The 144,179-nt window shown below is 43.4% G+C and overlaps 6 protein-coding genes across 11 annotated transcripts; 2 read left to right on the top strand and 4 right to left on the bottom strand.

Moving 5' to 3' along the window:
- Positions 1-70,101: 70,101 nt before the first annotated feature.
- LOC311307623 (protein sel-1 homolog 3) lies at positions 70,102-75,903 on the bottom strand (the record flags this gene model as incomplete). The annotated part of the gene is made up of 21 exons (XM_084436454.1): positions 70,102-70,194; positions 70,282-70,384; positions 70,489-70,616; positions 70,755-70,864; positions 70,971-71,058; positions 71,180-71,270; positions 71,369-71,452; positions 71,537-71,664; positions 71,779-71,952; positions 72,057-72,119; positions 72,202-72,342; positions 72,492-72,611; positions 72,720-72,899; positions 72,981-73,186; positions 73,504-73,672; positions 73,772-73,930; positions 74,130-74,275; positions 74,340-74,461; positions 74,567-74,693; positions 74,935-75,388; positions 75,850-75,903. 21 exons carry the CDS (start codon positions 75,901-75,903, stop codon positions 70,102-70,104), a joined length of 2,940 nt encoding a protein of 979 aa, XP_084292580.1.
- Positions 75,904-80,279: 4,376 nt separating this feature from the next.
- On the bottom strand, positions 80,280-112,030 carry stim1a (stromal interaction molecule 1a). 6 transcript variants are annotated; one of them, XM_084441121.1, is made up of 13 exons: positions 111,913-112,030; positions 110,963-111,095; positions 106,026-106,156; positions 103,033-103,147; positions 101,810-101,921; positions 101,558-101,673; positions 94,898-95,075; positions 88,221-88,398; positions 86,176-86,343; positions 85,974-86,074; positions 85,614-85,846; positions 83,827-83,890; positions 80,280-82,568 (listed from the first exon to the last, which is right to left on the bottom strand). In XM_084441121.1, exons 2-13 carry the CDS (start codon positions 111,081-111,083, stop codon positions 82,037-82,039), a joined length of 2,049 nt encoding a protein of 682 aa, XP_084297247.1. In that variant the 5' UTR covers positions 111,084-111,095; positions 111,913-112,030; the 3' UTR covers positions 80,280-82,036. The 6 variants fall into 6 exon arrangements, with proteins under 6 accessions (XP_084297247.1, XP_084297248.1, XP_084297245.1 ...); XM_084441122.1 differs by having other exon boundaries at positions 110,963-111,020; positions 111,913-112,016; XM_084441119.1 differs by lacking the exon at positions 111,913-112,030 and adding an exon at positions 111,753-111,899.
- A 545-nt stretch (positions 112,031-112,575) lies between these two features.
- Positions 112,576-113,509, top strand: LOC311312232 (rho-related GTP-binding protein RhoG-like; the record flags this gene model as incomplete). The annotated part of the gene is made up of 2 exons (XM_084442112.1): positions 112,576-112,620; positions 112,908-113,509. Exon 2 carries the CDS (start codon positions 112,934-112,936, stop codon positions 113,507-113,509), a length of 576 nt encoding a protein of 191 aa, XP_084298238.1. The 5' UTR covers positions 112,576-112,620; positions 112,908-112,933.
- A 3,159-nt stretch (positions 113,510-116,668) lies between these two features.
- Positions 116,669-118,575, bottom strand: LOC311330110 (post-GPI attachment to proteins factor 2-like; the record flags this gene model as incomplete). The annotated part of the gene is made up of 5 exons (XM_084462088.1): positions 116,669-116,799; positions 116,920-117,028; positions 117,832-117,938; positions 118,073-118,322; positions 118,411-118,575. The coding sequence occupies 5 exons, from the start codon at positions 118,573-118,575 to the stop codon at positions 116,669-116,671; spliced, it is 762 nt and encodes a 253-aa protein (XP_084318214.1).
- A 13,460-nt stretch (positions 118,576-132,035) lies between these two features.
- Positions 132,036-133,404, top strand: LOC311307613 (neuronal acetylcholine receptor subunit alpha-9-like; the record flags this gene model as incomplete). Its single annotated transcript, XM_084436443.1, has 2 exons — positions 132,036-132,543; positions 132,713-133,404. The coding sequence occupies 2 exons, from the start codon at positions 132,036-132,038 to the stop codon at positions 133,402-133,404; spliced, it is 1,200 nt and encodes a 399-aa protein (XP_084292569.1).
- Positions 133,405-137,270: 3,866 nt separating this feature from the next.
- LOC311307603 (olfactory receptor 52N5-like) lies at positions 137,271-138,206 on the bottom strand (the record flags this gene model as incomplete). The annotated part of the gene is made up of 1 exon (XM_084436432.1): positions 137,271-138,206. One exon carries the CDS (start codon positions 138,204-138,206, stop codon positions 137,271-137,273), a length of 936 nt encoding a protein of 311 aa, XP_084292558.1.
- Between the last annotated feature and the right edge of the window lie 5,973 nt (positions 138,207-144,179).

Here is a 144,179-nt window from a genome sequence, read left to right as displayed (position 1 = left end):
AATATGTAACTCCGAACAATGCAAACTAACTCACTCAAAATGGTACGGTCAATTCTGTCTTTCCAAACTATTGGAAGGTCATCTAAATTATCTAATATAACTACACTCCAAAGATAATGCGAACAAGGTTGCTTAAAAGTTGGTAGGGACAATTTGGGACTCCCAAAATGTTGGTAGGGACATGTCCCGACCGTCCATACGCAAACCTACGCCCTTGCCTGATTCTATCTTACCTGTCCTGCTTGTGCCTGTTACAAAAGACAAAGCTGGTAAACGGTTCAGAGAACAACAGGCCAATAGTCTTAATCAGTATAATATCCACAGTATTGGAGATAATTCTGCTGATTCGGCTGGAGAAGTACATTGTCACCTCGGACAGTCAATTTGGTTTTAAACATAAACATGGCACTGATATGTGTACTTTTGTGTTGAAGGAGATTTTAGAGAATTACAACAGGATAAATTCTACAATGTCTATGTGCTTTATTGATGCCGCAAAGGCATTTGACCGTATGAATCATGAGAAAGTGTTTATGAAATTGTGTATAGAGGGTTCCTAGATTTCTAGTCAGAATCCCGCTGTACTGGTATGCTAATAAGACCATGAGAGTTAAATGGGGGAGGTCAACATCTGACCCATTCCATGTAAATAATGGTGTCCATTCACCACGGCAGAATTCTTTCCCCGTCCATGTTTAATATCTATATGGATGATATCTCTGTGAAGCTCAATGCATGTCGTACTGGGTGATTCCTCAAGCGACTTAACAATCACCTTATGTATGCAGATGATTTGTCATATATGTCATATGCAGATATAGACAGAGGGTGCGTTAAGTAACTGAGCGCTCACGCTTAGAATGCTCACTGTGAGCGCTGAGCACATTTTAAAAACACTTAACGTTCTGCTCATTCTGAGCGCTGTTCAACCGTCATATGTCAAAAACATTCACTGAAAATGGCTATGCAAAAAGCAGTAGTAGGCATAGTAGGTGCGTTATTCAATGTTTTGGTGGAGGAGGCAGTGACATCCCTTCATCTATGTGACTCATTTCCTCTTCGGTCACTAAAATGGATGCCTTTAGTGTGCCATTAGCACTGGAGAGGTGTACGAGCATCCTTTTGGGATCCATCTTCTTCTTCTTCTCGTGTTTGCTCAGACTGATCGTAGTTTAGAAGTGCTCACTTGCGCTCTGAGCAGATCAGTCTGAGCGTAACTGAGCAACCCGTTAAGTGCGTTCTACGCTCTGAGCGAAGCTGAGCCGCTCAGTTACTTAACGCACCCAGAGTAGCCTAAGACGGCTCACAGTGGCCTGAGGCTGCTGCTTAAAGTCCCTAGAAGCTCCAGCGCTAGTCATATGTTTGTGAGTGTTGATGTACCCACCTGCCCTGCTGTTTTACTTAACCTGAGGTACAAATTTATATGCAGAGTCTGAATCAGAAAATTATCTCAGCAATAACAAACCCTAAACGCAGCTGTGTCAGGTGTGCATCTAGAATTTGGAGCCATTGGCACTCATGTTTATACTGACATACAAATTGTCAGCTTTGTTTCCTTTTTTTTGTAGCCTAGGTTTTTATATTGTATTTTATTATATTGTTTGTGCTATGGACCTACCTGTAGTTGAGTCTGAAATAAAGTTTGATTGATTGATTGATTGATTGATTGATTGATTGATTGATTGATTGATTGATTGATTGATTGATTGATTGATTGATTGATTGATTGATTGATATACCTACATACACCTTATACATACATATAACATACTGTAGAGACAAATAGCCTATCCGACCTGAACAGTTTACCTAGACATGACAGTAAAAAATGTGATTGGCCTAACAGAAACAGCAAGTTTAAGATATGATTAATTCATTCATTCAACCAACAACCAGACTTAAGTATAAGCTAACCACCCATATAATTTAAATTTAAACATACATAGATAACCTTTACACCTTGCCTCACCACCCCTCTGATTCAATAAACTTCTCCCATCTTTCAAGGTACCCTTGATTGTCCATGTTGTATCTTTCCAGTTTAGATTGATGTTTAATAATACCTTTAAAATCAGTAGATGCTTTTCTGTGACATCCCTCAACATTACAGAGAACATATCCAGCTCAAGGTGTAGAAACATATCACCACACATTTCTTGAACCTCAAAGGCATTACCAAACTGCAAACACTGCAGTACCAAAAAATGTGGAGAGTTGATTCGGGTTCCATTTTACAAAACTGGCATACATCAGATTCATTAATACCCCAGATCTTTTGCATTTTTCTCATAGCTAGAAAATTAATTATTAATGATTTTGTTTTTTTTGTTTTTTACTTGTGAATGGATCCACAGTTGTTTTATATATCAAACCAAACACTTGTTTCCATGGTATAGGACAGTCAAAGGTATCCTCACATGTTTTATATGGAATGTTTCCCTTGGAGCAATGTATCAAATAGAAGGTGTACATGTTTTGTTGATCTTATTGTTTTGTATCCATCTATAGTTCTTTATTGCATTCTTTATATACCATATAAATTGATGTAGCATCTCCTCCCTGCCTTCTGGAGGGTGAAACTGAAAACTGCCAACTCTGGATTGCCTCCCTTAAAACCTAAACCCATGTGACATGGTTGAATTTGTAAAAAAGGGTAACACCTTCTTTGGAGCAGTGAATGAGAATTTTCCAGTAGCCTGGATGATATTTTGTTCAAAACACTTAAAAAAAAAGACAGTGATGGAGTAGGAAGCGACATAAAAAGATAAGTGAATTGTGATGTTACCAGGGAATTTACCAGTGATATCTTTCCAAAGAGTGTTAGTGTTTTCCCTCTCCATGGTTATAGAATTGTGTCCACCTTATTCATTTTATTATCATAATTGATTGTACTTAGGTCCTTCAAATCATCTTGGATCACTATTCCTAATACATTGACCAGCCCATCAGTCCACGTAATCGGAAATTTACATGGTAACATAAAATGTGTACCCTTTAACTCACCTATTCTAAGAATCACACATTTTCCAAAGTTTGGGTTTAAACTAGAGTCAGAGATGACTTGAAAAACCTTCTATATCTTCAAGGAGGGCTTCCAAACATGAATGTTTTGGGCTTAGCAGAAAGCTTGCATCATCCGCATACATTTACAGCTGCCCCCTATTTCAAGCCCCTTCACATCCACATTGGATCTTACTTTAATAGTTAGCCATTTCATTGTAATAATAAATAAATAATTACATTAATAAATGAATACATTAATAAATAAATACATAAATACAAAAATAAATACATAAATACATTCTTGTTTAACACCTCTGACTGACCCAGAGATATATCCATTATTAATAATTGTGCTGCTGGTGCCATTATATAAAGCTCTAACCCATTTAATCAGTGATTCCCTAAATTGAAAAAAATTGAAACTCTTAAAAATAAAATCCAAATGAACATAATCAAAAGCCTTTTCTAAATCGGCAATGAATATCAAACCAGCTTTTTTGAATGACTTATTATTTTCCATGACCTCTAATAATTTTCTTAAATTATTACCAATAAAGGCAGCGACCCTGCATAAATCCTGATTGGTCTTGATGTATAATATGTGGTAACACTTTCTTCTGTTTGCAGACTGCCTGCATGACTCTGCCACCTCTGCAGCGCCCTTGGGACATTGCTGTTTTGCATGCGGATAGAATATGCTGGTGGCTAATATTGGCGGTGTTTAACAGAGAGCAGGTCTTCAGCCCTGGGCTGAGTTTCCCAGAGGCATCGTAGCGCTACGTTCATCGTAGCGCTACTATGAACGCCGTAGCTTACGATGAACGTAGCGCTACAATGCCTCTGGGAAACTCATCCCTGAACCATTGGTGGAGGTTTTGGGGATAAGGCAGGGTGACATATGTTGCTCTGATCATGAAGCTGAGCCTGGCCTGAGGGATCGTCCATAGATCAGACCATGATAGTGGCCTGTCGGTGAGTCCTTCCCATGACGTCCAACCTCCTTGCTGGACCTGGGACACCGCTTTGATCTTATAGCGTTCCTGCTCAGCCCTTGTCACTTCAGCCACCACCATGGCTGTCCTCTCTTGTCTGGAGGCCAGAAAAGGTGGGCTTCTCCCCTCCCAAGGCTTGCTTGACCCTCCTGGACTCTGCCGACTACATCACAGTGTTGCAGCCTGCTGATTGCCAAGTCAACCTCCTCCTGTGCCTTCCACTTCCTGCCAGTTCATACATGGGTGCATGCTGCTCTCAACAGTGGGTCAGTGGATTCCCTCAGTTCCAGGACCAGTCTTGCTTTCTCCTCTGCTTATATCCCAGCCTGATGGATTGCAGAGGTAAGTGTAGCTTGTTCCTCCCTAACAGGCCTAAATCAGAAAGACACTTTGGCAGCCCCAGCCACTTCCTGATGTAGGAGTTTGCCAGCCAATTCATCTTGCTTAATGCAGAGGGAACTTCACTCAGCTTCAGAGGCCACATCATCCTTTGGTACAGAGTGTGTTGGTAACATCATACTTTGTATTTGCCAGGGAGCTGGCTCTGATTGATTCTGGCCAGGCTGTGTGCTAGCTGCTTCTTGACTGTATTCCCCATCTGCTTGTCAGAGAGCTCTGCTGTGTATGTTCGTCCAAGGCTGCGAATGGGTTGTCTCGACAGCAACGGGATCTCCTCACCGCCTGCAACGAAGATGGTGTGTTCACTTCTGATTCCGTTATGGAGTGACAGGCTTTGTGACTTGGAGGGCTTGAACCTCATCCTTGCCTACTCCACAAGCTCATCCAGCCTCTTCAGCAGTCTTGCTGTACATGCTGCTGTCTGGAGTATGGTGGTGATGTCATCCATATAACTTCTGAGCAGTGGTAGCCTTTGGCCTGATGGCAACATCACTCCTCCAACCATCTGTCTTGCCACTATGAGGATTATCTTCAATACTGCAGTGAACAAGATTGGGGAGATAAAGCATCCCATGGCAATGCCCACTTCTATCTGTTGCCAATCTGTGGTTAAGTCCTGGTGGAGATATTCAAAGTATCTGGTTACCAGGTCGTTGATGCAATCAGGGATGTAGAAGAAATCCAGGGCAAACCTGATGAGTTGGTGGGGGACAGACCCGTATGCATTTGCAAGGTCCAGCCATACGATGTGCACCGGGCCGGACTGGGTGAATTTTTCAGGCCGGGAGATGTAGCCACATCCAGGCCACGAACTGAGCTGGGGGGGGGGGGGGGGGGTTTGCAGGCCGTTCACCGCAGGCCAGGCCAGTTGGTGCGCCAGGCCACCAGGAAAGCTCCCGGTGCTCCCGATTGCCAGTCCGCCCCTGGACGTGCAGGTCCCTTCTCTCTCTTTTTGCCCTCTGGATCTGTTCTCATATTACAGCGAAGTGTTCCACACTCCCTGGGAAGTCTGGTGCACCTGCCTTTTGGTAGTACCTGTTACTTGTCAGGTAGCTGGACATCCTCGTGGCCATGATGGAGAAAAAAATCTTCTACTCTACATTCAGGAGAGTGATATTCCTGAACTGGCTGATGTTGCTGGAGTCTTGTTCTTTCAGGATGAAAACAGCGACAGCTCTTTGCCACTCTGAAGGGATTACTTTGTTCTTCCATGCCAATCTCAGGATGTTCCACAGGATTTTCAGGACACCAGGGCAGTTCTTATAAAGCCTGTATGGTATGCCGTTGGGGCCTGGTGCTGAGGCTGTTCTTGCCTTCCGGACGTCCTCTAGTAGTTCTCTGAGTTTGGAGGGAGCAATGTTAAACAGGGAGACTGGAGGTTCTGTCAAGGGATGAAGGCTGGGGATCCTACGGGAGTGGAGTTTGCTGGATCACAATACTGCTCTCTGATGTGATGCTCCAGATCTGGCTTTGTAATGAACAGTTTCCCACTCCTTTTGTCTTCCAGCAGCTGTCTTGCGTGCTTAAAGGGATTCTTGAAGTAGATGCTCCTTTCTCTTTCCTTCCACCGTATACGCTTGCGGATGCGCTCTGCCCTCCGCGGTCTAGCAAGGTTTTTCTTCACCTCCTCCCACAGCAGCTGCATTCGAAGCTGCTGTCGCCTCTTCACCAGCGGCTCGAGTTCCCTCTCCCTCCTTCCTTTCGCAGAGACAAAATCCCACACAGAAATTCTAAATTCACCCACAAGCTTAATGATATGCCATTATAACCTGCATAATGTTTGTGAATAGTTATCAGCGACTGTGCCATAATTGAATCACATTGATATGAAACTCTAGTGAGGAGAGTAAATTGATTACCACTCTGGTCTCCATTAGGGGATGCAGTGTTTGGTGGCAAATAACACCCCCATTTGTAATCCCTCACTCGTTTGACAAGAAAGCCTACAGGATGCTCAGACAAAGAAACATGCGCATTTAATTTAATCAATTGATGCACATTTGACAGTTCATTAAAACAATGCGAAATATTGTTGAACAGTCACCTTTGTAAAATCTTAAACTACTGAAAGAGTCCCAAAGTTGTATTGGAAGGTTTTTTCTGCACACTAAACCATCATAACTTGTAATAAGCATTAATACAGCATGACACATGAATTTAGTTTTGTGAGCGTATGGGCGAGGTGAGGAATGATGATCCTGGAGGTCTGCCTATCTGAAGTCGATGTTCCACCAGACATATACTGTATATCATTACTTGGCTTTAGGCTGTCATTCCCTCTCATTCATTTGAATGGCTGACTACTGGACTGCAGACCGATTGATCAATACCTTAACATTCCTGGGGCTTGTTGACTCTGAGAATATACAGTACAACTATAGGGCCGTTGTTTGTTATACAGCACCCTCACATTACTCTGACATCTGGAAAGAAACGTCATTACCTTAGCAGAATATGCCAGAAAAGAGCAACCCTTACGAAATGTGATGCAAAGCCCTTTCCTGCTGTTGTGAAGTCAGTCTGTCAGACAGTGAAATTCAGGTCTAAAGTTTCCTCTCCTGCAGACTTGTTAACCATATGAACCTGCTGGAGAGGCTGGCAGTAGATTCACAGCTCCATAACCATTAGCTATATCATCTCCTACAATTACATATCTCTAGACAGACACTTTCTCCCAGGTGGAGAAGAGCTCCACAGGCCTCAGTGCTGCTGCCTGCCTGTCTGGCTGCCTAGCATCCACACAGCCTCCATCGCCCAGAGCCCTTCAATAGCACTTTTGATCACTGTAAATTGAATGAGCATAATAAGCCAGTCAATACTATAATTTGCGGTCCTATATCCAGTTCTGCATATGGCGGCCCTGGACTGCATGAAGGAATCGCTCCCAGACTGAAGTCAGCCGCTTCCGTAATGATTTTTTACCCCCCACTCTCTTTCACACTCTTCCAGAAAATAGGATCACTTTTCATGTTGTGAGTGAATGCACTTGAAAATGCCCCTCTGACTCGATAAGTCAGAAAGAGGATGTGTGCAGTGTTTGTTGTCTTCCACCTGCTCCATCAAACAGAAGGGAGCATGCTGCTAGAGAGACGATCTAGCTGCACTTTGCACTTTGCACATGGAGAGAATCTAAAATTGAAAGTCACAATGATAAAAACCAATGAGCAAAACAAGAGGTATGTGAGATGAGCACATTAAATATAAGTGTGGCCTTAAGACTATGGTGGAGGGGTGAAAAGTATAGATGTAAGATGTAATGTTACAATCAGTTCAATTCCTTAATTCATCAATCATAAACAGAGAACAGAGAAAAATAGTTGGGGTTCTTAATCCATCAAGAGGCATGATGATGTTGGGATCAGACCACTCTGGAACATCTGGGCAATTATTATCTAAAGTCCCGACCTTACAGTATCTATGCACCTCTATGAGCCGCAGTACTGCAAGTACCCCTACACAATAAGATTTAAAGTTTCGCTCTGCAACAGTAGCACTTCTGCCCCATTTCTTCATGGCACACAGTAAACCCTCACACACAAGTACACACACACACAAGTACACACACACACACACACACACACACACACACACACACACAGAAAATACATCCCTTGATATAGTGTGATGGCCCTTTTGCTCTGGGGAGCGGTGTTGGGCATTAAATCTGCCTGCAGATGAGAAAGAGTGGCAGCCTCTCAGCTAGGGGGCCGCAAAACAGAGAAAAATTCTGCCGGATGACATGTCTCCTCCACCTCTCAGCCTGCGCTGACAGGACTGACAGTTAGCCAGCTTTTACGAGTCCAACTTGAAGGTTGCTGAAAGTCGGGACAAACTCTGGAGCTCAGTGCCTGGCGGGAGCCAGAGGCTTGATTTAGGACTGTTTTCCTTGTCCTCTTTCAATAAACTGTTCAGCCCCCCAGAAATAGATGGTTTAGGCAAAAAAAATAGATACTCTATATCAGGAGGTTAAATAAATTAATCTGGAGGAGAACATATATTATCCAGATACAGTAGTAAAAATCACCAAGGGAGGAGATTTTGTTTGAAGAGGGGAGACATAAAAAGTGATGTTTAAGGGGAGAAAACATAAGTCACAGTAAAGCTGACCACAGAGAGTATTTATCACTGGGATAACGGTGATGGTGCAGGGCTGAAAATTAATCTGCTGGAGATACAGTAACAAACGGCTTGTCATCATCCAGTCCCTGCAGGTGAACAGGCTGGGAGGGAGATTGCTCGGAGGTGGGCCTGAATGTCCATCCCTGGGTGAATCACACAGTAGTGTATCCAACCACATAACGGTTAACATGTCACCAGTCAATAACCGCCTGCAGTCGGCCTAGCTCTCATGGCACATTATCAATGCATTAACTTTCCATGGTATGATGACTGCGGAAGGAGAGGAAAGTTCACGTCTTTGATAAAATACACATCGAAACCATACGACCAGTGCACTGTATCGATTGACTGATTGACTCCGCCGGGGGAATTTGGCGTGGATCAATTTTGTATTAAAAATGTATGTTCTTGTAGGATATGGAGCACCGGGGATACAGCAATCCATTTATTAACTGTGATAACTGAAGTATAACATTAAATAAGCGGGAAGTGTATTCTCTCAGCTGACAGCTAAGCATGGATTGGGGAGGAGTCTTTGAACTGTAAGAGCTAGCTGGCTGTGGAAGGCTGATGAAAGAAGTGTTGTTGAAGACATCAGCCATGTCTTGGGTGGAGAGATCAGAGCAGGATGAAATGAGTTGGAATGTATGCTACTGTATAGAACTACTCTCAGTTACAGCGTAAAAACCATCAAATGGCAGTCCTACCCTGTGTGGCCAAGTGGAGGCAGACCACACTGTTGTTTTGGATGTTTTGGAAATGTCAGAAGATGGAGGAATATTGGGAGGGAGTGTGGAGGGTACTGAGGGAGATACTGGGATATGGTATACCCAAGTCCTGTCTGGTATTATACTTAGGAAACATAACACTGGATGATATACAAGTAGGGGACACCTAGTGAAAGCACTATTGGTTGTTAGTAAAAAGTCAATAACGAGTGCTTGGTATAAGGCAGACCCCCCCAACCAAGGAGCAGTGGCTGGGTGTTGTGGAGGAGATTTATGTTATGGAGAAGTTCACACACGCATTGAGGACGCAGGAAGGAAAGTTTGAAGGGAAATGGGAGAAATGGATGGATTATAGAAGGAAGTGTGATGATACCACTAATATTGAAATTTGAGTAAGACAAAAGAGCTGCATTGTGACTTGATAGATGAACCCATAAGCTGTTAGTGTTAGTATTGTTGTTTTTTGTTTTATTGTATTTTCGTTGTATGGTTGAAAAATGCAAATAAAGATTAAAGTAAAAAAATAAATAAAGAATAATAAAAAAAAAGGCAGTCCTACCACACCCAGTGACAAATCAGACTTAGATGATCTTATCTGTAACCGGCTTATATTCTTTACACTATACTGTACAGTAACTGGACATACTGTTGCATATAAGTGTAATATTTTCTGAGAGCGTCGACAGTAGCTAAAATATTAGCGGTCACTCTCTACTATGGCGTCCTTGCAATGATATGTTATCACAGACATCAAGGTGAGCTCTGACATCAGTATGCAGACTACTGTCGCTACACTTCTGAACCCCCAGCCTGTCTCCCTGCTACAGTGCATTCACCTGAGCCCTCTGCTGTGTACTCCTGCCCCTCTCCTCTCCTCGGCCTCCAGTCCACCTTCAGCCCTGTCCCGTCTCTCTCTGCCATCTGTGTACTAAATGAGAGCTGCCTAACTGTGGACGGGCCAAACGTTGTCCAGACCAGAGGGGGCTATGGTCCCACAGAAGGGCCTCATCTCCTCCAGGAGCTGGTCTGATTTACTGGAGGCTGGGGGGTGGGGGTGGGGGGGTCGTTAGGATGAGTAATCGCTGGAGATGGACATGCACATCTCCACGGCCGCCCATTTGGACCGGGATGGTTGAGGGGTGAGTAGCAAGGTCCTGTCCATTTGGAAGACTGACAACGCAATCAGGGACGTGTTAATCACGTCAGCTTGTCTCATTAATCAAAGGAAGCACCCTGGCTAACTGGAATCCCACCTTCCAACAACGTGCAAATGCATTTCCATTTACAATTTGGATATGCTCCAGTGAGGGGAATAACAGTTGGATCCTCAAGCGGCGTCACCAAAGTCGGTCCAGTCTTGGACCAATCTCAGAAGAGTCTTTCAGTTCATCTGGCTGGTTTGTGGAAGTTATTGAGGGAGACTGATGCATCTTCATTTCCAAGGTGTGCTGAGAGGGGAAGGTTATTTGTCCTGTGAATGATTCATAAAAAGTGTGAGTTGCCTTGCTTACGATTCCATGAAAATGGTATATTCCATAACCATAAATCAGCATTCATACAGTAGGCTACCTGTGTAACTGTGTACCTACCGGTGTAGACACCGTTTGAACCAATTAAGCCAATGATATGCGTGTTTAACGAACAACTTGCTACCTACTTGGTACTCACACTTGATGTATTCCTGGATCAACAACAAAGCCAAACAAGCGAGGTGGAGATTGGAAAATGAGACTTTTAGTCCAAACCAAAAGGGAGCACACAGGGCCGCCGCTAGGGGGTGGCGAAAGGGGCGGTCGCACTGGGCCTCGCGCTTTAGAAGGCCTCGCGTCAGACGGGGTGGCTCGTATATCTCCCAGACGTTAATGTTGTGCGACTGATTAATTATGTTGCGTTGGCATCATTAATAATTCCAGTGCTGTTATTTGAACTTCTCTGCCCACTAGGGTTGCAAATTTCAAGGAATTTCATTAATCGATAACTGTTAACCTTAACAAACGATAGTCTATTAATTGATAAGAACGTCCCACGCCGGACTGCGCTTTGCTCGCTTAATTTTGTTGTCTTCTTCCGCTGTGTCATTGAAATTAGCCTTCACTACATGGCGGGGCGCCCTTATGTGCAGTCAGATCATTATCTTAAATCATGATTAGATTTCATGCAACACCTGTTGATAACTTTATTCCCCACAAAAACGTTCTGTTCCACAAGCAATTAATCAAGTAACCAAATCTTACGAGTAAATTCTTACCAACAATTAATCGATCGTCGATTAACTATTAACATCCCTACTGCCCACAGTGAATGTTGTTGATTGGGGAGGGGGGGGGGCTCGCATATCTCCCAGACGGTCCTGGGAGCACAATACCACACAGTGTAAAGCTAGTCATTGGTATGCTCCTCAGAGAGCTAGGTGAGAGGAGAGCTCAGGGCTGTGACAGAGGGTGGTAGTCCACTGTGGAGCGCTCTATTTCTGCCCAATGGGGCCACAGGCTCGGCAGCCCTGGATCCCACAAAAATGACAAATCATGGTACTGTAGCATGTTGACATATAGGGCCTATCTGCCACTATTTCAAACCATTTTTGTTTGGCTGGGTTGGAGTATTCATTGAAAAGTCAAGCTTTGAATGTGTCCGTCACATGATTTGTATGTGTTGCTCATTGATAAACCTGTCTACCACCACCTATTCCCTGGTGTAATGTGCTGTTTATTTCCAAATGACTTCCAGTCCAATCACCAATGGTAGCAGTCTCCATTGCTGCCTAATCCCTGCCAAACAGCTGCTCCAGAAAGATAAATGCACAACAACAGAAAAAACAACAACACACACAGTAAGTAAATAAATAAATATAGGTTTGATCATCAACAACAAAACCATCTTCCATGGATAAAACATTTAAATCTGTTTGTTTTGCGGACATGACGAGGGATTGCTTTTTGCCTCATTTTAAGATATATTTACAGTGTTTGGGCCGTGGAAGGACACACAGAATATGAAATTCTATTGGTCCTGAAAGGGCATGCTTCATTTTCCGCAGGGAAAAATGATTCCTCTTCCACATCACAGAATGAATCTGTGATGACAGGTTAGTCACGTGCCCTGCTGGTATGTGGTTACAGCAAACACTGGCTAATCAATTCCACCTCATGCCCCATAGATCACTGTCCTGCAGCAGAGACGCAGACGTGGCCTGACTCTCTATGGAGGCTGAGGTGTCATCCCATTATAGGACTTGTTGGATGAAGCTTTATTTAAAGCTGCAATACTGTAAACTCAATTAGACCCAGAGGAAATGGATTACAGCAATGGGCATGCCATCCGACCAAAAAGCCATAATGCCCCACATAACACAGAAAACAAAAGGTCAAAGTGAGATCCAGAAGCTGTCCCTGTGTCCTTTCGAATATCACATTTGATACTGGCTTGATCTAATCAGCAGAAGCCTTTTCCTCTAGGCTAGAGTGATCCAATTCATTAATGGCCAGTGGGTATGCAGTATAGGCATTAGTAAAACCACAGTAATTCAAGAACTTGCCTGCATCCATTCCACTTATATACTACACACTGTACTCCTGTACTGTAGTAGTGCACTTAATTCAAGTCCATATAAGTATACGCTGCCTATCTGCTCTCATCAGCTCATCTGTGCCAATGAACATAACACCACCCACTTCATTAATTAGATACTCTTCAGATGGAGTACTGTAAATAGACTCACTGCTAGCACAATCTACACTTGGAAATCTTGTGTCCCAAGAGCTTCACTTGATAATTGCCAAATCTAATTAATAGATATTCTGTCAGTTTTGGTTCACAGTTGTGCACTTTAAATCCGCAAAAATTCCTGTGTAGGAAAACTACAAGAGAATTAGTTAATCCCCTTGAATGTTATGGTGCAAGATCCGATGTTGTGTTTGCAGTTAGTCAGGTCTTTTTTAGCATATTACCATGCTTTTCACAACCTGCTCCTCAAAATACCCAGGATTAACATGTTCAGTGCGTGCGTGCGTGTGTACAGTATGTGTGTGCTTATTGCATGCCCGTATGGTGAGAAAAAAAGGGTGTGGGAGAGGGAGAGCCATAATAGTAGCTATTACTTGGTTTCTGTTGATGTTGTGCGACTGATTAATTATGTTGCGTTGGCATCATTAATAATTCCAGTGCTGTTATTTGAACTTCTCTGCCCACAGTGAATGTTGTTGATAAATGACAGGAGCGTATGTTGTTTGTTCACATACCACCTCTGTACCACAGTAATTAATCAAAGTGGGCTATAAAAGGCAATGCTGACAAATTATCATGACATAGGGTTCAGGTAAGAGAATAAAATGAACTGGCATACTGGAGACATTATGTTTGAGCGGAAATCAAATTGGATTTTTTGGAGAATAAAAAAAACAAACACAAAATCAACAATTTTGGAGAAAAATAAATGATGGTCCTGCTTATAAATGGAATGGCAAACATGTTATGTACCATCCATAATTTGAACGTAATGTTAAATGGACAAAGCGCAGTGGATACAAAATATTTCTAAATCCTAGATGCGCTATCAATGTGATATTGCTACAAAAAGACTATGTTAACCATTGTGTGATGATTGATAATTCATCAGGACACATAAATTAGAGTGAGGATGTGGGTTGAAATGGGAGAGTGGTTTCAGGTCCGATCGGACGGGGAGTTGAAAATCCTGTGAAATGTGACGGCTTCCATCCAGTTGGAGTGGAGCTTCCTGGAGAAGGAGAGAGGAGAGAGAGGAGAAAGGGGAGAAAGGGTTGAGAGGAGCTAGGGATGAGGAAGGCTGAGGGAACAGAGGACGGGGAAATCAAGAAGGGGCGGATACGGTTGATCTCAGAGCTGACAGCGGCGTTAACCCTTTCCTGGAGAGGAAAGAGAGAAGCAAGGGAGAGAAAGAGAGATAGAGAAAGAAAAAAGGGAGACAGAGAGAGAGTAGCAGGGAAGAGAGACAGTGAGGAGGAAGAGTGACAGCAGGAGAGGGATAGAGGAGCTGCCAACAGTGCTTTAGACGGCATAGGGAAACGCAGGCTGACAGGTGAGCCCGGGAGGATTGAGCGGCCTCCATCCAGCTGTCAGCGAGAGCTCATCTGGCGCCCAGTGCCAGTACAGCCCACACGTCAAGCAGAGCAGGTCAGGAGGAGCCCAGTAGGAGCCCTGCATATGGCCCTGCTTGTACAGCTGCGGCCTGGCCCAGACACAGCCCAGCCCGACCCCACAGGCTGCTACAATGAACAGGGTGTAATTATACCACAGAATGCAAGAACGTACAAAGTGATTAACACTAGAAGCGCCAAGCATTTGAAACTTACCAGCATCACCGTGGAGTGGGTCCAATGCCCCCACAGTCTTTAGAATGGGAGGCTGTTACTGACACATAATGACCGCTAGATGGCGTTTGTGTGTGTGTGACACCAAATGCGGCTGTATAGCCTATCGGTATTATCAAATAGAAAGCATATCACTGATAACACTTGAAAAATAAGAACACATTGATGTAGGCCTATTCACCTATTGAGCAATTTATGGATGGATTTATGGATGAATTCTATGTTTACTCAGGCCCGGTCGGATTTCTGGTGTAGGCTTGTGTTGCAGTTTTACCACATTAGTTATTATTTTCGGTATTTGAGCTGAAAGGCATTTTCTTAACATGTATTATGATATATATTATACTAAATAAATATATAATATTTGGGTGGGTTTTTATCGCATTGGGGGGATTTGGAGCACTCACTGGGGCTGGAGAACCAATCTGGCAACCATGCTTGTTTACATCCGTTTACAATTATGTAGCAACATTCTGTGGAGGGCAGTAATATGCCTAGTTGCATCGACACTTCTGGAAAGCCATAAGAAGAAGTGATTGAATACATTTTCTGCATGTTTGTTGTATTCTATTTGACATGTTCCTTTGCCTCATTTAGCACCATCTGCAACAATCTCCTCCAAATCCGTTCTCTCTGTTAGCAGGGCTAACGTTGCACTCAGTAGCTGGTGCTTATTAGCTAGGTTTTTAGAAAGCTTGTGCAGTGGGGGGTTCTTTTGGAGGAATTAATGTATTATGCCAGCTAACGTTAGTTCCCAAGCTTGTTTGATAACTATTCGATGCAGTCTGCCAGGCAGGTGCCTGTCGCTGTCATGAATGAGACGGCAAATAAATAAAGTTGATATCTAAGATGATATCTAAAGCTGACTTGATTCCTCATTGTAACAAAGAGGCAACGTTCTCAAAAGAAAAATCAACATCTTCCTCGCGGCTCGGACCCGCGATAAAAATTAATAGGACAAACGCCTTAGCCGCTCAGCTACCAGGCAATGCGTAAGCCTATCAAAAGATGTAAAGACTAGAAAGCTTTCTCAGAGCACAGGTTTCCACGCATGAATGTGTAAATTGATAAAGATGAATAGATAAGAAGGCAGCACAGTTTCACTGTGCCTGTCTTTTTTCATATGATATCAGAGTGCATTTAGTAGAAAATAGTTTGTGGGATGTTCTAACCCCTTTGGTAGTTTCTGTATAATCCTGCTACAGAATGTGACGGATAATATTGTTTTTTTTAGTTTGCTTCAACACACAAGAACACATAGTTAGTGAAACCTGACACTCAAGGGGCAAAACCTCAGCCCAGATGTGCAGGTAGTTTATGATTTATATGTAGGCTAATACCACAGGATTCAGGCTAAGAAAATGTAACTTTTCCTACTACAGTGTTTATCTGATTTTCGTGAGTCAGATATGATTTTGTTTTACAAGCATAGAAATATAACACGATATTGGGCGTAAACAGCAAAAAGGTTGATATCTGTGAAAGGTATTTTTGATTAAGTGCTATTATAGTTGTTTAATACAAGGCCTGTCTATTTAGGCCTAGTTATGCTTTAATACTGCTGTACACTTTGTACTTTTCCAGAACACATAGTTATTATCTGTGTTCCAGTAGCAGATAAGTTGACTGCCAAGGACACACATCCTCACAATGAAAAGCCTGTTAAAGTTGTAGCTAACAGGGAACACCCTAATCACATCTGCTGAATGGAAAACTAAACTAGTGAGCTCATAGGACTAGCATTAGATAAAAGTTTCAACCAATCAGGTACTAACACATGTGGTCACGCGCCAATGTATTGTGTGGAATAGTATATACAGAACGTCCCGACATTCGGTCGGCGCGCTTGCCCAGATACCCCTTGTGTCTCTGTGTAACCGTCCCTTTGCTGCAATTGTAAGGTAATAAAGTATGTTTCGTTTGCTCTACTCTGTTATATTTCGTGTCCTCATTTGACAAGGTTGTGTGATTGTGTTGGTCCTTGGGAGGAGAACCCTGTGGTAGGCTACTGGTGAATTCAATCTGAAGTGTTATAATAGTATTTTGTGAGTGTCCAAATGTCATAGGTCAACCGAGTCCAGCCACCACATATCAAAAGCCGAATCCGGGAATCGAACCGGGCTGACAGGTACATTACTGCTTGGCCACCGGCGGTATAGGAAATCTGGCAGGAGATGTAAATATAAAGGAAAGGAAGCCGGTCCAAGTATGGCAAATGCTTTCTTTTAATTTGTGTATCCACCCAGTGATTCTGATCCGCACCAAAATGTAATGTGTTCTAACTTGGCCCATGCTACACCCCTCCACCGAGTTTCATGAAAATCGCTTAGGTAGTTTTTGTATAATCCTATGTGACCGAACGAACTAAACACTCACGACTGAAAATATACCCTCCACCAGCGGTCACTGGGCGGAGCCAAAAAGAAAAGAGCAATGCAAAACCAATCCAACGTCTTTAGGCCGGCCCTTCCTAATGGGGCTATTAACATCATTTCTGAGGGAACGTCACATTTTTTTCCCTAAAAACGTAAATGTAATAAACCCAGACCTTTGATGATAACAATGTAGCTTTCTTTGTAGCTCAAAATCTCCCCTAAACAATTCCGGTTTTCAAATCTAACGGCGGTTATGTCAGTTTTAAACTGAGTTGCCAATTTTGAAGATAGCGCTGCAGTTTGGAATCCTCTGAGAGGGGATCTATTAATGGCCCTGAATGTACAGTAACGGTTACAGTCATAGACATTAATGAATGGAATGCTCACACAATGACGCAGCATCGCCAAACAACATTTTCAGGGTGGCACTTAAGATAATTCATAGTGATGATTTGAGGTTGTTTTTATATGGCTAAATATGCACATAAAAAGCTGAAAATATGAATGTAGACTATAATATGTCATTGTAGGACAGACAGTTACTTTTCCGTTGCAGTTTAAAATGACACTAGTAAAAGGCAGAAATCCGTCTTGTCGCTGCGTAGTTTGCCATTAATAGCCTACATCCCCTCTCAAGGGATGGCGTTAATAGATAAACCTACGATAACGTTAACACAAAGCTGTCATCGGATGATCTGCAAAGCAGTTTGCATGGCTACTAGCACTAATCAAGAGGGATCAAATTGAAAAATTCTAACAGGCTTGGATATTTGTAGCAAGGGATTACCTATTCTAGTGCTAGCCAGCTGAGCTAGTTAATATTAGCTACTCTCAGTTCTTTTAAATCACCTTTCTTTTTGTTTCTGCTTTTTATTAAATCAAATAATTATTCCTTCATACACTGCACTGTAACTTTTATTCTTGTGTATTTTATTTGTCCTGCATTTTGTTTTAAATGTCCTTTTATAATATGTTTCTTGCGCTTTGTCTTGATGCTTTTAATGTCTCATGTAAAGCACTTTGAATTGCTGCTGAAATGTGCTATACAAATAAACTTGCGCTAAACTAGGCTATGCCAAAAGATAGCTACGCTAGGCAGCACCAGCACTAGGCTGCTTTACAGACAATGTTAGCTGGTTAGTTATGCCGGTGTTTCCTGTGGTAAATAGTTGTAAAATCAAAACAAGTGAAGATGACCGTCCACCTGAAACTTGGTCATCGGATCTTGGGCTAATACCCAACACAAGGAATCTGTTAGGCTACATAAGCAAGCCAATAGCTTACATCTTTCTTGTCCTGGGTTAAAAGTTGTAAAAGTCGCAGTGAATCCTTAATTGCACCAATCTTGTGGATTGAGCACAGAATCAAATCTAACGTTGCTTGCTGGGACATCAATTTCCAATGTTTTGTTCCACTTCAGGTCGTTTCACTATGGGCAAATATAGGGGAAGCCATAATTTCCGGTAAGGCAGGCCTTTTACCCTATTGGAGAATAGGGAGTGATTTTGATTGGTAGCGGGCGTTCATTCTAGCCCAGATTATCCATAGAGATGTCTCCTGAATTTTGATGGCGGAGATCTCGAAAGTCTGGCATTGCGAGACAAGAGGAGGTTCTAGTCTGTGATTTTCACCTTGGAGAATAGGATATACTGTAGCAGGCAGTGACCATTCGACCAGGGAGGTCATTGGTGTTACTAGCAATATAATTAAGCGGTAATAAAAACAGAAAGGAGAAAATTGTTTTCTTTTTGTACCCCAAGAACAAGTTTACAGGCAAAAAAAAAGCTGTTTGCTTATCTCTCCATTGATTGCAGCTTGTATTGATTTTGTTGCTAAGCCTTGTAAGTTTGCTCAAGATGGATCCATGGAGCCGAGGCAGGACTATCCTGCTGTGTAAAGCAAACACTGATGATGATGGGAGGTCATGCCGCTCCCAAATAAGAGGAGAATAGGTTCGCTTTCAGATCCTGCTCACAACTATGAGCATGAGAAGAATCCGGCCGGTCGATAAACGGAAAAAGAATAAAGGAGGACCTGCCACCGAGAGAGCGGATAGTTCCTGTAATAACATGGCAACAGAGAACAGCTTGATGTGTCTCAACACACAGAACAGCAAAGAGACCATTGATGGAAAGTACTAGATTGGGCTATTTTATTAGGATGTTCCTCAGAGGATTTGTGCTCCTGATATAGACATGTAATGAAACAATTATCCTTTGTCGGCCCAGTATGTACCTCTACAGTACCTACCTGGGATCACCTGAACCAAGACGCTGCCTGGGAGGAGAAACTGATTTAAAAAGATGGCCACACCAAGAGCCGGGGGTCTTTGGTCTGCCTCCCAGGCAGTTCTATGGGGACTGGTCCTGAGGCTGCTCATGTCAACATATGGGGACCAGCAGGTGACTAGCAGCAGGTTCACCCACAGCCTGTGTGTGTGTGTGTGTGTGTGTGTGTGTGTGTGTGTGTGTGTGTGTGTGTGTGTGTGTGTGTGTGTGTGTGTGTGTGTGTGTGTGTGTGTGTGTGTGTGTGTGTGTGTGTGCGTACGTGCATGTCTGTGCATGTGGATGTGTGTCATTATCACACTGGCACAGGCCATCAAAACCACCAACTCAACCTCAAACACCAAAGTGAAGGCTGGTCTTTCATTTATTGTTATTTTTAGAAAGCAATAAACAGCATAATTTACTGATAACACAAAGCTCTTCTTCCTGTCAAGTGCAAAGAAACTGCAGACAAGAATAGGTATGTTTAATTATCTACTGTACGACGAGGGTGGATTTAGGATTGGAGAGACTTTAATTATGAGTACAATGTCAAGTATGCCCTCTCTTAATTGAGAGGACGAGTTCATGAAAAGAGGTTTACCACCCTCCCCCTGACAAATGAACTCTCAGCCTCATTCCCCAAATCTTGGTTTGCGAACTCCGCCTAAACTGGCAGGATTAGTTCTAAAGTGTTGCAGTGTCAATTTCCTCTTTCTGCTTCTCCATGGGTGTAGCCAATGTGTCTGCAGATGGTCAGAGGCAAAGCATGGGGTTCTGGGGGGTAGATCCTCAGTGGCTGACTTTCATTAATGTGCTAATGAACGCCTGCTAATTCCATCAGCTAATGTACTGCGACACAGGTCACAGATCTGGGCTCCCCTGGCTCCGCCCATCTGCGGTCTCCCCCAAAGAGGCGCTCCAAAAGAAGCAGTAGAAGAGATGCTACTGTAGCTCTCTACTCTCTCTCTCTCTCTCTACTCTTTCTCTCCCTCTCTCTACTCTCTCTCTCTCTCCCTCTCTCTCTCCAAAATGTAATGTGTAGCGTAGCCTTCTCTTTCTTGCTCTCCGAGATGCGTGTCTGCACTCTGAGCCAGTCTGCAACTGACATCAAATAATGTGAATGAGAAAAATGCAGTATGACTTTGAAGTTATATAAAGAGAGAATGCTGGAATGACTATATTTAGCAGAGGCATCATGCCTATAGAACTTGAGGGGGCCCCCTCAGAGCTTTTTTTTATTTATTATTATTATTTTTTTACATTTCTGATATTGTTTGTTTACCATTACATTTTACAATGCGGAGCTATGATTATTTTCTCTACTGAGCTGAATGTATTATTTTAATTATGTCATAGACCACCTCGAAAAGCCACCATAACCACTTTCAAAAAGCCAAACACCCTCTTTCCCAGTGGATTTGGTTTCTTCCAAATTAACACTGGACCTGGAAGCCCCCCCCCTCGCCTCATCTCAGATAAACACGTTTTCATGGTCTGCTAAGGTTGTCCTTAACTGATGAACAGGTCCTCCAAATATTAGGCTATTCAGTATCAGATTCAATATACTTCATACTTCAGTATACAGTATATCATTCGGACCAGTGCCAAGTGAGTAAAAAAAAGTAGAGGTTTTCCCTGACTTTTATTTTCAAAGTCCTTGAAAGAATGCTACCGGTAAGTTTAATTTCACACCGCTTGAGTGGCAACTGGTAGTGTGCCGTGTCCTGATTTTAAACTGCAAAAATGCACACAAAAAACACTAATGTTTCGCTATCTCGTGCCCCCTCGTTTTTTTGGTTGCATGAAGCCCCTGATATTTAGCCATATTCATCACACTTGCTGAGATGAAGGATTGATCGTTTGTTATCAAACGCCAGCTGGGAGACTTGGCCTCTTGGTCAGCAGACCATCCGCTCAAGGGGGGACAGTTGGAAAAGTAATTAGCTAATTAATGAGCAATGAAAACGGATGCTTTCCTAAGCAGTTATATACACATTTAGGCAGCATGTCCCTACAGAATATTACAGTATGTGTCAAGAGAGAAACTATTTAGAAAATGTATCAATAGTTAACTTTTTGTCTAAGTATTATGATTCAGCGGGACTAGAGACGGCACTAGTGTGTGTGTTTGTGTGTGTGTGCGTGTGTGTGTGTGTGCTTGCCTGCATCCATGTAGCTAATTGACTTTTATTATTATATAAATATATCAACAACAGAGGAGTTCATTTCATAACCTCCCCATGGGCCTGCTGCTGTTGGGCTGTCTGTCTGGCTGTCAGATCCAAGGCTAGGCGTCGGATATCACACAGTGACAGGAGGATACGAACATGCTCGCCCCGTGCCCTCGACACCGACTGGCTGCAGTACAAGACAGGCTGCACTCAGCAGATATTGCCACATGTCATCTAGGGCGTCCACTCTTGGCGCTGAGGCCTGGCTACCTAGAGGCCCCTGCCACACGCAGGCGGCCAACGGAGCATCAAACAGACAAATTGAAAACTCCCAGAACATAACAGAGGAAGGAGTGCAGTAGACAGTCACTCTGATGAAGACAACACAACTGCAGAGAACCAGGCATTTCACACTGTTTCCACCTAGCTGACACATTCATTTTTGAAGTTCAAAACACACGCCCCCCCCCCCACACACACACACACACACACGCACTACCATAATTTGTACACTCAAGATATCACCCACACATTAGTCAAAGTGATCAAAATATTGACTGTATCAAAGTAACAGTTGGGTGTATAGGTGTTAAAAGATTATGATTATGACATAATCCCATCCACCTCTGTGTACCGCCCGCGCGGATCAAACGCACCACTTTGTTTCCTGCCAGCTGAGTCTCAGGGGGGCTTCACCCCCAGCTAACACAATCAGACTCAGCAAATCTGTTTACCCAGGTGCAACCGCCGCCTCCGCCATCTGGCGAGGAGGCGTGTGCCAGCAGGTAGCCAGTGCTAACTTATTAACTTCTGATGTGCTCCACATTTAACCACTCAGCACATGGGGGGAGGGTAAGGCTATACCCAATGGCTCCACATACAAAATTAGCCTTTGTTCTTTTATATTCACGCAGTGTAAATAACAGTGTAGAGGATCCATTTTTAGAATATCAGAGTCTTAGATACAGTATTTGTCTGTTGAGTAGGTCAACATGAGAACAAAGAATAACTAGAAATGGTGCTCAGAGAGCACAGACCTCCGCCCCTAAATGAATTTTGTCGCTCTGTGCATGCCAAAATTAAATGGGTTCTAAATTGGCCCATGCTACACCCCTCCACTGACTTTCATGAAAAGCAGTCGTTAGTCAGTAGTTTTTGCGTACAGTAATCCTAGTCCAAAAAATGAATGGAGGTGAATGGACGTCCGTGTTACGGCGGCACCACCGCGCGCATTCCCCTCCGCTCCTCCGAGCTTGCCGGTGGCCCGACGCAACGTGCGTCGGTCCGGCTCTACCCCGCGGCGTTCGGGGTCTCCCGAATTCCCGCCTCCTGAGAGTATTCCTGAGACGCCCAGCACCTCAGCACGCGCACAGCGCGCGCTCCAACGCCACAGGTGAAGGCAATCGTGGTGATTAGTGAACGCGCTTACGGCTGAGTGCTGCGCACCGGGTCCCAATCATCATCATCGCCTGCCTACAAGAACCCTGGTTTTCTCCATGCTCATCGCCAGAACTTCCCATAGAATTCCTGTGGCAAGTACCCTAGCCAGCGTAGCCTACCTTGTTGATTGCTGTCCGTATCTCTGTTTTTGCTTATCCATTTTTTCTCGTTCCGTTTTACTTTCCCTCCAGACCCAGTGTGCAGTGCTCGGCTTGCCTGCTATCACCACCCCTGGACTGAAACACGGATTCCCTGACCCCCCTTCTGGATATGGACTTTGACTACGGATTACGGATATTGGACATTGTTTGCTGATCGCCTGACCCCTGCCTGTTTATCGTTTTTGACCTTGCCTGCTGGACTTATTAATTTATTATTAAACCGCCCTTTGGGCTTTGCATTTTTCTCTGCCTCCGGTGTCGTGCGTTTGGGTCCAAATCCAACCCAGTCATAACAGTCCGGGCCATGTTTAGGAATCTCATGGACCCACCCCGTGATTCGCTGGGGCGGAGGTAAAAATGACTGGAGGTGAATGGGTGACTCTATTTGGCCAGCTCTGTGGCAGCGCCTCGGGTCACAGCCAGTAAGGGGCAGTGTGGTGCACTCCGGGCTCTCCCCCTGCACAACCCAGTCCAAACCCGTTGTCTTTAGCGACCCCACACAGGGAGCTGGCTTCGTTCTAGGTTTTGTTTTCATTCGTGGATCCGGCCCGTGACTCGGATCTGCTCCAAAATGTTATGGGTTCTAAGGTGGCCCGTGATACACGCCTACACCGAGTTTCATGAACATTGGTTTGGTAGTTTTTGCATAATCATAGTCCAAAAAATGAATGGAGGTGAATAGCCAGTCCTGCTGTGTATGGACAGCCCGTGGACCCAACCCATGATTGGAACCTTGGATCCGCTCCAAAATTTAAGAGGTTGTAAGTTGGCCCATCGGTCCAGTAGTTTTTGCATAATAGCAGCAAACATGCACACACGCCACCGAAAACATAACCTCTCGCCCTGCGCTGTCACTGGGGGGAAGGTAATGAACAACAAGGTGCAGTACTCTCATCTTGAAATCGTAATAAAGGGGGGACGTGTTGGAACAGCATGTATAACCTCTCCACAGGCGTGGGAGGGAGGAAATGGCAAAAGAAACCATTATACTTTATTATCATAGACATGAAATGTTAGGATGCCTAATAGGGTCATTTGTCTATTTACGCCCCCATAAATGACTTTGTACAGCCAATTTACATCAATAACTAAACCGCGGCTAGGTTCTCTGTGTAACCACACTCCAGTATACAATATGTATAAAACTGGCTCCGGTGGCAAGCTTTAATTAGGGTTCCATACCTCCCCCTGCCTGTCGTTGATGGGGCAGGACGTGGGCTGTGCTACGCCAACCTGCATGTCTGCTGCCTCCCAGTAATGACCTGCCGGGCAGGTCTGCGTTGGGTTGGCGCGGAAAGACAACTCTGCAGATGTGCAGTCAATTAGGGCGGTCTTACCTCCTCCTCTTTCATAGCCCCATTCCTCCCTTCCAGCCTCTCGAATGGAATCTTTTGTCTAACCTGCCGACCTGGAAATGCTACTGCACACAGAAACAATAACTAAAACAACTACTGGAGACCCCCAGCTCATGTCTCCACAATGTCATCATCCAACATTCTCCGGCAGTGTTTTTGTCTGAAGTTACCTGAGAAGGAGACGGACTTCCAAGGAAGCAATGTGTAACGACGTCATGATGTCATGTGTTGGTCATCACTAAAATATAATTCTGTAAAAAGTGTTTCCTGTGTAACAGAACTATCAGTTGTCAACTGGTTGTTATGCTAACCAGCTAATGTGTTCCCAAATAAATGTTTTTTGACTACCTGTAGCAATTCATCCAGTCACGAATGGTCCTAGCTTCAGATGAAGGAACAAGTAAATTTTTTGTATCCTGTTCTTTTAACAACTGCTAAGACAACAATAAGGTTGTTACTTTAGCTACGTAGCTAGCCTTAGATATTGGTCCCCAAATCATTTTACAACTTGTTTAGCTATTTGTTCCGACATTTCTGTCAAACCCCACAGGTATCAAGCTATGTACAGTAACTAATGTAGCCTAGCTAACGTTAGCCTACAGAAGAGGGGAAAAAAACATCAGATCAGATATAGAAATGGGTTATTTTGATAAACTGGACACATTTTGGGAATCTACATGGTTACTTTCTCGCCTGAAAACATTCAAACTTCTAAAGTGACATATTAACAGTCAAGGAGACAAAATTGCTCTCCAAAATTGTTATTTTGATAAGAGCAGTCGAGCGGGCGAACAAAGGATACATCTGTGCTGCCTTCAAAATCTGCCCTGTCGGAGGCACCTCAGCAGGCAGCAGATTTGTAAATATTCGATTGGGACATGACTTGATGCCTCCCTGCCTCCGAATGCTGCCTAAATAGGCAGCATTTTAGCCGTTTGAGACACAGCCATTGTGTTGTTTCTCCTTGCCTCAAACAATTAGCAGAGACTGTCAGTGATGAAAGTTTTGTTTCATCTATGTACAGCTAAAGGTTGATGTGCGGTCATAGGAGTTAATTCAGCTTGGCAACCCTGGTTGGCTGGCAGAGGAGAGTCATCTTGGGAAGGGAGAAGAGCCTGATAAATTCCTGCCATGTTCAAACAGCAGTGCCAGGCTCTATGTCAGCTGTGTAAAGAGCAGCCCTGGTGCAGGAACTTTCTCAGATTTATGAGCAGAGCAGCCCTGGCAAGCAGCTCCTCTGACCCCCTCAAGGTTCCCACAGCAGCACACCGAAAATTGAAATCTCTCCTGCAACAGCGGTTTTCGGCTGGAACTCATGGCAGTGACTGTGGCTGCCGCAATGAACGAGGAAACAGTTTGACAGAGCAAAGGAAACCCTCCAAGTGCTGTGCTAGTGTAATACATCCAGCCATGTCGAATGATTGTGGGAGATCTAGTAACAATTAGCTTATCTCACATCCAGGACAGAAAACAAGTGACACGTGTCACAAGCACAAATCCTCACACAAGACATGCTCAATACAAGTATGGTACAAGCTGAGGGGAGAAAGCTGATTATCCTGGCACTTAAAATGAAAAAAGCCTCTCCTTATGTAATTTAAACATGAAACATAGCTTGTGTCCATGCTGCCCAAGATGTATTTCTATTTGGCCAGAAATTGTTTTTTTCATTGAGCCCTAACACCCCGGACGTAATTACCCTGAGGGTGAATTACACCGATGTGCCTCATTTATTTCTTCCAAGATTCTTTTATCAACAAATCGTATTCCATACACAGTAGCAGATCATTTTCTATGCTATGCCACTCCAATCAAATACAGCAAAAACACAAAGCGAAGAGGAACAAAGCATGGTTCTCTTCTCTGGCCTGCTGTCCCTTGTCATAGAGGACTGACATTCCTCCGCCTGTACATGCACATATAAACACATACCCTCACATTTCTTCACACAGGAGAAAATATAGGAGAATCACTCTCCCTACAGTATATCAGTAGGCAAACTGTCACTTCAGAGTGGCAGTTATTTGCAAAGGACACAGGCTTCCACATAACCTACACCCTCATGTGTTTTAACCTCTTGGCCCCAAAGTGACATGCGGAGGGGAGTGAGACTGTTGGTGCGTGATGCATGGGCTGTTGCATGTCATTCTTTACACCGCTGGGACAGATACATGCACGTGTTGGTTGAATTTCCCATCCCGCAGGCTGTGGAAGTATGTGACAATATTGACACCCGGCCCGCAGACACAGACTTGCTTTAATGGGATGGAAACAATCCCACTCACACCAGAAACACAATGTACTGTAGCTACCATAATATGGTAAGAATACATTATATGCAGATATGTTTGCTTGTAGCAGGCTGGCTGGGGGAGGTATGGAACCCTAATTAAAGCTTAAATCCCAGAATCTTCAGACCTTTATGTTACCTTACAAAATATTCAGTTGAAAATATCCTATAGTTCTCACGGTTTGGACACAATGGAAGATCATATGCAAACATTGTCAGATTTTTGATGTGCCCATATTGAAGTCAGGACACAAAGCTGGGACCGCACTAAAGGTAAAACACACCCTCCATTTCTGATCTTGGTGGAAATGTTGTCTGAGCCAAGCTGTCTTTTCTAAGAAAGACCAGGGCTAGAAAGGATCACTGGCTGGGTGAAAAAGCCCTCTACAAACTGTCACGTCTCCACCAACAGAGATGTTGAGAAAGCCAGAGGTGAGTGTGCCTGTCCCATAAAACTGGAGAGGGCTGACGGGGAATCAAAAACACAACACAGCCAGCATGACGACACACATGACCATCTGTGAAAGTGGCATTTACATCTCCGTCATGCTTCAGGGAAGTGATGACAGCCCTGTCCACGTCCAAGCCTTCTCCCTCTGCGGACCGCCAGGCGAGCAGTGCTGGAGAGACTCTCTGACCTTACAAACTGCAGCCGCACAAATGGCACTGTAATCAATAGCTTCCCGGGCCACTTGTTAAAAATGCTATTTCCAGCTCCAAGTCGCTGAGAGGGCTCCTTCACAGGAGAGAGCCACATATCATTCTTTCCACACGACCGGCAGGATGAAAAATTGCAGCCCACTGTCACAGAGCGATATTGATTATGAGTGAAAATGTGATCATTTAGTATTAACTTGGCCCTCAGAGCCCTGGTCTGTCAGGTCCGCTGGTGTTAATTAATGCTTTCATATCATGCTTAAGAAAAATATGGGCTGTTGCTCATTTTGTCCCCCAGACAAAGAGGTATCTGCCAATCAGGTAGAGGTAATGGCTTTCAGAAGAGAATATGATCCTGGGAATTAGATTAAAGTCATTATTTAACACAGTTTTCTCGCTCTCCTTATAGGATATTTATTATTGCCTCTGACACCACTGTAATGAGCCCTGGACTTGGCATTTAAAATATCAATTTCTGGCAATTAGAGTTGTCATTATTAAAGAAAGAGAGAGCATGGCAGATATGGAGGGGTTTACTGTCCTATTGAGATTTCTTGTTCACATAAAATGTCTGGATCATTGTAATGGTGTCCATGTAGAGTGGTGTGTTCCTTCACACCATCAACAGAACAGGCGTTACTTTGCACACACTTTGGAAGCATATTGTAAACGCTCACGCGCCCACATACGCGCACACAAACTTACACACACTCTAAGTAAACAATTCTGACTTAATTTCTTTCAGCATTATAAACAAACAGCATGAATCCCAAACAGATGAAAAGGGAGTTTGAATAGCTGTGTCAGTATGACAGGAAAATGAAAGGACCTGTGGAGTCATTTTGGATGCAGGGTGGAACCTGCTCCTCACTTAGTGTGCCATGGGTTCATAATTATAGGCTACAGACAGATGCACAGACCTGGAACACTCAGCGCTTGCCGGGGCTCCTTTCCACAAAACGCAAAAATAATACTGTCTTATATGAAAATAACCTGTTTTATATTACTGTATGAAGCAGGACTGGTCTTCTCCTATTGCAGATTCAATAAAATCGGCAGCAATCCCGCAGTCCTTTCACACTCCAGATTGCCTAACCCAGGCTCCCCTCTGAGACTTTAGTGGCGCTCTCAGACTGTGCCCAGACTGGTGATGGCAATAGCAATGGTATTATACTTTCTCACACACCACAGGCCTTATCTGGCCCATATAAACACTCGCATTCAACTACAATAAATAATACATGGACAGAGAAATACAATATCCTCTGTTTCCAAATATGATCCATTTTATGAGACAAGTAATATATTCCCTGAATACTGTATGTTGTTTATGGTAGCATGTAAGGCTGACATATATAGTGTGCTGTGCTGCTCAATTACTTTTGTCATTAGCTGGCTACTATCTACAGTAAAATCCACTACTATCTACAAGAAAAGAGCACCAGAAACATCCACTGGATGTAGTTCTTGGAATGGCTCTGTGGAAACAGCATGACACACCAAAGAGCCACTAAATAGATTGTAGATGATGAAATTTCGAAGGAGCCAGAGAGGGAGAGAGTTTTTTTTTTAGAATTCAATTATTTTTCTCCTTCCACCTGTGAAGGCTTGGTGAAATTGTGTTGGAGTGTGTGGGTGGAGGTGCCAGCTTTGACAATAGTCAGGTATATCAACTGCAAAGCCATAATCCCTCTCCTACTGTTGCGGAGCTCTTGGAGCCGTCAAGTTGCTGCTCCGTACAAATGGACTGGATTACCCAGAGTTCCGGGCGACAACAAACAGATGTCACAGAACACCTACACTGTCAATTCCCACAGACAGGTGGGAATTGCTCTCCAATCTGCAGTAAATCAGCTGTTGAGAGTGAACTACATCGAGACAAGCATGCAGGGGAAAAAACACAACTGCTTTCTGTATTGTCAAGCTCATTGGAGGGAAAAGTCATCTTATCATTAAATACCCCCGGACCCACTGCGATGGTGATTTCACTCTTCATAATTGATTCAATCCATCAATTTCAACTGCAGGAATCATGTATCTGATGTGGTCTCTATCGGCCTGTGAGGGTTCCAGAATAGCAGAAGGGGTCTCCAGCTGAGCCATGCTCCAAGCCTGCAGGTTGAGTGTGACTCACAGAGACTCTGTTGGTCACAGCGGATTGGTCAGGGGGATGATACTATCACACACTCACCAACTGTTGTGACATACACAATAGCTGCAGCATCTCTGTGGAGAGGAAGCCTGCTCTGGGTGTCCATGGGTGTCTCCTTCACTTACAATTAGTACTTCAGTACACATTGTTACCATTCGATATTTTCTAATTGCAAGTGAAGAAGACAGAGTGCCAGAGTTCTTTAGTTGGTCCATGATCTTCTCTGACGTACCTGTCGCTCTACAGGTGTGAAAACATTCTGCTCCTTGAGACTGTCGGTCTCTACAGTATCGATGTGGCACCATTTGGGGTACTGAGATCTACTGTTAAGAGGCCTCTGGGTCTGTTCTCTAATATGACCTGGGGTGGCTGCAGTTGTGGCAACAGATGTGGCATGGCAAGCATTGGTAAATGAAAATGTATACCTCCACACTGCCCAGTGCCGCCAAACAAACCAACAACATGAATAATATTCCTCGCTTACAGACTCTTGGCCTCCAGCAGAGGAGACATCTCCACAATGATAATAACACTTTCCAGAACTAATCAACCAGCAAGATTTCTCACGAGCCATCACAATCTGTGATGGCGAGCTCTGGCCAAGAATGTGAAGAGTATTTTCTCTCTTCATTTTGTTTACCTTTTGGCTTGGTGTTTCACGGAGGAAAGGCTAATTAAACAATCATTGTAGAGCAGGCCTGTAGAATAGCGGTTGCCCTGTCCTGTTGACTTTGTCACAGCACTCATCATCTCAGTACAAAGCCCGTTGCTGATGCCAGGCTTGGAAGAGTGCCTTTGTCACACACTGTTTGTCCTCCTCTCTCTCTCTCCCTCTCCCTCTCTCCCTCTCTCTCTCTCTCTCTCTCCGTCAACACCAAAGCAGCAGGCACACAGAGAGCTCTGAGAGACTGGAGCCCCACTCCATTTGCCATTTAGACTGACTTCAGTCACACGCTGAGCATAAGTACGCATGATTGTGAACAGCACTGCCAAAATCAGAAGTCGTCATTTAGAATTGTGGCTTGCAGATAAGGATGCTAAATCTCATTGTGAAGTTTTAGTGCAAAGGGGAGAGGCAATAAGCAGATAACCAGACAAACAGCTGCAAAAAAAAATTATCGATACAGTACATACAGTAAATAAATAAATAAAAAGCTAAATTGAAGTGTATATCTGAGCAAAACACCAATGCAAACATAAATATCTGATCATAAGAGAGACAGCTTAAAAAAAAAAAGCCAAAGGAGTACATTTGAAGATGTTACTAACACTGTTAATCATACTAATGGCGCCTCCATTTTTCAGTTCATCCTTAGGTCTGTTCGGAAACTAAGGTCATTGATGGAACAGTGACCACACTGTTGGTCTGCTGCAGCGGTCACTCCACCTGCTAGCACTACTTCTGTTCCGACCACACCCTGTCCCTCGGCAGTGGTGGGGAGCACGCACACGTGCCAACGCTGAGGAGGGGGAGGTGCTGCACTCAGTCCTTCCTCTCAGGATGGATGTTTCCCATCATGCGGCTCAATCAGCCACCCAATGATTCATTTCACAGACACTTGGGTAATTATAGGAGTCTGCTCTTCTCACCTCTGGGAGGAAACTGCCTGTGAGCGAAGGAGGAGGGAGGAGAGGAAGGATGGAACGGCCAAATGGTGCAGAAGGAGAGGAGTGACTGAGTGAGTGATTGGGTGAGGGAATGAGTGACTGACTGAAGGAAAGAGTGGTTTAGGGGCAGCAGAGATAGAGGAGTCGGCCATGTTGGGAAATCCATTCAATCGGTGACAGACTGGTTAGGGGAAAACCTGTTCCATCAAGATGCTGCAATTCGGCAAATCAATTATTTGTGTAATGTGGTTGAAACAAAACAAAACCAAAAAACATAAGTAAATCCACAGGTAAATCTACTGTAATGAAGAGAGATTATTGTAAGATACAGGACATGGAATGGAGGAGAGGTGTAGAGGAGAAAGAGTTACATGAGGAGAGAGACAGTGGAGGAGAGGGGGAAGGGGGGTGAAGCACAGAGAGAGATCTATGAGGAGACTGCAGGAGACTGGTGGCATGGCAAGTGTACAAGCTCCCCCTGTCGGTAAAGCCAAGTACAGACAACAAAGCTCAATGGGAAATGTTCCTTTCTCATTCCTCCACTGTTGGCAGTCTTCACAGAACTAGATCAGGTCCAGCCTGGCTTATGGGCTGATGCCGGTTTGTTTCTCTTCAGGACTGGTTAGTAGGGGTGGGAATCACAGGGTAAATCCCAAAACGAAAGATATTTTACCCCTGGTACAGTGAGGGAAATAATTATTTGATCCCCTGCTGATTTTGTACGTTTGCCCACTGAAAAAGAAATGATCAGTCTATAATTTTAATGATAGGTTTATTTCAAATCCAGAAAAACACATTTAAAAAAAGTTATACATTGATTTGCATTTGAACAAGTGAAAGTATTTGATTCCCTATCAACCAGCAAGATTTCTGGCTCCCACAGACTGGTTATGTCTATGAGGCACACAAATTAGTCCTCTCCCTTTAAGAGAGTGCTCCTAATCTCAGCTCGTTACCTGAATAAAAGACAACTGTCCACATAAGCAATCAATCAATCAGATTACAAACTCTCCACCATGGCCGAGACCAAAGAGCTGTCCAATTACTTTTTTTGTAGACCTGCACAAGGTCTGGGATGGTCGTACCAGGCTAGCTGAAGCTTCGAGTTGCCAAATGTCAGCCTCGAAACCTTGACTTGGAGAGGATCTGCAAAGAGGAGTGGGACAAAATCCCTCCTGAGATGTGTGCAAACCTGGTGGCCAACTACAAGAAATGTCTGACCTTTGTGATTGGCAACAAGGGTTTTGCAATCAAGTACTAACTCATGTTTTTGCAAAGGGGTCTAATACTTATTTCACTCATTAAAAAGCAAATCAATGTATAACTTTTTGGTGATGCGTTTTTCTGGACTTTTTTTTGTTATTCTGTCTCTCACTGTTAAAATAGACCTAACATTAAAAGTATAGACTGATCATTTCTTTGTCAGTGGGCAAACTTACAAAATCAGCAGGGGATCAAAAAATGAATTCCCTCACTGTATGTAAAAACAGTGATTCTGTATACATTACAATACATTACGATATCAGTGTGTTAACTGAAGAAAAAATACCACTAAAGCCAGAAAGCAGAAACTGTTTTTTATTCATTCACTGCAACATTATTGTCACTGATAATAAATGCCCAAAACAATAAAAGTAGTAGTGCATGTGTAATCAGACAATTCATGGTGTTTGATGCAAGCACACTTGAATGGACAGGGTGGCAGACCCTGCCAGTGAACTCAGAAAAAGTCAACAGCTGTTATTTTGAAACTGACCACATATTGGGAATCTACATGGTTACTTTGTCACTTGAAAAAATATAACAACACCACCAATTACTAGACGGCTTGCTTGTGCTTTCTCTAACAATATTCGTTCAATCGAGGAGAGTGATAACGTCATAACGTTAGATTTGGGTGGAGGGACTACTGCCCACTTGTGCTGCCCTCTTGTGGAGTTAAGAGCCAACAACAAACAATGACCAGCGCTACCGACCAGTGACAATGAGGCAATCCCTAGTATTGTGGCTGCTGCACTTCGGCATCAGCCCAAAAATACAAACATGTCAAAATCATCATCATCATTAGGTCGTCCTCAGATGAGCTTGACAGCGAAGTCTCCAATCATCTTGGTTGTCCATACATCCAGCCAGTTCAGCAGAACTCTCCACTCCTGCATCCCTCCTCAGTACATCCACGTATGTTGGTGTTGGACGTCCTCTTAATCGGTGCCCGTGTGTTGGCTCCCAGAGCCACTTTCTCACATGTCAAAAATATATATAAAAAATAAAAAAACACAAAACAGAATTCAAAATAATGGAAACAGACATTACTACATTTTTCTCAAAATTAAGAAGATGTTAGTTTCCAGTGAGTTCAATGAATATGTGCAAGTGAACCCAATATTGATTAGGATGACAAACATAATTGGATGGTTTTTCTTCTGGGTGACTGGGAGAATTAATCTGGTTTCTGGAGCTGTTTTACACTCTGAGCAGTGCATTGATTTTGTTTTGTTTGTTGCCATGCAGATTAAAAAGTCATAGTCAGGGCCTGTTAAAGTATAATATGATATTCCAAGGCTACAGTAAGCAGGTGCGGTGCCGTCGCGACAACGCAATTTATCGGCTGCTCCCAAGCAGGAAACGCATTCAATAATGTGCCGGAAAGATTCATCTGTCCCCCGTGTGGCCAGGCTGGGTGCAGGAACAGATGTGATTTACACATGCAGGTAGCCACACTCAGCAGTTAAAACCTTCAGGACTGTACAACTATCGTGTATTAGCAGTTCCAAATCCATTTAATTGCAATTCAAATCAGACACTGTCATCATTTAACAGTGATGTGGGGAGTCATACTGAAGACCATGCATGATGAGTAATGTTCATTGGCTGGCTTGTTGTTTGCCCTAGAAGGCACTATCCACTGAATGGGACTTTCCACAGATGTCATCACAGAGCGAGATGGTTGGGGTGGAACAGACACGCTAGTATCTATCTCTCTATCTCCCTTTCTCTCTCTCTCTATTTGTGCACTCTCTCTCTCTCTCTCTCTCTCTCTATTTGTGCTCTCTCTCTCTCTCTCTCCCTCCCTCTCTCTCTCTCTCTATTTGTGTTATGGTCTGGTGGTGGAGAAACGATAGAGGATAGTTTTGTGATTTATCGCGTGTGATCAGTGACACAGCAGAGGTGTTGTCCCCGTCTGCACACCTGAGTTCCTTCATGTGACACTTTTATACATTGATAGGACACACGCACGGTTCAGTTATCATTAATTAACAAATGACAGGCAGTTGCTTAACTATTGTGTATGGCTGCCTATTTCATCTCCTATAGGCATGCTGGGTTAGAGAAGGCTGTGAGAGTTCTGTGGAGCTGTGGTAGGGGAGGGTATTGACAGGCAGAGCAGCGTGCAGCTGCTGGATGGATGATCAGCTCCAAGACTCATTCATCTATGGTCACTGCAACACTTGATGCGATGCTGATATATGTATTTGTAGGAAAAGTTACTCTGCTCAAATATCACCTCGAAGAGCACCGTCTCCGCAATGGCAGGGGACCGGACCAGACACCCCCACACAGACTAGAGCCATCTACCCACACAGACTAGAGCCATCTACCCACACAGATTAGACCCATCTACCCACACAGACTAGACCCATCTACCCACACAGACTAGACCCATCTACCCACACAGAATAGACCCATCTACCCACACAGACTAAACCCATCTAGCCACACAGACTAGACCCATCTAGCCACACAGACTAAACCCATCTAGCCACACTGACTAAACCCATCCCATTCAGAGAACAGACATTATAGTAGGGAGTAAAGCACCCTGACTCAGCTTGGTCATCACGGTGATCATGAGAGGTAGAGAGGTAGGGAGCCAAGAGGACTCATGTCTATTCACATACATCTCCCTAACGCTGGTCTCCAAGGGGAGGCAGAGGGGGGAGGGTGGTCCCTTCATTGACCATTGCGAGGCTTGGGAGGAGAGGCCTCTCTCAGGGGAGCCGGGGCAGGGGGGGCGGGGGTCACCAGGACACACAATTCAAGGATCAGAGGGCAGCCCGAAGCTTTTCTTCCGTATTTGTAGCATTTCCCTGAGGGCAGGTCACATCACAGCAACATGTTCCATCATACTGTGGCACTGACCGTGTGTTTGTTCTAGAGGGGAGAAACGTGACCTCCAATTGCAGCCACAGCATAAGATCAACCAGGCTTCAGGGGTGAAATCTTCTGGGAAAAAAACTACATTTTGGAATAACTGAGGTGGGTTTAACAGATTCATCAACCACAGCTGAAACATGACAATATGTCCTACATGCTTCCCTTCTGCCATTACAACAATCTGCTATTTCTACAATGTACAGATGTCATTTGCTTCTGTCTATAGGTATGTTATTATGGCTGTTCACTTATTTGTCTGTTCTCTCCTGTTCATCAGTAAAAACACATTGCAAAGGACACAACCTCATAATATATTCACTCATGAGGAGCTGTTCAGCATCTCAGCCAGTTTCCTAATTTAAATGGAAATAAAGACCATTATCGTTTCTATTTGCCATTAAAAAGAGGTAAGAAGTGGGAGTGTGTAGCTGGGGTTGGAGTTAATGGGCCCTGCAGTGTGTAGGGAGTGGCACTGGGGCTGCTGGGACTGCTGTGGCTGTGTTGTGGTCCAGTGGGGCGCCTGTGCAGGGCCATGTAAGAGCCATGCTCTTTATGGCCCTCCATAATGTTTCATGAGCCTCGCTATGGGCAGCCATCAGGGACAGGCTGGGGCAGAAAGATAGACAGACAGCAGAACAGCCAAAGCCCTTCACTGAGCACCGCCACAAAAGAAAATCTTAGCACACAGGATTGCACGCCGTCTTTTGGCTCAATGACAAGGTCATCTAAGTGATCAAGTGCACCCAAGCATCTTAAATGAACTGTTTAAACAGTGGTTCTCATAAAATTCCTCTATGAAGTTGTTTGTGGCTCAGCAGAGCTGCACCCTGCTGTGTGCTGGGCTTATTTGAGTTGGACTAGAACAGCAACGCTAGCCATGATAATGCTTGATGACTCTTCTGCACTGGAATAAGGACAAGGACTGGAGTCACACAAACAGGAGGACACAGATTCAGATTTGTCACATGTAAATGTACAGTGTACAATGTACAGTGAAATGTTGCTGCCTGCTCCGTAATGTGCTCTAAAGATTACAAATAGTTACAAATCACACAATTTACAAATTCTCAACGGAGGCAACACGTCGGCTGTGGAGATGGTCCGCGCCATCTTGAAAAGACGCAGTAAACAACCAGGCCTTCTCTACTTCATATACAGTACATGTTTATTTCCCTTCTTGTTGTCTCACATACAAATAGCAATTGCTCGCTACACACAAACCAAATCCAGTCTCACATACGAGCAGCCTGATAATAACGATAGCCGATGCAAATGCACAGCAAGGTATTCAAAAGCAATGTATTGTGACAGGTAGTCATGACCTTATTACAGTACATTTGATTAAAACAGTCATTCTGGGCTAATAAAGGGCTAATTAAACTGAAGCTCACGAGGCTTTAGAGCAGACCTGTGTTCCACCACTAGCCAAAGTGAGAGCATGATGAGGTCCTACAGAAAGCAATAGTGCCATCTAGTGCAATGCTGGAATAACGGCGCTATCATTCATATACTGCACAACAGACCACACCTTTTCCCTTCACACAAAAGAGGGATCAATGCATAGAGCAATGTGTGAGAGAAAGAGAGAGACAGAGAGAGAGTAATAATATACAGTGTAAAATACTGAAACACTTCTGTTTGTGAACATTAGGACCTCCTAGGAAAACAGGATGTAGAGCTTCACCCTGTCAAAGATGGCTGGTTAGAAAGAGAGTGCAGTACTGTGGAGTACAGGACAGGTAGAGACCTAAAGGTGGCCAACGAGTGAAGCTACGCACTCCCAACGGCTGTGATTCATTTTCTGATTTGCAGGCCTCCGTTTCCGTTCCAGGTAAAACAAATGTTGTTTCATACATACACGCATACAGTATAACCTGTTCATAAAGGTGTTTACAGTATGGATGTCTTATCTCTGCCATCACCACTCTCCATTGTATAGCCTTAATGCTGAGAATCTCCACAGGTTTATCAAAGTCTGTAAGCTATGAAGGCTCCGGTGCCCAGAAAACTGAAATAAAAGTGACCTATATTCCATGTTCTGTATAGAAGGCGGTTGCCGGCAACATTTGAGAGGTGGAATGAATGCACCTGAGACAGTCTCAAGTTGGACGAAAGTAATGTTCTAGTTTCACATGTGACAAATATGAAGAATCTCATTAGAAAAAAAAAGCACAGCCAGCCTTGTGTGCAAAATGTGTGCAGCTTGGCACATTTGGCGAAGAGCAACCGCAAAACACGAGGGAACAAATTAAGCCACATCATGTAGTTTGGTGATAAGCCAAATTTGCACTCAAAAAGTTCCAACAGTTGTATCTAAAATGATTGATAGGAGAATTGAAAAGGATTTACGAGGTACATTATTATGTGATAAAATAAAATAACTGAAATAGCCAGACAAATTAGTCAGACTTTGGAATACCTTAGGCTAAGAGTTAGGAGCACAGAGCATGTGGAAGTGAGGAATGGGGAGATGTAGGAAAAGGTATAACTGTTCATTGCCAGTATAATGACTCTCTCCATGTCAAATCTAGTGGTTTTTGACACCATCCATTGAGTAAATATAAAACACTACACCTAATAGAATCAGCTTGGCCGTCAAACTGCACTCTCCAACACTGGGCCTAAAGACATTAGTGTCTTCATAGCCAGGCTGCTCCGTTACTCACAGATCCAATATCCATTTATTCTTGGTAATAAAAAAAATCAATCTGCATGGTAGCTGGCAGACGTCCAGGGATGCTGATAAGGGTGAGTTGTCTCCTGGTATTTCTGCAGGGCTGGACCCCCACCGCTGCCCCTAGGGGTGTATAAAGGAACTGCATGTAACTTGAACGTCCTCATTCGTATTTAGATCAGCCGATCTGGCTAACAATTACTACACAGGCTGATAGGCCTAGCCTTGGTTATATAGTGTTGTGTTTGCCCTTTTGGAATACTTTATCACACACGATCCCTATGATCTGATTGTGCAGTATGATATCCCGCAAGCGGCTCTGAGCTGAACTGTTCTTGAACAATAACCCAGAGATACCAGGCTTTTGTCTAACCTAAGATATGTGGGGACCATTGATAGAGTGATGCTCCCTACTATGGGAGCTCTACTGACCCAGCAGCAAACTGGGAAAGAGTTCCATCACCCCAATGGGTCCAGCTGCCAAAAGCACATTACTGTCTGAATGTCTCCAGAGAATTCATCATTCGCCATACAGTTAATATGATACATGGCTCAGAAAGAGGTCTGCGAATGGGGGACAAATAATTGTGCCATTTTTCATGATAAATAGGCCAGACCCCCTATCCTTTCAAAACAGAAAAATACAATGTAAGGTACATGGAGTCTATGAAGCCATCTGTAGAAAGAAATCCTGAAATGTGTCTCTCTCTGGCATTAATAACGCAAAAAGCACTACTTATAAAAATTGAGCCATGTTGTCTATGGGATGTTGCTCCTGCGTTTTCACTCATGTCTGTTTTGAAATGCCATTGCTCAGCAATTCCTTTCTCTCTTATATCAATCAACCTTCCATTTCTTTCAGGGAGCGGGAGTAAAAAACACATTGTGGCCGATACTGAAACATTTTCATGATGAATTCTCAAAATCATCTGGAGATGAGTTACAGCAGGGACAGACTGAGGTTCCACCAACCAACACATACAATCTCAGACCATTGGTTCAATGGCCAGCAGAGCCTTTTTCAGAGAAACTCAGTATCAGCGCTTTACAGGTTTTGAAATGACCATGTAGACATCTAATCATTCTGAATGTAACAAAAGAAAAACAGGAAACCATGAAACTCAGCAACAACGATCATGTCAGTGCTTCAGTGATACAATGCAAGTCCTTAGATACCTTTCAACTTCTCACATCCACACAATGACTGCTTATCTGGTTCCATGGAGGCCGAAACTCCAGAGCCGTTTTCTATCTCCTCTGGTTTGGAATACTGCTAACATCCTGCCGCGTCTATCTTTTCTGATTGTGTCTCTGTTTCTGTCTCTGGAGATGCTGCAGTAGCTCATCGTGACAGTATCACCGCCTGTCTCTGTTCTGACTGTCTCTGTTTCTGTCTCTGGAGATGCTAGCTAAACTTGGCAATGTGTCACATCCTAGGTGGAAGGCACAGAGGCTAGGCCCAGGAGCTAATAACCAGATGGCTGCCAGGAGAGTACCAGACAGGAGATGCAGATGTCATGGTGTGTGTGTGTGTGTGTGTGTGTGTGTGTGTGTGTGTGTGTGTGTGTGTGTGTGTGTGTGTGTGTGTGTGTGTGTGTGTGTGCATGCGTGTGTACCCAAGGGTCTAGGATAGAGAGGGAGAGCACATCTGTCCGTATTAAAGTGAGAGTTTTGCAGCGAGATAAATCACAGCCTGGCATACCCATACCAAATCCAAATAAAACTTCATTTTTGCACCTTCTTTCAGTGAAAAAAAACGATTTTCAGACTGTTTTTGACTTGAAAATAATGTTCAGACTTTTTTTGACTAGCCATATCCCTTCATTCTCATCTGTGTTTACTGCTTTGGTAGTGCTCCGTCACCCCCTACAGGCCTCAAGAAAATAAACAGTCCACATTATGGTCCGTTGACTGCGGTCTAACTAGCTCGTCGTTCACTGTAGGCCGGGGCTGCGTTCCAAATTGCATACTTCTACTTTTTACTACCAGTACGAACTACAGCTGCCCCTAGAAAGTGCGTACTTTGCATGCTGTATGCATCCAATTGGGACATACTAGCTTGTCATAATATGATATTCTCTCAGGCCACCTTGAAATTTGACCACATCCGTCACTGTCGGTGGCTGTGTCTCAAACAGCTAAAATGCTGCCTATTTAGGCCGCATTCGGAGGCAGGGAGGCATCAAGTCATGTCCCAATCGAATATTTACAAATATGCTGCCTCCTGAGGTGCCTCTGACTGGGCAGTTCTAGGGCTAGCTCCTATTGGCTAGTGAAACCTAGCTAGCTACAATTGACTGAAGAAAAAAAAACATGCACGCAAGTGTGTCCAACCAGGGCCGGTTCACCACTGTATAAATGAACTTCGCCCGCACAACTGCTCCTTAGAAATTTTCAGTTCACGAAGACGACTGGAAAAGAGAAGACCCTAAGGTGACTTCTCAGCAACTCTCTGAGAAGCTGGCGGCGTCCCCCGGGGACCCCCGGCTGGCGCTGATTAGTCCTCCAGATTCTGGATTCTGGTTGCAGCGCTCATTACAGCGACGTGGGACATCCCCTCTGTTTCCGCTGTATGGAGACGCAGCACGCCAAGGCAGGCCTGGTTCCGTCTCCCGACTGGCAGGTCTGCGCTCTCCTCGATCCTCTGGAGAGGATCCTCCAAGCACACTTCTTCGAGACTCCACCGCCGCCACTGCAGGAGACCAAAGACCTCACAGAGGACAGCTCGGACGTTGTTCAGGAGGTTGCATCATGCGAGCGAGGAAGAGGCTCGCATACATTTATTGTGTCCTGTGCATATAACCATTCAGCGCACGGCTGCAGTCCATACTACCCCCCAGCTGTTGGTTTGCCACAGCCCAGGGAAGGTGGGTTCGATGCTGTCTAAACAGCGTCACTCCCAGTGGATTTGTGAGGGTATATCCAAGTCTTATGGAGTCACCCTCTGACTAGGGCTGTTCGGGCACACTCTACGAGGGGTGTGGCCACATCGGTTGCCCTGTTCAATGGTGTGTCTGTGGAGGACATTTGTGTAGCGGCGACTTGGTCATCTCCGTCTCCTTTTGTCCGTTATTGTACTTTTATCCATGTCCTCTGTCTCTGTGTCGTCGTCTGTGCTGGGCACAGCCACCAGCGTGAGTCAGCATTAGACATGATGTACTAGGGCGGGACCGTCTTATGAGTGACGGTCCGCTATTGCCTATGTAACGATGTAACCGCTTCCAGTCTGGCTCTCCCATCACGTACCTCAGATAGCATCAGCACAGATGTATCCTTCGTTGGTCAAGATATCCCACAAGCCCATGCGCCCGCCCCACTGCTCCGACCGAATTTTGGAGAGCAATTTTGTGTCCATGACTGTTAATATGTCACTTTATGAAGTTTTAATATGTTTCAGGCGAGAAAGTAACCATAAAGATTCCCAAAATGTGGCCATTTTATCAAAATAACCCATTTATATATCTGATCTGACGTTTGTTTTCCTCTTCTGAAGGCTAATATTAGCTAGTCTACGTTAGTTAACTAGGCTACGTTAGTTACATAGATACCTGTGGGGGGGACATTCGATTGTCCACAACAGGAGTGAAGGAACCTTGAAATTATTTCGAAGAAATGTATGATATTTGTTTTAGAAGAGTTATAATGGTTGAAACATGAGTTTGAAGGGTTATTTTTTGGGGGGTTTCCTCTAAATTGACCAAGAGGTTTTTTACCCCTTTTCACAACTTCGACTGTTTTACACTGGTAACCATGTCATCTTTTTACCTTGTTTCTGTCAAACTTTAAATCAAGGATTTTTTGGTGAATGGTTGTCCCCTTTTAGAATAGTAATCATGTCATCTTTTTACCTTGTTTCCTGTCAAATTTCTGAACCAAGGAGTTTTGGTGCATGATTTGCACGTGGAAAGAAAATAATCTAATTTTTGTTAAATGTTTCATAATAAAATTCTCAGGCCTTTTTACTCTGCTCCACCTAGTGGAGAGATTACGTCCTTTCCACATGTATAGCATAGAGTTTGAGTTTTACACTTTGTTTGGAATTGATCTATATTTCTATGTGCCTGGTTAGGCACAAACAGGGGAATTGTCATAGAAATTGTAGTTTCACCACCTCACCACCTCCGTCAACCTTTCACATAGCTGTGCTAATCTAATTTATGACAGGATGACCTCCAGGAGGTCAACACACCTAGACGTTGTCTGCTCCAGAATAACCATCCTTTGTCCCATTGTCCCTGCAAGAATTACCGCCTTTTCTCATGTCACATGTCTGTATTCTCGACCACTGTTGATGATGCCTGCCATTTAATATGACGTGCACAATGGGTTAGCCAATCACATCCCTGGAAGCATCATACCTGTGTATTGCTTGAATATAAGGCCGCGCAAGACCAGACTGCGGGACTTCTGCTGGATACCACTCACGTGCGTTTCCTCTGAAGAATATCAATTATTTTCTCTCTTTAGAGAAGAGTACAACTATTGCTTACAATGTTTTATTGTTGTTTTGTAATATTTTATCATGAATATGATAAATAAATGCTGTGTGTAGTTAAATAAAGTGTTATTCAGTTTTTCATATGCTAAAATTGACTGTATATCCACATTTTAAAGGTGATATTTCAAATAATAACTGACTAAGGGAAAGTGCCCCCCGGCGGCCATGGGCGGTTCACCTCTCTCCCACCAGGACAATCAGTGCTCTGTACATTTTATGGGTTATACATTGTATTGTCTTCTTTTTCATTGCCCGGATACAGTGGAAGAGTGTCAGAAAGTACTATAGCAGATAGATTACAGGCTCAGTGGAACTTCCCAAACTGCCTAGGTGCTTTGGGTGGGAATTACATCAACATTTGTCCCCCGCCAGGAACTAGGTCAACATTCTACAGTGACAAGCATACATTTTCATAGTCCTCATGGCACTGGTCGACAGCAGTTACAGGTTCCTGTATCTAGACGTTGGTTGCAAACATCTACAAACAAATACATCTATGAGCATTCCTGGCCAGGCAAGATCCACAAACCCTTTACAGTGCATTGCAAAAAGTCAAAGTGGTGTCTATGTTCAATAAGACACTGGGAGAAATGTGATGAGATGTAGTGGGTGAGAAACTAGCTGTTTTAGTGCAAGTGTTTATCTATTTCCCTGGGAAGTGCAGAGCTTTTATCACTGATGAAATAAATGTATGTTTGAGGGGAATTTAATCCCTAAAAGCCTTGGATTATACGAAATTGTGCAGGCTTTGAGGGAGGATATTCATTTTCACAATGGATGCTGCCCACAGGAAGGTGGGATACTGTATGTTCAGGAAGGTGGGATATGTCCAGCAGGGCTGTACTGTAATCATGACACAGGTCTAAGGGGTGAAAACCCCTTGACCTTTACCATACCATAGAGGGAGCTCTAAGATAAAGCAGAGCTTCTAGAAGTCCAGCAGCTGCCCAGCCACTGCAGATGGTGGGATCCATTCAATGTTCTCATAGGCTATAGGAGCCTCCCTTATTCATAATGGCATGGATCCCAACCTACACCATACTGTGTCATCATATGACACACCACATTTGCCTGACAATCTCATTGAATCCTGTCATATTGTGTGATGCAATTGCTTAAAGGAGAATTCAAGTCTGTAACCTCGTTTCCATCAAAAAGTGATTTGAATCTTTGGGAAATGTGCATTATAAGAAATGTTTCCATGTGTTTCCATGTGTTTCCATTAAATGTTTGGAGCGTGAAAACTACACTACGAACTTGCGCGAGTTGCAAGATTACCTGACCGCAGAACCGGAAACAAAACAAGTCTGCTGTTGCCGGCATCAAAACAACGAAAGCAGCGCACGTGTGTCGTGACTAGCCAGATGTAAACATTTTGCTTTCCTACCCAGAGAAGATGATTCCTGAGACTTGGTGATTGCAGAAGGATGACTTGTGTAACTGATCTGAATTAAATGATATCTATAGAGAATACAATGTTTTATGTTGTGTATTTGTGTTGTATTGAAATGCCTGACATACTGTTTTGTGATTGTGAAAACAAATGTTGAATATACATTGCTCGCGATAAAGAACATCTTTACATCTTCACAGTCACGTGTGTGCAAGTGCGTTACAGTACGTCAGACTTAATTCGAATAAAACTGTTTCCATCCCCCGCTTTGCGAATCAACACTTTTTTGAATAAGCCAACACCCGGCCATAGTGAGCGTATTTTTGTTTGTGCGAATCAGGGGATTTTAATTCGAATTTTACCATTTCCATCATCATTTTCGGATGCGATACTTCTAGATGCGCATCTAAACAGGCTGATGGAAACACTCCTTGTGATTCTGAAGCCTCTAAACACATAATAGGCCTATGTGTCTTGTTTACAATGAACTTAAACTAAACCTGAAAATGTTATTATTTTTAGTAAGTTCAATAAACTGAATGTGGTGGTTACAGATGCGGTTGAAAGACTCAAATTAACGAGCATCTTAATCTGGCAGAACAACAGCGGTAGCCATCATTATCTCTCAAGCGAACATTTGTCACTCAGAACATTTGTCAGACCCTGTATCTAGATATATTACAATTGAAGAAAAACACTGACAATGCCAAAATACTGTGCAATTTGTGGAATCAAGGATTAACCTGCACCGACGGGAGTGAGTTTCCATCGGTTGCCGGCAGTGTTCGAATTGCTGGGGGGGATGGGGGGGATTTCCCCCCTCTGGTTTGATTATCCCCTCCTCTGATTCTCTCATTCATTTCATTTTTATCGCCGGTAGGGATATGTTTTTATCCCTGCTTCTGGTCAGACTGAATATAGCTACAATTCCTGTGCCAGAAAATAGATGGGGCAATTTAGAAAAACTACACTAGCTATTTCAAAAATATGATTTACAACAGCTAGTTCTAACCACGCGTTTGATTGTCATGGCAACTGTCAACCAAGCGCCTACTCTAACTAGTGTAGCCCTAAAAATCGAGTAGCTTACTCTCCGAGTCTCCTGGGGCGTTGAAGGGAATTATACAGGGCTACAAATGGTTAGGGTTAAACACCCAGTTCTTTATTAATGGATACGGCAGATACGGCAGTCCTACAACATAGCCAAAACGCTCAGACCTGAGAACACGTTCTTCTCCACCGCCTAACAGGTGTGTACCCCCAATTCAAGTCCCCCGGGGGCTCTCTACTGTAGGAACTAACATATCCCGAAGGGGAATAAGTGTGGATGTAACTCTATCCAAAATAATAAAATACAAACTCACAAAATAATGAAAATACAAATGTAGTAAATAATCAATGATAGACAACACTACCAAATAATGAAATACAATAATTATCCAGGGTTACAGTCTTCCCCGGCTACAAAAAGAAACGTCCTCGTTTTCAGGAACCATTAGTTCTAGAGAGTTGTACTCAAAGTCACAGAGAAAATAAATAAATACACAAGACTGAAACAAGGTAATGATCCAGGTAGTGCAGTACGCAGGAAACAAACATATAACATAACTCTAATTGACCACAAACACCATCACCTCCTAAACCCCATAAACATGAGCAAAACTGAATAAAGAAAACAACCATCATGAAAATACTGAAAAAGCATGTATGGGAAAAACAACCCGTAATGTGGAGGACATATGAACAGTCCATACAGTTATCACCCATTAAGTAACAAAATCCCTGAACCTGGAGGGTGTCCTCACCACACGACCACCCCGGGTAGCTCTAGGCAGCACAGGGGCAGGTGGGGGCACCTCGGCACAATCAGAAAATCCCGGGGACAGAGAGGGGTAAGGACCGGGATTAGAGACAGGCTCCGGCAAAGGCTGAGGTTGGGCAGCTAGGTGTGGATGTGCAATCCCGTGGGCAGGAGTAGGCTGTCTCCCAGTCCTGGTAGGCACGTAAGGGGGGGTTGGAGGGCAACAGGGCAAAGCTCCTGATAATGCAGTGAAGGGAAGTAAGCTAGGGGCTTCAGCGCTATTACGATCAACCTGCGCCAGTGACTGGGGAGAGTCGGCAGGTAAGTCAGATAGTGAGCCTTTGTACGTCTTCAGGCGATTGTGGTGAACAACCCACTTTCGTGACTGAGCCCTGCTTGGGTCTGTGATCTCATACGTCACACCTGGACTATCGTCCTTGTCCATCCTCCTCAGAATCTTAAACGGTCCTTTCCATCTGGGGGCAAGCTTATTCTGTCTTTGAGCTGGATCATCCAGGAGCACTAGATCACCTTCCTTGTGTGGATGAAACACCATCTTTTTGTCATACTGGTGCTTCTGGTACAGTTTAGATGCAGTGGACTGTGCAGCAGCTTCCTTGAAAGCATGAGACAGACGCGTGCTCAGGTCACTGGCATAAGCTGCCGGCGTGCCTGGTGTAGAGCATGTTATAGCAGGACCACAGTTCAGGAGGATGTCTACTGGTAAGTTGGGCTCTCTCCCATGAGCCAGGAAGAAGGGCGAGAACCCGGTACTGGAGTGGATACTGGAGTTGTAGGCTAGTTCCACTTGAGGCAGGTATTTGTCCCATTCACCACCACTCTGATACATGTACTTCGCAAGTTGGTCCTTCAAGGTTCTGTTCAGTCTTTCGACCATGCCATCCGATTGTGCGTGATACGGCGAGGTGCGCGTCTTTTCGATGCCAAGTAAGGTGCACAGCTGTTTGATCAAGTCAGACTCAAACTGTCTACCCTGGTCAGTATGGATGGATTCAGGAATGCCGTGTTGCCGGATGTAATCTTCAAAGATGCGCTGTGCGACCGTGGTGGCTCGCTGATCAGGTAGAGGGTAGAGATTGACGAAGCGGGTGAAATAGTCCACGACCACTAAAACATACCTATTCCCTTGTGAGGTAACAGGTAACTCTGTAATGTCGGCAGCAATCTTCTGGAATGGTCTGACTGAGTGAATGGACTGCAATGGAGCTCGTTCCTGAGGATTCGGAGAACTGCGTGATTGACATGGTAAGCACTCTGCACAGAATTTGTGAATGTCACGGGACATGAAAGGCCAATAACAGATTTGCCTAGCTCTAAGCAAAGTGCGCTCTGCACCTAAATGGCCACTAAACTGTTCTCCATGCAGACTCTTCAAAGCTGTGGGAATGAGAGCGTCAGGCAGGACTACTTGGTAAGTATGTGCGGAGTCAGCCGACTGTTTAACTCTACGACACAATATACCATTCACAATGGACAACTTAGGGAAATCATGCCAGAGTTTCTTTAAAGTGGCAGGAGACCGTTTGAGTTTTCCAAGAGGAGGCCTGTTGCCTTCCTCTTTCCATAACCTGACTGTACCCAGACAGAAATCAGCCTGTTGTTGGGCCTCAAGTTCCACTAGATTAATGGACAATGTGGGGCTGGTATCTGGGACTGAGGTGCTCTCAATGCCTTGCCTTTGAACAGGAGGGGGCGCTGTTGCTGGCGGCTCTGAACTGGCCCTGACACACTGCACTGCTTCCATGCGTTGCTCAGGAGAGCTGGGTCGTCTAGACATGGAATCTGCATTATCATGTCGCTTGCCCTCCCGGTGAACGATCATGAAGTCAAAGACATCCAGTTCGAGTATCCAGCGTGTTCTTCTACCGGTTGGATCATTGTCAACAGAGGCCTTCTTCAGACTCAGCAGAGGCTTATGGTCAGTGATGATGCTGAATGAGGTTCCACTCAGAAAATGTTTGAAATGTCGCACTGACCATACCACAGCCCACAACTCACGGCCGTAGGTGGACCATTTTCTCTCTGAGGGGGTGAGAGTGTGACTGGCGTATGCTATGACACGTTCCTTCTTGTCGTGAATCTGGGAAAGCACTGAGCCGATGCAATCTTGTGAGGCATCTGTGTATAACAGGAACGGCTGCGTGAAAACCGGATGAGCCACGATAGGAGGATTGGTGAGGGCGTGCTTCAGTGACTGGAAAGCATCCTCGCATTCCATGGACCATTTGAAAACTGCACCTTTGTGTGTGAGAGCATGGAGGGGAGAGGCAAGAGCAGAGAAGTTCCTAATGAACCTCCTATAGTAGGAGCACAGACCCACAAAGGCTCTCACTTCAGTGGTAGTCCTGGGAACTGGCCAGTTCCGGACCTTGTCCAGATTCTTCAGGTCGGGCTGAAGACCTTGGCGAGATATCACATGACCTAGGAAAAACACCTGGCTGTGAGCGATGTGACATTTACTAGGTTTAAGCTTAAGACCCGCAGAACGGAAACGGCTGAAAACTTCCTCAAGGCTCTTGACATGTTCAGTGAAAGTCCGGCTAAACACTAGCACATCATCGAGGTAGATCAGACACTCTTTCCAATGGAGACCACGGAGCACCAACTCCATAAGCCGCTGGAAAGTAGGTGGGGCGTTTGTCAAACCCATCGGCATCACAGTGAACTGGTATAAGGCACTACCGGTACTGAATGCGGTTTTCTCCCTGTCCTGTGGATCAAGCTCAACCTGCCAATATCCACATGATAAATCCATTGTACTGAACCAACATGCACCCGACAAGCTATCCAATGCCTCTGCTGGGCGTGGCAAGGGGTATGAATCCTTGACAGTGACTGCATTCAGTTTCCTAAAGTCCACGCAAAATCTGTAACTGTTGTCTTTCTTTTTAACTAAAACGACAGGGGATGACCATGGGCTACAACTTTCTTCAATGAGGTCTTGAGAAAGGAGCTGTTCAACTTGCCTGTCTAGTTCAGCTCGCATGCGGGGCGATGTTCGGTAAGCACGTTGTTTGATAGGCTGAGCATCTTCTGTACGAATGCTATGCTTGACTACATCAGTATGGCCATAATCCTGGTCATGGGCACTGAACACATCAGAATACTGGCAAATCAGAGTTTCTAACTGTTGTCGTTGTTCACTGTCCAGTGCTGACAGATTTAAATCCACCTTAGGTAGTGACTGAGGCTCCCTCTGTGTCTGCACTTGAGCTACTGTAGGCTCCACCATAGAGAACTCCTCACCTTTCTGACTGACTAACGAATGAACCTCTCCAAGCCTAGTGTGACATGGCACATGACAATCAGCATTTGTGGGATTCATGACACGAATATAAACTAGACCTTTCTTTACAGGGGTCACTGTGCGTGCTACAAGAAGACCGGGCACAGTTTGGGTTTCAGGCTCTAGGAGACCAGTATAGTTGCATGTGAGCTCTGGCTCACCCACAGGGGACTGAACTTTGGCCACAATGTTCATCAGTGACATGGCAGGGACATGAATGGGTGCTAATGTCACAGCGCTACATTTCAGTGGGGCAGTGTGCTGTAAACATAACAGGGGGACAGTCCAGTTCCAAAGTTTCAGATGCTTCTCTCTTAGGTCGATTACAGCATGATGTTTGTTGAGAAAATCCCAACCTAGGATAAATGACTGAGTAGCATTCCTAACTACATGGACATCATGGCTAAAGACTTCCTCCCCAAGTCTAATGGTAATGGTAAGCATACCAAGAGTGTCAAGATATTCACCAGTGACTGACTTTGCTAGGAGGTAAGACTTTTGAATGGGCTTGTTCATGAGGGAAGGGATTGACATTCTTAATGTTTCACTTATCAATGAAATTCCTGAGCCGGTGTCTAGGAAAGCTTGGACTGCAGTATTCTCAATGACAGCAAATACATAGGATACAGGAGTGTCAGTAGTTACTAGTTCAGTATGTCGTTTGGGCCTGTTCTCAGAAGCAGCAGACACTTGGCCCTCAGTACCTGCTACCAGTCGTTTCCCTCCTCATCGTGGAAGCTGACGTGATGAGGCGGCCACTCTCGTGAAGAACCAGGGCTGTGTGATCTGCTGGATGCAGGCATGCTGGTGTGACGGGGCGCCTCTCGATGATCTGGATGACGGTAGGAAGGGCTGTCATAGCGTCGGTGGTCCGGACTCTGGCGACGGTAGTGATCCCGGTGGGTGGGGGAGTAGTACCCCTCCGGTCGACGAGGAGATGATGACGGTGACGGTGAGTAGTGCCGTCCACGGTAGTCAGGTGAGTGATTGCGGCCGGAGGACACAGCATGAGACGAGGAGCGATACTGGTGAGACCTGGGAGTGTGTGCACGCCTCTCTGGAGATGAATGTGGAGAGGGGCCACGCATGTCTCTACCACGCTGCGATCTGGACCAATCAGGTGAGGAATGTCTCTGTCTGGGGAAATCATCTTGATGACCACTTGAAGCAGGATCACGCTGTCCCTTCAACTGACTCACTTCCAGTCTGAGAGTTTTAACATCAGATGTCAGCTGTTTGACGGCAGACATGAGTTCAGACGACTTATCTGAGTTGGAAAAAGTCTGTGTGGACACCATCGCTGAGAGCTGGCCACCTTGGGACGAGGTAGCAGACGTGCCCGGCATAGGTGTCATGTGGCTCGCATGATATGGAGGGCCAATCCTGAGAGCTTCTTGCGCACGTTCACATTGACATGCAATGACCAGGGCTTCTTCTAGGCTTGTGGCCCCATGCTCATGGCACTTTGACTGGAGAACTGGGTCAAGACCGGCTATGAAGCGTCTGAACCTTTCCATGGCTATGGCTGGCTCACCATAATCTGGAAATGCCTCCAGAACAAGTCTCGAGACCTCAGCCGCATACACTTCCAAAGGCTCTTTAGGCATCCGCTGTCTAGCATTGACAAAAGTCTGGAAGTGTAGCAAAAATTCCTTCCTTCCAAAAACGTCATTCAGTTTGGCGACACAGTCCTTATAATTCTTCTGCGTAGCAGGCGCTAAAGACAGCCAGTATGCAAGTGCGTCTCCACTTAGCCTAGTCGGAAGAATGGTGGCTAGATCATGTTTCTTTGCGTCAGTGCAAGCATTCACTGCGAGTTCTAACCTGGCTCTCCATAGAGAAAAACTCTCTTTATCTTTGCCGTCTCCGTGAAAGCATGGAGGGAGTTCAATTCGGTAGTGAATCACTCTTGTAGATGAAGTCACGTTGTCTTGACGTTGCACTGCAGCGTCTTCCTCTGATCCGTCCTCGTCCGACATGTTTTCAGCTTCGCACTTTGATATATGCCTGCTAGCTTGGCTATCGTCCAACTATAAAGAAGCAACTGGTACTAGAATGTCCTTTCCCTCTACAGAATTGATCAATTCCAGGGGTATTTGCCAAGTCCACTCACCACTTAGCTTCTCGGCGAATTGAAAAATAAGCCATCATAATCCACTGCCTCGGCTAGAAACTCCGAAAAGAACTTTCAGCGGGAAGGGAAAAAAAGAAAAACCGCTGTCACCAGTCTGTAGCCCTAAAAATCGAGTAGCTTACTCTCCGAGTCTCCTGGGGCGTTGAAGGGAATTATACAGGGCTACAAATGGTTAGGGTTAAACACCCAGTTCTTTATTAATGGATACGGCAGATACGGCAGTCCTACAACATAGCCAAAACGCTCAGACCTGAGAACACGTTCTTCTCCACCGCCTAACAGGTGTGTACCCCCAATTCAAGTCCCCCGGGGGCTCTCTACTGTAGGAACTAACATATCCCGAAGGGGAATAAGTGTGGATGTAACTCTATCCAAAATAATAAAATACAAACTCACAAAATAATGAAAATACAAATGTAGTAAATAATCAATGATAGACAACACTACCAAATAATGAAATACAATAATTATCCAGGGTTACACTAGCAAGAATTAGCAATGAAACGGGGTCAACAAAGCATTTCGTCACATGTTGCCGAGAGGATTTTGGAGGCTGCCCAAAACGCCAGAGGTCCATCACCAAAGCAGATTCTGCTAGTGCTAAACATCGTTAAGTGACAGGATGAATATTTTATTATAATACAATTGTTGTGGGTGATAAGTGGCCAATCGTCAGCATGTATTGCTTTTGTTTTGCTATTCTCATCCTCGATATTAGGCGAAAGCCAAGTCAGCACAGCACACCAATTTAGCCTCTTTTTCACAAGACCAATAACAATTTATATTTTATCTTGTGTTCCAGATTTTCTTTTCAGCCTTGCGGCCTGGCCTACCGGTGAAAGTGCGCGTGATTGTGGACCGAGATGGATCCATGCTGAATGTTAGCCTACAGATTTGTCGGGATAGATGGCTCGTGTTCAAATTTGCTTTCAAGGCACAGGCCTACTGTAACAGTGATTTGATGTAGCCTATAATGCACATAGTGCCTACTGTCCCCACCTCTGGGTTTTTTACAAATCGCACCCTGGTTGCCGGAACACACCAGAAAGTCCAAAGAACTCAGGTAAATGAAACATCAGTGCGTCGGTTATCATCTCTTGTGTGTGTGCGATCGCATATTTTCCGCTTTGTTGAACTAACTTTATAGAGTAGGCTAGAGGGTTAGCAGGGTGGAATTCTCCTTTAATGTACGTTTTTTTTAAATGTCAATATCCTGCCGAGGGGATACAGATGGAGCTGGCTAATACTGGCACACTTACAATAATGTTCATCAATGCGCACTGTCCCAGTAAAACTAAATTTAAGTATAGTATACATGACATCCACAAGGTCAATAAGAGAGTTTGTCTCAGAATAGCATGCATTACAGAAGTCCTTTGGCATTCTGTGTTTTTTCCCACCTCTGGCTATCAAACATCAAACCTTCTTCAATACAATTTACTGCCCTTGTAAAGGACAGACTTGAGAGATGCCTCACTAAGAGTTTATGGTCTTGTCTCTGTTGCCTCTACTCAAGCCTTCTCAGAAATTAGTCTTTGCCTTTTGCAGAGCCAAAATAAAAAAGTAATCACCTCTCTGTAGAAGTTTTGCATTTGAAGGTTAAGTCTATTTTTGGATCCTCATCCCATACTACAGTAGTACCTGGGATGAGATATGCTATAGTAAATATGTGTAATAATTTATAGATCTACAAGGTGAAATGTCAATTTATCAATGTAAACCGGCTCCGCAAATCAGGAACACCTAAAATAACTGAAACAGCTTAATTTACAGAAGATCCCATTCATCACTAGTACTATCACTTCGATATGTTTTAGGTTAGAGAAAGTCCACAGATTTGTGTCTCTAAGCCTCTGCCCACTTTGCATAGTCTTGTCCTTGCCTGTCCTCCCTACTGGTATATTTTAGGCTGGCATGTGCCACAGTTGAGTTCCATTAATCACAGCTCTTTGTATGAGGGCTGAATGCTAAAATCTACACTCTACTTCTTCACATTAACCTTGTAGCTGTTTCAATTCCATCTCTACCCCCACTCCCCTAAAACTTGGCAATTATTGGAGTTGTGTGTGTGTGTGTGTGTGTAAGTAAGTAAGTAAGTAAGTTTTATTTATATAGCGCTTTTCACAGCACGAATGCACAAAGCGCTTTACAATACAAATAACACATTAAAAGGAAGAAAGAGCGACATACAAAATGCAATACATACAAAATACAAGGCAATTACGACATACAAAATACATTACAAGGAAGTTACAAAATACAGTGTGTGTGTGTGTGTGTGTATGTGTGTGTGTGCATTTGTGTTTGTTTTGAGCCCTCGTCACCAGTTAGTGTCACAGTTCCCGCCATGCTATAAATATGATTGACCACAGGGAGAAGTGGGAGCCAATGGAGGGCCCTGACAGCAGAGGGCACAGTGGCCTTGTCTCCCAAGGAGATGCAGATTAAACCCAAACCAGTGACCAGCCCACATGGCGTGTAGGTAGGAGTATACCCAATTATTGTATGCTAAATCTTTATATTGCCCGTGGAGGGGGTCTGTGTGATTAATGAAAATCAGGACTGAAAGGCACAATTGAATTCCCAAGATGAGATAAGATCTGCATGGGAGAGCAAGACCACTGAACTGAGCATTGTAGGCCCCTGGTAATGTACACACACAGCTCCATGGGAAAAAGGGAAAAACCAACAGCCAAATAAAGACCACCTGTCTTACCTTGACCCTGGGCATCCAGAGTCTGCCCAAAGAGGAGCAGGAGGAGCTGCAGGATGGGAAGAGGCACGCCCACTGAAGGAGCTCTACGTCCCACAATACCCTGCATGACGGCAATAGTACTGTAGCATTGGATGCTGTGGAGGGAAAAGGACAAAGAGCTCTTGTCTGCTAATACTGGCAAATTACTAAGACAGTCCATCATGAGAAAAGATACAGTATCTAGCCAGGCCTGTTTTAATTCACTGAGTGTAGCCGAACTTAGCCATTGGCCCGAAAGAACCAATCATTAAACATAAAGCTTTTATGAACCAACAATTCATCAAATAACGATACATTTGTAACATTCTGGGAAGGGGGGGAGGGGGGATTTATGGTGTAACCATTACACTTAATTAAGTGTCATTTCTTGTATGATGATAGCGAATAAAATATCCGACCCAATAAGAGAGATGAACAAGAACAAACGTTTGGCAGACTTTGCTGCTCAGAGTTATTACTGAGTAGGAAAGATAAGAGTCAGATGATGAATCAGGTCTAACTCATTAGCAGATGAACTTGTTACTTTTCCCAAGGATGTTGGTAACACCAACCAGGTCAGTCTCCAGTCCTCAGTTAAAGTAGTAGTAAAGGGAAAATACATGTTTAGCCCTGTTTTAAGGTTACCTATGATCATATACAATGGTTCAGATCAAAACGTTGAACGTCGTCCGCCAGACGATAGCGATGGTTTCGGGTTGTCCATCTGTACGGCCGTCCGTCCGATGTTTGTTAATGCAATATCTCGGGAACGCATTGACGGAATTTCTTCCCCTTTGGTACAAATGTTCACTGGCACTCAAGGATGAACTGCTTAGATCGTGGGAGTCAAAGTTCAAGGTCACTGTGACCTCACAAAATGTGTTTTTGGCCTGATGAACATAATATCTCAAAGGCTTAACAGAATTTGTTCATATTTGGGTAAAATGTCCAGTTGGACTCAAGGATTAACTGATTACATTGTGGGGGTCAAAGGTCAAGGGTCACTGACCTCACTTAAGGTGTTTTTGGCCTGCTGAACACGATATCTCAAGAACGGCTTGACAGAATTTGTACATATTTGGCCAAATGTCCAGTTGGACTTAATTAGATTAATTGGATTCGATTTTGGTATTCAAATGTCAAAGGTCAAGGTCACCATGACATCACAAAAGGCACTTTTGAACGCTAACGCTAGCTAGTTAACGCTAATCCGAATGATAATGCTAATGCTAGCTAGCTAATGCGAATTCTAACACTAATACTAGCTTTAGCTAGCATTAGCGTTAGCGGTAGCTAACTAGCAATAGCGTTAGGTTAGGTTAGCAGTTAGTCAGGGTTAGGGTTAGTTAGGTTAACTGCAACTGGCATTGTTGGGCGGAGGCATTTAACCGCTAAGCGTTTTTTCTAGTTATGGATGAGATGTTTGTGCACTGACCATGATTTGACTCACACCCTTATAGACATACAGTGGTACTGAAATGTTACATGAGGTAAATCTAAACCAATGGACAGTCAATCTTCTCATCTAGGTCTATGAAACTCTATGAGAAACAAGATGCATTACCAAAGTCAAGAGAGCTTTGTCCAGTCAGGCCAATAACCAAACCATGCCACATGGCATACTTCACTAAGTGCCATCACTCAACCTGACATTTTACAACAAGCTCCCAAAGGATGGAGAAAAATCATTTAGCCTACACTTAAATCATTTATTACAGCATTTTTTTTCCCATCTCGACACCCCAGAGAGAAAGTAATACGTCTGGAGGTAAAATGATTTGCATACAGCACACACCTCAACAAACTATTCTATCCCAAGGACAGGAACTAGAGAGTGCATGAACCATGGCTACTCATACAATTCAACTGAAATCTACATTAATGTCTTCATATGTTTTACTCCATTGTATTTTGCTTAGTTGAATAGTAATACGTGTGATAAGTTCGTCCTACTGTGATAAATAGGTTAACTATCATAGACCACTTCAATATCTGGTACTATTGCCACATCTAATTTCTGATTCGGTTTTGACTCCATATCATCTAGTTCTCCAACATGTCAATAAAGCAACCTCACTTTATTCAACAACAATCTACAGGCCAATAGAAATGTCCTGTAATTAAATCATGAATGTAAAGTCATGTTTAACTCAGCGAGGAGAGTGGTGGTCAGTGGTTCTGGGTTGGAATGGGGCCAGGAGAGGGGAAACAGATTAGATGGAAAAGTGAGCAACTCTAGCCAGGTGGCTCCATTACTCAGTGTTAGTTTTGAGCCTGCCTGTCTCCTGCAACTTCAATGTAATAACACTAACACTGCTGTCCTAAATGTGAACCCGAGGGAACTATCCAAGGTCCTGAATCCCCAGCTAAAATGGGAGGTTCCTACTGAGGCTGTGGGCTACAGTAGATGTGCTCATGCTGTCGGACGTGCTGTCAAAATGTAATTATACAGGAGTCCTCCTGAGCCACAAAGGCAAAAGCGCAGTGCATAGTGCTGTCAATCTATGCAAACAATTGACAAGCTGTCTCACTCATTTACTGTTGCCTCAGTAGTGGCGCAGTGTTCTATGCTGCATTTATAATACATTTGTTTCTTCTGGATGTGATAATCATGACTAATAATGAAACTCCTGTTATGAGATATATGGCAGATAAAGGAGAATGGTACCTTGCATTACATTTTAGTTCTCATCTCTAACCGAATAATCACTGCTGAACTGAAAAGGTTTTTTTGTCCTCCAATGTTGCCCACATTTACAGTCATGTACACCTGCCCATTGATATCCAGCCCCCTACAGTAGTAAAGTCATGAGGACGCTCTCTACAGACAAGTTAATACACCGTCTCCCATCCAAACATGCACATGGACACACGCAAAGATAAATTAATTACCTGTATCTGTGGGCTGTGTTGCACCACAGTTCTGTCTCAGTGTTGTATATCCACAAGTCAGGAGATTCCAGTTCTGTCTGACTGAGTCTGGAGTCTCTTCTGTCTGTGTGCAGCCTCTGTTGCTGCACACACACAACTGGCAAAGCACTCTCCCCACTCACTACACAAGTACAGCCCTTCTGCAAGGGACAGAAGAGAGGGGGAGAGAGAGATTGCTTTAATAATGCATATTGTCATAGGAGGGTTGCATTCCTGGTAATCCAATACAAGTAGAGTAAAAGCCTCTGTCATCTCACCAGACTTAATTAAACTGATTTGATTCCATACTCCCTCCCTGCAACTGCTCGGTCTCCTCGTCATTAATTTATTCACAATGGGCTCCCCTGCTTCTGATCACCATTGAAGTTAATGGAAGCTTAAAGGAGTAGTAAAGGGAAAATGCATGTTTAGCCCTGTTTTAAGGTTACTTATGATCATATACAATGGTTCAGATCAAAACATTGACAAAACTAGCACTTTTGAGAAAGTCTGAAAATTGCTCTACCACCGTTTTGGTCATACAATGGATGTGGGTGGGCACCGTGAAAAATCATTCAATAAAAAATGTTAAACTCGCAATTTCAAAAACAAGAAACTCACCGAGGTGTTAGTTGGCGTTCTGACATATAATTCGCCATAAAGTAAGATTGTAGTTCATCTGGAAAGGCTTTTTAAAATATTTAGCATAGAACTATTTAGTCGCAGCACTATACATGTGTAAACTTCCGCAAACTAGGTAGCGACATGGCAACATAAACAATAAAAATAGCTACCGTAAGTAGTTCCACTTCCTGAATCCCCTCTGCGGATTGATCTACACATCTACAACGGTCGCTTCAATACAAGTCAATGGATTTCATAAAATGATCAATAAAACCCTACAGGATTCATACTTTGCGGCGAATTTGATGTCAGAACACCAACGGACACCAATTACCCCCTCGGTGAGCTTCTTGTCTTTGAAATCGATTTTAACATGTTTTTGAAAGATTTTTCAAGGTGCCCACCCACATCCATTGTATGACAAAAACGGTGGTAGAGCAATTATCAGACTTTCTCAAAAGTGCTAGTTTTGTCAACGTTTTGATCTGAACCATTGTATATGATCATAAGTAACCTTAAAACAGGGCTAAACATGCATTTCCCCTTTACTACTCCCTCAAAAGAGACATGTTACAACCCCTCAAGACTTGTACTACAGAGTGGCAGGCTCATCATCTCCTGCCATTAACCTTGATTAGGCTACTCTTGCAGCCCAGATAGTAAGCAGATCTTGGCCAGAACTGAGCCATAAATTCTGCATCTGGTCCAGATTGGCTTGTAATGAAACAATTGTGTTATTTATGACTCATTTACTTTCAGTCAATCAGAATGGCTGCTCTACAGCTGAAAGGGGTATAAAATAGGAACAAGTTTGAGGCTGATGGAAGTCAGTATAGTCAAAATGAATTAGACAGATTTGTGTTTCTAGAGGAGCCACTCATACAGTATGTGGCTAACTCAAACCTTACTTAACATTTTACTGAAAACCAACGTCCACCATCCGTTCGGTTCGAGCGCGCAGTCACCTTGAGTCACAAATCAGCGCAAGGGACCACTGTGAGGCAAGATTAGCGTTCTTTCAAAATAAAGGTCCTGTGAACAATTGGTCATTTCTCTGCGTTACGCCCATGCATGTATTAAGGTTACGCCCCGTCTGTTTCAATGATGTCAAAGATGAAACAAAAAGACCTGCTGTCAGTGTGGGTAGCCAAGGGTCAGCCCTCTCCTGCCAAAAGGATGGCCAGAGACTGAGGCAGCAACTGAGAGGAGTGAGGAGGCAGCCAAACCAAGATGCTTCAAGAGGGAGCCTCCTACCTCTGCCATCAAAGCATCAGCATCAGCAACGCACAACTACAACAAGGAGCACCGTATGTAAGATGTTGCTTGTTGTAGTTGATGTGCTATGTATTTTTTTTGTAAATGTTTGTTTCAGAGAACTCAACTACTGTATAGGCACCACTAAAATCGGCACCAAAGTGCAGGCCCTCAAGTCTAATCAATATTACAAAGCATTGTGTCCCAGCTAATGGCGCGTTCCAGGCAACCCGTAACTCGTGTTTTCCGACCTTCTACATGTGAAAATGCAATGGAATGGCAGTCAAACCCATAACTTCCCACCCGTAAACTCGTACAAGATCGATGTACTAAAAATGTAATAAAATGTAATGTACGATTTCTTAGCATAGCGAAATGAGGCATACAATGTTTAGCTTGCCAGCTCTGACAATGTGCCAAATCTCAAGCTTTTACCATATCGGCTTGTTTACATTTATCCAGAATGCCACGCATTCAGACAGTTTGCCTGGAACGCTATGAAGTCCCAAGTCGTGACTTGAAGTCGTAACTTACGGGCTCAAAATCCTATCTGGAACGCGGCATAAGCTAGGTATTTTTTCATAAATATTTTTTTCTGTTAACTTTGTTGTTGATGCTTGTTCTTGATTCATGGTACTTTGTGACATACATTTAAATTTAAGTGTGTATGTAATATACAGTACAATCTGATCAGGATCTTAAGGATGAAGCCCACCAATCCTAATAGTCTAATACAAATCTACTTTGATAACTTTATTTGAAGTCCTGTACAGTATGCTTTATAATTCAGATGTGTAATTAGCCATTTATTGCAGTATGTCAGTTATTAGGCTTATAGTAGTTGTGGAAATGACAATGACAATAAAGAATCTAACTAACTAACTAACTAACTAGTATGTTTGAAAATGTGCTGAAGGTGAGCTGAGCCTGGGTGGAGCTGAGGGATCTCATCTGTGAAAAGTAGTATCCGAACTCAAATCCTCCACATGCCTGCTGGATCCCATCCCCACCGATTTTTTCAAAACTATTTTTGACTCTGTATCCTATGACATTTTAGCCATTGTTAATAACTCCCTATTTACAGGTGTCTTCCCACCAATACTTAAAACTGCTTTGGTGAGACCCATGCTGAAGAAAAACAACTTACACACTTCAGTTCTTAGCAATTTTAGACCAATCTCCAACCTTCGCTTTTTGAGTAAAATTCTGGAAAAGATTGTTCAATCAATCGATCAATCAAAGCTTTATTTGTATAGCGCATTTCATACCCAGAGGCAACCCAATGCGCTTTACAGAGAACAAGGGAGGTGGGCAGACGTCCCACCCCTACATATTCCAGAGGGAAGCAAAAAAACAGTATCACCCGGGGGCCAGATAAGTGAGCTGTAAAAAATTCTTCCCTGACCCCTCTCAACAAGGCGATCGAGCAAGCTCCTGGCGTATGTTTGTCTACCGGCTAAGAACATTTATAAAGCAATTAATAACATTAAATTACATTTTCAGAGTAAGAGAGGCTAATAACATCATAGGAGAGACATGGAAAACACTGGTGTATGTCTGTGTGTGCGTGAATGTGCCTGGGCCCAGATAGAGGCAGGTGTCAGGGGTAGGGTCGGGGTAGGAAAAGGATATGGACCTGGGTTAGGGTGAGGGGAAGGGGATCTGAGCCCAGGACTGGTGTATGTCTGTGTGTGTGTGGGTGTGCCTGGGTCCAGGAAGAGGCAGGGGTCAGGGGTAGGGTGGGGGTAGGAAAAGGATACGGACCCGGGTTAGGGTGAGGGGAAGATTAATGATTTCCTAGCTACAAGTTGTACCCTTGACCTTTTCCAGTCCGGCTTTCGTGCCCATCATAGCACAGAGATGGCATTAGTCAAAGTTGTAAATGACCTCAGAATTAATGCTGACTCCAAAGAGCTCTCTGTTCTCGTCCTCCTGGGCCTGAGTGCAGCCTTTGATACTATAGATCATGCAATCCTCATCAAAAGACTGGAGAAGTGGGTTGGCCTCTCCGGTCCAGTCCTTAATTGGCTTAGGACCTATCTAACCGGTCGTGACTTCGTTGCCCTCCGTGAACATAGCTCAGGAAAGATCCCTATGACCTGTGGGGTGCCCCAAGGATAGATCCTAGGACCTCTACTCTTCAGCCTGTACATGCTGCCCCTTGGCAGTGTCATCAGGAGGCACATTAGCTACCATAGCTACGCAGATGATACCCAATTCTATATTTCTGTAACACCCAGTAACTACAGCTTGGTTGACTGCCTTGTCTAGTGTATTACGGATATAAATGTATGGAAGTCACATAATTTCCTCCAACTAAACCAGGACAAAACAGAAGTACTGATCATTGGAGAAAAAGCTGAAAGAGAGAAACTATCTGCACACTTAAAAACTCTGGAAATTGACACCAAATGCCAGGCTAAAAACCTAGGTGTCATACTTGACTCAGATCTTAATTTCGAAAACCACATCAAGAATATTACAAAGACATCTTTTTACCAACTAAGGAACATTGCCAAGGTGCAACCCTTTCTCTCTCAGGCTGACCGAAAGATTAATGCATGCTTTCATCACAAGCAGGCTGGACTACTGCAACGCTCTACTATCAGGCCTACCAAAGAAAGCAATCTCTAAGCCAGTGGTTCTCAAACTTTTTCTGTCCAAGGCACACCAAAGGGCAAGCCAAAATCTCAAGGCACACCTATGTTCATATCCATGCAAAATAGCCCCTATAACACATGCTATTACTCTTATGACTCACTGTTTTTATTTAATGCCTACTTGCTAATGCCAAACAATACAAACATAATTAACAAAATAATTGAAGAATGAATGTAAAGCTTTATAGATTTAAATCAAAGCAGTAATACACCCATTAAACCAGAGGTCACAACATTAAAGTGAGGTCATGGAACTTAAGAGGAAGAGACAGAAGTGTGTGTGTGTGTGTGTGTGTGTGTGTGTGTGTGTGTGTGTGTGTGTGTGTGTGTGTGTGTGAGCGAGAGAGAAGGAGAGGGAGAGGAGGGGTAGATCTGGCCTGAGACAGCAGTAGGCTTATCCCTGGTGTACAGTAATCACTCTTTACAGAGAGAAGGCCTGAGAATGAAAACTAATTTATATATTTTATAACAGGAACTACTAAACACAATTCAACTGAGTATGCATTCAGTTAAAAAAACTAAAAACTTTAGTCTAAAATTGTGTGGTGAGTGTGCAGGTGAGGCAAGCAGGATGAACTGGAATGGGATCCTGGAAGCACAGTACAAAAGCACAGAAAAAAGACTATTAATCTTTTAGAAAGTTTCAGAAATATAATATCTTATTATCTATTCATCATTTATATGTATATACAACTTGATGATTATTTAATTATGAATGAATAGTTATTGAAATGAGGCTAACAGATCCTTATTATAATGTGTTACCAAATTGTAGGCCTAATTAGCCTATAAAGTGTTAAAGAAATTATAAATGTAATTTAAAATTTAATCAGTTACCTTTACTATTATCAATAGGTTTTGCCTACTTACAAGCTAGTGAGACATGTGCCTGTCACTGGCCGCAGATTTTCTAAATCGTTGGTGGTACTGAAGAGAGGGCCACTTGCAAGTCCTGTTCAACAGAGAGGCGCGACCTGCTCTTGTTCTTCATATACACCAGAGTAGAGAATGCCAGCTCACACAGGTAGGTAGTGGGGAACTGAAGAAGTTGCTCAATAGCGTGGCTGGAGATGGTCGAGTACTCTGATGCAGAAGCCAACCAAAACGGATCCAGAGGGGGCTCACTCAATTTCAGTTTCAGTGTGCGGCCCATACGGAGCACTGCGCATTCCTCTCTCTCTCTCAAAGTGAGATTTTCTGCTGATGCTTCCTGGTTGAATGGGTCTTGAATCCAGTCATAGTCCTCGATGTCCACACGTGGGAAGTAGCGCCCAAACCTCTCTTACTGTCTTAAGGTGCGCGGCAAATACAGCGCGCTCTCTGTCTGCCTGGGGAGCAGCTGATGTCAGTGGGAACATTTCGAATTCGATTATGAACTATTCCAGCCAATCCGGATTGAATATTTACCCAGGCCATGAACTAATAATAAAATAACCATTCTAATAATTATTTATTTATTATTATTATTATTTTACATAAATTGTCACAAAATTGCACGGCACACCCGGACTTGCCTCACGGCACACCAGTGTGCCACGGCACACCGTTTGAGAACCACTGCTCTAAACTACAAATGATACAGAATGCTGCAGCATGAGTCCTCACTTAGACTAGACGAAGGGCACACATCACACCAGCCTTAAAATCACTACACTGGTTACCTGTCAACTCTAGAATAGACTTTAAAATACTATTACTAGTCTATAAATCTTTCCACAGTCACTCACCAGAATACATTTCAGACATGCTTGTTAGGTACATGCCCAACAGACCACTCAGATCCTCAGGTACTGAACTTTTAACAGTTCCAAAAGCCAGGACCAAGAAACACGGAGAGGCAGCTTTTAGTTTCTATGCCCCCAACCTCTGGAACACCCTACTGGAGTGCCTAAGAAGGGCCGAAACAACGGAGGTCTTCAAGCGAGATCTCAAGACGTACCTTTTCGACCTAGCCTACAATCACTAGCCAGGACCTTGAGACACAGAAAGGCAGCCTCAAACCTACTTGTGAATCCTCTGTATACATTGGTGTTTATCCTGCTATGCACTGTATGTATATCAAGTAGTGTACATAAGCTGGTTACCCTGAAACAGGCTTGTTCTGTTCTGACAGCTGTGTTGCTTTAATGGCTCAGTGTGCTACTAACCGTTTTCTGCCTCCTCTAGTGCCTCTCTCTCTCCCTCCTACCTTCTAACCAGGTCCAGTGGATGCCCCACTGTCACCAGCAGACCTCCCGGAGTCCGATAGATACCCCTGTGTCTGCTGTGGATGTCGTAGCATTTAGTTAACACACACACACGTACACACAGACATACACCAGCCCACTTCCGGCTTTAGGCCTGGGCCATAGCAAACACACACCAGTATTTGCCATGTCTCTCCTATGATGCTTTTTTAGCCTCTCTTACTCTGAAATGTAATTTAATGTAATGTATTGGTTTATAAATGTTCTTAGCCGGTAGACAAACATACTCCTGGAGCTTGCCTTGTCGAGAGGGGTCAGGGAAGAATTTTTACAGCTCACTTATCTGGCCCCCAGGTGATTACTGTTTTTTTGCTTCCCTCTGGAATATGTAGAGGTGGGTCGTATGCCCACCTCCCTTGTTCTCTGTAAAGCGCATTGTGTTGCCTCTGGGTATGAAATGCGCTATACAAATAAAGCTTTGATTGATTAATCTGTCCATGGTGCTGGAGGTGAGCTCGGGGGGTGGGGGGTTGTGGGCATGGGGGTGCTTGTGACAAAGTGAAAAAATATCACCCCAAACTTGTGGTCAAACTTGGCAGCTCTGCCTATACTGTAGGCCGAGCCTAGTTTCTTTGAATTCAGGTTGTTGGCTTCGAGTGTGTTATTGCCTTTATCGTCGCTAGTCTGACTCAACAGATGTAGGTTTTGGGAACAGGCTAAGCCGTGTCATTTGTTTCATTACAAACTAGAAAAACTGCGTTCCGGCTAAATGCCTCCGCCCAACAATGCCAGCTGCAGTTAACCTAACTAACCATAACCCTGACTAACTGCTAACCTAACCTAACCCTACCGCTAATGCTAGTTAGCTACCGCTAATGCTAATTATAATGTTAACGCTAATGCTAATGCTAGCTAGCTAAAGCTAGCATTAGTGTTAGAATTAGCGTTAGCTAGCTAGCATTATCATTGGGATTAGTGTTAGCTAGCTAGCGTTAGCTTTCAAAAGTGCTTTTTGTGATGTCACGGTGACCTTGACCTTTGACATTTGAATACCAAAATCGAATCCAATTAATCTAATTAAGTCCAACTGGACATTTGGCCAACTATGTACAAATTATGTCAAGCCGTTCTTGAGATATCGTGTTCAGCAGGCCAAAAACACCTATTGTGAGGTCAGTGACCCTTGACCTTTGACCCCCACAATGTAATCAGTTAATCCTTGAGTCCAACTGGACATTTTACCCAAATATGAACACATTTTGTTAAGCCTTTGAGATATTGTGTTCATCAGGCAAAAAACACAATTTGGGAGGTCACAGTGACCTTGAACTTTGACTCCCACGATCTAAGCAGTTCATCCTTGAGTGCCAGTGAACATTTGTACCAAAGGAGAAGAAAGTCCATCAATGCGTTCCCGAGATATTGCATTAACAAACATCGGACGGACGGCCTTACGGACGGACAACCTGAAACCATAATGCCTCCGGCCAGGCTATCGCCTGTTGGTATTCACTAGAGTGAATACCAACAGAAGAATAATATTGTAGGGCATTTTGGCACATTGTTGGGGGGCGCTACCCACACGTTTAGCTGTGTTGCTCATTCCATGAATGCACGATCCTTACACGTTGTACCTCGTTGTAAAGGTGACTAATTAGGCTTTCCAACAATATAAAATACAATACCAATTGGTATTATTAAAGGGGAGAAATAATCGACCGAAATAAGGTTTTTGAACTTTTTTTGTGGAGTATATACAGTACAGTGTATGCCTAGAATAATGTACACGTGGTTTGAGGTGTTTCTGTCAGATATTTGCAATGTAATTGATCTAAACCCAAATAAATATGTATTGTATTGATTTCTTGAATTTTAATGAATCAGTAATCAATACCTCATTGAAATCAAAGGATGTCATAGTTAGATATACAGTATATGCCTATAATAATGTACAAGTACTGTAGCCTAGTTTGAGGTGTTTCTGTCAAAAATTGGCAAAGTTATAGATTTATTTCTTTATCCATTTATTTCTTGATCATGATTGTACTTTCACCTTGGTCCCTAAAATGCAGAATGTGAATGTCTGTTGAATGTCCAATATGAAACTAAGTTACCTCGGTCCCTTCAACAGTGTGCCTATTTCACCCAGTCAAGTGATGTTCTCTTCAGAATGTCAAATTATTATGTAACATTACCAGTTCATACATTACAATTCATTCTCCTGTGACGATGTAGGCTACATTTTCACCTCAAAGTGGCCATCAGTGCTCTGTGACACATGCTAATATCTTATAGCCTAATGAAATGCAGTAGCCTATATTCTAGTCTTCTGGATCATTGCAGAGAGAGATGAATGGTAGCAGGAAGACCCCCAGCTCAGCTTCTCTTTGCTGTAGGCCTACAGTATGCTTAGCTTCACTCAACTCTGGCCTCCATCCTGCCACTGTCTGCCCGTGAGTCTTTGGGGACCCTACAGATCTCCATTGGGAAGATGATAGATGACAAGGTGAGTTGAGGCTAAAATCAATCCTATCTTAATCAATCCCAAGAGATATCACTTCGTAAAGTAATGAATACTATCAAAATCGTAGGTTATTGTTCCAAAATGTAATTTGTCTACCCCATAAAAAATTCCTCTCCTTCTACAGGTTCATGTTTCTCTTTACAATAATTGGAACTGCCTTTCTACATGGACTAAATAAGATCTATGTGGCCTATGTGAGCTCCCCACATCTTGGATGGTATGGAGGTCCTTTACGTTTAAAATTGTCTATGAAAGATTTCCTAACCTTACAGAACTAGATGTACGTACATATGCTTTATCTCCATTTTCTTTTCCCCAGCTTCAATGAAACCTTCATCTTTCTTTTCTGGAAGTTATCTGAAAGCAAGCAAAACATAAACATGGTTTTCTTCTTTACTTTGCTGACAAAATTTTGTTTTAATGTCATCACCTTTGTTCCCAGGCTGATGCTGATGTGGATTGGAACTTTGCTCGGTCCAAGCTTTCCCTGAGTTAGCTACTTCAGAGAGGGAGGGCTCCACTATCCCTGTCCCCTTCAACGTCACCCCCTCTCCCAAGGCTGTTTTATTTACTCAGGTAGGCCGCTAGGCAACTGAGTGGATAACTCGCCTCCCTCTGTATCACCTGCTAAAATGGTACAGTGAAAAAACAAAAAATAATTTGTTTTCTTTGTCACAGACATCTGTTCTATTGTCCATCCATCCATCCATCTTCATCCGCTTATCCGGTGTCGGGTCGCGGAGGCAGCAGCTCCAGCAGGGGGCCCCAGACATCCCTTTGCCTAGCAGCATCAACCAGCTCTGCCTGGGGAATCTTTAGCCGCTCACAGGCCAGTGCGGAGATGTAGTCCCGCCACCTAGTCCTGGGTCTACCCCGCGGCCTCCTCCCAGCCAACACGCCTGGAACACCTCCCTAGGGAGGTGCCCAGGAAGCATCCTCACTAGATGCCCGAACCACCTCAACTGGCTCCTTTCAACGCAAAGGAGCAGCGGCTCTACTCCGAGTCTCTCTCAGCCTGACGAGTCGACTCTCAGCAAACTCGCTTTGTGCAGCGAACTCCGTCCAGACCAGGGTTCCTGGGCTGGTTTCAGGCTAGCAATGCTCTGGCTTCAGTCTAGCCATAATAGTTGACATGTTGTCGTTGGCCTTCCAGGTGAGCGGCTAGATTGATGGAGAGCTGGAGAGATGGTTGTTTTTCTGCCAGATTCTCACATCTTTGCACAGAAATTTGAAGCTATTTTACAGTGATCGTTATGTAGCCAACCTTACTGAAGGTGGAGAAGAAAAGAGATGTCCACCTGAAGTTGAGGGTCCTGTGTTGATGTCATCATCAGATCTAAGAGAAATTATATAACACAAGAAAAACACAGCAGTGAAGTTATAGTCTAGGCACCAGAACTACTACAGAGAGCTGTCACTATGATAAAGTAGGCCTAGGCAAGTGCAAATATAAACTACTCCTAAAAACACACTCACGCATGCACACACATACACACATAGTTAGCCATATAACATGATAATATGATTAAATATACTCATGTCCTTGCATGCTCTGCACTCTGTATATTTTCCTGTTTTTTTGTCCTTTGCCAATCACATGCCTGATAAAACTAGAGAGGGGAAGATAACAGAAGTGGTAGCTAGGGAACACAAAGAGGGGCTAGAACTAGGGACACACTAAAACACAGGGAAGACAAGACCACGAACACAAGACAATATACACTAGGAACATCAACAACATACAGTACTACAGTAGTGACATATGTGCAGGCAAACCAGTGACAAGGTGCAGGCAGAACAACAGGTGACAGGTGTGCAAAAGTCTCTGGGGAAGTGCAGGGGCAGTCACTGTGAGGAGAGGCAGTGTTCAGAGTCCAGGGGCAGAGGTCCAGGCCGGGAACAGGGGGTGAGCAGGGCGAATCCGGGGCAGGGGCGAGGGTCCGAACTGGGAACAGTGGGGCGAGCAGGGCATTCCCGGCCAGAACCATAACCCAAACTTGGGCAACCCAGTCTGTTCTTGGCAACATCTTTAATGGATACAACAACTTACAAATGTTTTACATTACAGTACAACTTGTTCTAGTAATTCTGTTTTTTCATCTCTATTTAGTCTGCATGTTACTCTGTAGTCCAGTTTCATTCATTTCATTACTTGTGTGGCTAAAAAAAACTATCCATTTCCTTAAGAGTTTTCCTGGGAATAAATCCTGAACGAGGGTCAAAGGCTGACACGAAGGGAACAAAACAGCGACACATACCTCCAAGACTGCTGAAGTTCCTGTGTGAACTGAACAATTTCGAAAACCCATGGATGGACTGAAGGCTGTATTCAGTAGCTTGCTCACTGGTACACGGAGAGAGGTACCAAGAGCACACACACACACACACTCCTTTCCATGTATGCACAGCTCTCTGCATCTGTTGTGTCATAGTTGTTCTTTCTGGTCAAGGGAGAGACCATGTGGTGTCTCTCTGTACAATATTCATTTAAACTCATTCTATTCTACCTTTAAAGCATGAAGTGCACCTAGCCCTGGTCCTAGAAGTAGACCATATGTTCTGAGTTCCATTTCTGCTGCACTGTTCCTCTACTGCTATTGTAGATATGATGCTTGTTTACTAATAACAATATGAAGATCATCAGTACTGTCTGAAAATTGACTCTTTTATAGATTCTTATATAAGATAATTAGATTTTTATCTGTCAAAACACCCTGCTTGTTTACATAATGGTAATGGCACTTACATTTTAGACATTTTAGTCATTTTAGTCAATACCAAATTGTTCTGAGTTCCATTTCTGCTGCACTGTTCCTCTTGGACTATGAAGTGTAAAATGATCATTTTATCTTACCAGCATCTTACTAGATATGATGCTTGTTTACTAATAACAATATGAAGATCATCAGTACTGTCTGAAAATTGACTAATTAGATTCCTATACTGTATAAGATAATTAGATTATCTGTTAAAACACCCTGCTTGTTTACATAATGGTAATGGCACTTACATATTAGACATTCTAGTCAATGCCAAGTTTTACCAAAATTCAAAGTAGTACATTTTGTACAAAGTGCCAATGAGACAATAAACCAAAGCAAGTTTTACTTGACTTAACATTGGTCTTGCCTCCATGTGTTTTTGTCGACAGTTGGAGATGCCGTTGAGGGGGTATATTAAATGTGACCAAGTGGCTTGACTTAAATGAATTGTTGTCATTTCAATGTTTTAGTCTGTTAACCTGTTTTGAAGCTGCATTCATTGATTTTATTTTACCACTAGATGGCAATTTTCAGTAAATGCTACTGAGGATATGTTGTAATTTTACAGAAATGTCTGCTTTAGGATCGACGGACGTGTCCGTGAATGGTACAGAAGATACAGTATACTGTGAATTTACGGAATTATCAATTTTAGGATTAACTGAAGTGTCTGTGAATAGTACTGAGGATATACTGTGAATTTACAGAATTTTCTGTTTTAGGATTGACGGAAGTGTCCGTAAATGGTACAGAGGATATACTGTGAATCTACGGAATTTTCCGTTTTAGGGTTGACGGAAGTGTCCGTAAATTTAACGGAAAAGGTACTGGTAATTAATTGCCACGTTTTTCTACGGATTTTTTTTTTACAGTGTGCTGTCTGTGCAAACCATGGACAAACGCCTCAGGCACCACCAGCCATTCATTACCTGAAGCTCAGGCGCCAACATTTCTCACTGGACATTAGCATGCCAGGGACAGCATGGTGTTAGACAGTCCCGTTCTACCTACCCAGAACAAGTACTGTTTAATATGGAGACAGTTATTAAAATGGTGAAATCATATTTCCTTATACTGTTCTGCTCCATCAAGATGAATGCAGCAGATTTATAAGACTGAATGTGGTATTTAAATTATCAACAACCCTTCTATACAGTAAACAAAAAAGTTTATTAGGTATTACTCTGTTAAAGTATTTAAGATTACATAAAAACACAATGTAAAACAGTGAATAGAAATAATATTCTATAAAATGTCACAATAACATGGTGCATCAACTAAGGGAAAAGCCTCCGTTTCCTCTTCTCATAGCTGGTTCTGACGCATGGGCACTGCAACTGGTGAAAATGAGTCATTCTCTTCCATGTTCTTAGAGTCTGGCTTCCAGTCTCTGGCAGTGCTGCTGATTGCCTGCTGGGCACTAGCGATGAGATGAGCCACGCCCCCTGAGGACACCCAGTATGATGAGGAGTATGGGGGGAGCTGCCACAGCCACCACCATGGTGCCAGTGAACTGCGGGGACATACAGTATCGATAAGGCCATTGCACATTCACATCTGTATGTGTTCAGAGATCAAATACCGGTAGTAGCTAACAAACCTCAAAAGCATCACTGTAGTCCCATTCGATGGACCACAGGTACGTGTTGAACAGGGCAAGACTGCACGGCAAGTAGGAGTCTGTACTATTTGAGTCTCGGCATCTGAGGAGAAAATGAAAGGATTTTGTGATTATCAGGTAGAGGGAGAGTGTGACAAGTGGCACTGTGTGTGGCTGTTGTCTTTTCATTGTAGATTGTCCACACACCTGCGGAACAGTGTGGGCAGCAGTACAGCGTTATCTGCCATGTAGAGTTCAGCCAGACCCAAGTCAGCCAGGACAGATAAAGGTAACCTCTGTTCTGCTTGAACAAGCAGACCAAGACTGTACCATCCCTGTGGGCGGAGGGCAACACACACACACACACACACACACCAAACATGAAGACAATGGTACTGCAGGACAATGACTAAGCCTATTGCTTTAATGCCATGGCCACCTTAGTTGTATGTCATTTACGAGAGCTGGTGTACCTGTGGGTCATTATGTAGCGCTGCCTGTTTGTACATTTCTGCTGCAGCAGCCACATCTCCACGTCTCCCTTTATGTCCTTCGTATAGCAAGTCTCCCATTCTAATGAGGGCTGTAAGGGATGGCCACGATAGACATACATTAAAACTAAGGATAGCCTACCCAAGAGCCGTTTACATTTCCGTTAATACAAACAGGAAGTGCTGATGATAGCTCACCGTAGGGATTGGGTTTTTGAGTGTGGATGGTCAGGTTGTAGTATCTCCTCATGCACTGTGCTGCAAAGGCAGGATCCAGGAAACCTCCCTATTGATAAAACAGTGATTATTACAACATGCATTCACACATATTATCCTTCAGTATGTATCAAGGTAAAAAAAAAAAAGACCTGGTTCAACTTCCTATACATTGCAGCAAGCTAACTCACAGGGTTGTGCTCACACAAGTATGCCACATTAAACTGAGCAGCTGCATATCCCGACTCAGCAGCCATCATATAATATACCAGAGCCGTCAACCTGTTAATAAAAATAGAAAAACCTATCACATACGATCCCAATATGAACATTTTCCATTACATTTACTCTCGCATTGCTTTAACAATTTAAATGGTTACATGTGGCCCTTGAAATAGGAGTCCAAGGCCTTCCTCAGGACTTTCCCAAGGTATCCATTGTGTTCAGCCGCCCACTTAACCCACCTGTGGTCAAAACAAAAGATGTCGTTAGCAGGCCATGCCAATGTGCATTAACCCTCTGATAGCTGAATAAAAAAAGCTGCTCACAACACAGCCTCTGCAGGACGCCTCTGGACGTGCCCAGGGATCCCTGTGGTCCACACATCCGCCAGCTGCGTGGCCCCATCCACCTGTCCTCTCTGTGCAGACCTGAGGTAGTACTGATAGGCCACCAACTGGTGGACAAGATAAAGCATGGCTGCCTTATCAAAGGCAAATTGATTGGACCTAGCCAGTGTGTAAACATCCTAGAGTAGGTGACCACAGAGACCATTCACAGATGACCTTACCTGGTCAGCAGCCTTTCCGGGATAAAGGCCTTTGGAGTGCATGACACCAAGATTCATAGCTGCGTCTGGACTCCCAAGGCTATCAGCCTGTTCCCACAGCTGCACTGCTCGCTCATAATCCCTCTCAAACTGCTCATAGTACCAGCCAAGGGCATTGATAGCTGGCGTAAAACCCTGTAGAGAACTTTATTAACAAAGCCGAGAGGACACTGACATTGTTCTTACGTTTCACATGGCTAAACATCCATTAAGAAACAGTAACACCATAATTTCACAACCTTCTCCACTGCTTTCTTCAGGAAAGTGACTGCCCGTGGGATGTCCTGCTCGACTTCGTGTCCCTATGAGCAATGAAGTGATTGTAAAGAGAGACTCCTCAAACTTATCCGACAGCTGATGTGAATCATGTGTGTGCCCCCTGACCTGGAGCAGGACGATGGCATAGTCATACATGGACACGGGGTCCTCCAGATGGACAGCTCCCCTCTCATAGTGTCTCACAGCCAGCTTGATGTCAGCTGAAACACCCTGCTGACCCCAGAACAGCATACGAGCCACAGCTTGCTGCAGCCAAGACGTTGAACACATGTTCATAAGCCTCATTCTTTATACACAAAACAATTAACGTTCATAACCTCAAATATATTTCACTTTGAATGGAAAACACCTTCACAAGACTTGATAGTGAACTAAATCATGCACGGCAGGTATACCTCTGCGTCTGCAGCTCCATTGCGGGCCTGATGTTTCAACCAAAGGAACAGATCATGGTTTTCATTGGTCTGGAGATTCAACATCTCCTCATCGTTAAGATAAATTGACTCCACAAACGCCTGCAATATAGAGAGGGAAGACATAACTTGGGTTTCACATTACTGGCTGATGAAGAGACTTGAGGTCCAGCGGGGCATAATGGTCTTAATTCTTAATCCAGAATTTACCTGCTGGGATGAGGGGTTATTTCGGTCTGATGACGTCTGCTTGGCGATGTTGGAGTAGTAGGCGTAGGCGAGGTCAGGGTCTGGGTTAATGCCAGGCTCACCCACGTGGTGCAGCTGACCAAGGCGTAGCAGTGCCAGTCTCCTGTCACTTTGGGCTCCAAGCAGGGACAACAGCAATGCCTGAGGGAGGACGAATATGAGGCATTCATTGAATGCAGTGCATAGAGCATTACATTCTCTCTCACACACACACACACCTACCTTGTTGGGCTGCCTAATAACTCCCAGGCCGCTGTTGTAGAAGACGGATGCCAAATGCAGGGCATGGTTGTGCCCCACGCAGCCCGCTTGTAGCAGTAGGGGTAGAATCTTACTAACTACCCCAGTGCTCCTCGACTGACCCAGTTTAGACAGAGACAAGGAGTACAGAGCTCTTCCCACTGGTGCCAGGTCAACGTCTCGACTACCTGGAAATACACAAAAGTGGTGAAAGCTCAGTGAAAAGTAAGCAACCCTCTAAGGATGGCAACAACTACTTTGGCAGCAGAGCCTTCATTTTGCTAATTTCTTACCATGTTTGGACACCAATAACTTTGCCAGTCGTAGAGCATGGTGTCTTTGTCGGGCACTTGGTGATTCCCAGCTTTCACACTGTGGCATTGGATGCAGGGGATGTTTCAAAATCCACTTAGAATAAGTATCCATACAACTCTCTGTACAATAGAATAATTGATTTCTGATTAGATATACTGAGGGACTACAGCAGTGCAAACATTTCACACACCTTCAATGCCATCTAGTGGATATTTGAAGTAATTACCAGACTCCATACTCTCTTTGGCCTGTAGATATCCACTTATTTTGACCTGTAACTCCAGTTGAAACTCTTGGCAGGAATGTAGCCATCCCGTTAAGTTCATTTTCCTGATAGAAACTGGAACAAGGACTTCAGACTGTGGAGGACATGTAATCACAGATGTAATGTTTTGTTTTTGGATAGCAAATTAATCCAGATCTACAGTATGAACTCATAGTCCTGGTGTATGTCTTACCGCGGTAAATTGGGGTATTCGGTTGCGATAGTACACCAAGGGTCCATAGTAGCCCTTGACTCCTCTAACATACTGACCTCCGCCAATCACTAAATATCCGTCTGTATCATCAAGCTCTATGGGATGTGTGAACCTGTAAAGAACCAATGACATATTAACCTAAAGCAACAGATAGTAACTGTTGGTTCACTGCTTTCTACAGGCTTACTTGTGTTCTGTAGAATGAACCGACTCCTGTTGCCCATCCACACACACCATGGTGACGTCCACCTAATGCATTCAAAACAGTTAGGATGACTGCCACTGGGATTTGTTCAATCAACGAAAACACATGGTGTCATTGCACAAATAGGCATACCGTTGTACCACGCAGCTCCATGCTGATACAACACCACTGGTTCCGTGGCACCTTGAAGGCACTGAGGAACGCAGAGGACACCCCAGACTCTCCATGCATCTGGACATGTATCTGGCCTTTATACAGGAAGAGGGGGTTAAAATACACTCATGTCACAGCACTGCAGTAGACCGAACCAATAACTTGATAGAACACTGCTGCATCACTTACCTGAACTGGTGAGGAAGAGAGTGGGAGTGGCGTAATTATTCTGAGAGTCTATGTGGTGAAGGAGTCCACAAAAGCCTTGCTGACAGTATTGGGTCAGGAATACCCAAATGGAAAGCGCACACCTGGAAATGAGGAAAAAATATTTAAATTACCTCCAGTATACTCCTGTGCCTGCATATCTTCCAAAATCAGCCGCATATGTATAAGAGCTCAGCATCTTACATTACCATGGGAATGAAACAGCCTTGAAACGCAAGTACTCCAGAACTTCACTGCCATATGGGTACATTGTTCTGGTGATGCCAAAGTTTTCTCCAGTTGAGGCATAAATTGAGGACAGAAAATGAACAGTCTCTGTGTATGAAATGTGATATATTAAGTTATTCATACACTCTAAAAACAAAATTGGTGCTATATGGAAGTTTTTTGACAATAGAAGAACCATCTGAAAAACAGGTCTATACAGAAACAATTTCAGCTCTGTAAGGAGATAGATAGATAGATAGATAGATAGATAGATAGATAGATAGATAGATAGATAGATAGATAGATAGATAGATAGATAGATAGATAGATAGATAGATAGATAGCGTACCTTGTTCCGTTGGACAATGCGCCATGTAGGTTCTACGGGTCAACCAGAGCATGTGTGATCCCCAGGTACGACAGAGCTTGTGCTGCTTCAAGGGGCGGCTGAGTGGAGGGGTGGGCTGTAAGATGACCACATCCTGTGCTAGGGCAGATTCATACTTATCCTTCCTGAGAGATGCCCGCAGCATGCCAATGAGCACCCACTGAGAATCTGGCACTACCCAGTCAGGCTGGTACACCAGCCACTCAGGCAAGCTGAGCATCAGAGTCCGTATCCTGGGGGAGCCTGGCTCACAGCTCCAGTGTCTCTGGAGGACCGTGGAGGTTATTCCAGAGTCAAAGGCGACCAGACACTCGAGCTGCACTACACCTGGGCTATCACAGGAGTATAACACTCTGAGAGGGTAGCCAGACACAGGCTCATCTGGTGGATTTAAGATTTCAACCTTATCCGCAGCCTGTGCACGAAGGGAGAAGGAGGCCTGCAAACACAGGGCAGTAATGTATGAGATTGATCGAAATGTGAGTGAGTTTGCATACAAATAAAAACAGTAGCCTACCTGTAAACTGAGTTGAAACAACAATAGATACTTTTCCAGTCTATGATGGCCCATGGTCCAAAAGAGCTGTTGTCTAATAATGATGGGTAGGCCTATGTAGGTGGTCTAATTGTTTTTCTTAGGAACACACTTAACAAACATTAACGTCCGTCGAAATATCAATTTGGGACATAAAAACGAGACCGGTAAAAACGCACGCCAGTTACAATAAAATATGCAGCCTGTGCCAATCATAAATTCATTTTCTCTGACGAATAAATCGACTGCTCTTTCTTGATGAACCCAGAAGGAATCAAGAGCCGGACTAATATCCTGCTTGAGCATAGGTGATTCTAGTGCTTAGGTAAATATTGAATTACACCCAGCTCCACGTGTAAGTGCTGCGCAATCAAGTTGAGGTTGTCATGTGACATATAGCTATCCTGCCAGCATCTGATTTTTTTTACGCATCATTTGCATAGGCTAATCAACCTGTTGCGCGATATCGTATGTGCATATGTTTCCAATATGATATCAAGTAGCCTAGGCTATAGGCAATAACATCGTCAGGATACATTTGCAAAACGACGACCGTCGTTGACCGTTTAGCCTAGGCTATACGAATAGTTAGGGCATTTAGAACATGTTCTAACCATCTGTGAAAAATGAAAACCAATGTGTAGGTGTCCAATACTTCTCAATATATTCCAACCCAAATCGACAGGGAAAATTCTGGGGAGCCAGTCAAAGTTGGGATGCCTGGGGCCTCATTTATCATTGAGCTACGCCTCTTTTCCGCGATTTCAGGCGTACGCCCTCTCTTCCCCCCCACATCGCGATCTATCAAGCAAAAAGGGCGTATATTTAGTCGCCTTTCTACGCGAATATTAATTAATATTAGTATTAATTAATACTAATACGCTTTTCTACGACACCTCTCGACTCGGCGTACCGATTTAGACGGGTTTTACACCCATTTTGAACACAGGGGGAAGTGGCGACGCAGGTGGTGCGTCGGTGAATTACAATGTTTGATGGAGAGGAAGAGCGAGAGTTTATAAACGCACAATCATGTAGGCTAATAGCCCAATTCAGCACAAACATATATCTCAATGCAAGATCGTGTCCTCTAACCGGCTCATTAATGGTCCGATATGAATTTGTTCCCCAAACTTAACCTATGCGCTGTCCCAAACGTTTCTGCGCAATATATGTCCTCACACAGGCACTCCATCAAACGGTAATAGTTGACCAATTAGATTTTCATTAATATGTGATCATGTGGAGCTGTTTGGTAAGCATATAAATGACAGTCCTCCTGTGCGTAATGCGACCCAAAATCAATCCGGCGCTACTCGGCCTACTGGCCGAGATAGAACTCCAAAGAGGTGGCGGCGATGGCGACTGCACCCACATGATAAGGGCACCATCAGTGAATGAATACGTCTATGTGAATCGCAAAAATGTGCACACTATAAATAGCCAAATCATATGTGACGCCGACATGCTCATCACAAGTGTAGTGGCACGGTGGCCTGGCTCCACGCATGACTCATTCATCCTGGCGCACAGCAGGGTAGGTGCTAGACTGGAGGCAGGCGCTGCGCGTGACGGCTGTCTTGTTGGTGAGTGCATATGCCAATATACATATTATTTTTTTCTTCTAAACTTTAATCTTTATTGGCATTTTCCATCCATACAACGACAATACAATAAAACAAAAAACACAATAAAAACGAACAATAACAGCTTATGGGTACTTCCATCAAGTCACAATGCAGCTATTTTCTCTTACTCAAATATTACAATTTCAATATTAGTGGTATCATCACACTTCCTTCTATAATCCATCCATTTTTCCCATCTCCCTTCAAACTTTCCCTTCCTGCATCCTCAATGCATGCGTGAACTTCTCCATAACATAAATCTCCTCCACAACACCCAGCCACTGCTCCTTGGTTGGGCATTCCACCTTATACCAAGACCTCATTATTGTCTTTTTACTAGCAACCAATAGTACTTTCACTAGGTATCTGTCCCCTCCTTGTACATCATTCTGTGTTATGTTTGCCAAGATACATATTCAAAGCTGATTTAAGAATGAGAACCAGTCAAGACCCCACCACAAAATGAGGACCCAAGCCCTCAGTCCCCTCCCCGTCATGAGGGTTACCAGCGGGGCTTAAGGGCCCGCGCTGAGGTCATGCGCCAGCTATGAAGACACAAACAAGTAAGGTTCACATTGTTACAATTTTATTGTCTGTTGGTGAGTGACTGTGTGAGGTGTGTGAGTGCGTTTGTGAGTGAATGTGTGAGGTCCGTGAGTGTGGTAGTGAGTGACTGTGTGAGGTCCGTGACAGCATGTGTGAGGGAATGAAGTGCAGTGAGGATGTCCTGTTGGCTCTGGTGGTGTAGTGTGGTGACCTCCACCAACTGCTGCACAACTGCCCCAATCCCTTCTGCCATGTCCCTCTGGGCCTCTAGGGTCCCCGTCTGGGCCTCCAGCACAGCGTCTGAGAGGAAGCCCAGACGGTTTCCCTCAGGGACCCTTGAGGCAGGGAGGCTGGCAGCTGGAGGCATGGGCGGTGGAGACGGAGGCGCTGGAGGTGGAGATGGCACTGGAGGTGGAGGCCGGCGCGCTGGAGGTGGAGGCACTGGAGGTCGTGGAGCTGGAGGTGGAGGCTGCAACCGGCGGGGGCACGACCGTCAGGTCAAGGACCACTGCAGACTCCCCCTCCTCTGAGTCCCACCCCACGTCAGAGTCTGGGGAAACAATTGCAGTCATTTTCTTTGAGTTTGTCTGTAAACTTTATTGTCCATTAAACATTTCATTGTGTAGCCATACTCATTTGATATGTTTTTCTGTTGGCAGCCAAATAAATGCTTAAACACCCGTGGTTTGTGCTATAGTGACAGCTTCATGACCGTCTCTGGCTCTGCGGTTCTGCGAGCCTCCATCTCTTCCATTTGCTGTAGTTCCTCCTCACTATATTCAGGCTCGATACGATAAGCGCTGCCGTCAAAGTCTAATTCCTCGCGATCAAATTCATACTCTTCTAGATCAACCATTTTGATAAGCGTTTTCTGAACTGTAGCCTAGGGCTTCCTTGTCTGTGAGCGAAAGAGTAGGGTGAGCAGTGAGCAAACTAGCTAGCCTAGCTAACATAAACAATAGCTACCGTAAGTAGTTCCACTTCCTGAATCACCTCTGCGGATTGATCTACACATCTACAACGGTCGCGTCAATACAAGTCAATGGATTTCATAAAATGTTCAATAAAACCCTACAGGATTCATACTTACGAATTTGATGTCAGAACACCAACGGACACCAATTACACTCTCGGTGAGCTTCTTGTCTTTGAAATCGAGAGTTTAACATGTTTTTGAATGATTTTTCAAGATGCCCATCCACATCCATTGTATGACCAAAACGGTGGTAGAGCAATTATCAACTTTCTCGAAAATGCTAGTTTTGTCAACGTTTTGATCTGAACCATTGTATATGATCATAAGTAACCTTAAAACAGGGCTAAACATGCATTTTCCCTTTACTACTCCTTTAATAAAGAAGTCACTTAATAAACTGCCTATGACAACAATGTTCTGCGCACACGTTACAATATGTTATCTTAAGTTAACATGAAAAGTGAATACTTAAGTAGGAAAACGAATGCCTTTAAATTGTATTTCACATACTGTACTGTGCTTGTCCAAAGCGATACACTAGAGTAGAAAGTTTTTTTTGTTGAAAACAGGTGGTTTTGCTTCAGTAGGCCTACATAAAGTAGTGGTAGCTAGTCACTAGTACATAGAGGACTGATAGACTAGTCACTAGTACATGGAGGACTGGTAGACTAGTCACTAGTACATGGAGGACTGGTAGACTAGTCACTAGTACATGGAGGACTGGTAGTCCAATCACTAGTGCATAGAGGACTGGTAGTCTAGCCACTAGTACATAGAGGACTGGTAGTCTAGCCACTAGTGCATAGAGGACTGGTAGTCTAGCCACTAGTACATAGAGGACTGGTAGTCTAGCCACTAGTGCATAGAGGACTGGTAGTCTAGCCACTAGTGCATAGAGGACTGGTAGTCTAGCCACTAGTACATAGAGGACTGGTAGTCTAGCCACTAGTGCATAGAGGACTGGTAGTCTAGCCACTAGTACATAGAGGACTGGTAGTCTAGACATTAGTACATAGAGGACTGGTAGACTAATCAATAGTACATAGAGAACTGGTAATCTAGTCACTAATCATACTGAGCATGTGCAGAGTGTCATCACTCTAATGTTGCAGTGTTTTGTACAAAATGAATGATTGGAATAAATTCCAACACCTAAAAACCCCACCGTAGACACCTTTTAATATCAATATCATGTGTTCTTGGCACGTGCGAAATGTACAGAATGCAGGATTTTATGGCCAGGGAATCGTCTTTACTCAAAACTAATGGTTGGAATTGATTCAGCACCCACAAAACTCCTAGTAAGACATCCCACAAGCTAATATTGGCACATTTTTATTTTTCATTTTTTTCACCCAGGCCCTCTGGGTACCCCAACTTTGATTGGCTCTCCAGAATGTTCTGTGTTGATTTTGGTTGGAATAAATTGAGAGGTTTTAGTAGACACCTATTTCCACACATTGGTGAAGAAGGCTATTGGTAAGCAATTTTTTCACAGATGGTTAGAAAATGTTCTAAAATGCCCTAACTAGAATCATGTCAAACACTATACTTTCAACTGAAAAATAAGTCAGTCTTTCATTCAAAATAGTTTATTGCTGTCATGCAGGAGTGCCATAAAAGTAGTAGAACGCCACAGAAGATGCAAAATTATTCTTTTTTACCCTCTGTACAAATATATGTTTTCATAAATAGAAGCTCAAAAGGAGAAATAGGAAGTATGGGTGGATAGAGTCAAATGCCCCTGTTGATCCCTTCCCTGGTCCAATAGGGTTTTACAGCAGTTGGCATGCATCGACATAATGCAGTGCCGTACTGTGAGCGGACAGACGGACACACACACACACTCACTGACAGCACAGTCCATTTACAGCATCGTGCAAAGAATGACACATTTTTCAACTGATCCACAAAAGAAAAAGTTTACATTTCTTACATACCACCTGGCACACCATGGGGCATCTGTAGGGGGTGATGGTGTCCACTTTGTTTGCAGCACATGTATTTAAGGTTTGAGTTCCAAAAAAATGCATAGCGTTATCCTGTTCTGGCCCATTTGTGCTCTCACAAAACCATCAGAAAGCAGTGACTGGCAAGTAATGTTGGTTATGGTGACCTGTAAATTTAAACTTATCTTTAGCATGGTAGTGTGTGCTTGCTTGTATTGTGTGTGAATGTAAATGAACAGTGGTAGTCCACTACAACAAACTGACTCACCCTACCAAGTATTACAAATAGGCTACCCTTTTGAAAATCCCTGTTAGAGAAGTGGGGCACAAAACTGTTACTATCTGACCTGATATTAGACCTTATACCCAGACATTAAGTAGGCATAAAGGTGGTGCTAGTGATTCCAAAACTTCCTTAAAAGGTACAATACAATAGCTTAACTAGTTCTAAATTTGGCAGCTGGCCTTGGTTTGGCACAATTAGTGTGGTCTCAATGATTTACTCCTGTAGCAAGTATACCATTTCCAGTTGGAAATACACAGGTAAGTGTATCTTTTTAATACAAATCAATACGTTTCAGTGACAATGTCTTACTCTTGGGCAAACCAATAAAGGATATATTTTGTTCTTTAAACTTATTTGTTGTGTCTAGTGTGATCTTCAGGGGGAAGTCACTGTGTCCATCTTTTGATATGATTCATGATATACTGTATCTGCCATATATATGCACATTATTTGAGTGTACTATAAGTATGTATCTGAATGGGGTACTGTAGGTCCGATGTTCAACTGAGTGTTCTGCCATGTACATTCAACTGATTTTATGTTAGCACAATTGACTCAGGGAGGTTTAACAAGTAATGTTCAGCCCTTTTCAGACCCCCTTTCACCAATGACTAATACTGACTGTCCACCTGACATGATTCTCTTGTAACTTAACAGGCAGGTGGTTGAGGATTACTAAAATAACTGCAGTTATTACATTTTGTATAAGTAGAATAGGGACAGGGACCAAGCAAACACCTAAGAGCATTCGAGTATCAGTCAAACAAAGGTGAATACATGCAAACTGATAAAGATTGTACTGTAGGACAACAAAGAAATCCACCCCGGAGACACATTTCCCTTCAAGAGACCCTTTCCTGCAGAATAAATAGTGCTTCACAGTCTATACAATATACAGCCCCAACCGTTCCCAACATATTCTCCATTAACAAAAAAAAAACAAAAAAAATTTAAATAGTTGGTTGCTCCCAGACTTCCCAGTTTTTCAGAGAAAATACCTACAAGTCCATGTGAAGGCAACAATTGGTGCCATATTTTAGACCACTGAATAAAGCAAAAGAAATAAAGTAATTGACTTCTCTTCCAAAATAAAAAAGGGATAGTCAAACATCTTCTGCAGCTCTTAAGGACTTTCAATTCTTATTATTTCTTTTGCTTTTTGAAGATCTTGAAGGTATGTTTCTTGCGGCTGGCGATGGAGTCAGTGTCTTCTCCTGTAGAACCACTGTCCTCCTCCAGGGGGCTCTTCTTGGAGGAGAGCTGGGGAATCCGGCTGCTGCCTTTGGCCCCCGCCACCCCTGTCTGGCCCCCGGTGGGTGAGGGTGTGTCGGGGTCAGTAGAGTTGGGGCTGAGGGAGCGGGAGGACTCGGACATAGACATACTGATGAGACCGCTGTTGATCTCTCCCATGCTGGCTGACTTCTCTATGCCATACACCTTCTTCATGAGGATGGGGCTGTCATGGACCACCTCGGCCTGGCTCGCTTCCTCAGGGATACGGTTGCCTCCGTTGGGGGTATGGGTATGCAGGGAGGCAAGGTCATCCGTGCGGATGGGGAGGCCATGCAGGAGGGAGCTGGGCTTGACTGGGTGGACCTTGGTGCTGTGGGCAGAAAGGCGCTCACCTACTTGGGAGAGGGACAGGGAGGAATCTGAGTCAGAGCGATTCAGGTCCCTGTGGTGGGAGAAGAGAGAGAGAGGGTGGGAGGGAGGGGGGAGAGAGAGAGAGAGAGGTTTGAGTTAGAATGGACACTACAATGACTAGTTGACCAAAGCTTAAAGGTGGGGTAGGTAGTTTGATGTCAACAAGGCCGCCGATTGGTCATCTTTTTCAAAAGAACCCGCCCCTCCCTCCTGTCAATCATGATGTAGTCCCTCCCTCCAAACATGACTGGTAGGTGTGGCGCGATAGAGACCCTGATTGGTCAATACATTCGGGCGCGGTGCATTCTTTTAATCCAAAATACAGAGGCAGCAGTAAACACGAAGATCCGTGAAGCACAAACACGGAGATCCGTGAAGAATAAACACGGAAGTTTACTCTCAGAGCACTTCTGTTACTGATAGCTGTAAGGATATTATGCCAATTTTACCAAATAAAGCCAAAAGCAAACTACCTATCCCACCTTGCATGCTGGGGAAATTATATCTTGTGCCTGCAAAGCTAAGTTCTAAGGCACAACTTAGACACTGGAAGTCCATGCTTTTTAGTACTGCAGCCAGGGAACAGGAAGGGTGCCATCAGGAAAAAGGGAGGGTTGTGAATAGAGTTAAGACAATAATGGAGGCATGGCAATGGTTGCATAATGAATTGAAAAATTAAAAAAAAATATGGTTGATGATGAAAAAGTTAAATATGTAATGAAAATTGGTGAGTACTAGCCCCAAAAAAAACAAAATACAAGCTATGATCAAATTCAATTGGAAAGAAAATCTCAACAGAAAAGTTGCAAGTGAACACTGCAATCCGTACCAAAATCAGAAATGCAGCCATGGACAAGAGGGTGATAAATGGAACGTCAGACGGGGAAAAGGCCCACACACATGCGTGGAGGGCAGAGGGGTACCCGCGGCTGGTGCTCCGTCGGGAGCCACCATCGGTGACCTCTGAAGGGTTTAGGTCTGGGATGGCGTCCATGGGCTGGAGATAAGAGCAGTAACAGGCATGGGAGGAGTGAGGGGCGGTGGTGGTGGCGCTCAGGGAGCTGGCCAGGCATGACGTGGAGGAGGAAAGGGAGGCCGTGGGCTGAGCAGGTGGGGAGGAGGCACAGATGACAGAGGGGTGCGAGGCAGCCGAGGAAAGGGGAGGCAGGGAGAAAGCCTCAAACTGGCCGAAGGATTGACTGCGTGACTGCCGCAGGGTGGCCCTAGACCTGGACGGACGGGGGGTGCCCTCTCCCTGCTGCCCTGCCAACAGGCAGCTCTCTACCAACCTCTGGGAGCCCATGGCTAGCTGGGCGTCAATGTGTCGTTGGCGCAGGGACATCATACTGGGAGCTGTGGACACAGAAGAAAAGACCTTAGAGACAACACCGGCATAAAAACGAACAATACAAAGGGCTGCGGATAAAAGTAGGGAACAAGACAGGGAGGCAAGAGATCAGGTGTTGGACCAATGCCAGAACCCATTTATGTATTTGGGCCCATGACATAGAATGTATTCCAAATACCTGTCCCTCAGCAAAGGAAACAAGAGGAAAATACAGGAAGGGTGCACTCCCCTAAACTCAAAGCAGACTACAGGCAAAGATTGACTCCGGTCTAGAGGTTTCCAGGGTGTGAATGAGTAAAACACTAAGATCTTCAGTCTCAACCTACCCATCCCGCTTAATTGTGAATAACAACCTACTCCTTCTAAATCAGGCAGTGCCCCTGTGCAGACATGAAACAGTAAAGAAATTAGTTACTGATGAATGAAAGAGTGCTGATGGGGTGCTGGGTGGAAGAGGTAGAAAGGGTTCAGTCTGAGGAACGAGCCTTTCCCAGCTGAGGTCAGCGTTACTGTAGGCCTGTATAGACGCAGCAGTTAGCTCTTAGTTTCATCTGTTTGTCTATAGGCCCTGCCCCATAACAGAGAAGGTTAGGTGCTTTGTGCAGCTGACAGGAGTGACGTAGGGAGAAATATATGGGACAGAGAAATATGGTATGCCAGGTACACAACCAGGGTGCATAAATAGCAGGCCAACCGGAGTACTTCCACATCGAATGGCAGTCTGAACCCATGGACCAGAGGTCACTTGCTCGACGTTCCAATAGCCAGGTAGCATCTGGAGTTCTCCAGAGAGGTGGAGAAGAGAGTCAGGGGAGGAGGGAGGGAGTGTTATTAATGTGGCTAAGAAGACTTACTCTACACTGCATTGGAAGAAGAATGCTGCAGCACTAAAAATTCTTCTGCAGTTAGGCAGCACCTCTGGTCTTTGTCAAGTTCTGCTATAATCACAAACCCAACAATGTCCAGAAGAAACTAGGCTACATCAGAACATGGATACCTTTCTTAGAATAGTATTCTTTCTTTTATTGCTAAAATGCCTTATTGTTCAATATTGTGTGATTGAAACCAAAAACAAATGTAGGCTACTGCAATGAAAGGCATTGCAGCACTACACTGGAATTATTTAGGTTTTTCATGAGTGCATTCTTTTTTCATTCCAAATATGTATTAAGGTTACATATCTAGATTATATCCTTACGTTTTAAAATGGTGTGAATGGAAGTAAATGGCCTTAATATTCGTAGTGTACTTTTACTTCACACACATCACATTCCAATGGTCATACATACTGACGGACACAAACTAAAAATACAGCACAAACATTTGGTGTCATTAAGTATGTATTTTTCTTCATGAGTTCCAATTCCACAGCATGAGATATCAACATAGTGCACAGGGTTCTCAAACTCCACCCTTCATGTCAAAAAGAACTGATTTCCAAAATGGAACAAACTAAAAACAAACACACCCAATCAAATTATCAAATGAGACATGTATAAAATAAATGTATGAAATTACAGTTTATATATTACACATTTGAAACAGACCAACATTCATTCTTAAGATGCAATTCACCAAGGGCAGAGGGTGCTAGTGGGGGGGGTCAGGGAATCAGAGATATACAGTGGATCCTAAATTCTCATGAGGGTTGATTTTTCGACTTCCCCAGAAGGCCCTTGTTATGTTTAGGAGGACGTTTGTGGCCCACAGATTCGGACGAGCCCTTACATTGCAGAGCTCCGGGTGAAATCATATCCTCGTCCATGTCGTCCATGTCGTCAGACATGATGAAGTGCTGGGGTGTGACTCGGCCGCCCATGAAGCTGGGATCGAGGTTCAGGGCGGAGGCCAGCGAGGGCAGTCCGGGATTGTGGACAATGTTGAAGCCCGTCAGGATCTCAATATGCTGCCAGCGATGGAGCCTCTCCCGCAACGCAGCAGTCACCTCGCCTAGGGCTTGTCTGCAGGGGACAGAGGGGGAGTAGAGGAGGAGATACGCAAGGTCACCTGGACATGAATGCTGAATGAATGCTGTGCGGCTACCTGACCTTCCAAAGCATTTATCAGTCGGTGTGTCGGGACACTTACTTTGCTGACAGGATTTTGTGGTCCACATCATCCAGAGAGGAGCTGTGGGCCACATGGAAAGTGCCAAACAGGGTATTCCTTTTCTTCTTGATCTTCTCAGCCTGTGGTCACAGAAGACAAAACACTAGGTCTCTGGTTCGTCACTATTTTAACAAGTGTGTGTATGTGTGTATGCGTGTGTTCCTACTAGTGACAATCTTACCCCCTCCTTGGCCACGAGTAGCTGCTTCTCAGCATTCTGCTTCTTGATGTTGTAGTACTGCACCTCCACCTCATGGGTGAGCTGCAGCCATTTCTGGAGTGACTCTGGGGGCGACCAGCCGCACCGAGACTCCAGCTCCTTCTCTGCCTTCTTCAGAGCCATGCGCACCTGTTGCACAGCACACACAAGGAAGACTTCAAATCAGATCAAACTTTATTTGTATTAGTACATTTCATACACACAGGCAACACAATGCATTTTCAAATGCACTTGCAGCACAGCACACACAAGGTCCCCAACACCGGGAAGACTTCAACATGGATGCACATGACTCTGTACGACTCAATACGTCAATGAAACAGCCTGCCAAAGCCTATTCAGCCTGGGGCGAACTCCAACACAAAGTTTAGTATAAGAATCTCATTCTCACACTCTCAATAGCATAGCTGGTTGAGGTAGGAGGAAGGAAACATGATCTCATAGGCTTGCAAAAGCTGAAGAGCTTCCTTTGTTTACAGACAGCCTCATTAAGAACTGTGCAAATGAGCCCTGAGGGGCATCCAGCGGCACTTTGTCTCAGTCACTGCTGAGTCTTAATAGAGCCAGGAGAACGAGGCATGTGGCGGGGCCGACGTCACATGGTGGCCAGGCTGTGAGCGCTGGAAAGTGCACGCACATCCACAAATTCCACAGGTGCAGGATACGAATACTGGCAATATTGAATAAAGATGAATATCCGCACACTGCTTGTTTGCTCCCACAGTGATTTATTAAGCGAACACAACGTGCAGTCTTCGTCAGGCTGTGAGCGCTCCATTGGGAGCTGAAAACCTCTGCTAATACACTCAACTAGTTATGGTTTGGGTAGTGAAACTGTGAGACAACGGTTATGTCGTTAGAAAGCAATCTGAGAATCACGAGAAGCTATTTGCCTTTAATGACACCACAACAAAATGGTCATGCAGAGGATCGGATAGGTCCAATCCCCTACCATACAAAACCAAACTCCATAGCCTGCACAGAGACAATTTCATCCTCACCAAATTCTACATGTAGTCTTACTTCTCACTAGCCTCTTGAGACCATCCTGATTTTGCGAGCTCACATTCGGTTTCTCTCACAAATCAGTTTGGATAGTCTCCACAGAGATCCGTTTGTGCCAGATCAGAAAACAATCTCACCAATCAGCGTTGGTTCTGTGGTTGTGAGGAAAACCACCGGCGGGCTGCCCAGTTCGCCTGAATCTCGCCATTGGATCCAGCAACACAACTGAAGGGGTTGCCGCGCGTTTTTTTTTTTTTTTTTTACTTTTGACGAATTTGCCGCGTGGCAAATCCTGGCTGCCGCGCTTTGGTTCGCATGATTTGCACCGCCGGGTTTGCCTGATTCACGCCGCCCGCCGCCCAGTTCGCCCAGATTGTATTGACTTTCTATGTAAACACACCACGCGGCTGGAAAAATCTGCGCACGGTGTGAACACAGCATTAGTTAGCGCGTGATAGATGGTGATAACACAGATAGATCATCCAATCACCACCAAAGTGGATCGTCCAACCACTTTGGAAACCAAAGTTCCAGCCCTTTTCCAAACAGTTCCAACGAAGAGTTCCCAGGTGGTTATGCAAAGCAAACCATCTGGTGCATCAGGTTAACTTCCCACGGCTGACCCAAGTATTCTCATGAGATCACGGTGTTGATAAGCCTGCGCAGTATGCGAGCCCCCTGCTTTCTTGTGTGGGCCCTGGCTTCTATTCCCAAATCCCAAATGAGCAAAGAGCTAAGTGGGAAGATTCCTACTGACGGCATTCTGGATCAGAGATCCAACGTATGGAAACTACACGCCACGGCTGTGTAAGAAGTGTTCAGGTTCTCCCACTGACCTCAGCCTACGCTTGCTTTTCTACAACAATGCCTTTTAGAATCACTGCTCCAGTCCCAGACCTCTCTCATTCGCAATGCTACCAGATTACAGACGACCGTCCCATCCAACCCCCTTCCACCCCTCTCCCCCTCTTCTACCCCAGAGAGGTCAGTAGCTCCAGTACCTGTTCGAGCTCCTCCTCTGCATATTTCTGTCGGCTCAGCTCGTTCTCTGTGCCCTCACGGAGTCCCTTCAGACGCTGAGCCTCCTGCTTGGCTGAGTTGATCTCATCCCTGAGCTTCTGCTCCAGGTTCACCTTCTCCACCTCCACCGTGCGGTGCTCCTCCTGGGCTATTTGCAGCCTAAGAGAGGGAAGAGGGAAGAGAGAGAGAGAGAGAGAGAGAGAGAGAGAGAGAGAGAGAGAGAGAAAGGGAGGGAGGAAGATGATCAGCAAAAAGAGACACTGTACATTAGAGAAGGAAAAGACACATTATTAGCAGTGATTCAATAATGAAAAGCCAAACTTCCTGTACTTTTTATTGGATGCCACTGACAGACTTGTCCATCACCTGTCCTTGTGCTCCACTGACCACTTGTAGACAAAGGGCAAGGAGTCCATTACTGGCGAGGCTGTCCCTCAGATATGCCATCACCCGATGATTTATGTGGTACATGAAGCTGAGATTCCCCCGTCAGGCATAAAAAGATGGTTTACTTTACAAGTAGGCTCCAGTTACAGCTACAGACAGTCCTCTCCAACAGGTTTCCCGTCTGGTCTAGCTTGTAAGACAAGTTTGATACCCACACCGACCCATCAAAAATGTAACCCATCATATTCCGCATAAACACAGGTATTGTAAAACCGTTTCCCGCTCTAGGGACAATAGAGTAGACAGATCTGTGACTGGGTGTGAGCAGTGCAGTGAGGGAAATGAGTGCCATGCACACACCCCGTGACACCAGGAAACAATGGCTCATGTGTAGAGAGCAAAGGTGACGTGACAGCTGCCACAGAGCTCCCAGTAAACTGACATCAGATAGAGCCATGCCAGGAATAAGGGATGTGGTGACACAGCCCCCACTACTGTACTGAGAGCCTCTATCTTAGGATAGAGTTACAGGACACTGTGTGACATGGTATGATCATATGCACTGCACCATCACTGTACACATGCGGTCCTTAATGCCTTGGATATGACTACTGCTATACGAAGACCAAAAAAGGAACAGCTGTGGAGCGCTGGCTTGTGTCACATGCTGGTCTAGACTTGTATACATTCTTTTTTATAAAGCAGTCACAAGACAAGTTCATTAGGAAGGGTCCATTTGGAATGGTATGACTGGTACTCCAAATACAATCCAGAGCAGTTGGCTAAATGATGCAGGGAGTTTAGGCCAGGCATGATGCTAAAACATCAGACTCTAAAAAGGGATAACTGTTTGATTAGAATGTTTGCTTTTATTTAGTTCATTATCCTATACGAATACGCTTCAAATTCCCTTGTTTGGGCTAACCATGAATCCACATGGTATCAAACTAAAAAGCTGAAAAGTACTGCTTTATGTACGTACTGTAGAAGAGTAGAGCAGGGGCAGTACAGATTTCAGCCACCAGAGAGCAGCCTGCTCGCCACTCTGCCTTGAGGCCAGAGCTAGAGGAAGCAGAGAGCCGCAGAGCAGAGGCTCAGTGAAAGGTGATCCCATGGGCTGGGGATGGAAAATGTGGGCAGGGGCCCTCCTGCTAATGCTCTCAACCCTGACCTCTGCCATTCCCAAGCCAGTGTTTCAGCAGCACCGACAGGACTGCGCTGCACAAAGCCACACAGCGCAGAGGAGGCCGGTACAGACTCTCTGTCACTGCACTGCAGGGTTCAACAAGGGACTTATCCACAGGCCTCTTTACTGCAGCGGTTTGCTGTGTGAAGCCTCATAGGGCTGATATGAATGCATACGCCTTTTTCTATTGATTTTATTGTCTGCGTCCATTATACCAACCATACAGCCGAATATATGGCATAGTATCAGTCTTCACCCCACCTGCGTCCACACAAAGGTGAATCGTCGCTGAAGGCGAATTGTTAAGCATCAATGTTCCACACGCCAGCTGGAGTCGTAAAAGGCACCCAGGAAACATAACAAGGAATCTCTACCTCTGCTCTGCCCCAGAGGGCAGCAGTTAAAACGGGCAGCTATAGGGGCTAGGCCACAGGCCACTTGATCTGGCCACAGGATCCGCCTGACAGCCTAGGCAGACAGCAGCTGGCAGCAGGGATCAGGAGGAAGGCACGGCCAGAGGCTGAGAGAGACGTCATGTCCTTTCTTTCCCGTGGTGCTACCGACCGCGCACTCACTCTCCGCCCCGTCGCCGCACTTGTCCCGCTGCATGTTCCGCACACGTGTCCGTCTGCCTCCACCGCCGGTCCACCAAGGCCACACACCCATGAGATCCGTCAGCAGGTTGGCAGCTATTTCATAAGGTAAGGCACCTCGGCGTGAACAGGCTAATGAGCTAGTAGCACAAACACAAGCTTGCTGTAGGCGGAGGTAAAAAAAAAATAAAATAAACGTATACGAATCAGTATACATGAGCTGCTGCAATTCCTCTGTAAAATCAATCAGCGCTTCACATTATTCGGCTTTGTAAGAACTAGCCTAGTCAATAAATGTTAAACAAGGAGCGTCACTGGATGTTTCACAATGCTAGAGTCGAGTGGTGTTTCTGAAAATCTCATAGCAGAGGCGAGATTTAAATTCAGCCGGCATATTATAGCATGAGTGAGTAGACAGGCAGGGCACTAATACGTCCTGTATACTGTCAGGGTAGATGATATACAAGGTGAAGGATGTCAATATAGGCACAATATTAACCTGTTCCAAGGCTACACTCAGTAGAGAACACAGCCATTGTAACTCTCTCTACTAGCAAACAAGGCAACGGAACAAACTTCCCATTTAAATTCCATGACCTCCAGATTGAAAGCCCAAGGTTAAAAACTAGTGGCAAGGATAGTTACAGTACAAAAAGCAGGCTAGTGAGTGAACCTCCTATGTCAAGGATATAACTTCTACTGTGATAAACTAAGAAAGTGTGTGTGTGTGAGTCAGAGAGAGAGAGAGAGAGAGAGAGAGAGAGAGAGAGAGAGAGAGAGAGAGAGAGTTGAGTCATAACTGTGCAAGCAGAGAGAAGTTTAAAAAACATCCTCCTGCTGACAGAGGGCATGGATGTGTCCAGTGCTAATTGCAGTAAGTAAGTGGCCAGTGGGTCACACAGTAGCCCCGCCTGGCAGTCTTATCGAGGGGGACAGTTTGACCCTGGTGGCCTGCTGTCCCCACAGAGCAGTGAATGGGCCTTTTGGTCTGTGTTAAATAGGCAGAGTACACAGGGATGGGAGAAATACTTTCCATTATTGTGATGCTCTCATTAAACGGACAAAGGCACAGGCAAATGCCTTCTTCAACAGGGCCCCTGTAAATGAAAACTCAGACTCACATTCACCACCTCAACCTCAAGTTATGGGCAACATGTTATGAGGAACTTCACGTGTCCGTTGTACAAACTGACAACAGGATCTTGTTTCGTAATTGTAAATTGAGTGTTTTCTAGGACGCAGTCCGAGAGAGGACTGAGTGATAGCATCATCTGTCATTAGAGGTCCAGCAGCCCGTGGCTTAAAGTCCAGTTCTCCCAGCAGCTCACACCAGCCGTACTCCTGCCTCCTGTTTTATGAAAAGACTGGCATCAGAGCATCGCATTACTCAAGATCTGAAAAAATATGTGAAAGCTATCTAGCCATGACTACATGACCATGCAACTGAATTCACTGACACAGCCAAACACAGAATGAATCGGACTAGAATAACTCCACACTTATCTGGATAGAGAAGTCAAGGGTGGGTGGATACCGTCTAAAGGCCCTGACACACGCGCTGATGAGGACAACTGCTGTGTCGCCCTGCGTCGCCTCGCGTTGCCTGTTTCAGGGCCGACAAGTTTCCTTTGAACACATCAAGTGGACCACAGCCAGCAGCCGACAAGCGAGTACGTTTAAGCGCTTGCGTGAGATGAAATAACTCCACACCATCAGGTGGTAGTGGTCTGTATCAAGGGGAAACGAAAGACCACCAGATGTATGAAACAAACACAGCATTTGTTTAGCTACAAATACAGCACTCTCGCTCAGCATAGATGGTAATCCCTGAGAATGTCCGACTAACTTGTGTAAATTGAAGAGGTGTGATAAATTTAAATTACAGGTAGCACTGTCGCTATCAGCCCTGGCTCGTGTTGTAGAGCAGAAGAGGCATAGGCGAAAGATGGGTGAAAGCATGCATGGATCCTACAGCGACAGTCAAGGAATTTTCCCGAACTTGTGTCAATAGCTAGAGATCAATTAAATATCTGCGATGTAAAATATATCTCTCGGCTCTTTCGTGATCAGCTCCATGAGCTGAAAGAACTAGTCAGTCCACTTATCCAGAGGTAAAAACACGAACTACCATGATTGTATCTCCGTAAGCAAACGTCTGATGATTACTGCGCTTCTTGGCAACAGGAGTGCTTAAACTTGTGTGCTTTGTGCTTACAGGGGTGTGCTATGTGCTTACAGGGGTGTGCTATGTGCTTACAAGCTACAAGAGCTTTACCAATTCAGAGTGTCGGAGTGTCAAGTGTGCAGCAATCTACCAAGTTTTAAAAGAGAAATACAAGGTATGTGATATCTATATCTGTTTTACATACTTTGATGTTTATAGTGCAGACTTTTATGTTTATAGTGCAGACCAACAATGGACGACTACAAGTCCATTCCTTCACAATGCAGGCTATGGTGATGGGCCCTCTCTCTGCTAAAATCAGATGCTGATGGGCCATGTCTACACTAAAATTGCACTTCCTGGCATATAGGTCGCATAGGATACATGTGAATGGAGGTGTAACCAATCAGTGGACAATTGGACAACTGGAGTCAGTATACAATTCAATAATTTCTCCTTGACTCTGGGTCCAAATAAATAACATGACCCATTGTATTGTCGTTTTCCAGTGCCTGAACGCATTGGAAGTGTGGCAGCAAGTAGCAGATAGAGTCCAGGCTCAGTGGAACTTCCCAAACTGCCTAGGTGCTCTGGCTGGGTAACGCATCAGCATCTGCCCCCCACCACGAAGTGTCTCAAGAAGATGGAGACCAGACCCTGACCTGCAGCAGGCCTCCCTGCCACACACAACCAATGCTTTTAGTGTAGTGCTTTGATTTAGCTTTCTCTCGTTTGTGTGCTACCTGCGTTGCACACCGCACCAGCTCATGTGCGGCGGAGGAATAAGGAAGTGTTTATGAACGACGACTAAACTGAAGTTTAGCTTACTCTCCTGTTAATGTTTTTTTTTCTTCTGAAAAACCAACTGGCCCCCCTAGGTTTTAGTTATCGGTGTAGGCGCCATTCCGGCAGGGGGGTTAGCCCAGTAGTAGTAGAAGATATAGTGTTAGTATTTGTACTGGTGTATTCTGGAATCTGCTTTGTAGTTTATCTGCCGTGTGTGGCCAACTCCCATTTGTATACCTCTTTCTACATGTCAAAAAAGTTTTTTTTTTTGTTTTTTTTTTACTGACTTTGTTACTAACTTAGTTCCCTCAGTAGATAACCCATTGACTTCCCTCTGCAGCTGCTTCCAGCAACATTTGAATAAATTCAAAACTTTTGATTTTGAATCATGTCTTTGTCTTCCTTCCTTCTGTTTATTGTAACCAGGGGTGTAGTGGAGGGTAAACCCAAGTAAACTTGGTTTACCCACCTCTTTAAAATGAAGCTGAGAGTTTATTTATTTATATATCTGGAACAAACTTCCAGAAAACTGGTTCCAGAAAACAGACCTTTTTCCAGAAAAAGGTCTGCTGCAACTCTCAGTTCTTTTAAATCAAGACTGAAGACTTTTCTTTTTGCTGCTGCTTTTTATGAAATCAAATAATTATTTATACTTTTAATGTTGAATTGCCTTGTTTCTGAAATGTACTATACAAATAAACTTGCCTTGCCGTTATTTAGCTGATCAACTGTTAATCAATGAGGGAAAACAAGGTGGTAAACTGCACTCAACATTTGACTCACCTCTGTATTTACCACTACACCCCTGATTGTCATTGAAGGTGTTTGCATTATTGCCTTTATACTGTAAAAGGAATTGGATTGTACTCAAGGCTCTCCTGTGTTTGAAAAGAAAGTAATTAAATACAAATTTTCCTCTAAAGTGGTCACATTTAGATTATGAATGCACTGATAGCCTATCAGATGAGCGGGAAAGTGCAGAGAAATTGCTGCTGGGTTTTTTCTTCTACGTCATACTTCCACTTCATACATAAGACATGTACTGTCACTCAAAATCCGTTGTTTACACAACGATTACATTAAATTGTTGACATCGTGAATAGTGATTTTTTTTAAATGCATGTCATATCGATCCAATGACATGTTCCTTTGCATCTACATTAAACTAAGTTATTCCACGGATGTTACAATTTTTTAATGATTATTTGCGAAGATATTTAGCTTTTTTCCCTATGTTTTTTTGGGCACCATAATAGTAGCCATCTTTAATATCACTGGCCTGAGTTTATTTTCTTTCGTAATTTCCGTGATTTCTGTAAGCCAATCGGAGTGATCTCTCTTTTCCCGACATGCCCACTCACTCCGACGCCGATTAGACATGCTCAAATGTTACGACTCGTCCTGAAAATTCTCCGACCAAGTCCGCCTTGCCAACGGTGTGCGACACACCGCACCAACTCGAGCCACTGACACTCACGATGCTCACGGACGTTCACGATGGACAATTATCGGCCTGGTGTGTCAGGGGCTTAAGTTACTCACTTCTGTTGTAGGTCATGCAGGCTCTGTTCTGCTCTCTGCAGGCCCTCCAGATCTTTCATCATCTTCTTCATATGGTCCTTTGAGTAGCGGTTCTGGATGTAAGCAAACCAGCAGCCACCCATGCCGATGACTATGGACACCACCAACATAAAGTCCTTCAGGTGGTTGTGTCTGTTCACTAGGAAAGAGAGACAAAGAGAGAATAAGAGAGGTTTAGAAAGGGTACATCAGTAATACATCAGTACATCTGATAGGTCTGTCTTTAACCATTTTGATGAATATGTCATATTCCACCAGACTTCCCCCATGTCAGTGTGTGAAACTGCATGTACTGAATGTCAACAGCCAGTAGCCATTACTGCGGTGAAAGCCCTCCAATAGGGAGAGGGGGCTGAGACAGGGGGTAGGGGGGTAAGACCACCCTCCTGCCAAAAGACCAAGATAAAGTCAGATTAACACAATCTATTTCAGTCTGGTAACTGACCCTAATCAACCACATGGAGAGAGAACACGATAGCATGGGAGCTATGACATTTCCATGAGGCAAGGAATCAAACCTCAGCTCTCGTCCTGCCTGTCCTTTGAGAAGCCAGGGAGTGAAGTGTGAATGCCCTTTGTCATAACGTTGCCTTGCCAAGAGATCCAAATCTATACCATTCCTCACAGTCAAATGCAGACAGGCTGCCTACAATGACCCTTTTCGTGAAATTAGCTACAAGACTGTGGACAAGATTTCCATCATCCGTAACAAAACTACAAAGCCCTCACTTAATCTTGCACGAGTTCAGGCCTGAATATTCCCTGGTTAAGAAACAAAAGAGGAAGTTCAGTCAAGTGGAGGAAATTAATGTAAGTTTGAACGCCTTTTGATAGGCTCACACAGGGCGTGCCAGCTCACAACCACGGTTTACTAACTAATCCCTGCTGGCTGTTATTGACCAGGAAAAAGCCCTCCCTCCCCCCTGCCACTCCACTCGTCTCCCATAGACAAACTTTCCTTTCATGTAGGGTAATGACCCCATCATTAGGATTGTAATGTTTGTCCTCCGTCATCAGTGAAGGGCTCTGTGTGTACACTCTATAGTTCAGAGAAAGCATAGCCAGACTGGCAGAAACCAGGTGTTTCCTGTCTCCTATCTCGACACTCCAGACCAGAGAAGACCAGACTGCACAGTGTAGGGATGATTGGGTTTATGTTTACTAATGTACATGAAGAGGCCAATCGTCTGCTGTCCCTCAACTCGAGAACACTAATTTGCCTTTGAGTTGATCCACTTCAACCAAGGGAGATACTGCACAGGGTCATACCAGGGTTTCCGTTAAAGAAAATTGGTACCGGTCAATGTGTCCGGGAAGATTAGACTTTTCCGGACAAACTGGAGAAATTCCGGTCATTATAATATAATATGACTATTATAGGCGTTTGTCGCGGTGATTGGACGTTGTGTAGCTTATATATGCCATTTATTGTCTTATTTCGCATCCATATGATTAAATGTGTGATAGGCTGTCATGATTCCATGCGCTAGGCCTATATGTAGGCTAATTGCACAGCCACAAAAATAGTCACCTTTGAATTGCGACTGTAGGCTAGAACATGAATGTTTATTTCAATTGCAGAATCGGATTTGAGGATGTAGGCTAATTGGTTTGGGATTCGCGACAGTAGCCTAATATGTGTTTACCAATTTCTCTTTCCAGTTTTACCCTTTTTATCAATAAAACAACGTCATTATAACCACGGACATGGCAGTAGGCTATGAGGATGAGGAGGACATAACTGTTGAGAAACAACTGATAGGCGGGCTGGGCTAAATAAAGAAATGCCACAATGCATGTCTAGATATATAACATTTTTATTTAAAAGTGCAAGAGGCTTTAGGCAACATGTAGGCTTCTCGTAACATTTTATTTTAAGGCCTACGGCTGCGCTGATTGGAATTCATAGGCTAAGCCTAGGCCTATAGTCTAATTTCAGCCTTTTATCAGATAGGCTAAAATATAACAAAACTCTGAAAATAAATATAGCCTACTTAAATAAAGTGTAAGAACTTACAACGTGCATAGGATAATTTCCATTCGATATTAATAGGCCTTTCCATTTTCGCCTCAAGCTCCGTACCTCGATCAGGCTATGGTCTCGCTTGCTATGGTGGCCCGCTAGCCTATAGGCAGGTTTATCTTACGGCTGTTTTTTCATCGCATAGGCCTACTAGCCAATAACCTACACATTAACGGAACAAAATGAATTGGCCTATTCATTTTTTTATATTCAAAAGGAATCATAATATATGGAAATTTAATTTTAGCCTATTGTAGGCCTAATACAATTAGGGGGAATTATTTTGTCCGGACATTATGACCGGAGAGATTTTAATATATCAGACTTCAACGGATTTTTCCGGACAAAAAACGGTAATTACCGGCTAACGGAAACCCTGTCATACAGCAACAATATCTAGGGCCCATCTACTGTCACAGGGCTCACTACTGCTAACAAATAAGCACTTCAGTATTCACAGATTGGTATTTTCTGTTACATGTGTCATTTGCTTGTTCTTTACTGACTGCATCGCTGATCTCTGGAATGTTGCCAAGAAAGTCCAAAGTGACATGTTTAACCATTACACTGGGAATGACTTGGCTCATGCATGTCTTTTCTGTTATACTTAAGGTGAATAGTCCAGTTTTATGTCAAATGAGTCATAAACAAGGCACTGAAATTGTTTCACTTTGGTAAATATGTCAGCTATTAAGCGTCCATTTCCGAGGCCCTATTCAGAAAACATTGCGAGAGGTCGAGGTGTCTTGAAATGATGCTGACGTGGCCAGCCGGAGTTTTTGTGTTTCTTAGAGGGCCCTCCCTGTGCTTCTCACTGGACCTGTCAGGTACAGATGGCCCCCTCCAGCTGGGACCTTTCAACACACACACACACACACACACAACACACACAACACACACAACACACACGCACACACACGCACACACGCACACACATGCACACACATGCACACACATGCACACACAAATACACATGCCAGACACAGACCACATCGCAGACACTGACCTCCTGTAACTTTCCTTTAAAACAACTCACTTTCTCTAAAGCTCCATTCTTTCTACCCTGCCCCCTGCTTACAATGCTTTGCTTTCATCTCTCCTTCAAATGCACATGTTCTCCCTGCCTTTACCCATCAGCAATGCGTGCCCTCAGCTTTGCCTCCGTGGATGGCAGTCTGCTAAACTTATATAATAACCTATTCCACTAAACAGCAATTTACAGTAATCTACTTCAGTTCTAATGCAAAATGTTGTGCTACAGGTATTGCTATGTAGTCACATAGTCATTAATGTCAACTTAAGCTAAAGTGTCATCATTATCCTGCAGGTTCTCTGCTTTGAAAGGATTGATTGAAAACAGAACATGTCACCGCTGTTCAAACATGTACCTAGTTTAACAGGATTAATACAGCAGCCAATAGTGAACTTGACACCAGCCTGTTGCAACATGACTCAAGCTAAATAGCTGCGGTAGACACTCTGGTCTCTCCACTGTATGTGCGCTTCACGTGCATAACTGCTAGACACACCCTGTCAGACTGGCATGAATGCCATAAAGGCAAAGCCTAAAACATCAAGATATGGTTTCCGTGAAAAAGAGATACACCTTTGCCCTTTGGATGGAAACGTCTCACATTCTAGAGTTGCACCCTGGAGTACTGGTGGTGGTGGAAAGAGGGAGGAGGAAACGAGAGGAAGAGGAAGGGTGGTGTTCTTATTTGTCTTCGTGCGCCAGAGAAGTGTGCCTAGAATACCAAGCAGCTCAGGCTCACCTCCTCTCACTTCCTCAATACCTCAAGCTGGTAGAGTAGGCTTTCAGAATACACAGCACCACCGACAGAGGGCTTTACTTCCTTATGGGTTTCATGGTGGCTCCTGGAATTTCTACACTACATTTATCAAAAGGCCCAAAGGAGTAGCCAAAGTAACTATTATTCCTTGATGATTAAGAGCAGGATATAACTAGGGATTTCTCAATGAAGTTTCAGCACCAATTTGGAGAGTAACACTTACCGCTAGGGATGGGTATCGGGAACCAGTATTTTTTTGGTACCCGTACGTCATTGGGTCACTGCAGAAATATCGATAAGCTCATGGACAAACGGTACTGCTATCGGTATTTAACACATTCGTTTCATAAATCCATGGAGCCGTATTTGTTTCACTTCAGCCAACGCAGCTGCAATCGTCCCCTAATGATGACGAAGCTGCTGGTGACAGGTGGTGATGTTGCATTATTATTGGGATGTGCGTGACTATCGTCTGATATCCGCGCCTATCGTCTGATATCCACGGTCTTTAATATTATAGTAATTTAACTTACACTATTCAATGATCAGGGGTGCACGGCACATTGCCACTAAAGTGTGCTCATATTAATATATGTAGCCTAATCATTTGGTTTGTGAAAGTCAAGATGTGACGGAAATCTGTGCAACAATGGGCTATGACCAGATTCCAAAAGGAGCGCTCGCTTTCACAGCCTAATTGCCGAGTTGAACTCTGAAGGAGGCAGACCATTAAATTCGCAAAACATAGGTTTATGTATACAGTAGGACCCCACTCATCCAAATTTCAGAGATCCGAACCTCCCGGTCAGGCTTTAAAAACTTTTTCTTTTTTTTTTTTTGAGCCTGCTATCTGGTTACTGGTGGGATTTTCATTACAGTACAAAAGGCCTACTTGCATTTAAATCGGTCATAATAAACATGTACTGTATCCTACTGTGAATTAAAACAGAACTGTATGTAGACCTACATGTTGCCTGTAGGCTGTAGCCTACTGTCATGTTTAATTTCTTTGTTACTTTAATGTCGAGCGCAAAACGCAAACGAGTCTGCTGCGCAAGAGCTGCATTCCTTGGTAGCCAGAAAGCGCGTCAGCAACCTGAAGCAGAGGAGTATCGAGTCATTTTTGTACATTTTGTGTTGTAAGCATGTAGATTAGCCTAATAGGCCTACTGTATTTGTTAAATAATAGCCTACAGCCTATAGCCGTTAGCCTACATCGGTTGTTTTAGAGACTTTCCTTTAGGCTGCAATAGCCTAAGACACGACAACTTGTCTGTCATTTCATTTATTTATTTATTGATTATCATTTGCTCTAATTGTTCTAATGTTGGGTTGTTTTTAGGCTATACCATTTTGTTCTGCGAATACAGTAGCCTATCGATGCAGCGTAGGCCTCATTTGAGAATAAAGTAGGCTATTTGATCAAAGCATGTACTCAAGTGGAAATTTGTTTATTTTATTCTAGGTTACTGTAGGCCTATTACAGGCTAGGCTGTATGAGTTTAGTTGGCTATTTGATTGCAATTTTGATGCATTTTCACAAGTAATTAAGGGTATTTATCTGTCTATTATGAGTCTATATGAAACAAGTATACCTCTTATTGAATTTGGTGCATTTTAACATATGTTTCAGTCATCCGGACATTTCAGAGATACGAACGACCTTCGGTCTCGTTGCGTTCAGATAAGTGGGGTCCTACTGTACTATACATCCAAGCAACTGTCACAAAGTACCCCGTGTTTTAAATAGCCAAACCAGACTTGGAGTGAGATGCGCAACGAGTGAAAATTGTCTTCCGCTGAATGTTGGTTAGAAAGATAGAGGAACTTTATTGCAGACACGCAGGTCCATATAAAACATTATATATAACACTTTCATAAATGTACAATTCATCTACGCTATTTTTTGCACGGTAGGCTATTATTTCTTTCACTTTATTATTTGCATCATTCTTTGTGGACCAATGTTTGAATAAATTTGCCTTCGAACGTTATTGCCCTCTCTGACATCCGCAGTCTTTATGTGAAATCTAGTTTTAGCCTACTGAAACATTACAGGCTATAGGCTAGCCTACTCTTCTTCAATTAAACAAAATAAATCACATTGATATCTTTGCTAAGTAATAAGCTGTAAGGACAGGTTGAACTACTGTTTTGCACTGGCAAATAGTGTGTGACAGCCCTGCGCAACGAGTGCAAATTGGATGCCGCTGAGTGGTTGGGAAACATCAAGAATAGTCATGCATAGCTTGCATAGTTTGAGAAACATTCTCCATTTTTCTAACTAGCACTTAGACTAGTCGTGTAATCGGTTACAAAACCACCGTCTAGTCGTCAGTGAAAATAGTCGCTGCGCACATCCCTAGTTATTTGTCTCTCGAGGAAGTAGGCATATTGGTGTACAGGACAGTGTCTTTAGCCTACTTAAATGACTCAATCACAGCACAATACACTCTGCTGACTTGCACTGAATGGATAAGCTACAGATCCCTACATACCGCAGTGCTCCCTCTTACTCCATTCACTTACCTTATCTTTGATAACAGACTCATTCTCTGATTGGACGAAATAAAGTAGCAAGCGCAAATGTGCAATAGCTGTGATAATGTAAGCACATCTGCCGCCAGATCACATTTTCGTGGGCCAACCGACCCACCATCCAATCGACCGACAGACCAGCCGAGAGAGCGAGCAAGCTATAGAGCTAATAAAGCAGGTACTTTATAATAAAACAGGTACTTTCTGCGACATAATGAAGAAAAAGGAATAAAGGGACCTTTGTGCAAGTAAAAAAAAAGACTGACTTACTGAGCGGTGGCCCAAACAGAACAGTGTCCAAGGCTTTGAGCTGTAATTTCTGGAAATGACTGCGATCCAGAATCTTCAGAACTGACACAGTAAGAGTGGCGTTCTTCACGGCCAGCCTGAGGGAAGACAGACAGACACACAGACAGACAGGAGGACAGAGAGGCAGACAGACAGACATGCCATGGTTATGTAGTTCAGAGGAACACAGTGTCTTGTTCTCTGGGTTGACAGTGTCCCTTCCCTGTCACTTACCTAGGCATGGTACTGCCGTTAAAGTGCATCTTGCGGAAAGCGTCGACATACTGAGGCAGCTCCACATAAGTGATCAGCCACTCCACCACCTCGTCTACTGTCCAGTTGTACACTGTAAAACATACAGGCACACTATTACACACCTTCCGCTAGTTGTTAATGCTCTAACACTGACTCACATCCATCATCTTACAGGCTGTGGCCCAGTAAGACACCTGTAATTCTCTTCGATATTTCATGGGAATTAGTGCGCCTGCATCCTAAATCACTAATGATATAAGCCTATCCTCTTATCATAACACACATTTAAAAGTACACACCCCGGCTGGCCCTCAATAAAAACAGGGCAAGGGAGATCCGTGTCAAACTGCCCCTGGCTGGGAGTCAACAGTGTGGGCTAAACATGTTAAAGCGCTGCATGCAGCTGGCCCAAGCAGAGACCCAGTTTCCTGGCTCTGAAGCTCCGCTGAGCCTTAACAAGGAGCAGCAATGCAGAGTGAATCAGACAGAATACAAGCAGAAGGGAGAGGGGGAGGGAAACATGCAAAAAAAAAAAATAAGAAAAGAAAAACGAAGCACGGTGTGAAAGAAGCAAGGTGTGAAAGAAGCAAGGTGTGAAAAGCCATGAGTGGTTGTATGATAACAGGGCTTTACAGATGAGAGGCTGGCAGGACAAGGGAGGGAGAGGGGGGTGAAACACTGTGTGTGTGTGTGTGTGTGTGTGTGTGTGTGTGTGTGTGTGTGTGTGTGTGTGTGTGTGTGTGTGTGTGTGTGTGTGTGCGCGTGTGTTTGTGTGCGCGCGCGCGTGTGATCTGGGTCAGGATGTAGTGTTGATAGATCCCCTGATGCCCATTGGCCAGGAGGCTTGAGCTACTAAGTGGACTGCACTTGATAATGCTCATATCAGTTGATAAATGTGCCTGCTCTGCTACTGAGGCTACGAGAGAGCTAACTACACCTCTCCCTTGCTTTAAAGTAAAAAATAAAAATAAAAATAAAAACATACAAAAGAACATAAATTAACAAACAAAAATTACAATATCTTTCAAGAGAAAAATATAAAACGAGGAGCAGAGGAGAACACTGCACAGAATAAGATTCATAGTCCGCTTTCGGGACTCATGCAAACTCCCAGTCTCCGAGGCCCAGGGTTCCTGGGAGCAGGCTTGTTGGATCGGCTGCTACTGGGGACATAGGCTGCAGGCTACAGTACAGTTCTGTACCTTCAGAACCCTTCCAAGCGTTCCACAGGTCCTCCACACTTATGAACTGGTCATCACCATGGAAACTGTTGTGCTTGGCCTTGGGATCGTGGTAGTTCAGATCCTCCCTCAAGAACTGGAGGTCCACATCATGACAAAAGGAGGGAGGAGGGGTGTCAGTCAGATGTGTCAGGTAATATTATTACATTCAACTTTGATCAGGGTTCATTTTGACAGCAAATTTTGATTTAGTCTTTTGACTAAAATGCAATTTAGCTTTATTCATATATTATGCCGGGTGCAGACTAGAGGATTTTCAAATCGTAACCGAATTTATAAACGTGGGAGACCACAGACATAACGATAATCTTAACTGATTTTTTAATATATTAATCGTAAGTACGCACACTCCACGATTCAGTGAAGACGCCGGACTGCACACTACAGAATTTCAGTGGCGATTCATACCAGGGAAATGCAATCTCATTTGCTATTGTGGGTTTCCGCTCAGCATTCCATCGCTGTCCCAAGGATAAATATCAAACATGTTTGATATTTATATTCAAAATCGGAGAGACTCCGATCAGTCGGGAACATTAAGATTAGGTCGGTAAACACCTCACACTACAGGATAATTTGGGCAGATAATCTAGTCTGCACCCGGCATTAGTCATCTGAACTATTTTAGTTTTAGTCTAGTTTTAGTTCACTAAATAACATTAATATTAGTTTAGATTTAGTAGACTAAATATACAGTAGATTTAGTTGACTAAAATCGAGTTAAAGTCAGTTAGTTAATGGGTAATGCATTATTTAACCATTTCTCTGGACAAAGCTACAGAATTATATTTCTATGCGCTCTCCTTGCCTGTGTTCAAGTTCTTTTTTTAGGGTGAGCCACGACTTTCACAGAAATCTCAGCATTCTGTGATTGATAAGAGTTTGTACAGAGAAGAATTATCAAACCAGGCCAATCCTAATCAGTTTAAGTATGTTATATCAGCTAACAGTGGAAGCAACCACAAATAGTTTCCTTATCGTTTTGTTCTTATCAGAACCATAATTATTTTCAGTTTCCGTTCTACTGTTCTGAACAGCGCTAGAAAGTTAAAACGGTTAAAACCAAACTATATGAATGGAAAATTCAGACATCCCATTTGTAGAATTGTTAGACTGTCCAAAAGGCTACAGTATCACAACCATGTCATAATACCCACCCTTGCACCAAAGTGCCCACTCCTGCACTTCGTGTGCACGTACCCACCAAGGATGCAGGGTGTCCCATTTCGCATTTCACATTTGCAAGGGTGTACCCTACACCCCCAATGCACTCTTTATGCGCCCTTTTCATGAGTCCGCATCGAGGCACACTGAAGTAAATAGAATACAATTTGTTGTGTTCGACACGCTGGCAGAAGTGACAACATGAGTTATACAAGAGTAAGCGAAATCAACTGTTTTGTTTGGGTTTGGGTTTTGCTTGGGTTTTGGGGGGGTGACAGACATATAATGGATTTTTATGGCCAATTACTGATTGCTCCAATGGGTATCAGAACTAGTCAAATGGAATCATTACCTTACAAAATGCAGTCAGATGAGATGAATGCGTAACCTGTGCGTGCGTGAGGCTTTTTAGGCTTCATTCGCACCGACTCCATTCCCCATTTTCAGCAATTGCATTGTGTAAAAAACGTCACATGCGGCTAATGTGAACACTGCCACATTTATGTAATAGGCTATAGGGCAGCCTATTACATATAAGAAAAGGCATGTCGCACTGCGGTCCGGTTAACTCTAACCTCCAGCGAAAAGGCTTGGGTGACATAAGTTCTCTCCATGTTGTTGCCTCAGCCTCCATGCTTTTCTCATTGAGAGGAGGAGAAGCTTGGCTCTAGTACAACACGCCCCCACAAAGAACAGCTCATACTACAGTAGGCATCAGTGGAGGACAATCGCAAGCTAAGATGTTGCTATTCCTTCTTCCGAGCTTTAACGTCAGGACGTTTCACTGCCGAGCTGCGGGAATGTTTGAAAGTAATACTCATTCTAATTCAAGCATCATGGCATGGTTACTTAACCTATAAACCAAATAATTTGCCATCGGCCATTAGTCGTGTTAAAAAGCACCCGATACAGCCTTGGATAGGGTGCTCAGTGTTTCATCTGTCTTGGCTCAGGGCCAGGACTGACACCAGTGACGCTTGCTGCTCTGTTCTTAATTCTCAGCTTCAGAGATGCCTGACTTCCAGCCAAGTGCCGCCTCCAAAACCACAGAGAGTTGCAGTGAAAAGCAGTCTGTATGGCCTGGCCAAACCAAGCCCTCCTTATGTCAGGCATGAGGCTGCAAGGGAATCCACCCGCAAGCCACCTCATGCTTGTTGCCCAGGCTGCCCAACTGGACTGGCTGGCTGCACTCAGAGCTGGTCAGAGCAGCCTACTGCAGGTCACAGGTGTAATCTTAATAGACCTGATCCCTCAAAGGAAGCAGTAATCCTTTTACCCATGCACTCCTAGAGGAAGCCCAGGACAATGTTCTGTTCAAAAAGCCAAGGGAAGGTCTCCACACTTCCAATAGAGAGGATTTCCAACTGAGGCTGTACCATGACTAAGCAAATTATTCATCACAGTGGGCATAGCCTTAGTCTGAAAACACATATTGGAAATGAGATTGTAAAGCAGAGGAATAAATCCACTTATTCCTATAGCATGATAAGATCCTTAATGGGCAGTCCTAAACTAATCCCATTATCTATGACCATTTTGGGCAGGGATCCCTCATGGATGACCAGAGATTACAGTACTGATACCTTCCAGCAGGCCCTTTCTGTGATGCTCACCTCTACTGTGTGTAATGTGACAGACCATCGAGATAGAAGAGCAGAAGACTAACTTCAGTTGTTCTCATAACAAATCAAAAACGTTGTATTATACTGTTTCATGAACACAGTGTATTCAATAAAACATTGCCTTTTACATCTCATTTGGCAAGTAGGGGGCCTTGTTGTGATACTCACCCCATCTGTCTCTGCCACATCTACATTGCCATTTTCATCGTCGTCCATCTGCTTGTGGATGTTGCGGATAGCCTCGAAGCTGAGGATGGCATTCTCATCCTGGCATAGCAGATTGTCGATGCGACAGAGTTCTGAAGGACAGAAGAAGACATTCCTGTTGAGTCGATGTTCGCAAAACAGAGCTCAGTGAAAGCTCACCTAGAAATCGAAAAGATGTCCATGATCAAAAAACAATAGGCCAAGACTGATTGAATGATTAGGGGAAACAGGAATTAGAGCAAAGAGGCATCCTGGAGCAGCACAGTGGCGAGACCTTTACAGCCACTCCTTGCCTTATGTGTTACATTGCATTGTGGCAGAGCACTTGGAACACCTAAATATAGCTAGCTGGGGCATTAACTGGGTTCAAAATTAACACCCGCCAAGCACCAAATGCGCTTTTTTATATTTTTTGCTTGGCGTGTATGTTTTGAAAGCTTGAACACCTCACGTGGAAAGAGTACTCTCTCTCTGTGGATCTGCTTGCTGCTGTGCATCATAAACTAAACTAGCACTTTTGAGAAAGTCTGATAATTGCTCTACCACCGTTTTTGTCATACAATGGATGTGGGAGGGCATCTTGAAAAATCTTTCAAAACATGTTAAACTCTCGATTTCAAAGACAAGAAATACAGTGCAACTGCTTTAGCCACTGACTGCTACAATTAATGTTATGGAAGCTGCTGCTAGTTGTTGTGAGCTAACTGGCTATCCCTTTCTTATTGTGCTGGATTAGCATTGGAAGCATTGGAACTGATGTGTCCAGGCGACAAGACATATCTTAATTTATCAGACATTATTTCATGTCATTTCAATCCACAGCTATTTCAGTAGCATGACTAGCTTCCGTCCTACCAGTCCTGAACAGAAACAAGCCAGCTATGCACATAAGCTAGGCTGGACCTGGCCTGGTTGAACAGACTTTCTGGGACAAATTGATTCACTTTTATATGTTGTTCTGTGTTCACTTTCTTTACTGACCTACATGAATAGATTAAAGTTATTAAACAATTTCATTGATGTACAAGAGTAGATTAGCTTGACTTCTACTTCCAGCTGTTCAGTCATCAGTTGTTTAAAAGTTGGATCATGGTATAACAATCACAGTATCTCTAGGTTGAGTCATCATGGTTATAAAACTGTAGGCCAGTATTTTTTCAGAAGGGATTTTAGACCGCAGTAGGTCACAGTAGGGCTGCTCGATTAATCGGATTTTAATCTAGATTAAGATTTGGGCTGTCAACGATAATTAAAACAAAATAATCGCCATAAAACGAAATCAAGTGCACCCTACACTGCAGAGCTATACTGTGCTTGCCGGCCCATTCACTTTGCCGTCAAAATAAATCGGTGTCGGCCTATTTAGGAGAGGCGCTCATATTTACAAGTGTCAGATAAACATGAAACTTCACTTACCTAAGCAAAAGGGTCTATTTTAACAAATGCTGGGTTTTGAAGCCTCGGCGCTACCATTAAATAACTTATTTAGACGTGTTCTGTCCTAGTGAAATTATTTTTCCGAGGTTGTCTTCTTCTGTGGTGGTGGCGGTGCTTTCAAGCTTCTTTATTTATCAGTTTTGGCACTTTTATTTATTTATCAAGGTCAAGGTTCACTATTCGTCTCCCATGGGAGACATGCATCTAATCCAAAGAACATTGTTAAAAAGAAAAGCCACTGTCAACATTTAATAAATTAATTGTTATCAAAGTCAATGTATAATTTGATTTGTTAAGAAAATGTCAAAACTTTTGATTTAAAAAAAGATTCCATGAATAATCGTGTTAAATAATCGTGATCTCAATATCAATCAAAATAATCGTGATTCTGATTTTTGCCATAATCGAGCAGCCCTAGGTCACAGATAAGGCTGCTGCAGCTCCCAGAAGAGAGAGAACCTTGTTTGGCATGTGTGGCAGCCGTCATTCTGAACTGTGCACAAGAGCGTGACTGAGGCAGCCTCTACTAAGCCATTTTAAGAATATAGCAGTCAACATTGTCACAATAATGTTGCCTATAGCATCTGAGGAGAACATTTGAAATGCATTAAGAGTGCATGAAATTAATTGCACACATCTGGAACCATAACCACAGACAAGAGGTCTAAGATCCCCCTGGGAAAGAGCATGACACACCCCCACTGGCTCCTGCAGAGTGCAACTCTTGCATGAGTTAGCACTCAACACTGTGTAGCACAGGGCACTTCTCATGAGTACTAAAGTAGGCCTCCAGTCAGACCCTTCGATGCAATCACATGACACACAAGTGCACAATCTGGTCAACTATTGGGCCTATGATCAAACCAAGGTAGATAGCTTAATCAAAACAAGGGCTGCGACAATGAACCGATGAAAACCATCAACATCGATAACCGTTTTGCCGTTATTTTTCCACTTGAGATGTGGCGGACAGGCAGAGACAGCAGCACAAGTATAGTGAGTGAGAAGAAAAGAGTGCTGCTAATAAGCTGAGAAATGCGTGACATTTTGTCAGATTTAGTTATAAGGCCAGATAGTAACTTAAAGCCTTCATACAACATGTATTGGACTTAGTCTAAGCATCGGATGGCACAACATGTCACTACACTGCAGAATAAGGTGGGGAAGAGCATAATTGATCAAAAAAGACACATACTCTGACATAGCTGCAGCTGCACTTGTCAACCTGAAAATCCTCCCATGGCAGTCTGACTATCAAGTTACACTATCTGCCCCACCTCACTGAGGATCCAAAATATCCATGCCATAGACTATGCTTGGCCTATACGGCCAGCAACACAGGCCACAATAGGCCGAGTAGGATGTAAAAATGTAATTAATTTTAATAATGTAATTAATAAAATATAATTTGGCTAAAAATGTGCTTTACTTCAAGTGAAGAATTTGATGACATATCAGACTGGTCGCTCAAGTTGTATCTAAGCATTATCATCAGAGTTGGCCCACCACACGGGTTGGATGTGGTGTCAAGGTTTCAATTTTAGGTGGAGAGGTATTTGAAAATACCAGTAAGTCTATATTCCAAACGTGTGGTGTGAATTCTTCAAAAGGTACACTGAGCAAATAATTAAGCTCGCCACCTGCAATTCTCCCATGCCCACCTCCTCCACCCCATTTGGTTGGTTCTAGATTACATACGAGGCTCTTTTTCAAAGAGCCATACGAGATCTTTTTCAAAGAGCCATAATATGTTATGCAAGTAATTTTCTGTGTGCAAAGGGAAGGAGCATGCACTTGCCCTCTGAACCATTCTAATTTCCAGGGTAATTACCGTTACCTCATTCCAGGATTACTAGCAAGGCTTCGAAGGCTGCTGTCTGTGCTCAAACCTCTCCAGGCCCCTCAATTAGCCCACAGACTACACGCAAACTGTACGCTGTATTGATCCAATCACCCCTGAAACGATCAGAAACATTTATCATATCTTATGTTTTCCTGTGGCAGCCAGCTGTTGTGCCCTGCTATTGTGTATTGTTGTTACCAGCTCAGAGGACTTGTGAGCTGGATTGGGAGGTTGGGAGATCGATCCCCGGCCAAGTCATACCAAGGACTATAAAAAATGTTACCCAATGCCTCCCGGCTTGGCACTCAGCTTCAATGGCTGGATTGTGGTTAAGTCCATGCGACATACTAGTGTCAGGTCCAGGGGAGGAATTCTACATCAAGCTGCATCACACTAAGGAATTAGGAGATAGGCTCCTGCCCTATGGGCCACTAGGCTCGAGAATCATTGGCTACCTACTTACTTACTTTATTGAGTATTGTTAGGCTGTTCATGAACAGGCAGCTTTAAAGCATAGATGTTCAGGAGCACGTCCACATTGCCAAAGGGCCTCTCAGACAGGAAGCATGCCAAGTGCCAACACATGATAAAATGTGATCACTCGTTGTCTAGCGACTGTGCTAGCTAGTTAACTGGTTACATTTTAAGAAGCTATATTAATTTACCTGATGCAGTGCTTGGCTAAGGGACATTGTCACAAAACTAGCAATGGTTAGCGGCTAGGTTAATGCCAGCTGCGTCAAACTCGGCTGTTCATAAACAGCAAAGATGAACCGTGAGCAGTAGTTGTGCTTGATTTAACTTTCTAAATAGTTTTGGGTCAGTGACATTAGGTTACCAATAATTAGAGATGACAATCTTGCATCGCATCAGAGATATTCTTGTCCGCTGTTGTTGTAAAAAAAAAAAAGTGTCCAATGTTTGGACATCACGTCACGTTTGATGAGGCGCTGGCAGGGCGTTGGGACGAAGCCCTCCCCAGTGCCCTGCCAATGGTTGTCTGCCAGAAAAAGGAACAATGTGGAAACACACCCTAAAGAGAGTGTATGACCTGACCCACAGGAGTACGTTCAATAGATTTGTGGAAAACTATAACTAGAAAGCAGAGATGTTACAACTTTATAATAACTTCAACCCAATTCTTTCAGGTTGTGTAAAAGGTTATAAAGATAAAAAACAATTTCCACTTTCCATCCATCACTCTAGACCAAGGGCTAGCCTACATAGGACTCCATGACAAAACTAGCCGGCATACTGTACGTCAACCCAGGATGACATGAATATGCATCTTCAGCAGAATAGTACCCAATCTTGTACAAAATAGTAAATAGCCTACTGAACAAGATCCACTGCACCCCCCCCTTTTTTTTTTTGACTGGGTGCCATGATCGGGTGGAGGACAGAGCTTAACAGAGTAGGCATACCCTGACTATTCTCAGCATGGCTACATTTAGCCTAGAGCCAGCACAATTTCTAAATGGTGCACTAGGTGCTGCTACGAAAGTACCATGAAAGTATACAATGTGACAATGAGTACCTAACATTATTTTCTTTTAATGTCTAGAACAGACACTGTAACAGGGCAATAATAGCCCAACAGGGTGGAGGTAATACTCACCTGACACACCATTATCAATATGCTGGTGATCAATGTTGGCTTGGCTTGGCTTCTCTGTCTGGCTTTCCCCCAGGAGACATAAACATACAATCCACAAGGTCACCAATTTGCTGAAATCCATAACGGACGTTAGCTAGAGAAAGTAGAAGAGGTAGTTTAGTAGATACAGTACACAGCTACTAGGCTAGCTCACATGTAGCATGGTAGCAAATGACAGGCGTCTGCAACATTAACATTAAAGAACTAGCTATTTAGTTACTGATCAGAATCGGAGTCAGAAGACACCGTAGCTAGATAGCGGCTTAGACAACTAGTGACAGAACACAACACCCCATTAAGATCAATTGTGCCCATTTTGATAGTAAGTCCCCCCAGTCGGTCTAATAGCTAGCCGGCAATACTTAACAAGCCGATGACTGTCCATATGGGTCAGGGTACTGGTTAGCTTTCTTGCTAGACTAGCTAGTGCTGAATATCTCTTTAGCATACACAACATCGAACATGCAGGGTGCTGCTCGTTGAATACAATGCTGCTATTCTTGGCTACAAAACAACATATAGTATTAACATTAGCAAGCTATGCTACATTAGATGTATGCGCTATCGCTGTGCGTAGCTAACGTTACAAAAACGGACAGGTGAGCTAGCCACACAGGCCTGAATGGCTGTCGGGGTCTATGTACTGTAACGTTAGCTACAGCTCAATTCACATGGCTACTGATACTGTATCTGCTGTATAATATGATTAATCTCAAGAAATGTGATACACTACTAGCGTATGGCTATCTACCGTATGTGTCGTCTTCAGTAGAGTCCATGCCATGGAGAGCCGCATACGAGATTGTACAGGCAACCCGAGTCAGAGCACGATAGTGCTTCTAGCTAGCTAGATAGACTGCAGTGAACAGCGGAAGTCAAGTTGAATAAAGCCACCTCTTGAAATGTTTTACCTTATCATAAATCCAACACCACAGTCGGTTTTTCAGCTATGTTTTAACATCGCAGCAGATGCAATGGTTGGTCCTCCCAGGACAATGATCGTCTCCGTCTAAAACCCAGAGCCTCTGCAAAAACTAGGAAGGAACTGACACAGTAGCCAACGTTACCGCATAAAGGTGTGGATGTATCAGGATTACAACGGGAAGTCTCTGCCCAACATTGGCTTAAGCCTGCCACCTTGAGGCACCGAGCTTCCAATGCAATTAAATTAATTGTGAAACGCGACTAATAAACACTATAGCCTACTAAATGAAAATGTTGGCCACCAAAGAAAATTAATTATTACAAGGCCTATGTCTAGTTTCAAATTACATGGTGATGGCCGTCGTATTTAATTCTACCCCCAAATAACAATACTGTGTGTGTGTGTGTGTGTGTGTGTGTGTGTGTGTGTGTGTGTGTGTGTGTGTGTGTGTGTGTGTGTGTGTGTGCGCGCGCGCGCGTGCGTGCGTGTGTGTGGGCCCCGTGCGTGGGATATCGACATAGCTGTGCAGTGCCTCCTACAATTACGCAAAGCATACTTCCTCTAGTCTTGAAAAACATCTGCCTCTATCTAAATGTATCTTTGAGTCTCTCATTGTGTGCAACAGTGGACCAGACACTAGTGTAGGTCGTCTGGAACGAGATAGCCATCTACAGTACGCATAAAGGCATGTTTGGTGAGTTTGAATAGTTTTTATTCTGCGTAATTTGACTCGAATTTCGTCGTCGATCAGCAATCTTAGTAGGGATACATTTCTTATTTGGGCAGAAAAATACAAATCTAAAATGTGGAACGTCGTAATATTCGGTCATCAGTGTGAGGCTAATAGAGTGTCGCAACCTACAGGACTCAACAGTATTAGATGCAAGTTGAAACATTGTATTCTACATCCATTTTTATGTCAGGCTAGTCTGATGTGCTCACTCATAGCATTTGGAACATGCTTGTCTCCTTGTGTTTCAGTGCTCTGAGGCGGTGAAAACATCAGAATGCAGAGCATCAAGTGTGTGGTGGTTGGGGATGGTGCAGTTGGTAAGACCTGTCTGCTCATCTCCCACACCACCAAAGCCTTCCCTAAAGAGTATATCCCCACTGTGTTTGACAACTACAGCTCCCAAGTGACAGTGGATAGCAGACCTATTAGCCTCAACCTGTGGGACACAGCTGGACAGGAGGAATATGACCGCCTGCGCACCCTCTCCTATCCCCAGACCAATGTGTTTGTGATATGCTTCTCCATTGCCAGCCCAGCATCCTATGAGAATGTCAAGCACAAGTGGCATCCAGAGGTTACCCACCATTGTCCCAACGTGCCTATTCTTCTGGTTGGCACAAAGAGAGACCTGCGCAATGATGAAGAGGTCCTAAAGAAGCTGAAGGAGCAGAACCAGACTACCATCACTCAACAGCAGGGTACTTCCCTGGCCAGACACATTCATGCCATCAAGTACCTGGAATGCTCTGCCCTCAATCAAGAAGGAATAAAAGAGGTTTTTGATGAGGCTGTGCGCGCCTTTCTCAATCCACAGCCAGCCCCAACCAAGAAACCCTGTATACTATTATAGAGACAATAGGGACACTTTTAAAGCAATAAATCAAACAAAAAGAACAATGGGAATACATTTATTACATGTATTTGTAGATCTTGCTGTTTTTTGACTGGGTACAGTTTGTTCAATACCACTGCCATGTTATAACTGGATAAAGTGAACCTAACAAGGCCAGAACGGCCTGACTAATAATTAAGTGTGAAAATCCTCATCGCCAACATTTTAATATGTTCTTACATTTTGTTTTACAAAAGTAATTGAAAATAACAACTGTGAAAGGACACCGCTTTGGAATGTCACTGTGTATTCATTTATTTGTGTTTTCTTCAACACTCCTTCTTTCGCCTGATCAGTTTCAGTTTCTCAGTGATCCTGTGTGTTGCTGACAAGCTAGCCTACTATGTTCGTACACTGTCTAATGTGTTGAGTGCTGGATAGAAAAGAGGAAATGCAGACGTAGGCCTTTGATATTATGCATAGGGTGTTTTTCCTATCAGTGCCATTAGTCAGAGCGAGAGAGAGAGAGAGAGAGAGAGAGAGAGAGATTAATAAAATGGGAAGCATGACTAGCAGTTACTTCCCCCTGAAAGTCCAAAGCTTGCTCACTTCAGATTGGTATGGGTTGTGGGAGTTTTTTTGTGTGTATGTAAGTGATTTGAATCTCTCCAAAAGTAAAGGGCAGAAATTTACCCTTCAGGCTGTGAAACAGAGTAATGACTGACTAAAATACTTCTTTGCTCTTGCAGCTACCATCCTCATCCATTACCACAAAATGTGTTGCACAGAGTACTATTATAATGACATAATGGTGACTGCCACAGAGAAAGAACTTTATATAGAGCTGCTGACCATTCAATAATATTAATAGTAATAATAATAATAATAATAATATGCAGCTTAAAGTGCTTTACAACAGAGACTTTACATGCACTGAGTGCTTCACATAAAAATAGACAAAATTAACAAAAAGCATGGAAAATAAAATAATGAACCCACACAATGAGATGACAGTCATGCAAAATTAAAGCACTAAAGGTGGGATTAACACTTGCCCGACTTGCCCCTTCTGACTGACTACGTATACGTGTAGATCCAGTCCTTAATGCTCAGAAAAAAGTGTCTTGTTCTAAAACTGATTTGAAAGTAAAATGATCCAGATAACAAATTTTCTATTTACTGGCCAAACATCACCATCTGGCTCAGTTGATAGTGAAATAAGGCATTGGTGCCTCAGCCCTCTGGCGGAAATAAACTAGAAACTAGAAATAACAGAACCATCCATTGTGTCACAACATTGATGGACACAGTATGCATTCACAAAACCTGGAAGTTTACAGTTTATGATGACTTCCTTCATTTCAGCTATGTGTGAATGGCCTATGATCAATAGCTGAGCATCGCCTGGAAGCTGTAGGCATAACAAAAATGCTGAAAGATATGTTTCAGAAACATCCTTTATTTATGTTACTTCATACACTGTAAGGAATTGCAGAGGAACATTTAAAATAATTTGCTTTTAAAGTAAGTTGTCAAGAAGAACCTGGAATTAACTGTAACAACAAATTACGGTAGGCATAAAGCCGTAAAAATTACAGTACTGTGGGAAGAAAACTTATTTATTTTAATGCGAATTTACAGTATTTTTTTGGCAACTAGTGTATCAAACAATATAGTATCCATTTACTTCATAACACATTGCACACAGAGACAATCCTCAGGCCTCACGGTGGATGCTAGTTTAGAATTCACAACTTCCTGCTCTGCAGGCCACTCTCCCCACTACAACAAACAGATACTGTCATTTTATATTCTGTGTTTTTGCTGTATGTTTGCTCTTTATCTTACAGTTAAAGGATGTAAAACATTTGACCATAATCTAGTAACCTATTCCATAATCTATAACCTAGTCATTTTGAGGCAATATTATAGTGAGCCTTGCCCACAGCCGTTTAGAAAAGTCCAGGAGCTGAACATTGTACTGTAGCACTGCATACAGTATACTGTACTATTACCACCTTTGATCCACATTAAACATCAGAAGTAGAACACATGCAAGCTTCACTAAATAATCATAATTTTAGATACCCAGGATGGTTACGTTTTGAGCAAATGTGTATTCTCTCTGAATGTCTGTTTTTCTATGTATGTAGATACAACATCTGCAACATCCAGAAACAACCTCCTAGACCCCCATCAGCCATTAAATCCCTGGAACTTGTCCCGAAAGCTGCCTGGTGTTCAACAATTCCAAGTTCTCCCACACAACTTCCCTTCTCCGTTCCCTACACTGGCTCCCTGTAGCGGCTCGCATCCAGTTTAAACCTCTGGCATTAGTCTACAGGGCAATGAAAGGAACAGCCCCCTCCTACCTCCAGGCCATGGTCTGTATTTTCGATTGCTATTCTTGCACTTTTCCTTCAGCACTAGATTATGCTTAGTCACTTGTTTTAGAAAGGAGATGCATTTGTGAGTTCTGGCAAGTAGTAGTACATTGGCTTTTCCTACATTAAATGCAATTAAATTAAATGCAAGTCGCTTTGGGTAAAAGTGTCAGCTAAATGACTGTATGTATGTATGTATGTATGTATGTATGTATGTATGTATTAGGGGTGTAACAATATATCGTGCCACAATATATCGCGATACAGAAACGTCATAATATGTATCGTCAAGGTGAAAATATTGTGATATGTTTATTGTATATCAATGAACGCTGGCTACACAACGCTGGTAACAAACCAGTCTTTTGTCTCTAGGCCTATCCATGATATTACAACAGTTAAGCTCTAAATTCACAAAGTGTAGTGGAGTAGAAATGTGGAGAAATGTATGTATGTATGTATGTATGTATGTATGTATGTATGTATGTATGTATGTATGTATGTATGTATGTATGTATGTATTTAATTTTATTTGACCTTTAATTTACCAGGTTAGTCCCATTGAGATAATTGATCTCTGTTACAATGTACACTTGGCCAAAATAGCAGCATAAAAAGGTATAGACACAAACAATCAACTGTACAATACACCATACTTTTTTATGTCTATCCAATGCCATGACATCCTCATTGACATAAATGGAACAAAACATCCCCCTGCTTTCCCCCCCTCATCACTATCAGGTATGGGCTGGGAGGTTGTACACCTGGCTCTGGCACCTCTATTTCCCAGTCAGAAGTCTTTGTCTTCTGCTGGTGAAATAATGAATACTTCTCTGCTCTTAAAGTCCCAGATTGCAGTTAGGTGAAAGGCCATGTTGGAGAACACCACCAGATACTCAAAAAGGGCAAAGAAAGTGTAGCCTGTGGAAGTTGAAGAGAAAGGAAAGCATTACGATCATTCCGCCAACATGGATAAAGCTGGATCCAAATTAAACCAAATTTTAGTTAAATAATATAATGGATAATAAATATCAAACTCACTCCCAGGTTCACAGTACATGTTGTGTTTCCAGTAAAAGTAAGCAGCGAAGAAGCAGAAAGATATGTTGAGGATCAAAAAACGGGTCTTCCAGCGGAAAGATTTAAGGTCCTGGGAAAGAAAGGATAAATCAATCCTTACCACGCCAGGGTTCATACGGTACATGGGTCTATTAATTAAATAGCACATGATGGAATTATGAGAAGTCAATGACAAACATGTCAGCAGTCTGTGAGAAACATGATGAGGCAGCAGCTCTGCTGGGGAAGCACACAGTTGAAAGACCTCGAGTTTCAGACACATCCTTACACCAGTACTATTTATACTACACGTTGCTGGCAGTGTCACATGCAACAGCATTTCCTCTATTTACCATGATGAAGTGCTTACAGAGGTCATTCAATTGCCCACTCCCAAAAGATGAAGATGTTTAGGCATACACAGTGCAAGTGTAAAGAGATTCCCTCAACATCATCCCTGTTATATAGCCCAGGTGACCCCCTCACCCAGGCTCGGGGGGGGGGGGGGGGGGGGGGGTAAAAGGATAGCCCCTCTGCCCCTCTCCTGGGGGGAGAGGACCACACCAACTAACCCAAACGATGAAGAATAAGATCAATGTCCTATCTAAATATTGCCTCCCCATGGTCGCTTCAAAATTAACAGATAGTGAAATGATGTTATGTTTATAGCTAACTGGCCCTGACACAGTAAACACAGACTGGGCCTTCCTCCAAGTTGGACTCTACTTTCCTTAGCAATGCCCATTTGTATAGATCTGTTTCTAACAAAATACTGGTTAAAAATAGTTAAAAACAAACTATTCAACCATTTCTCCCTTTAATGGACTCATGTAACATGTCTCATATAATATGGAAAATGACATGGGATGTCTTGAGAAGGGGATGGTCTCTTACCTCAGGGATCATTGAGTACTTATTAGTAATCCTCCAGAGATGACAGGTAATCAGCATGTGGACTAGGGAGCTGCCAATGAACAGGATGAAACCTTCCTTATGGACAACTAGGGGACGATTTACCATAAAGATGAGGGAAAAGCCATGTTATTGTTAAGTATAAGCTGTTCTTTAGGCTCAAATGCAATATGCTGAGATTCAATTTGGTATTCGATCTGGAAAACTGAAAGAGGACACTCACAGTATGTCTCATTAGATGACACATAGGTAAGGAGCAAGAGGCCAAAGTTTTCTGTGAGCGCACAAACCAGATTCATGCAGCAGAGCAGCCATTCCGGGAATCTTGAGGCAAAGCGACTCTTGTAGAGGTTAAAGTAGGCCACCGCCACCAGGAATCGAGGTGCAGAGTGCAAACCGATGCAGAACCGCCAGATATGGCACTCTGGACTGAGGCTTATGGAGGCACTGATAGATGGCAAATAATTAGCAACCTAAAACCAAACAAAGTATATTATAAAGACAGTCTAGCTAAAATGCATAAAATTCTGAAGCAAAATGTTGATATCTTAACATGATTACCTGGCAATGAGTTCCAGTTGAGTCCTCAAAATGGAAAACCGAGGATATGAAGATGCACGATGCTAAGCCAAGCAGTGGCAGAATGACCGTCCCCACGACACAGGTGGAAAAAGACAGTCTGATCAGGGGCTTCTGATGCCCTTGTGTATTCGGACCTTGCAGCATCCTAGAGTGAATCAAGGCAACTCTATTGAGGCTATGAAATTAATGCAATGCTAAATTGTTCCATAGGCTACTGTTGTTGAACATGCTTCATGCAATATGTGATTGTCAGTAATTTTATATAAGATATTTGACCAGGAATGTATCCATACCTCTGAGGATTAATTCTGAACCTATACAGCTAGTGAAGATGATAGCCTACTTGAATTGCCAGAGAGGAGAAAATGCTGTCCATAATAGCCTTGAATTAGTTAGATCCATGCACTGGATAATTCGTGGTAAACCTGATTTTATTATGAATTTTCAATCGCGATCTCTCATTCAGGAACGTTATGTCTCCTCGATGCAATTGAGCATTTTTACGAAGACCTGGATGCTCTGGTTGCTATATCACCTTATTCTTTTCAATCTGATTCGATATGTAGGCTATAGGCTAGTTTATATAAAAGCCAATCTGCTGTGAGATGTCTGGAAGCAGATTCGAGAAAAAAAATCGTTTAGCCTACTACACGGAAGAGGAAGCCAACGCACTTTCTGCACTGAATGGGCTGTAATGCTGGTTAGGGATAGGGAATGTATATCTTATCAACTGTCGCCATCGTGCACAGAAAATGAACCAGAGCAATAAAATATCTATCCTTGAAAGCGATTGGTAGGATACATGATTAGCGTCATTGGCAACAAATGGAACCTTCAGACTGCTTGGCTCGACTGAGTTTAGGCTACGGGAGCTGTCCATGGTGCTTAACCTGATCGTTGATGAATTTCATAATGTATTCGCACTATTGAGGTAGACTATATTTTAAGAACGGGGTAAACGAAATGTTATTTCTGTTACGACTTATTTAACAACATGTGACTCACTGGTAATGTGCCACTGTATTAAGTCTGAGCTTTCCCACATAGCGCGAGTGAATCTGGGTCATCAGTCATCCATTGCCCGCCTCCACTCCTCGTCCCCTATCACGGCTATCCTCCCGAGACAGGACCAGTGTTTTTAATTCTCATCTATTGCTACACCGATCGTCGATCGAGACTTCGTTCTTATCGCTCATATCGGTCATCTGGCACATTTGTGGACCAAGTTATGTTTCGTTCTATGCATCAATATTGTTGCAGGTTAGTTCCAGGTTTTTCTATACCCATAATTTAGCAATCGTGAACAGTCAGCATTTTCGAAATACAAATATCAATCAACAGTTTCTAAATCAGAAATCAACTGTTTCTAAGTACAACAGATTAAATTTAAAAATGCAATAGAGTGGTATGTGAGACATTACAGATGTGGGAAGTTAGAAATGTCACATGCTGCAGCATTATTTGGCAGGAAAATCCCGTTGGAAATCTCGTGGGATTTCAGACCGGTGTTATTTCGTTTTAGTGATGCACCACCGCCAGGTGGCGTCTTTGAGTAGATTAAGCAGGCTGGGCTCAGTGTTTTTCTCCTATAGTCTACGAATGAAGCATCATTAAATTTCACATTCTTTAATTTAAATGCTCTGTTGTAAAGCACTTTGAGCTGAATTTATCTGTATGAAAGGTGCTATACAAATAACGTTTAATTGTTATTATTACCTTGTTCTCAAACACATGTTTTCTCCATCTGGATGTAATTTAATTATTATGAACACCTATATCTAAGCCTACAGTAGCCTATCTATCTCGGTAACTGACGTCGGGTCAAGACGTGGTGGCTGTTAAGTCAAATGCGCAAAATAACAGTATTGTAAATATATTTGTTAGTAAAGATGTGGTGAACGTGAGGGTTTTGCGTTTTGCTTCTGGAACGCATTCAACTGGTAGGCTACTCGTAAACCCCGGAAGTAAATTTGAAGACGGGGCACCAGCTAATGTAGCCAAGTCTGAGCGCAGTAGGCTATATGGCTTCAGCACGATACAAAGAAAAAATAAGCTTGATCGGAGGTGTGGATCCATACAAAATTGACATAGTCGCCATGAGTAAAGATCACTCATTGCCAATCATATCCGGACATTAACTATCTTGTGCAAAGCGGCAGGTTTGACAGTGAGTGCGTTCACATGCACACTATACGCCGATCAACCTATAATTGTAATAATGCGATTATTGAAATGGTCTTGTGAACGCCTTTATCTCATTTCCAAAATCGGGGTAAGGTCTTAGAACCGCCAAAGACGTCCATTGGACGATTGTGGGTTTTCATTTGCACATAACTATATTTTAATAAAACATTGAAGTCTGCCTGTCAATGACTTTCCCTAAAATTGTGTTCTGTTGCACCCCCTATTGTTAAATTATAAATTAAAAAAACATACACAATATTTTGTTATTTGAATGATCTTGAATATATATTCAAGATCATTCAAATAACAAAATATTGTGTATGTTTTTATTTATTTATACCGGCCGCCAGCCGTTCAATGAACGGCTATAGGGAATGCGCAGTTTCGCGCTGGCTACAGCCTATTATATGCACAGTTTCGCGCTATGTAGGCTATTATAAATAAGTATTATAATAATGTAAGAAAAACTCTGGGGACTTATCCCCAAATAACCCTAACCCTTATCCCCATATGTTTTGGTTCTGCTCAAAGATCAAACCCTTCTGGCAATCCATTCATGCTCTAGTGGAAACTATATTTAAAGTCAAATTTGTACCTTTTAGGGATTGATTCAAATGTAAATATGAATTCTGAACATGATAAATTGTTTGATGTTTTCAGATTTTTGCCCAAAAAAAAAAAAAAAAAAATGTATGGAACACTGAGGCTATCCCTACTGAGCAATTATGGTTTACTCAAATAATGTCTATGTTACCATTGGAAAGGCTTAAATATGATTCGCAGGATAAGTCCAGGTTGTTTATAGAAGTGTGGTCCCCTTTCTTATCTTTCATGGAAGAGAATCGAACCTAAACAGCATTCTAAATCTCACTAAAAGGAACTTCATATTGCAACAAGTTTACATGATCTCTTTACAACCTACCCTGTTGTTGTTGTTGATGGTGGTGATGCCCCCCCCCTTTGCACACACACTTGAACAATTGACTATCGGCATACATACTATATATTCATTTAATTATTGTGTTTTGTTTAGTGTTATTTTTGGTTTGCTGTTGTGTTTTGTCCATGTTCTGTCTCCTTGTTAATTTATGATTTATTTGCTTTCCTTTTTTATTTTTTTTGTGTTTGTCTGTTGGTTGTGAGTCTGTTTGTCTGATGTTTGTTAATGCAAAAATATTAATAATAATAATAAAAAAAGAACGACTTCAGAATTACGCTGGACTTTGGCTCTGTGTTGGACTCGTTTAAGAGTTATCGAGACCATGTTGTCTCTCTTGATGAGCACTTCTCGACAAACACCAGTATAACGTGTGGGGTTCCCCAAGGGTCAATCCTGGGACCAGTGTTGTTTAGTCTATATACTGTATGCTGCCACTGGGAAATATCATCAGAGAACATGGAGTATATTTCCATAGCTATGCCGATGACACACAACTCTGCATCTCACTATCACCCCATGACACTAGCTTGATAGATAAACTGCTTGTCTGCAATGATCATGTCAACCAGTTGATGTCACATAATTCCCTCCATTTAAACAAAGACAAGACTGAAGTTTTAATTATTGGTGCTACGGCCCAGAGAGAGACACTGTGCACTAACCTAAAGTCCCGGGCCAAAAACAACAAGCCCCTAGCAAAAAAATCTGTCTGCACAATGGTAGAGAGTCATGCCAAGATACCATGGAACACATTTTACATCGATTTCCAACTTTGAACAGGTATATCTCATGCTCTGTTTGACCTAGAGTCATGAAACCTTGCACACGTATGCTTCTCCTCACAAAGAACAAATTTGTCTCAAGAACCCATAACATCTGGTTATTTCGATTTTCCACCATTTTGAATTATATGAAAAACACTTAAAATATATCTCCTCCAAAGAAGTTTTGCCAATGTGCATGAAACTCGGTAGACATAATCTAGGGACCAATGTCTAAAGTTCCTTCATGGAAAAAGTTTGGAAAGTAAAAAAAAGAGCCACTATGAGCCAATGAAGACTGTAGAGGGTATGGCTTTTCACATATTGTATGAGTGTGTGTGACTATGACTAATGTATGGTTAAAAAAAACACCACAAAACTGTACACATGAATGCATTACCCTCCATTATTGCCCCAATCAACCAAAATGGTGGTGCAAGAGAGCTCATTTCCTGTTTAGGCCTAACTGCCATGCCGATTTTTCAGAAACTTGGTACAGTGGTACAAGGGCATGCCTAGTGGTCACTCGAGAAATTAGAAGCTGATTGGCCAGAGGGTGGTGCTATAACAAGCCAAAAAAAGGTAATTGATTGCTGTAGCACCCCCTGTGGACAAATGGGGTTCATATTGCTTGTGTGAGTAGGACATGGGATGCTCTACAATTTACTAACTGGACACAAAATTAAATATTGATGTTGATATAAGCATTTTTGTGCAAAGCCACCCCCATCACGCTGTCATCGTATTCTCATTGACATTTTCATGCTTGCAGCTTTATTTTTTATTCTGTTTATTCTGTTTATACAGAACCTGTATTGTACTGTATTGCATATTGCTTATTGTGCATGGTGGATTGTAGTGCACTGTCCTGTCCTGCACACTATCCTATGCCGTCTGCAACAGCGTATGCCTTAACCCTAGTGACATTTGAGGGCGAGGCAGACACCTTCTTGTGGTGCCCCCCGTCAGTACAGTAGCTGTGATTAACCACTGTACGCGAAGCAAAGTCTGCCAACTGAGGGCCACCACCTGGGCTGGTGTTCGGCTGCCACAGGCGGGGAGAGCAGCCGGCGGGGCTTGCTCTGCTGGGTCCCAACCCAACCCAGAATTCTGCAGCTGAATTCCGAAGGGCTCACTCCCGGTAAAATCGACGTCATTGAGCACTTGGCCTGCACCACCAAGGCCCTCGTCAATCTCCTCCAGGAGACCCACTGCGTAACAGCAGATAAGCTTGTTCTTCCAAATTTCGTTCTAGCTGGGTCTACCCTGAGCAGGAAGCATTGCCTCTCTATGTTCGTCCATCAAAGGCTGAACTGGACTCTCGTCGACCAATCCCTGACCAGCTCGAAGATTGAGTGGTTGTGTGTAGATGTTGGCGGCTTTAAAATCGTCAACGTCTACACGCCTCCGCCCTCTGTCTTCCCTCACCCCTGCCTCTATGCTGGCGACTTCGACTGCCAGCACGAGAACTGGGGGTACAGCACCAATACATCCGACTGAGAAAACCTGGCTGCTTGGGCAGCTAGCAACAGCCTTGCCCTGTTGTACGATCTCAAGGGCGCAGCCAGCTTTGTCTCAGGTCATTGGAAAACTGGGACGAATCCTGACTCGGCATTCGCGAGCGTCGGCGTTAATAACTGGCTCCCTGATAGACGCGTGCTAGGAAAGTTCCCACGGCCCCAACATTGACCATTGCTGATTAACATGCCTAAACTTGTGGACCTCATCCCGAGCGAGCGAGTGAAGTGATGGAACTTCCGAAAGGCCAACTGGAAACGCTACCGCCTCCTTTCCCATAGATCCACAAGGTGCGTTCCACCACCAAACACCAACAACATGGATGAGGCATACCAGCAACTCTGCAGCATACTGGTGAAAGCGTCCAAAAAATCCATCCCACGCGGACGTCGCAATAGCTACAGTACAAACCGTGTTGGGATGTGGAGTGTGAGAGTCTCTACTGTGCCTCCCTCCTGGCCCCCCCAGGAGCTGAGTCAGACAGACTTGCCTCAGCCCTGCTGTCTAGACTCAGAGAAGGAGACACGAGCGCTGGGAAGAGGCCATTAACTCCATCGACTTCTCACACTCCAGCTGCAAGGCATGGAGCATCCTTAACAACCTCACTGCTGGTAGGTCTAGACACTCCCCCCGTCACTGCCCCATCTCTGCAAAGAAAATCACATCACAATTTGTGAAAAGTGGGACATACGAGGTCAAAGACCGCGAATTGTCACGTCTCGTGGCAAAAGAAGTGTCCCTAACCCTAACCTCTGAAAGGCCACAACTCCTAGCGGCTCCTAGTTCTGCAGCATATTACATAAATGTTTTGTTGGTTCATATGCATGATTCTAAAACCAGACACCTAGAACAAATGTTTTTGCTTACACTTGAACATCGCTTTTCTCCCAGCCATGTTTACTTTTTTGAAACGAGCGTGTCAATCGCAAAGAATTGTGGCCTATTCACCTCAGCGAAGTCTGCATCAATGTGGACTCACGAGAAGAGCGCATAAAGGGTGCATTGAGGGTGTAGGGTGCACCCTTGCAAACGTGAAATGAGAAATGGGACACCCTACACCCATGGCGGGTACGCGCACGTGAAGTGCAGGAGTGCGCACTTTGGTGCAAGGGTGGGTTTTGGGACAGGGCCTTAGAGTATAGTTATCAAATCTACCGCGCCTGATCCCTCCGCAGCGGTCGCATGTTGCTCTTGGGCTCGTGGACCCGCCCTGTGATTTGCTGGGGCGGAGGTAAACATGACTGGAGGTGAATGGGTGGCTGTATGTGGCCATCTCTGTGGTGCCCCCCTCGGGCTCTTCCCCCGCACACCCCTGTCCAAACCCTGTGTCTCTAGCACCCCCACACAGGGACCGCAAACACTCCAAAATGAGATCCCTATAGAATATGATTTATACGTAATGGGCTACCGCAGGATCCTAGATAAGAACATTAAATTTTTCCTTATGTGTTTATCTGATTTGTTTCTCATACATCAGATAGAATATCCCCTACCCAAAGTAACCATTACATGTGTTATCTGTTGTTGAGTCTTGTGCTCTAACAAAACATAAATAACAAAAAATAAATAATAATTATATATTGAATGTAATTCCCTGGGTTTGAACCCATGCCAGTGAGAACAGCTTCAGCATTACTGTCCTATGCCTTAATGATTGTGCTATATAGCAATGTGCAATATGAAGCATGTTGTCTCTGTAGAGATTCAGAGCTCTTCAATGCCCCCTTGTGGACAAAATGTAGAATAATGATTACCCTGTCCCTACTGCCCCTGTTCCACTTCTATGTCCCTTTGATGAGGATGGAGGCCATGGTCCTATTATTGCATTCCCATAGGTCAGTGGCCATATTACATATTTGATTATCCCCATATTAATATTGTGATGCTAATGGTTATTTCATTCAAGTTATTTCATTTGTACTACACATACACAGACCCTTGTACATGACCTGAATGTATGTATAGGACGCACTGCATTCACTTAAACATCACAGCGCACACACATACTGTATACACATACGCACACTCACTTACACATTACATACTACATACTCACTGTATATACACTGACTGCACTACTTTTCTTATATTGTTATTTTTCTTAGCTTATAATTTTTTTGCACTAGCTTTTTGTACCCACTCTGTGCACTGTCAAGTCTTTGCACTGTCCTGTCTTGTCCCTGTACCCCGTCCAATGTTGTCTCAATGTTATGCACCACGACCGAAAGCAAATTCCTAGTACATAGAAAAACTGATTCTGTTTCAGATTTTTGTCGAATTCAAGAAAAATGGAGGTAGTGTCCCAGCTCTTAGTCTGACACCCCCCCCCCCCCCCCCCTCCGCTATTATTACTATCAACATGCATCATTAGTGAACAACACAGTATCTCATTATCGGCAGGGGACTTCACAAGTCTCTGTAGATTAATTACAAATTGTGAAAGTTAATAACAATTTAATCATATCTCAAAGGAGCTCATTAACAGATATTTTTCACGGTATGATGATGCAAATTCTGATGACTGATGAGTGAGTTTATTTCTATAGCCCCAAAGTGTTTCACAAAATCATCAAATATATAATAGCAATGGTAAAAAACAATAACACATAATACAAGGACATAAAAACACATAAAAAGACACAGGGGGCTAGACAGAGGCCTGTCTGAACAGATGAGTCTTTAGCGGCATTTTAAAGGAGTCAAGAGAGGCCACAGATCATACATGTAAGGGTGTTCTATAGCTTAGGAGCCACAACTTCAAGGCTTGGTCACCTTTAGTCTTTAGCCTTGAGCGGGGGACAACCAACAGGCCCTGGTCAGATGACCTGAGTTTTTCAACAGGTTTGACACTGCCCAACGCCTCTGACCTTGGAGCCCCTGCAGTTTGCGTACCAGGCCCAAATGAGCATGGATGATGCCATCATCTACCTACTCCACAGAGCTCACACATGGAGGGGCAAGGAAGTTCTGTAAGAGTCAGGTTCTTTGAGTTTTCCAGTACATCCAACACCATCCTGCCCCTCCGGCTCGCAGAAAATTCTCCCAGCAATATGGGTAGACCACGACATGGTGGGCTGGATCACAGACTATCTCACCAGCAGACAACTCCTCTGTTGTGGGCTGCATCAGGGCAGACCATGAGGAGGAGTACAGGAGAAATTGTTGAGTACAGGAGTGGAGTACAGGAGATTTATGGAATGTTCTGAGGAGAACAATGTTCTGAGGAGAACCAGCTCCAACTCTATCTATTGAAGTAAGCAAAAACTTCACCTATTTGCTGTTTCCAATATAATGCACTATTGCTAGAGTAAACCCCAGTTTCGGCTACAGTGAACTCTGATAACCTTTGCTAGGCCATAGGAATAGCCACAGAGTTTGAGCCATGTAGGGCACAGAATCTCTTAGAATAATCTTGTGCTGACCACCAGTCAGCAGTAAACAGCTGGGATTGGGATTGCCCAATACCAGACACTGGAGCCAGTCTAGAAGGTTCCGGTCGTCCTGACAACGGTCTTTGACAAATGACTATACTGTATCAAGCACGATTACAGCCTCCTACAATATCTATCTATCTATCTATCTATCTATCTATCTATCTATCTATCTATCTATCTATCTATCTATCTATCTATCTATCTATCTATCTATCTATCTATCTATCTATCTATCTATCTATCTATCATGTAGGGATGGAGCAGGTTGGTAGTTTCTTTAAAAGGGGTCTGCCAGTCAAGTGCAATGCTGAAAAAGGGGCCCGCTAGTCAAGTGTAATGCTGCATACCTTTATTTAAAGGTATTTCGATCTGTTAAGACATTCTTCAGGTTTTATGGAGATTCCAGGAACCGTCTGCATACACACATGCACGCACACACACACACAGTAATTGGCCAATTAGCCACACCTGGCGACAGGGGGGTGGCCGCACATGATTGAAATGAAGATCTGATTTTTAAAGCATATCAACACAATCTTGTTACTGTATATGTACTTTCAATAAATAAAAAGGTCAATTCCAACATTAGTAGCAAATGGCAGTAGAAAAAGTAGAACAAATAGAAACAAACTGTTTTCAATACAATTATTTTCACTAGAATATTTTCAGTACCAAAAGTCTCCAAATTTACATTTAAATATATTCAATATCCGTAGTTCTTGTCACTACAAGGATCCAAGATAACATCATTATAGCAAAGAAACATTACAGCAAAACCATCATTACTGTATATATCACCTTCATAGCATCAAAACATCTGCTGGTCTGTACATAATTTCAAAACATTTTCATAGATATGGTCTAATATCGAACTCCTCCATTGAGTTCAGTTGGTGCTATGGTTCCTAAATAATAAATCCACCACAGTTCTCTTGGAAATCTTGGAGTGGATCCGAATCATGGGGCAGGTCCACGCCACCCAAACATGGCCGGCCATTCACCTCCATTCATTTTTTGGATGAAAAATTTCCCCTATCCATTGTCAATGAGGGGAACGGAAATGGACGTATCTCATCATGGGAAGGTCACAGGGTTTGGACTGGTATAAAGCTCTAATCCTCAAATGCAAGAATACAAAACGTGCTCAGAGCCATGAAATGCATTCATAGGCGGAGGTAGTTTTTGCGTAAATCTGCAAACAAACCAATAAATAAACCAACCAATAAATAAACACATGCCACCAAAAACATTACTTCTTGCCCTGCGCTATCGCTGGGGCGGAGGAAACAACATCACTGATAATGTGAACTCGACTGTTCTCAGTCTGAGCTTTCCCACCAAGCACTGTGACGCGTGAATGAACCTGGGTCATCAGGCAATCCACTGCCCTGCCTCCACTGTACTCGTCGCCTATCACAGCTGTCCTTCCAGAGACAAGACCAGTGTTTTTAATTCTCATCTATTTCTATACCGATCGATTCAGGTTACCTTCTTATCACTTCAATGGTCATCTGGCACATGGATCAAGTTATATGAAATCTGTTCCAGCACAATGAAACTGTGGGGAATTCACACACTTATTCTGTGCATCAATATTGTTCCAGGTAGGTTACATGTTCTCTTTTACATACCCATGATTTAGAAATGGTGAACAGTCAGTGTTTTGGAAATGGTAAAAGTAGTTAACGATAAAAAATATGTCAACCTATTTGAATACAGTTTCCAATCTGTAGTCAAACAATGAATGTTGAAATGCAAAGGAAAGATAAAGTATGTGAGAGGTTAGTCTACTTATTTGAGCTGCACTTGTTGTAATGATAACGACACAAACTAGATATGAAGTTATCAGACATCTGACCATAAAGGGATGCCAGATAATCATATCATCAAGAATAGTTATCAAGTGATGTAAACAGCAATTTATTATTCTTACAATTTATTATTTAATTATTTACAGTTAAATGTATAAAATGTATGTATGTTATGAACGTATTATCTATAGACAGTGTTTATTCCTGCAATTATCAGCACCTTGGGACAAATAGATACAGTCATGGCATAGCACACATACTGTACATCATTTGGATTCATTTAGTTACATTTACAGCTGATGCTATACATTCCATGATTTTCCTTTTGATCCCACACAGCTGTTCCCTAGGCATTGGAAGCACTCAGCCTGCCATCACTTTAATCTTACAGTATGTCCCTTATCTGCATCTCTCAAAAGGCTTATTGAATGTACTGCTGGCTAACCCAAATCCGCTGTGCATGCTGTAAACAATCATATTTGACCTGTCAGTGTTTTGAACTAAATTATGATTATCACCTTTTGAACTGAATTCTCTGAAAAATCTGATTTTCAGTCAGTTTATGAGTGGCACATAAAGAAGATAATTTTGTCACCGTAGTCAAAATACAATCATCTAACAATGTTTTGCATGACCTGAGGGCACCCACACAATGTTGGCTTTAATCATTATTGGTCACGCCTTACCCTTCATCTATCCATAGATGTGTGCCCATTATTATACTTATCTGGTATAACAGTTTTCCAGGCATTAGTCAAGAAATCAACACATCCTTGGGGTCAACAGAGACAGCCATAGTTGTATCTGCTGGTGTATAATGGCAGATTTACTTGATCTCTTACCATAGATTCAGAAGGGTGATCTACACTGAAATCCTCCTCTATCTGTGTCCTCAGCACCATCTGGCATGTGTTCACATTATGTCTCCAACATTACTCCTCTGCCAATCTCTCCCCATTAGGCAGAGATCTTTATTATTCCATACTATTACCATTAGAAATTATTCTGAAGTTAACGTATGCGTGGAAGATGAGTAATCATTTATGAAATGAGACAAAGATGGGAGGACCATCTGTTGACGACCCAATGATGAAAGGTGTAGGAATAGTAGAAAAGGACCAAGGATTAGAGGATGACCAGACAACCCAAAGCCTCTTTGTTTTACTGTTGGTCTCTCAACCTATGTTCTTACCTTTCTCTAACCTGTTCAGTCTGTTGGAGTGCCCATGGGAAATTTGCAAAGAAGCTTCTGAATGATTTATTCAATAACTACACAAATGCACTGAGGCCAGTGGAGGACACAGATACCATTCTGAATGTCACTTTGCAGATCACCCTATCACAAATCATTGACATGGTAAGACCATTTATTTCATTGTATTTATTTAACAGGGACAGTGCATCAATACATATTGCAGTAAATGTTCCAGAATAATGAAGGATTCCATTATTGTACCTGTACCTAAAAATAAAGCCCCAAAGTAATTCAACGACTGCAAGCCTGTGATGCTTACCTCCCTTGTCTAATTGTCTAATGAAGTCTTTTGAGAAGATTGTGAAGGATGAGCTTACCACTAGTGGGATGTGGTCACGCTTCTTTGTGCCGGTCAAGAGGCGTGCAGCAGCGTTCTGCACTAGCTTCAGACGTCGCAGGGAGCGCTGGTCTAGACCCACATACAAAGCATTACAGTAATCCAGCCTAGATGAAATGAAGGCTTGGATTACCCTCTCCAAGTCATAAGGAGAGAGGTAAGGCTTTACTTTGCTCAGGAGCCTCAGCTGGAAAAAGGAACCTTTGACTACAGAGCAGGGACGTGCTGGGACGAAAAACGGGCCTGCCGCCTGATTTCATTTTGTCAACGATCACTATCAAAAGTGACACAGGTTTTTGATAAAATGTAATGAATCAGTGGTTAATTCTTTCTCCCTCTGTTTCAGGATGAACGTAACCAAATTTTGACAGCATATTTGTGGATACGGCAGGTGTGGATAGATGCATACCTCACTTGGAATAAAGATGATTATGATGGACTCGATACCATCCGTATACCTAGTAGTTATATATGGAGACCTGATATAATCCTATATAACAAGTAGGTCGGAATGGTATTGGGTTAATCTGAGAGCTCTATGCTACTACTATACCAGTAAAGTTTGACCCCCATTGCCAGTGTGAAGGCACAAGCTGAACCTTCCTAGAAGCCATTTGTTCATGGTAGTGTTCAGGTTAAGGTGTTCAGAAGAGGACACTCTCTTTATGGTGTTTACTCTTCTTTCACTACTTTTCTTGTGCCTTTGCCTGTCCCCATCCTGGTCTTATTGAAGCTGTATTAGTCCAAACACATTGTGTGTTTTAATGTATTTTGTTTCTGTCGCAGACTATTAACATCCATCGTTTATGAGAATGGAGCTGTTGATATTGTAGTAGAGGTTTCGAAAAATGAAGTATTTGCCAAAGCAAAGGTTCGCTCAAAAAGGTTCAGTCAGATTTATTAAGAAAACAATACGATTGCAAACGGACCTCAAGATAAAACACAGAGTGGTTCACCAGAACAGAAGTAAAATGAGCTCGCCAGATATCCCCCTTATATGCGTTCAAAACAAGGATGGTCTGAGCCAGGACGGGAAGGACGAAGGTGTGGCCCTTCTGACTTAAACAAAGAGATGAGGAAGAGCGAGGTAGAGGAGGTGGTTTGGAATTACAAAAGAGAGAGAGAAACAAAAGGTTAAGGTGTTTACAATAGCAAAAGGCAGGGGACTAGATGAATAGGTTTTAAGGAAAAGAAAATAATCTGAATAGTCTTGAGACTAGGTGTAAAATTCCACGACAATATCACTGAATTGATACTGCTTAACATTTTACAGTTGGCTCTCTGCTTCATTCACATCCTATTGGTTCTCCCTCACAGGAATAACATTTCTGTATTTCAGTGCTAATGACCATTTCACAGGCCCCATGGACACCAATGTGGTAATCCGAAATGATGGGCAGATCATGTGGGATTCCCCAGCCATCACCAAGAGTTCCTGCAAGGTAGACGTGTCCTACTTCCCCTTTGATGCACAGCAGTGTAGATTCACCTATGGCTCCTGGACTTACAATGGCAATCAGCTGGATATCCTAAATGCTTTGGACAGTGCAGACCTCGCTGACTTGGTGGAGAATGTGGAATGGGAGGTTCTGGGCATGCCTGCTAAGAAGAATGTCATTCTGTATGGATGCTGTGCTGACCCTTACCCGGATGTGACCTACACTCTAAAACTTAAGAGGAGGGCCTCCTTCTATGTCTTCAATCTACTCATCCCATGTGTCATGATCTCCTTCCTGGCCCCTCTGGGGTTTTACTTGCCAGCTGACTCGGGGGAGAAGGTATCTCTTGGCGTCACTGTGATGTTGGCTCTCACTGTCTTCCAGCTGCTGGTTGCAGAAATCATGCCACCCTCAGAGAATGTGCCACTTATTGGTAAGGGCAATAATGCTTCAGTAATGCAAATACTAGACTGAATGCACATTATGTACTTGACATACTATTTATAAACAATAACAAAGACGTTTCTCAACTACTGTGAAAGATTTGCAATTGTGAAAATGAGGGCTTGTTCCATCTGCTTTCATTTCTTTCTCCCCCATAGGGAAGTATTACATTGCCACTATGACCATGATTACAGCCTCCACTGCCCTGACCATCTTCATAATGAACATCCACCACTGCGGCCCAGATGCGAAGCCTGTACCCAAATGGGCTAAAAAGGTCATCCTTCAATACATGGCCCGAGTGTGCTTTGTGTATGAAGTGGGGGAGAACTGTATGTCAGTGCAGTTAGAAAAACAGGAGCCTTCTCCACCTCAGAAAAGCACCAACTGCACCATGAACGGACAAGTGGGCCAAGATGACTTCAAGAGGAGGATGGAGCGAGGTTGGGAGGGTGTGATCCCAGAGTTGAGAGAGGATTTGGATCAGATGATGAGTCCCACAAGCTCGATGGGAAGGAACCCTACCAACCACTACAGCGCCTGGAGGAATGGCATGTTCATAAGTTCAGATTGTGGTGACTCAGTGGGGGCAGGCAAGGAAAGCAGGAAGGGAGGAGTGAGTGACGGTATCGGGAGAGAGGTTTCATGCAAGACCCAGTGCATGTGTCAACAGCAGGAACTCTTGAGAAATATTGAGTACATCGCCAACTGCTACCGTGATCAGAGGGCCACCCAGAAAAGGACTGGGGAGTGGAAGAAGGTGGCCAAGGTCTTAGACCGCTTTTTCATGTGGATCTTTTTCATCATGGTTTTTCTAATGAGCCTGCTTATCTTGGGGAAAGCCATTTAAGAACAGAACTGTGTAAAGAGCAATTGAAGCAAACTATGCTATAGACCTATAGCTGTATAAATGTGAATGCACTCTACTCCCTCCTAGATATAGGGCCAGGACAAAACACTGTGGAATATACTGAACCAGAGGAGGCTCGTCCATTGAGGTAGAGGAGGACAGTCCTCCTCAGTTTTTGGAGAGAAGAGAGGGACTAAAATATAAATATATACATTTATTTATTTATAATTAATATTTAATATCATCTCAGTTTTGTTCATACATCAGGTTTTCCCTATGGATAAAAACCCATTATTGAAATTCTAAAGCTCCAACAGTGACATCTATAACATGCCGCTGGAGGACCCATAGATATCTATGGAAGGGAGGAATTCCTCCCTTGGGCGTGTCCCTTAGGGGTCTATCAATTTAATGCAATTTGTTCATGCTAATTTGTGATTGGCCAAAACGCTGAAAAATTACCACAAGGGAGGACAGTACTCTGAACAGGATTTAATGATTGATATTTTGTTAGTCCAATCAAATTCCAGATTCCAGATTTACCACAGTGAAGGCAGATTGAGTCGGCGTTGATGTCTGTGTTTCTCTTCCCTGTGCCATTGGAGACTTTTTGTGTGTTCGTAGCTCCATAATATAATACAACCGAAAGTATTATGGGACATATTATACATCAAACTGTTTGTCTATTTGTCTTGATTCTAGCCATCTAAATATCTAAGCTGACATAAATACTTTTTGAGCTAGAGCCGTCTGAACACGACAGTTCCACTGGCTGGCTATAGCCGGTAACGTTAGCTACAGGGGCTAGAAGGTGCATGTCAGGCTACGGCATAGGCAGGCACACAGATGGCTGGAGGTGCAAACTGTCGGCAACTCTTCCAAAACATTTCTAGAGACTGGGTTGCAACACCGGATTGGAGAAATGCACTGAACAGCCTGGCTCCTGCTTGCGTGAGAATTGATCACTTTGCAGTGCTTATTCTTCATCCAGTGATGGGTGGGTGGATGGAAAACTTTCAACTGAATGTTCATATTGTTCTGATAATTGTAGGCTATAGCAACATAAGAGTGGCAGCTTTGACAGCAACCCAAATGAGCTAATCCCATAGCTGTACCATTGCTAGCTAGCCATGAGCGAACTGTTGGATACTGCATTTGCTGTGCAACGTATTCCATTATCGATTTGTCAAATCTATTTGCCAACAAACTTTTTGAGAGCCAGCACACCTCAGTGTCCCTTAATCAAAAACATTTTTCATATATCACCTAACCTCTCCAGCACCTCACCAATATCAATTCTTGTCTCTCTTTAGAGAAGAGTAATCCATTACAACTATTGCTTACAATGTTTTATTGTTGTTTTGTAATATTTTATCATGAATATGATAAATAAATGCTGCATGTAGTTAAAGAAAGTGTTATTCAGTTTTTCATATGCTAAAATTGACTGTAAATCCACATTTTAAAGCTGATATTTCAAATAATAACTGACTGAGGGAAAGTACCCCCCGGCGCCCATTGGCGGTTCGCCTCTCTTCCTCCTGTCCTCCTCAGTTTTTTGAGTCACCAGCCGCCACTGTACTGAACTGAAAGGGAATGCTCATTCTACTGCACACTACTTCTGCACAATGTAAATTTCACCAGTGCACATTTACAGTCGCTGCTGCTGTTTCCATTAGGCTTTAGTTATCATGGGTTGTGTGTTCCATCTTGGTGTTACAGTACATTCTTATTGTACACCTATTTCAATCATAAAGCTTTCTCTTTTCCTGTCAAGACCAATGAAGAATTGTTCCGTTACTGTTGAACCCTGCAATTAAAAAGTTAAACAGTCAATAATGTAACGTACCTAGCTAACATTAGCCTAGCTACAGAAGAAGAAAACAGGTGTCAGATTAGATATATAAATGGATTGTTTTGATAAACTGACCAAATTTTGTGAATCTATATGGTTACTTTCTTGCCTGAAAAAGTATTCAAACTTAATACAAGTGCCATTAGTCATGCAGACAAAATTGCTCTCCATTGTTATTTTCCTTGTCGGAGAAGTGGAATGGGTGCATGGGATTGTGGGATATCTTGACCAACGAAGAATACATCTGTGCTGCATTCAAAATCTGCCCAGTCGGAGGCACCTCAGCAGGCAACATTTTTGTAAATATTCGATTGGAACATGACTTGATGTCTCCGAATACTGTCTGATTAGGCAGAATTTTAGCCATTTGTGACAAAGCCTTTGTTTCAAGTTATTTCATTAACATTTAAATGAATAACAGTAATGTCTGTGATACATTTCCCTCCACAACAATGCAATACAACAATAACAAGAACATTCATTCATACTGAATGATGTGAAATATATATATTGTCTGTGGTCAGCTCTGTTGTACAAATGAGACCCCCTCCTCTTTAAAGTGAATTAACTGAATCTCCAGAGTTGTCCTTTGTTGTAGCAACTTGCATTCCCCTCTGATCTCATTGTAGAGAAATAGTTCATTTGTTCGGCTGAGAAACCAAACAAGTCTCTTGACAAACTCATATCCTACTTTGAATAGCTGAAACAGTTACCTATAGGTATTACTATTTTTAACATATAATTTATGATGGCGTTTGTCACTGCAACATGGAACATGCAGAATGCACAGCACAATATACACTGCTGGCTTTCTTTCATCATTCATCATTTTTCATTACAGTCAACCTTTGCAACATAAAAGATCACAAAGCAGCCTCTATCTCTTTGTTTCTGAAACTGTAAATGAGGGGATTCACATAGGGAGTTAGGGTACAGTTAATAATAGATCTGAACATAAGAACATTACTATGAGCATTTCCTGCTTTGCCAAAATTTTGCAAACAGCTACAATGATTTTGTAGTGGGACCAAATGATCACAGTGAAGGGGACATACAAAGCTATGCAAGCACACCCAAGTGCAAAGTCATCAAAACTGTTATGTCCCATCAGGACAGCCAAACAACAGGTGCAACATTCTATTGCAATCTGTCTCTCTAAGAAATCTGTGGGTCAGAGATATGGTGATCACAACTAGTGCTCTGCCTAAGATGGCATGTGTTTATGAACTTATGTATCCATTGTTGAAGATTTTTAACTGATCTAGTCAAAAAGGATTTGCCAAGATTCGCTCAAAGAGGTTAAGTCTGGTTTATTGAGAAAACATACGAGCGCAAGGACTTCAGGACAAGGCACGTGAGTGGTTCATCCAAGAGAAGTGCCGCAGTCTGGTCTTGCGCGGCCTTATATTCAAGCAATACACAGGTATGGCGCTTCCAGGATGTGATTGGCTAACCCATTGTACACGTCGTATTAAATGGCAGGCATCATCAACAGTGGTCGAGAATACAGACAAGTGACATGAGAAAAGGTGATAATTCTTGCAGGGACAATGGGACAAAGGATGGTTATTCTGGAGCAGACAACGTCTAGGTGTCTCGACCTCCTGGAGAGGTCATCCTGTATTAGCACAGCTATGTGGGTTGATGGAGGTGGTGAATTACAAAGGAATTTATGAAACTACAATTTCTATGACACCATGACCATATGACCATTACATTGCCATCAAAAGAATGACTAGGCCTATATTGACCTTTAGTGATATAATGACAAACTACGTCATACAAGTACAAATTTGAAGCAGGAGCAGGGAGTATTTCCTGCTTCCATGACCTCTATCAGTAAAGAGGCACTAGAGGTCAGACTGCAGTTGCATTCATAGGGCATCTCTGTACTGTAGCATAATCCCGTATCTTCCATAGAGAATATTAACACGAAATATTGGTAAAATGGCATATTCTGAAATCTTGCATGATGATGGTCTGAAATGCAATGTGTTCCATAAAATCAGTGCTAGGTGTGTGTCACTTTTTTGTTGAACATTTGCAAAATTTTCTCCCTCAGTGACTTTGTTTGCATACCATAGATAACTGGGTTCAAATTTGCAGGAACCACATGGAATAGAATATAGGCCAGTTTTCTCAAATTAGGATAGTTTGGGAAGCGATGCAAAATGATTGTCAGAAATCCAGACCAAAGCATAATGATATACAGGACCAGATGACTGGCACATGTCTGCAATGCTCTGTTATTCAGTTCCTTGTTTTTCTTGGTCCAGCAGATAACAGCTATTCTGAAGTAAGTAACAGCTATACTTCCCATTGAGGAACTAAAAAGCAGCACAGTAAAAAAGAGTCCATAGATGTTGTTGCTTGATACGTCCTCACAAGATAGCTTGAACAATGATGCATTGTCACAGTAGGCATTAAGTATAATGGACCTGCAACGAGATAACCTAACAGTGAGCCCCAGTAGAACAGATACTAATAGTATTGAAGCCCCCCAAGCAGATGCTGAGAGTGTTATCACAGTTTTGATTGTCATTATTGAGTTGTACCTCAGAGGGTAACATATAGCAACATATCGGTCAACAGCCATTATGATCAGTATCATATGGGAGGCTGAGCCAAAGGTGTGGCTGAAGAATGCTTGAGCAGCACACTGGCTATATGAGATAAACCTCTCAGTTGACACAATGTCACACATTAGCCGAGGCAGTAAGACAGTGTTCCCTATGAGATCATTTACAGACAGATTACAAAAGAGTATATACATTGGCTGGTGTAAGCTTTTTTCTGTGATAATAAGAACTAGGACTCCGATGTTGCAAATGAGGATGGTGAGGTAGAAAAACAGTATCAAGAAAAATAGAGGGTAAATGAACTCTTGAGCAATTTGAAAGCCCTGGATTTGGAGAATATGGCTTTGGGTTGAATTGTTGCCATCCATTCTGTTTGTTATACAGGGTACATCTGTAAAAAGAAAATACAAAACAAAAGTAACATTATCATGGGTTTCATACAGTGTATGGCATGATTTGTAATTTAAAAAAAATACTAGTCCATCAATGCCTCTGCATACGCTTCTAACTTCCACAACGATGAACAATACCCCTGGCAAAATCATTTGAACAAATATCAATCTCAGCAGTCATCAGTACTCCTGCGTAGTACCTCACCTTATCTGTCGAAAGTAAGAATCCTTGGACAGGTATCTGTCTGTGCCTTTTTATGCCAAACCTTCTACAGTCACTTATTGCCAGATGGGATGAAGTGATGCGCTCACACAAAACATCACATGGGTACCAATATGTTTGCCCCTCATGTTACTGTATAGTGTTGATATACAGTATCCCAAGAGCGTGTTATTGACTTGGCAACTCATCATGAAGCCTTCAATACTGTACTTAGAGGGTCAGGGCTACTAATATGTGGTCTTTTGCTGTTCCTATTTTTGTCCCCCACCCATGTTAGTTAGTTTATTTGTTTTGTTTGTTAGTCCATCACACAGAGCCCACCACCTGGAGGCACTTGCCACAGTTCATTTTTATTATATATCAAATTTAGCCAAATACATTTTGATTTGTACATACAAAAACTATGCTTGCTGTCTCAGTAAAAGTATAGTCTATTCTTTTCAGGAGCCTGTGTACTTTCTAAATCCACAGAGTTCAGAGCTTGAGGTGTTTAGTAGCTCTTTTGGTGCTTGCTCTAAATAATCAATACAGCTAAATATTGCAATATTTATGTCAGCTACCAGCTATGCTGGGAGCCCAACAATCTAATCTCTCCAACCTATCTGTCTATATTATTATTATTATTACAGAGAGCAATAGGGACATGGGTCCCACCACTACATTTTCCATAGGGAAAAAAAAAAATCAGGCCTGGTCTAGCCTGGCTTATGTGCGAGGCTGTCTTATTTCTGTTCAGGACTGGTAGGACAGAAGCTAGTCATGCCACTGAAATAGCTGTGAATTTAAATGGCATGAAATAATGTCTGATACATTAAGATAGGTCTTGTCGCCTGGACACATCATCCAATGCTAATACAGCACAATAAGAGCGGGATAGCCAGTTAGCTCATGAGTTCACAACAACTAGCAGCAGCTTCCATAACATTAATGGTAGCGGTCAGTGGCTAAAGCAGTTACACTGATGATTCCTGTAACATTAGCTATTTTGCTGCAATTGGTTCAACTTCTGTTTCTGGACAAAGGTAAGGGATAAAAAGATTGGAGTGAAAGGATGAATGTGTGGAGGTTTGGGGTATATTCCCATAAAGTCATCCCCACCAGGGCATTGAACCCAAGCCCCCAGGATCAGCTTGGCGCATTGAAGCCACCATGGGCTTTCAGGCCAAGCCCGGTATTGCAAGTCATGTCACGGCATGCGGCCCAAGAACCTTATTTCCCATGTTAGTGGATGATGATAGATAGGGCTAGAAAAGGAAAACAAAATTTTTCTGGGTATCATTCAGCATCAGAGACCAATCTTATCAATATAAACTTTTAATTCAATGGGGTTTTGGGGTTTTTGAAGCCACCAATACCTGTATCGAGCCATTTAAACATGTGCTGTGCACGAGCCTCGGGGACGCGCTGGTCGCGCGTTCGTGAGTCCTGCGAACTCGGGAAAGCACGTGACCATAGGAAGACCCGCCCTACTCTGCCTCTGATTGGATAGGAAGTCATGTAATGACGTCGCTAACATTTGCTATGCTTTAGCAATGAAGCTTATGATCATGCTAATCAGAACGTATGTCTATGATGCAAATGATCATGACATGTGGTTACTTTAGGACATCGTTGGAAAAGATCTAGAGGGTAAGTGGGTCAATGTTGAATAACTTAGCTAACATTATCTAATGTTACATTTCTTTATATTAACATCAACTATATTGATAGGCTAGGGAGCTATGCTAACGGTAGCTAATGCTAACGGCTTAGGGTTAACGTTAGTTAATGCTAACGTTACGTTCGGAGGTCTCAGATGTATTTCAATTTTAACATAATGTTGAGCATGATCAATGTGACATTGTTCATACATTGATTACAGTCTGTAATCTTGTCTGGCATTATTTAGCTATAGTGGGCTGATGCTACTATAGCATTTGCCACATTATACATCAAATTAATCAAGCATAGTGTTATTACCTGAAGGCATTATTACCATTGCAAGTAAGCATGCCATGTATATGCCATGCCTGGAAATCAAATTAATAGTGTAATTATTCCCCATCATAGCTCATTGTACACTGATATAATCATTCTCCTTGCCTTTGCTAATACTCATCTCTTTTATCAAACTTTGTGCTAGGAAAGAAATCTGGCTGTCATTCATCGCTAGTGCTCATCCAGGCTGTTGTCATCTCCCGCCTGGACTCCTGCAACTCCCTACTTGCTGCCATCCTGCAGCGTTGGCCATCAGACTCCTGGAGAAAGCTGCTGCTAATCCCGTGTTCAACGGCCCCATGCTCTTCCACACAACTTCCCTACTCCTATATGTATAGTCTATATGTTTTTACGTGTTTCTTTACATGTCTTTACATGTGTATTTGTCAGGGTTTGTCTGTTAGTGATTGTCGTGTCCCCACTCTTGGCCTGCACCTTGACGTGGTGAGTGGGCTTTAAACCAAGCCAGGCCTTTTATAGTTGTGTTTTGTGTTTTTCTGTTTGCTTAAGTGTCTAATATTGAAGGTACAAAACCTTTAAAAAAAGAAAGAAAAAAGAAGCCCCTTCCTTCCCATAAAATTCCTGCGATTGTAACAGGTGTATTGATTCCACCACACTTGCCCACACTGGGTTCAAACCCGGGTCCTCTGACTTAGGAACGCACATGACCACCTTTCTAGAACACTGCCACCAGCTATCCCAATGAAAAGCTAGCGAATCAATTGTGCACATGGGCAGTACTAATACTGAGGACAGAGTTTAAACCAGTTCAACCAGATATTCACTGAGCCTGACGGGCACCTGCCAGCTAAAAAACCTAGTACTGTCACCCTCGACTTCTGCTGCGCCTGTATCCAGCCATAGGGGCTGATTATTTATAATGATGTTGATGAAGTTTAAAACCTTATTTACACATAGTGTTTGCTGTTTTAAAAGATAAATGCAGTGATATGAGGCGCCACCTATTGGTGAGGACAAAATCATTTTTTGACTGACTAGATGAGATAATGAATTCCTGATGTGCATAATGATGTCACTAAATCCCACTGTGATTGCTTTTTCAGTCAGTGAACAGGAAGCAGAGCAACCCCTCTGTGTTCGATCACCTGATAGAAGAACCTCCTAGGTGAGACCACACTACAGTACGTTGCTCCAGTAAACATATGAAGACCCAGCCGTATTTAAGCTGTCTTGTCTAATTTGAGCTGTCTTGTGAAGTCCCTGTTTTTCACATACTCCCCCCAACCCCCCCCCCACCTACAGATGTGTAGTGCTCTGATCTACAGTCCCCCAAGTACAGGCAAGACCCCAGTGGCGCGGGTGCAGACTAACGAGTGTAGGCAGGGAAACACAAAGGTGTCTATAAGGAAAGGAGCTGACTGCCTTAGCAAGTGGGTTGGTGAATCAGAACACATAATCAGCTCTGCCTTCTCTTTGACCAGGTTAGCCAATGGGGCAACTGTGGCGGTGGGGGGAGGGGGGTATAATTATTGGACAGGACACCTGACCATCATCCTCAGTGTTGACTGAGAGCTTGTGATGGCTGTTTGTTGGTCTCTCCCAAGGTCAACCTAATGAGACCCTCCTTCATCTTCTTCCACAAGATAGACCGGCTGGCCCCAGTATGCTCCAGCAGACAGGACCAGATACACAGGTGAGGCCTGTCTGTCACGGAGCCACCGCCTCGCTCCGCCTCTGATGTAACTCGGTTCTTCAGCTTGGCTGCGTACTTGATTGATGTTGCACATGGGCGATTGGAACTAAACTAACCTTGCGTTGCATTTGTCTCTCTCTCTCTGGCTCTATCGTGTCCACTCTGCTGGCGCTGATGGATGGGTTGGACAGTCAAGGGGAGCCAGTGGTCCAGTTCCTGTTCATGCTTGGTTGTTGCCTACTCACCTTCCCATCTCCTGCATCACCTGCCACCTGTCTCCACTCTGCCCAGCTGCACCTCATCCCTCATTACTCTTAGCATTAATACCAGTCAATTTCCCTTGGTTCTCTGTAAGATCATCCAGTCATCTACCAAGTCTGCTCAGCTCTTCTGTCTGCCATATTTTGGAGTTGTTTATTGAAATTGAGTTAAAGTAGTTTGTATGGGTCAAGCATCCTCCAGTTTGTATGACTCAAGATCTGTTTACTGCCATGTATATGGTTCACACATACTAGAAATTTGACTAGGGTTAAGGCATACACTGGTGACATGTTTTTAATTGTTTTGTGATCACTGTCTTTGTGATATTTTCTGATGACCAAGCCTTTGATCTAAGCAGAGCCTTAGCACATTATGGAGGAACCATGTCCCTTTCTTTTACCGATCCCTGAGAGCAAGACCTGTGAATGTCCTGAACAGTGTGGTGGCCACATTTGTTGGGAATTTGGGTGGAAACAGTGTGGAACATCATTGCATAGTTTGACTGCCATTTCATACCAACATTAAGAGAAAGTGGAGAAGTAGGCTATACCTAGAAAATACTATAGTTGTGCAATTCGTTTGTACAGTCTAGTAGTTAAATGGTTAAAAATGGGCAAGCAATAACATTGGAGGGAAATGTATACTGACACTGATGATTGTTTCAGAAATGGTCTGAGACAAAATAATGAAATGTTATACATCAGTATTGTGAAACACTGAACATATTTTAATGACTGACAAGGAGAGAGGAAACAGTCCAAGTTAATCAATAATAACTAGGCTCACTATGAACAGTGTGTATTATTGGCTCTGTTCTGACATCAGTGCACAGTTCATTCCACCACTGTGAGGCCAGGACAGAAAAAAGCCATGGCCGTTACAATCTGCCGTAGGGGGGCTTGGAGCAACTGGGGAACCAATCACCTCAAGGCAGCAGAGCTTGACCACAGCCTGGAGGTCGGAGGGAGCTGTTCATTTGCCCTGTAGGCTTGAACCACAGTCCTAAACTGGATGGGACAGCGCAGGGAGCCAGTGCAGAGAACAGAGTAGGGAAGTTTTGTGGAAGAGCATGGGGCTGTTGAACACCAGGTCAGCAGCAGCTTTCTCCAGGAGTCTGATGGCCAACGCTGCAGGATGGCAGCAAGTAGGGAGTTGCAGGAGTCCAGGCGGGAGATGACAACAGCCTGGATGAGCACTAGCGACGAATCACAGCCAGATTTCTTTCCTAGCACAAAGTTTGATAAAAGAGATGAGTATTAGCAAAGGCAAGGAGAATGATTATATCAGTGTACAATGAGCTATGATGGGTAATAATTACACTATTAATTTGATTTCCAGGCATGGCATATACATGGCATGCTTACTTGCAATGGTAATAATGCCTTCAGGTAATAACACTATGCTTGATTAATTTGATGTATAATGTGGCAAATGCTATAGTAGCATCAGCCCACTATAGCTAAATAATGCCAGACAAGATTACAGACTGTAATCAATGTATGAACAATGTCACATTGATCATGCTCAACATTATGTTAAAATTGAAATACATCTGAGACCTCCGAACGTAACGTTAGCATTAACTAACGTTAACCCTAAGCCGTTAGCATTAGCTACCGTTAGCATAGCTCCCTAGCCTATCAATATAGTTGATGTTAATATAAAGAAATGTAACATTAGATAATGTTAGCTAAGTTATTCAACATTGACCCACTTACCCTCTAGATCTTTTCCAACGATGTCCTAAAGTAACCACATGTCATGATCATTTGCATCATAGACATACGTTCTGATTAGCATGATCATAAGCTTCATTGCTAAAGCATAGCAAATG

This window comes from Borostomias antarcticus (assembly GCF_949987555.1).
Source record: "Borostomias antarcticus genome assembly, chromosome: 1".
Lineage (NCBI taxonomy): Eukaryota > Metazoa > Chordata > Actinopteri > Stomiiformes > Stomiidae > Borostomias > Borostomias antarcticus.
This window is presented reverse-complemented; position numbering and strand designations above follow the sequence as displayed.

Coding starts and splice junctions, on each gene's coding strand:
- stim1a (XM_084441119.1), bottom strand. CDS start 111,797: ATGCGGCTCTCCATGGCATGGACTCTACTGAAGACGACACATACG. Junction 103,148..106,025: donor ATGTGGCAGAGACAGATGGG/GTGAGTATCACA, acceptor GTGGACCTCCAG/TTCTTGAGGGAGGATCTGAA. Junction 101,922..103,032: donor CGCTTGGAAGGGTTCTGAAG/GTACAGAACTGT, acceptor TATGTTTTACAG/TGTACAACTGGACAGTAGAC.